The sequence below is a fragment of the Rhineura floridana genome, chromosome 10 (genome assembly GCF_030035675.1).
Source record: "Rhineura floridana isolate rRhiFlo1 chromosome 10, rRhiFlo1.hap2, whole genome shotgun sequence".
Taxonomy (NCBI): Eukaryota; Metazoa; Chordata; class Lepidosauria; order Squamata; family Rhineuridae; genus Rhineura; species Rhineura floridana.
In genome coordinates this window covers 84,459,039-84,567,308 of record NC_084489.1, presented here as the reverse complement: position 1 = coordinate 84,567,308, position 108,270 = coordinate 84,459,039, and the positions used below count along the sequence as shown (strand labels likewise).

Genomic DNA, 108,270 nt, shown 5'->3' with positions numbered 1-108,270 from the left:
AGTTTTGTGGTTTTCAGATCAATTTATGTTTCTGTAGATTTTACAGGTTTTTAAATAGACTGAACTTTTATCTCCTGCCCATACAAACATTTACTTGTATCTGCTGCAGGAAAGCCTTGGGGGTGGGGTGGAGTGAGGCAGTCTAGGACCTAAGTCACACATTTAAGTGCCCTCAAGTATTCATGCTGGGGCTGCCCCATTTTCCTTCTGCCCACACTTCTTCCTGCTGTTTGGGAGGCTGCTTCTAATCTCCTCCCATCTTTTGGACTGGCGCACAGAGTGGTGCAAAGCTCTGCTTCTGGAAGCAGGCATTCAAGGGGGCTCAGCAACATGAACAGAGCCCTCCACACGGCCCTTGGGACCCTAGCCCAGCTCTGAAAAGAATCACTGTGACATTAGGAAGATTTGTGCAAACAGACAAAAGACTATTTGGGTCACTGGGCATCCATTCTTGAAAGGATGAAATTTCTATTTTATTATAGTTGTTGGAATAAAAATACTGCCCTTGTTGAAAGGGGCCTCAAATTTAAGAGCAATGGCAGCAACCACTAAAGCTTTTAAATAAGGCTACATACAGTATCTAGTGATGCATAACCAAACACTTTTGTATCTGTTGGCTACTACCAACAAATTTGCAGAAAACACAATGAAGGACACTGCCTTTTGAAAGGACTGTTTCAGCCTTTCCCAACTAGTGGGCCACCAGATGTTGTTGGACCACAATTCCCATCTTTCCTGACCACTGGCAATGCTGGCTGAGGCTGATGGGAGTTGTGGTCCAACAACATCTGGAGGCACACTGGTTGGGAAAGGCTGGACTTTGGGAAAGGTATGTAGTCCCAACTCTGCAAAGCCGTAAGTTAAACACATACTGTTGCGAACTGTGTCTGCCTGAAAATTCACCAATATACCTCCTAGCTGATATCACAACTACACCCAATTCTTCTAGCTTTAACAACTGAGCATTATCAAGTCCTTGAAGCAATTATACTTTGCCAAGGGTAATGCAGGATACCATTTCAGGCTTGGGGCATGATTTTCAAGTGGCATATTTGCACACAAGCTTTCAGTGCCCCACTTTTCTGCTCTGGTTTAGATTACAGCTGCAGCCTCCCAGTCAAGCTCTTAGTCTCACAGACTTTATTACAGGAAGAAGCTTTACTTACTCAAGGTAAGCAGAGGCTAACAGGAACTACTATGGGACACAATACTTTTTAGCATGTTGAATGTGAACATTAATGTAGGAATATATGGCAATTCAAACTCTTTTGCAACTTTCAAAACAATGAATTAAAGTTGTTTTGCATTGAAAGAGGTCTAGTTGACAATTATGATTATTTAATATAATCAGTCCTGATGTGCACGGAGTGACTGATGTAGCTCTTACTCTATGAGTGAAGTCACACAGCCTTGAAAAATCTCAGCTTTATCAACCCAGGTTTGCTTTTGTGGCAATGGAGGATGCCATGAGTTTGACAAACATTTAGTGACCAATGTCAAATACTTAAATGATTCATATTTTAATTGCAAAGGGGGAAAATCACATTTTAAAATGTAGTTTGGCTCCTGACAAAAAAACAGACCTATTTTGTTAACATTTAAGAAATGTACAGCATTTCAAAATAATAGAAAGTTAAATTCAGTTATCACCACTACAGTCACAGTCAGCATTTCCCCTCTGCTATCACACCTAGTTGTCAGAGGGGTATTTCTGCTGCTCAAAAAAGTCATTATTCAATATGAAAATTTGTATACACTGAAATGTTGATTTACACATGAACTTTTATCTTCTGAATGGAAAACGAGTTTTTGTAAACCAATTTACAGATAGTCTCCTGTCACTGCTGAGACTCTTTTTGGTGCTAAAAACCAAAAAATGAACTCCCCTGTCTTGCTTTGTTTTATACCTATAGTATAAAAGTCTTATAATACAAGCACATCAACTTGTGGTAATCTGAAGACAGTGGGGGGAAAACAAACAGCAACTTCTCTTGTACAAACCTCGTTCATTACAGCATGGATGGGCAGAAAGTCCCCAATGAAACTACTCCCAATATTCAAAGGTGAGCAGACATTATGACTAAGCATGTCAAAGGCTTTCTTAGACCTTTTTTTTACAAATCCAGGAGGCAACATTATTCCTACATTCTTAGCATGAACACAGAATTGAAATAGAACTCTCTAGTATCTTTTTTGTGAAACTTAACATATACCTTTATACAGATTTTAATTTTTTTCAAGAAAGAGCTACAAGCTTTCCTAGCTGAACCTAACTACTGTATTGCATGAAGACAGATGTCCCGTCTTAAAATCTCCTAATCCAGATTGGCCCATGTACTGGTTTATACTATGTACGTACAAGACATCACTGAATTGATATAGATTTTTAAACAATGAAGAACATAGCCTTGGAATATTCTTCACATTCATAGTTGCCAGCATATTTTTGATAGCAGACTAGAAGCCACTTGTGATCCTCAAGAGATTTTTCTGATACTGCAGGCCTCTCTCAAGCCACAGGGATACTAGCAAATCCAAGGCTACATAAACCCATTTTGATGGCTGAGACATCTAACTCTAGGACAGAAGACAGCATAAGAAAAACTTGTGCTCAAAAGTGGTAAGGCCTCACTTCATTAGCCATCTGTCAGATTTACTTGGGAGCAGTAAAAAAAGGAGTTCTGTACAGTATTAATGTAAAGAAAACCCTGTTAAATACAATCAATATTTTCAATGGTTATAGTTTTCAGCTGTATCTGCTGCTTTCACTGGGACTTCGGTTGTTAGAATAACTGCGGTCACTTTCACTGTCTGAGCCATAGGATCTGCAAAAAAAAAGCCAAGACACACTTGAAGAGATACACCACTCAGGTGTCACATTTGTACATCTGAATATTAGGCAGGCACCATCTCTGCTATCTTTTTGGCGCCTTTTGAAGACATTCCTCTTTCAACAAGCCTTTTAAGTTAAGACCTATTCCAGTCTGTCTGTGTTAGAATTGCTTGATAATATATTTTTTAATAATGTTTTTAACCCTTTTCTTAAAGATGTTTTTAAACCTTTTTAAAAAATGTTTTTAACATTGTTTTGTTTTAATGTATTTTAAGGTCTGTTTTTATGATGTTTTAAAGTGTTTTTATCGCTTCTGTTTGCTGCCCTGGGCTCCTGCTGGGAAGAAGGAAGGGATATAAATCAAGTAATAAATAAATATTTTCACATTTATTTATTTATTATTTGATTTATATCTCGCCCTTCCTCCCAACAGGAGCCCAGGGAGGCAAGCAAAAGCACTAAAAACCCTTTAAAACATCATAAAAAAGACTTTAAAATACATTAAAACAAAACATCTTTAAAAACATTTTTAAGAAAGCTTTGAAGACAACTTAAAAAAACAAAACAAGGTTTACAAACATTTGTTTTTTTAAAAAAATGGTTTACAAACATATTAAGAAGCAATTCTAACACAGACGCAGACTGAGAGAAGGTCTTAACTTAAAAGGCTTGTTGAAAGAGGAAGGTCTTCAATAGGCACTGAAAAGATAAGAGAGATGGCACCTAATATTTACGGCAGGAAGTTCCACAGAATAGGTGCCGCCACACTAAAAGTCTGTTTCCTATGTTGTGCAGACGGACCTCCTGATAAGATGGTATCTGCAGGAGGCCCTCACCTGCAGAGCACAGTGATCAACTGGTTATATAAAGGGGTAAGATGGTCTTTCAGGTACCCTGGTCCCAAGCTGTATAGGGCTTTGTACACCAAAACTAGAGCCTTGAATTTGGCCCTGTAACAAATGGGTAGCCAGTGCAATTATTTCAGCACTGGGGTGACAGGTTGGCAATACCCTGCCCCAGTGAGCAGTCTCGCCACCACATTTTGCACCAGCTGCAGCTTCCGGACCAACCTCAAGGGCAGCCCCACATAGAGCGCATTACAGTAATCCAGCCTGGAAGTTACCAGTTCGTGGACAACAGTGGTCAGGCTATACTGGTCCAGACATTGCTGCAGCTCTTACCAACTGAAGCTGGTAAAAGGCACTTCTAGCCACAGAGGTCACCTGGGCATTTAGTGACAAAGATGGATCCAGGAGCACCCCCAGACTACGGACCTGCTCTTTCAGAGGGAGTACAACAACCCCATTCAAAGCAGGCAACTGACCAATTATTTGAACTCGGGAACCACCAACCCACAGCGCCTCTGTCTTGCTAGGATTCAGACTCAAGTTTATTGGGCCCTCATCCAGCCCACCACCGCGTCCAGGCAATGGTCCAGGGTTCGCACGTCCTCTCCCGATTCAGCTGTTACAGAGAAATAGAGCTGGGTATCGTCAGTGTACTGCAGACACCTTGCCCCAAATCTCCTGATGACCGCTCCAAGGGCTTCATATAGTTGTTAAACAGCATGGGCGACAAGATGGTACTCTGCAGCACCCCACAGCACAACTGACGGGGGGGCCAAAAGACAATCACCCAGCGCTATTCTCTGAAAACGACCTTGAAGATAGGCCACGACCTTGAAGATAGGATCAGAACCACTGTAAAACAGTGCCTCCGATACCCATCTCACCAAGTTAGCTCACAAGGATGCCATGGTCAATGGTATCAAAAGCTGCTGAGAGATCAAGTAAGAGTAACAGGGTCGCACTCCCTGTCCTTCCTTCTCCCGATACCGATTCCGTCCCATAACCAGGCGTGAACCCTAACCCTTTTCAAGTACAAACTTCTGTAGCAATCCCCACTGCAACCAGAAGACCACAGCACAGAAATAAACACATTAAAAAAACTAGCTAATTTCCAACACTGATTATTTCAACCTTCCAAACTTATGCAAGTTCAACAACTCTAATTAGAGGGTGTGGAGAAATGCTATATATGTTTGTGTTTAAAGAAATGTAATGACCTTTGTGACTGCCATGAGGCCTGGGGTTTTGGTACGTTGTTGAAAGCCTGCTTGGGAGTGATTGCTTGACGACGTGTCCTGAGAGAAGAGAGACATGATCGCTTTAAGCTGCTGGTAGATGGGGCCTGATCAGGTAAATTCTTTCTGACTGGCTGGAGGATTCAGGTAATAAGAGAGTTAACTGTCAGTCAGAAGTTAGCAGTTGGAGAAGATGGTTTGTGAGAGGAATAGGTTGGTGAGAATAGCTGAGGGAACGGCTGCAGCCTATATATCATTACCCAGGGCATCATTAATACAGGAATACCCCGCATTAACGTACGCAATGGGTCCAGAGTGAGTACGTAAACCAAAAATTTATTTAAAGTGAATCACTACCTTTTTTCACTTGCACCGCCACTGTGTCACCTCTCCTTCATGCGGACCCTCAAAGCCCCACACTAAAGCCTCTGCTGCTGCACCGCTGCGCCTCTCAGCTGATCACGATCGCACCTCCCAGCTGATTTGCGGTCACGCGATCACATCTCTTTCTACCCCCCCACGCACCAAAAGGCCGCAACCACAGGTTAAGTGTCCGTTCTTGCGAAGCAAGCGTACGTGAACAGGGGAATGGTGCTACTGTAAGTATGTCCATACTCACGAGTGTCCTTAAAGTGAAGATCCGTATAGCGGGGTATTCCTGTAGTGGTCTGGTGAAGACCAAAGAGGGCCAACAACTGAGAGAATCCAAAAGGCTGCCCTGAAGTAAGGTCTTGGCAGATGGAAGACACAAGTGGGGGTATAATACTGGCTAAACTGTCCCACAGCCAGGAGCGTAACCAGAGGAGCTTTGGAGCACACAGGCAGAGTGGCCCCAGTAGCTGGACTGAGTTGCAAAAGTAACTGGCTGGAGTGGAGGTTTAAGGAAATTGGCCTGTTGGGAGAGCCACTTGGAGGCTGGTGTCTGCAGTGGCATCTCTGGAGACTTCAAAACCGGCCAGCAAGCACCTATAAAGTCCCAAAATAAGCAACCCTATTTCCTTTTATAAACTATATCCCTTTAATGCATCTACAACATAGTTCAAGATTTATACTGACTCTCAGTGGTGGTGCCATCTCATGCCTAAGCCTTCTATACACGGTACTAGGAGGGTTTAAAGAAGTATTTTGTGTGAGTTGGTGGCAGCGAACGGGTTACAGAATCCTGTTTTACATGAAATGAGGCTGAGGGACCAGGGGAGTCCCTGACAGAGGGATGGTCCAGGATCCCCCCCCCCCGTGGCTCTTTTGCAAGTTTTAACTCTGCCACCCAATTTGTTAGGCAGCCAATATTAACTCTGATTCAAAGGATCTTTAAAAAAAGAGTTCACAGAGCAGATAAATGAGCCTGAGAGTAAGAAAAGACAAATTTAAAAATACTGATTTTCTTCAACACACAAACGTGGGACAATTAGACCTTTTCATGCAACGTGGCTGAAATCTGGTGCTTGGGCACCAAAAGGAGATCTAACACGTTTAATGGAAAACAGATAGCAGCGATCAGGTTGTTCTCAGAAACATCTCCCATTTAAAAAATATGAAGGCATTTGTGACACTGCTCAAGTTCAACAGAGTTGTGACCAAATATACATATATTTTGCTGCAAGTTCCAGCTACTAATAGGTATCAAATTTAATATCCTAGTCCTTTGTTTCTCTACTTCTCTTTTCCATCAGAATCCAATGAGGCAAAGGAAGTTCTGAATCAGTGACAGATTGGTTATGTGGGCTAACAAGCAGAAACAAGACTCTGTTCAGCAGGAGAGTTGATCTGATTAGCCCTATTAGGAATGACACTGCGCTTCCCCTGAAGTATTAGGTGTGCAGTCTGGATTCCTCATAGATGTTTGTTGTTGTTATGTGCCTTCAGGTTGATTACAAATTATGGCGACCCTAAGAATCAGCGACCTCCAAGAGCATCTGACGTGAACCACCATGTTCAGATCTTGCAAGTTCAGGTCTGTGGCTTCCTTTATGGAATCAGTACATCTCTTGTTTGGCCTTCCTCTTTTTCTACTCCCTTCTGTTTTTCCCAGCATTATTGTGAATCATGTCTTCTCATTACGTGTCCAAAGTATGATAACCTCAGTTTCATCAGTTTAGCTTCTAGTAATAGTTCTGGTTTAATTTGTTCTAACACCCAATTATTTGTCTTTTTTACAGTCCGTGGTATGCACAAAGCTCTCCTCCAACACCACATTTCAAATGAGTTGATTTTTCCCTTATCCACTTTTTTTCATTGTCCAACTTTCACATCCATACATAGAGATCAGGAACATCATGACCTGAATGATCCTGACTTTCGTGTTCAGTGATACATCTTTGCATTTGAAGTTCTTTTCTAGTTCTCTCACAGCTCCCCTCCCCAGTCCTAGCCTTCTTCTAATTTCTTGACTATTGTCTCCATTTTGGTTAATGACTGTGGCCAAGGTATTGAAAATTGATTAAACAAGTAGGATGATAAAATACACCCCTGTCTCACACCCATTCTGATTGGAGACCAGTCAGTTTCTCCATATCCTGTCCTTACAGTAGCCTCTTGTCCAGAGTATAGGTTGCACATCAGGACAATCAGATGCTGTGGCACCCCCTTTTCTTTTAAAGCATTCCATAGTTTTTCATGATCTGCACAATCAAAGGCATTGCTGTAATCTATAAAGCACAGGGTAATCTATAAAGACGGGCGCTAGAGCCAGCCAGATTTCCTCTCCTTTTGTGTGAAGGCCTCTTAATTACTGTTTTGAGAAGGGGGGCATGATTTGGCTAAAACTAGGAGGTGTCAGGAGTGTTTGGATTTCATCAAGGCCTCCTCTTCCCCACCCCCTTAATTCAACCACTGTTTCACTGGTCAGAGAGCAGGACCTCAAGGCTATATATAGTTCTTTGCCCCTTCCTCCAACATGCAGCAAAATCAGAATGGATACAAAACTGTAAAAACAGGAAACGGAGGCTTTTGCATGGATGGAATGTCACGCCTGGAAATGCATCTCTCCTGCAGAGAAAGGTTTCCCACCTTTGTGTACATGCTCACCCCAGGGGGGTGGGCTTCCCTTATCAAGCTGCTGCACCCCTCCCATGAGCGAAGAAAACTGCCATGCTCTGAAAATGCTAGATGGCAGCTATAGCTAGAAGCACCATTGCACAACTCTGGCTTCTGGAGAAGGTCGGTCTGGCCACTGTCACACGCTTTGGTCAGATCCAGAGTGAATTACTTGTAATATATGCTCTATGCGGGGCTGTATTTTGTAAGGCGTTTAGACACTTTAGTGCTATTGTCAGTGGATCACGCAATCCAGCTGTAATTCAATCTACATTGGGCACAGTTTCAGGTGCTTGTTATTACCTTTAAATGGCTCAGAGTCAGGCATCAAGGACCATCTCCTCTGATATGAACTTGCTCATATTAGGTCATCAGCAGGGACCTTGCTTTGTATTCTACTGTCACGTGAGTGTCAACAACACCTCTTGTAAGAGACTGGTCTTTCCAGTAGAGACACCCAGGTTGTGGAACTCCCTGCCCCTATGCCTGCAGGCTTGTATGGCTTCCGCACTGCAGTTTTTGTGTTGGTCTGTAGAGAAATTTTTATTTTGTCAGGACTTTACAGTATGGAGTGACTCTGCTGCCCTGGCATTTTACTTTCGCTCTACTGCTTGTTAATGGTTTTGAAGATTTAATGATTCATTGTACTTTGATTTATATCGTTTAATTATTTATTTTGGATTCTGTTTGGAGGCCTTGGGTTGAAAAGTAGCCTATAAACATCTCCCCTATTTTTGTGGGATTTTGGCAACAGTACAAGATTTGTAAAGAGTAAGTGAAACAGCTAGTGACACAAGTACTATGAACAGAAAAAATGACAGGAAAATATTTTTTGCATGTGCCCGTAGTAAGTTCCTCAGGGGGTTCCAACTAACACCCTAGGTACCAAAAACCACCTACCTGGACCGCCTGTCGTAACTGCGAGATCTGTGATAACTATCACTCCTTTTGCTTCTACTTCGACTACGACTCCTGCTGTAGTAACTGTCATAGGTATAGGACCTGCTTTTATGGATGAAAAACAAGCAATGGATTATTTGGTGTAACAATGAATCTTCCTAAATAAACTTAAAATTCTACCCCCAAAAATAGTTACTAGCTATATTAAAGACATCAAACCTTCACTGAAAATACATTTAGATTTAATATAATATACTTGAGAAGAAACTATAGAAAGCACCAATGCAGCTACATTTCCATTCTCGTTACCCTCACACCCTCCTTTTACCTGGTGATAAAAATAACTCTCTTTAATTCCAGATCTGCTGGAAAAGTAATAGCCACAACACTGTATTATCAATGTATTGTTTACATGTTACTGTTACTAACACATCATATGCTACACTCATTTGTCAAAAATGATCTCTTTCTTAGCATACCTTGATCGACTATGGTGATCATATGAGCTGCTTCTGGACTGACTTCTACTATAGGTGTGACTATCAAAACAGGAAAAGAATCACATAATTTTTACAGTTGTGCTGCGTGAGTGGTTTTTTAATTTGCAAAAAGGTGTTCCTAACATTTGGCTTATTTTGCATTACAGCCAGTTACAATCATTTCCCCTAAGTGGCAAATGCCTTTATTTTAAAACTATATTAAACCTATCGAGTGCTTCTGATAAGAAGCCAACCTAGGTTTCAAGCAGATTTCAACTACATGTGCAAACATTTTCTCCCCCCTCTTCTCTCATCTCCAGTACTACCCTTCCCTTTTGTGAGTACTTACCTATTGCTCCTGCAACTGTCATAGGAACTACTTCGACTTCTTGAGTGGCCTCTGCTGTACCATCCTCTGCTCCGGCTTCGCGTGTAACTCCGTGACCTATAGATTTCAAGTGCATACATTGAAAAGCTATGCAAAATAAGGAACATTTCACAGATGTTCATATTTTCAAGTGGCTAGCAGGCATTGAGAAAGGAACACTGTCACAGCAAACGGTTTGCTGAAATAGTAATTTTATATACCTGTATGAAGATGTGGAACTTCTTGACTGACTTCTTGAGCGACTATAGGAACGGGATCTTGTTCTGTGCCTGGATTTAGGGTCCGACTTGCTCCGTGACCGGCTATGGCTCCTTGACTGGCTGTTCTCTCGACTGGGAGAATCCTCCTCACTAGAGCTCTCGCGATTCCTTGGCCTTCGATTCAGCCGGGCAGTCTTTCTAACTTCATCAAACAGAGAGCCTGGTCTAATTTTGTTTTTGCTTTTGATTTCTATTCTTAAACCTTGTGGTTTTGGTTCAGATGATGACGCCACATTTTTGGCTTCTGAAGGATTACTAGCAGCTGCCACCTGTAGGTTCCCTACACCCTGTAATGGTTTCCATTTATTATCTGCTACACTACTCTGGGCATTTTCAGACATTTCCGTTTTCAGCACACTTTCCATAGCTACAACTGTTGTGGTGGGTTTAGGTCTTTGTTTCTCTTTGCTGCCTTCTTTACTAGCAGTTAATTCTCTGGCGTCAAGTCCTGGTTTTGTAGTCTCTGCTTCGGAGTTACTTGGCACATCTGTGTTCTTACTAACTTTAATGTCCTGGAAGTTCACTTTCAGACTCACTGGAGAAAGTTCCACATCAACTTTTACAGGCGAATTATGTTCAGGAGTACAGATCTCCATGTCATCCATCTGGGTAACATCTGACTCATTTTCATTATTTACTTTGGCAGCACCAGCACTTTCTGAAACATCTGTATTTTTATCTTGATTTAGGGCATGGGCTGATGTTGTCTCTTCCCCAATAATTTTACTAAGTTGCTTGACAGCAGGTGATGTATGGCCTCCAGTTTTCTCTAAGTTATTCTCTTCACTGCGCTTTTTGTCACCCCTCATTTGGTCTTTCAGCATTTTATTGTTTTCAGAATCCTGATCTTGATTTTTATCTTTAACATCAGTCATGACTTGCTTCTCGTTCTCACTCTTAGCACCTGGCTTTACAGCAATGTCCTCTTCCTCCTCCTCCTCCTCCTCCTCCCCAAACTCCAGTGGTGGCTGCCAGTGAAACACCTCCTTTCGTTTTTGAGCTTTACGCTTCTTTTCTTTTTTACCCTTGGATTTCTCCTTAGCTTTTTTGGAATGTGACTTTTTGAGGCTCTTTTTGGAACCATGTTTTTGCTTTCTTGATTTTCCCTTAGCAACAGAATTGGAATGGGAGCTCTCCGTCTCAGAAGGGGACGACTGCTTGCTTGCCTTCAGTGTTCCTGAGGAGGAATCCAATTTTTTCTTACGCTTGGCAGGGCTAAGATCTGCGTCAGAGTCTGATGTAGCTTCCCCTTCTTCCTTACTAGAAGACAATCTTGAATCTTCTTTATAGTTTCTGTTTCCACCTCTTTCTGAATCTGATTCGGAGTCCCACTTACTGTCTGTACGCGTTTCCCTTTTTGCTTTCTGACCACTTCTTGGAGACTCCAATTTCTCTTCCGAAACTCTTTTTTTGGAAGGATCACTGCCCCACTCAGACCTAGGTTTTTCTTTGTGTCCATTACAAGCCGAACTGTTTTTATTGCGCTTTCGATTAGCTTTTTCTTGCTGTAACTGCCCTTTTTCTTGGACTGGCTGTGGCTTAGCCAGCTGCTCGCTATCTGTGGAGAAGTCCAAAGAGGATCTACTTGCACTCTCCCTGTGCTTCTGAGGAGTCGCATCTTTCACGTAAGGAAGAGTACTTTCAGAACTACTTTGTCTTTCCTTTGATGACTGTGAATTTCTTTCTCTGGGTTCAGATTTCATTTTGCTTTTCTGTCGGTCATCCTCACTTAGAGAAAAATAGGACGATGATCCGCTGTAGCATGACTGGTCACTGGGGTATTTATTCACTGAATTGGACCTAGCTGTCGATAAAGATCGAGATCTTGAACTGGATGGACTTCTTGATCTTGAGTAAGACTTGGAGTAGGATCTACTTCGAGATGTCCTGCTCCTAGACCGTCGCCAACTTTCTGAACTTCTATCACTATGATTTTTGGAATAGCCACTGTGGTCACTATCCGAACTCTTTCTTCGTTTATGGTATGATGAGGATGTATTTGTGTCGTTGACACTTACTAAACTATAAGTAGTTTGAGTAGGAATTAAGTGGGTGGTCTTGGCTTTCATTTCCTGAATACGCTCATAGGATGGTTTCCAAGGCTTTTGCCCAGGTTTCCACCTAGAAGGTGGAGGACTGTCACTCAGTGGTATAACTGGAATGCTTTCAGCAACAACAGGCTGTATCACAACTTTATCATTTTGTGGTAATGCTGTTCTTACAGGTTCAACTTTAACGGGCTTGCATTCATTTAAATGAACTGCAACATTTTTGGGGGAACTGGATACCATCTTCAGATGTTTGGAGGCAGAGCTAGATCTTGACCTGCTCCTAGACAGAGAAGACTTAAAAGCCATTCTTGACCTAGAGCTTCTTCTGGAATAAGATCTGGATCTGGTTCTAGACCTAGACCGGTAGTACGACCGGGAGTCTCTGCTCGACGGAGACAATGAGCTCTGCTTATCTCTGTCAGATTTAGACCAGTCCCTTTTAGAGGAGTCATCTCTAGAAGTCAGTGAGGAAGAGTGAGACACCCTCTCACGATCACAAGGCGATCTTGTCCTTTTAGTAGAAGAATGAGAAGATTCTCTCTCTGTTGAAGTAGACAATCTCTTTTTTTTAATTTGCTTGTGCTTCTTAAAGTGTTTCTGCTTCTTGGCCTTCTTTTTGTGCTTTGCCTTCTTCTCTTTCCGATGTTTCTTGTGGTGGCCAGTGTACTTGGCACTACTTAGATCAGAATAGCCATTATGCGACCATGACCTTGACCTCTGAGACAGACTTCTTTCATCCCACCTTCCTGGGTCACTCAACCTAAGAAACAAACAAATAAAATGAGTTGGCACTGCTTTAAATATGCCTGCTTTGTTTCAATAGTTCAAGTGAAGGATTTTGGGTTTTCAAGAGCCCTGCAACATCCTGAAGAAATGGGAACAGCTGAATAGTCCAAAGATGCTTGAAAGTACTAGGCTGATACAGGTTTACCTTCTTAAAAAGGCCTCTAGCAGCACACGTAATTAGTTTCTCTGCCTCAGGTAAAGAAAACCAAAAGGACAGAACTACATTTTATTTATTTATTTATTATATTTATACCCTGCCTTTCTTTTCATGATAAAAACCCAAGGCGGCTTACATATGGTTCCCAAGCAGTCTCCCATCCAGGTACTGACCAGACCTGACCCTGCTTAGCTTCAGCAGGGAGCTGGCCTTATGTACCTTCAGACCATAGCCTGGGACATCTGAGTGGATAAACAGAGGTGCTATACACAGAGTCCCTCAAAGGGGCTTGGATCCAGTTTTATTACTATGCATCCACAGGACAGCCAATAGGCACACACACATACACAAAAGACTGTTTGAATGGGTTACTCAAAGGATTTGCTTGAATATGTTCCAATTATCTAGTTTCATACTCAGGTACTTATTCTCAGAGCAACTTACATGACAAGAGTTTTACTCGAGTGTGTACCTATGGAAATCATTCCAAAAGCAATCCCACAGAAAGAAAACTTTGTTAAAAGCCTCAGAGAAAATAAATTAAAAAGGATCTGATGGCTGTTGATCAGGAATGAAAACAGGAGGAAAAAAAATACTGACACTTTATAAAATGCAAGTAAGGTTTCAGGAAACAGATTTTGGAGGAAACTCAAGTGACATTTCAGAAACAAAATATGATCTGTTTTAGAATGATTTTTAAACTGTTCATATATTGCTTTACAGCCCCCAAACTGTGTTAATACACAGGGTGTTTTGCAAAATATATAAAATTAAGATAAACATATTTCACTTTGTCCCAGAGAACAGGATGTAAACTACATGCAAAGCATCTAAGTACATTTCCCCTACCCAATCAGCCCTACTATCTCACTTGTACCATTCTAAAAATTATTAAGTATCTTACCAGGTACAAAGTCCATCTAAAACGCAGTTGCAACAGATGCCTTACATGATCTGTAATTACCAATACTTTAATTTATCCTGTGGCCTATTTCTAAACTGCTCACTATTTTATGGAATAGGAGTCATTTAAGAGAGTTTCATATTTCTTAGCAAAGTCTTACTTGTCCCCTTTACTCCATTTTTCTCCACTGGGTGGCCTATAGGCTCTTAACCTCCTCATTTCTTCTTTCCAGTGTGGAGGAGTTTCACTGCTCTCATCATTATCAGATTCTGAACATGAGCGAGAATGAGGAGGCGTATGGTATCGCTAGAAAAAAACCCAAGGATAAGTAAAATAGTACACAAAATCCAGAATGCACCAGTGCATGCACACAATCACCTAGCTTCAGCTTCTGGGGGCAATTGTATACTGAACATATATTACACCTAAATCCGGAGTTTACTTGGAAGATTTCCTGTACAGGTAAGCAGATTTTGTCAGAGGACCTCTGCAAGAAGAAAAAATGTAGTATGAGTCGAGTCCTTGCCCAACTCAGAAGAGGAGCTTTGCTACATGACAACATGTAGCCCACAAAAAGCTAAGTGACAGCATCAACTTTCCACTGTTGCTCTGCCTATGGGCTTTTCAAATTAATCTTTTGCTTATACAATCATTTGTTTTGCCTCCGTTTGCCGTATAAAGGTTTTGTAATTAACAAGTCAACCATGAAATACACTTTTATTATATTTTTAATTTGCTATCTGTTTATTCCTACCTCTCGAAGTACCACGCTACCTACATTCTCAGCCATTTTAAAATACTGTACTATAGATCCCCATCTCTATTTAGAAGAGAAGCCTATCACAAGCACATGTCAGTTTTTTGTTTTAAATTAGACCCTTCACTCCTGCCTCCCCATCCAAGGCCAAGTGTGAATACTAACTGTATTTTTTGGTATACAACAGGTGAAGCAAGCATAGATACAGCTTCTACATCTTGGCTAAAACAAAATCTTCATACGAGTTACAAAGTCTGGAGAGGAAAAATATGAAAAAAAACCACATACTATTGTGCCTCTCCCTCTGATTTTTCTTCCAGATTTAGATACTGAAGGCTTCTGGTCATTCAAAGCTGGTGCTATATCGAGCAGCTTCCTTAAATATTAAGAATGATACAGGTGTAAGAAAACAGTACGAACAAAAACATGAACATGTTTCTTGCAGCCAAATGTTAAATACAGCCAAAACTGAGAAAGTGACTCAAATGACCACACACTCAATTATTTAGGTGTGCTAATAATTCAGAACCTCCCAGGATCTGGAAGGCATTCCCCTCCCCCCTTTCCCAGGGTCCAAGGTGGAGCTTTCAAACATGAACAACAGGGTTTCTTATCAACTGGGCAGATGCCATTATCAACTGCTTCTGAGTTTCCTCTCCACCCCCACCCCATCAGGTTATGACAATTTTTTTATTATGTGGAACAATAAAGAGATATGAAGAACTAGAACAAGAAATTAAACCAAAATGTCTGGGAGGTGTTCCCTTACATCATCCTTTTAGATGGATCAATATTATTCGGGAAAAGACTTACTACAATATGACCTGAGCCTTTGGAAACATCAAAAATTCAGTCCCAAATTAAAGTGAAGCACCTAGATTTTGTTTGAGGGGGGAGTGCATTCACTTCACAGGCCAAAGGATTGGAGTAATACCATTTAGTATGAAGATAATCTGACCAGGGGCCTGCGCTACATGTCCCAAGAAATGAAGAGGGCACGTAGCATTTCTTCTGTGTTTACTACATGTATGCCATAAGGGATGAGAAAAATAACTGGGGACCCAAAATTTCTCCAATACTTGGAAATATCAGAGGTTGTGATGGCCAGGATATAGGCAGTTCAAGCTGATGATTGTTCTAAACAAAAAGCTGGCTAATGTTTAGAGAAAACAAGAAATAGAATACAATACTTCATAAATATCCTGTCCTTTATTTCAATTTGGTTTTTTTAAAATGGCAACTGGTGCAGGCCATTATTGGAGACATGATAGCTGGTTAAACACAACTTTTCTTCCATTAAGAAATATGTACAATACTCCCATATGTACAATACTATTTTTTCAGCTATGGGATAGAGTCAGCAACATCCTGCCCCCCAAAGATAAGTGTGCAAACTGCATCCATGTCGTTTAGGCACTGCAAGTCACTAGGATCCATGACTGAAAATACATAATTGGCCCAAGGTCTGTTGGAAAGAAGCAGTGCCACAAAGAAAGGCCGCGCACGCACGCACACACACACAAAGAAATTTGCTGCATACGGTTCAGGTTCTGTATTTATAACTGGGGCGTCTCTTCTGAGCAAAAATCTGTTTTCAGGCACTGGGGGAATTTCTTCAGGACGGACCACAGGCTTGTCCCTTTTCGCATTCAGGTCCACTGATTTTTCATTTGCTTCACTTCTGTCAGAATGGCTGAATAGAAAGAGCAATTTACAGCACACGCACACAAACACCCCAAACATTGCTGTCAGAAGAACAGCTATCTTGCACATTTTTGAAAACACAAATGAAAACTGCATGGGAAAATATATTCTGTAGGCAACAGCTTTCTAGGTTGCATCATAAGGGGTCTTCCCCAAATTTAATAACCTATTGATGAATCAAGCTTCAGACATTCTGGTAATTAAACTTTCACTGCCTGAATTTGTTACAAGTCAGCACAATTTACTTCTCCACCCACTCAGGCAATTAAGGTCTGCAGGTTATCTCCTTTTATTCCTTGGTGTATAAAGATATGACACATCAATTTTCCAGTAGGTAAAAAAGTAGAATTCCAAGAGCTCTAACAGCAACATGGAGGCCTATATGGTAGAGGTATGCAACGACTCTGTATGTAGGTTGAATAACCAGGCGATTTCCCCCCAAGTCAGACTGGGGCTCCCACAAAGCCTAGTACGGTAGTGCCTCGCTTCCCGGCGTTCCGCTAATGTGGTGGCTTTCGTTTTCCATTTTAAAGCAGATTTCTGCTCTTTTGCGACATCTTCGCGCGATGCGGCCCATTATAGTCAATGGGGTTCCGCTTTACAGCGATTTCCACTTTACAGCAGGGGCCTGGTCCCTAACCTGCCGTATAAGTGGGGCCCTACTGTATTGCTTTCTTTCTGTACCATATACAGCTCTATGTCTTCCTATACATCTCTGTGTTTTTCTAGGTCAGGGATGAGAAACTTTTTTTTGGCCCAAGGGCCACATTCCCTTTTGGGCAACCTTCTGAGGGCCACATGGCTGTGGTGGGCAGGGCCAGAGGCAAAAGTGGGCAGAGCAACAAATGTAAGTTTTACCTTTGTACAGTAGGCTAGTTTGTACACATGTCCTTCTCTAGTCTTTATTCAGATAAGCAAGAGGCATTATCAGCGTTAATGGACACATTGCAGCCAGACAAAAATACTGCAAAGGGATGTGGCCTGAGGAATTCTGAGAGCCAAGAAAGGAGTCCTGGAGGGCCACATCCAGCCCCTGGGCCCACTTCAAACCCATGGGTGTCGCGAGAAATAAGGCTGTCCAAAATATTGCCCATGGAGCACAGAAGAACTCGGGATTGTTTTGTTAAAACAACACTTCTTTTGCTCTGTTTTAAGAGTTAAACACTTTAATTTTTTTTAAAATCCTAAATTGCTCTGCTTTAACAAAAAAAATCCAGAGCTCTTTGGAACACCGAAGGCAGCATTCTACACAGCCTCACACTGTAAGTACTATTGGGAGGCACTCACCATTATAGTGAATGGGGAGACACAAAGCTTCATTTTACACAGAGTAGCTCAGAACCTGAAACATGAGTTGAAGAGGAACAGCACAGAGCTGAGCTCCTTTGGGAGGAAGGGTGGGATATAAATTGAAATAACAGCAGAATTTAAAAAATGCACACATACAAGGCAAATCTTGGAGACCCCGTATATCCCTACTATGCACCATTTCTACACTCCTCAGTAGGTATACTTGGAGGTTCAGGGGGGCTCATTTTACTGTGATGTGCTTTGGCTTAATTGGCTAGGACTAGTTCCTCAGTCCTAAACACCAGCGCTAATTCATCTAATGTGTCAGAGACAACTTCATGTGCTATGTCCTAGAAATTTACCTGCTAATGCAAGTTATAGTGAGGCAGTTATCCTCACTGCAAGCAAACTACTGGGATTTTGGTATATACTGCAACCAAGTGCAGAAATGAACAGTCTGGTAAGACAAGTGGGTTGGAAGAATAAAGAAACTCAAGGTTTATTACTTCTGGGAAGTAATGGCAGTCTGAGTACAGACATATATGTGGCCATTATGGAGTCATGATGTTAACACTAACACTATTTAAGATGGATAAAGAGGGAAGTAAAGCCTGAGAAAAATGATCTGCATATCCACAAGTGGTTACTTGAGAAAGAATCAGCTAGGGAAGAATAGGTTGCCGCTCTGTGGATCACCTCCTCACTCCCGATTCAGGTTACTTGTGATCAAACCACCAACACTTGTAACAACACCAAGGATCTTAACATTCAGTCTTCCAAAGAAGCTTAGAGGCCTGTGCACTAAAGCACCTAAGATTGAAGGCTTCCTCATAAGGCTTCTTTTGAGAACCCATTAAGATACCTTCTTTGGCCTGATGTCCGTTTGTTCTTGAGTTCCTCTTTCTTCTTCTCTTCCCTTCGTTGCTTCTTTGATTGTTTAGCTTTTGTTCTCCTCTTGCGTTTCCTTTTCCTACTTCTCTCATTTTCAGATTCACTGTCAGATGATGATTCTGATGAAGTAGATGAGCTGCTGGTGGAAGTATCTGAAGCTTCTGAGTGAGCAGACACCTTTCTCTTCTTCTCCAATACTTAAGATGGCAAAGTTAACACATTTTTATTATTCCTTCTAGAAACATATAGATTAGTGTTCAGCTTAGATAAAACCATAAACAATGAATTAGCTGGGGGTCATAATTAGATCACTACATATAAACATGCTTTGTAATTATCTTAGAGAGTATGTTAGTTCTAGTGATATTAAGTGATCACTGGGCAGATATAAAAAAGACTAGCAATTTGACATTGAATAATTGATAGGCAATTTAATGCTGGACAACAGAGACATTGTTTAGCCACTTGCTGTGGGAAAATGTATACAAACCCATTTATAGAAACTCTCCCTTCTCTGTGTTCATATAGCACTCACACAGTGGGAAACCTGGTCTTGTGCTGTATGTCAGCAACTGATTAGGCCTTTGTTGTATCACCATTTAACTGTCAACATCACTCTGGACAAATATCCATCTAAATTCCTCCCTTACTTCTAAATATCCCTGAAGACCTCTTTCCTCCAGGTCCTTCTAGAAGATCTGCTGTTTCCTTCCTGCTTTCATTTTCCTTTCTTAAAGATGGCACAAATAATAGATACAGGAATACCCCGCTATACGGACCTTCACTTTACGGACACTTGTGAGTACGGACACATTTACAGTAGCACCATTCCCGTTTACATACGCTCGCTTTGCAAGAACGGACACGCCACTGCCCGATCAGTTTCCAGCTACAAACTTTTTCTTAAAATAAGCCCTACTGTGTTTATTTTAGTTATACAGCAGTTATGCCCATATATAGGATTGCAGTGCAGTATATGCATCGATAAGTGAAAAAAGGTAGTGCTTCACTTTACGTACATTTTCGGTTTACGTACTTGCTCTGCACCCATTGCGTACGTTAATGCGGGGTATTCCTGTATTCATAGTGCTAACATTTTATGCAAAGGCTGCAAGTGGAAAGGGTAATGTGCATGCAATATGAAAGACATGGGACATAATTCACCCATACTTTCTGGTTCAACAGTACCCACTGGAAAGGTTCTGCACAGGACTCAAAGTCCTCTTCCTTCCAAGTCCTCCAAAGCACACACCATTCTGGCCATTGCACCCCCAGTGCCCTGGTCCACGAGTTACTCCAGTGGTAGTAACAGCTGCCATGCTGTAGTACAAATGAAGCCAAGAGTGCCCAAGGGAGGGCGCCACTGAGCACAATGTTCTCCAGTAGGAAAGGCTGTGCCCACATTAGGATGGATCTTACTCTGACACAGAGTTAAAAATAACGGACCATTTTTGAAATAATATAATGGCGAGTATTGTATAGCAAGGGTGGCTAGCCCATGGTCTAGGGGCCACATCCAGCTCTCCAAGAGATTTTCTGTGGTCCCCCTAAGCTCCTCAAGCTTTGTCATTGAATTTTTTTTTCTACGTTGTAATTTTTCTTTCCACTGCTGCTATTGGTCCCCTGCTGTGATGCCACAAGATGTTTGCAGCCCCCAAAGGACCTTCCAAATCTTACCACTAAAATAAAAATAAATTATTTTTAAAATTTTGTTTTTAACGTACTATTCCCATAGTTCCCCTGCTGTGATGCTGAAATGTTTCCGTGGCCCTCCAAGCACCTCCACAAAATTGTCAATTTTTGAAATAAAAATAATTTAAATTTTTTTACTGACCACTGCGATGCCAAAAAGTTTGTGATCCTCCCAAGACATCCCAAAATTGGTATTTAAATTTTTATATTTTTACACTTTGATCCCCAGATCATGGTGACCATGGCCCAAAGAAGGTTAGCCACCCTTGTTACAAAGTAAACCAACTCTGTGTAGATAGCTGCATCATGAAAATGTCCTATTTTTACAGTATTTAAGCTTAAAGGAATGAACAGTACTCCGTTGATCCATTTGCCATTTAAATGTTTCAAAATAATTTAATAAGGCAACAAATGTTTGATATTCCTATTTTATCCTAGGTTTACAAACAAGTATTCACAAACAAGTATTTATTTGTTCAATATTCAGCAGACCACATTCTCCCAAATATAGCAACACAACGTGGCCAAACTTTGAATTATGTTACAAAATGGAAACATAGTAAAAGCAGATCAAAAGGGACTTTCTAAAATTGGCAGAATATTTCCATCTAGCAGACATTACGAGCTTTTCTCATCCGTTTCAAGCAAATATGGAATGGCTTACCATCCTTAGCTGATTTTGTAACCAGCACCCCACAGTCAATAACTCGTACATCTGCATATGGTCTACTGGCAGTGTCAGTTTTCAGATTTTCTATTTGTTCTATTACTTCAAAACCAGAAATAACCAGTCCAAAGACAACATGTACGCTGCAGAAATATAAGATGGAAAACGTACCCTGGTTTATATATAAGCAGGAATTGCTTGGAATGATTTCATAGAACAAATCATTCTTAACACAGGAAAATTCAAAAAGAATTTTTTTTAAAAAAAGAGGTTGGGTGAAGAATGCTTTCAAACTCTTGTGAAAATGGAAGGTCAAGATGCTATACCCTGGAATATCTCAGAAACATATGGAATCACACATTACTCGATTTTAATCATGCTTATGGGTTGTTATGAAGATGGAAGAAACTAGGATGTTTTTAGAAGATTGTTTTAACTGGTTTAATGTAAGTCACTTTGGGCCACTTAGGTGAGAAAAGCAACTAATAAATAATAATAATAAAAGTAGTTTTTGCCTATCTCATTCACTTTCTTTACTACCTGGCTTCAGTAACACATGAACTAGTTATGTCCAAATTAAACAACTCCAATTCCCTCTTAGTGGGGGTGCCTCTGAGGACAGTTCAGAAACTTCAGCTACTATGTATGTTCAGCCTGCTCTTCCTACAGGGACTCATATGTACCTCATGTGCATGTTGGAAAGTGGATAGGAGAAGCATTTTTGTCCTCTTCATTTTGGAACAACTCTAAATTATCTCGCAGGATGCAAGGCTGAAAGTAGGGTGGAGCAGCAGAATGACCGTGTATAATATAGAGAGCGAGTGACTGGGTCATCCACCAAAATTTGTGGAAGAGATTTAAACCCAAATCTTTCCTAGTTTAAGTTCTATACTCAGCCACACTTGCTCTTAAAAGAGAATGTCCAGGAGACGTTTCTAGCTGACTGGGCCCAAATGGTTCTAAAGTGCTAGTATATAAAGATTTGTATCTTACCCATCGAGATGAGGAGCAGGCTTTGTAGTTCTGCTTAACACCAACATGCATGAGATGAGTTTTGGATGTGTGGGAAAAATCAGTTGTTCAGAGGTGGTAAAACAGCAGAATAGCACATAAAACAAAAAAAGGAAGAAAAAAACAGAACAAGGTTAATAATTTGCATACAAATGTTAAGATTCATAAAGAATTCAGGGACTGGATTTTATTTTTAACAGTGATTAACATTTCAGTATAAAGCCAAACTTCAGTTATTCCTCCAATTCAGGTGAAATGCATGGAGCAGCAATATCTCAGTTTCACTGTGGCTGAAATTTGGCAAATTATTGTGCCTTTGCACAAATTCCATCTAAAGCAACAAGATCTGTACTACTCTACTGCACAGGATTGCAAGCTGGTTCTTGCCAATAACAATGAAGTACAATAAGAATAATTTAGGTGCTCTTCTTAACATTGTAAAGTACTCAAAATGTTAATAGTCAAGTCTGTTAGACACTAAAAGGCATAAAATCAGTTTCTGCAAATCCAATTGGTCTCCAACTATTCTACAAAATGTATGGACAGTCAAGCAACATCATAGGCTTGCACTGTAATCTTACAGATGCCCACTCAGAAGTAAGTCCCACTGAGTTCAATGGGGCTTACTTTCAGGTAAGTGTGTGTAAGAATGCAACTTTAGTCAAGACTCTAATTAAGGTATGGGAACCTTTGGCCTTTGCAGATGTTGCTCAACTACAATTCCCATCAACCCCTGGCCATTGGCCATGCTTGCTAGGCTGACTGGGATTGTAACTCAGCAACATCTGGAGGGCCAAAGGTTCTCCATGCCTACTCCAATTTACCATACAAGTTCTGGAATGGTGTCCCGTTTCTGCTTACTCCTACAAAGCTTTATCTTTTGAGATTCTTTTTTTAAGAAGTCATAGTGTCTGGAGGTAAATACTACATTTTAAGTTTCATTCATTTAAACATAGTACCAATTGCTACTTAGCCACTTTAATTTATACATTCCAACAGCTGTGCTCTCTCAGTCCTCATTGGTCAGTGCCTCTAGAAGAGGATGATACCACGGATTTTAGGGGAAAGATGATTACAACCTATGTGTTACACATGCCTATTCCTTATATTACACACGGAGTACTTCTATCACAAAAAGTAAGAATCACCACAGAGTTTATAATTTTGATTAAGGGTCCTCCTCCTAAGGCCTCTTAACATATGCCCCATTCTTCTACACAATCAGATAATCCTGTAAACAGCAAGTTTCCTATAAATCAACAGGTTTGTTATTAGGGTACACTGTTTTTGGCTGACCTAGGTAACTAAGTAAAAAACCATTGCCGGTTTGGGTGCCTTGGCTGAACAGCAATCAAAGAAGCTCTCTGTCTCCCTACAGAAAAGGATGATGCGAAGCTTACCCACCTAGCCACTATTTGACCAAGATGCTCAAGGCACTGTGGCTGCATAGCAGCCAAGGAGACCCTCCTCCTTTTGGTTCTGGAGGAAAAAAAAAGTGGCACACTTGCTGGTCTGGTCCTGCCTGGCTGAGGCACTCTGACTGCCTCAGCAATGCAGTGGCCAATCCACTCCCAGCCTTGAAGCTGGGAAAGGAGGCAGGAATGCTATACAACTGCCAATTCACTTCCTGCTTGCCTCTGTGGCTCTAAGGCTGGAGGAATACTGGGACTCTTACTCACCAGACAGCAGTGACACACAACATGGTGAGCAGAAACATGGAAGCCTGATTATTTTGCCCCTTGGTGAAATAAGGAAAGTTTTGTGCTTCGCAAAGTTAAAGCTGGGAAACAAATAAGCTGTGTGTCATCACATGCCCTGAAACACACTTGAAGCAAATGCTTACCTTTCAGAGAAATATCCAGAACAGTGAATATTAAGCACACTCTTAGGTTTTTCAGACACCAAGAATAGTCAAACACTCTAAAGGAGCAGAATGTGCTACCAAATGCTACCTTGCTAATAGCTGGTACTTGGGGCCAATTAACACATTATCCTGTTAGGTTTACTGTTGTCCCCAACGATGTGGGTAACACACAATCAGCGTCCCACCAAGATAATGTATGACTTGTCCTTTAGTAAAATGGACAATCGTTTCACTAATTTGATTCTTTACAGAGCTAGCATGGCTCAGCATCTGAAGTACTGGAACTTGAACCACAAGTTCAAATTTCACTCCAGCCATGGATGCACTGGGTGGCTACTGGCATGTCTCAGTTCCCTTATTAACAAAATGGGACCAATCTAGCAGCGGTGCTGAGAGGGTGAATGATGCATATTATAAAGCAATTTGCATTCTAGTAACTATAACAGAAGCTGAAGACCAAAGTTTAATTACAATTCTTAAAACAGTTACCAAAAAAGTAGACTCCAAATACCACCAACGTCCAAATGGAAGACATATAATTAACTATTCATTAAGGGTTTGAAGATCTTACCATAAAATAATATTTTGACTTATTTTAATATTTAAGAGACTTCAGAGTCTTTGCACTACTCAAGTCAAACAAATGTTAACACTTTCAGAAAGTCAGTGAGGGAAACAAAAGTGCACCTTTGAACAGCTGGAGCAACAATTAGAATAATGTATAATCATGTTTTAACTCCCTCCCCCCAATTTCAATATTCCAATAAACTTGAAATTCTGCACTTGAATAATGTTAAATAAGGTGGCAGTCTAGAAAACCATTTTTTTAACCAATTCCTCTTCCAGAAAAAGTCCATTACACAATTGTAGTTTAAGAACATGAGCTGGTGATCTACCCATTCCACATTTTTTCAAACTGTAAGTATACTTGCCTCCTAGTGAAAAGAGTTGCTCAGAAAAAGCTGCTTACAGAGCCCTTGATACACCTCTTCCCCTGGGGATGGGGTGGGAACTAGCTTTCTACAAGTAATTGATAAATAGCCCCTTAAAATTTTTCCAGGGTGAGAGAATGAAGCAAGACTTATTTAGGCATTAAAACAGTATTGTCATAAAGACAACTGTCCCTCTCAACATGGGTACTGCCCCCCCAAAGAACTTCAACGCCACAAGATTTAGTGCACATATGATCAAAAAAGGACAAGAAAGACAGAAAAAGAAGAGAAAGAACACAGCCTTAGAGGAATGAGACATTACCTTTGGAGCGCACGATGTAACACTGTTTCTGTAAATTTTACACAAAAATGGCAAGAAATAAATTGTAGTACAATTCCAAACAAAATTGAGTCTGTTCAACACAAATGTAAAATATTTTTCAAGTGAATGCAGTTTTCAAAGTGTATGCAAAACCAAGAACACTTTAAAAAACAGGGCTCTAAATTTTCTTTATGTTCATATTTAGAAAGTAAAAGCAAGCTGTAAAGAGATGTCCTGCTTATCTATTAGATGTCCCTACAAAGAATGCACTCTATTAAACCTCTGCCTAGAAAAGCACTTGTTCTTTCCTGTAATTTTTCAAGAGCATGCAAACTGCGCATGTGTAGAATTCAGTTTAAGTGATTGGCCATCCAAGGATGAATTTGTTCTGCACAGGGTATTATGAGCTGTATCAAGTGCTAGTCCCTACTCCAAGCAGATCCACTGAAATTTATGGACATAGCTAACTTAGGTCCATCCATTTTAACGGGTCTACTCTTGAGTAGAATTTACTTGGATGCAACCCTACAGAAAGACTACTGAAAGAAAGGTAAGCCAATAAAGACTTTTAAACACACAGAAACCCATACTTTTACAAGGAGCTAAGGTCACTCATTTTAAAGTCCTTTTCATCCCTCACAGAAAGAAACTCAAGTAGTACCAAAAATGTTAAAAGTCAGTTATGCTTTCATTTCCATAGGTTTAGATCACACACAGAAGTCAATCACGCAAAGAGAGGCAGTATTACTCTCCCTCCCTAATCCATACTCAAGATGGGCCAGAAGTTCAGTAATGACCCAGTCCTAAAAACTAGTGTGCCAGCAAATAAAACAAACCACATGGCGATTTTGCAGTTTCCATACTTGCAACAATGTATGTAACTGTAACAATTTAATACTGGGGGTGCTACTGTTACTCTGTCAATATATCAAAGATTATCGGTAAGCATTTTTAAGGAGACCCTCTGATTTTTAAAATGTATTTATTTAAAAGAATTTGTATACTGCTTAATTGTAAAAACCTCTTAAGTGGTTTAAATATAATTCACTGTAAGACTTGTAAGGCTGGTACGCACATCATAGCAAGCTGTTATTGTGAATGAGCAGCGTACATTGCTGAATCGCTCACATTTCACTCTGCCCTGCCTGGAGTCAGGAGCAACAAACCACCTGTCTTGGCTTAGCGCAGTGTCAACTAGCACTCATGGTTTGTATGGAAAGAAACAAACCATGAGTGCTGGTTCACATGTTAGGCTACACCAAAACTTGTGGTTTGTTCTCCGGGTTCCAGACAGGGCCAAATGAAACCACACAAAATGGCTCAGCTTTATTTGAATTTACTCCTTAGGACAATTCAGTGGAGTTATTCATGTCTAAATTAACCCTATATGTAGACTTTGAACTGAATTGTTTAGATTTTAAGGAATGGTTTGCAAAAAGAAGTATCAATAGTTTATTAACGGTGTAAAGAAAGTTGTCAAACAGCTGCACTAGAAGACGCTGCACCTTGAAACGAACCGTTTCAAGAAATGGACTACACACAAAACTTTCATCACAAGCAAGTCCAGATATACCACCTCTGAATTCCAGTGCTTTCCACTTAGTAGAATCCCCCCCAATAGCATGACAGAAAAACCACAAGGATGAACCCCCCCCCCAACCCCACTTCCCCTATCTACCATAGCTCTGGGCGTCTAGAAATCTGATTTTCCTCCTGGTTGTGTTTTAGAAAAAGATGTGGAACTGTTCCAAATATTTACAACTGTTCAGGAAGTAAGCTTGAGCTGATGTAACTGCATGCCAGTTACACATTTGGACAAACAGTTACATGATTTTTAATGCAGTGTTTAAAGGCTAAATAATTATTTATTTTGTGTGTGCAGGCGGAAGGAAAAACGCATTGCCTAGTCATTCATCAAGTAACAAACTTATTTATTTATTTAGTATTTGATTTATATCCCGCCCTTCCTCCAGCAGGCGCTGACCAATGGTGAATTCTTGCCTATACCATTTATTTTGTATGTTACCTTGGCTGGTGTCACAAAATCTATTTTAGCCATCCAAGGGCTTGCGTGTACCTGGCTGGACTTTCTAACACCTACCCCTCTTCCAACAGCAGATTTTCCTTCAAGCCATATCACAAAACTACTTTTGGAACTCCCTTCAACTCCAGAACTGCAAGGCACAGTGAAATCTGGCCAGTATGGGTTAAAAGCTGTACTTCCTGGAATGGTAAGAAATACTGTAATGCAGTATACAACCTTGAAAACATCCCTGTGAGGTTACTCGCAAAGGCAAATATTTCCAAACGTTAGCCAGGAGCCTAAGAGCTCAGAGCAGCAGAAAGCCTCCCATCCACTGGGACAGCTTGTTGTGTATTTTGTTCCAACTGCAGTCCTTCACTCTGTGTTGAACCCCATTAGTGAGGTTCCCTGTTCCTCAGGAGCAGAGTTTCAGGGTGCGCGTGTGCGCAACAGGCTGTAAAAGCCCCTTGGGTATGGGGAGGTCCCACATGCAGCCCTTTAAATCTCAGGTATTTGTTTCTGGTCTTTTCAGAGCAAAAACAAAGTCACAAAATCAGTCTCTTTTGGGGTTTCCAGTATAAATAATTTTGTTAACAGCCCAAACACCAACTATTAGTAGGGGTGTGCACTAGCCTCAAGATTCAACTTTTGCCTGTAGTTTTAGGAAGCAGTTTGATCTCTGCTTTGGATCTTTCCATTATGACTGGTTATTTAGGACTGAATTAGATATCATAGAAACAAAGCGCTGTTCCCCCCTCTACCTCTCACTCTAACGAGGAATAAAAAAAAATGGCCATAACTCTCTTCCCCTGCCCCCCATGCTTCATATAGTTCAATGCCAGTTGCAGACATGGTAAGGAGTTGAAAGAGTGCCAAATGTAAGAATGACAATAGTTCTTCAATAAGAGATTTTACAGTTTTGGGGTAGGTGCAATAGGAATTATAGGGGGCAGGGTGGTTTGTTGTTATGTGCCTTCAAGTCGATTACGACTTATGGCGACCCCATCAACCAGTGACCTCCAAGAGCATCTGTCATGAACCACCCTGTTTGGATCTTGTAAGTTCAGGTCTGTGGCTTCCTTGATGGAATCAATCTAGAGGGGCAAAAAACATGGACTGCAAGAAAAGACTGTGGAAGGAAAAATGTCACCCCTCCCCAGTAAAGACTTTGTTACACCCCAAGGGTCATTAATCGAGACTGGACTTCTGTCCCTCCACCACAGATTTGGGGGAATACGGACCCTCCTCCCTTGGGGAGAGAGATCTTAACATTCACTTGCAAAGAATGATGGGTGGAAAAGAGGAAAAGGATTCTCAGGAAAGACTGGGCTTGGGGAAATGTCACCCTCCTGGTACAGATCCTATTTCCGCAAGGGTTTTTAGTAGGGGGTGGGATGGGCTCCTGCCCCTGCCCCCACTCCATTACAGATTTTTAGTGACACAGACTGTTCTGCCTGGGAGAGAGATCTCTCTGTTGACTTGTGTAGAGCAGAGGTGATGGTGGAAAAAAATGGAGATTCATGTAAAAAACAACAACAGCTTTTAATTCCTCCCCCAAATGCTGTGACTGGAATGTCCTGGGAAAATAACTCACTGTTTAAAACTTAGACCTGTCAGTCCTCCAACCTCTCTACTCAGCTGAGGGATGTTTCCTATTTAGCTTGGTTTTACTATTTTTTTTTAAATGCATCTATTGCTTTCAAAATGCAGCATTTGGGGGCACTTAAGACTACAGAGCAATTTGGGACTTAGGAAATCCTTGATCTTCTTAAGGACTCAATCCAACTCAGGTGTTTGAAAACCTCACCTTAATCATTTCTATTCACCTTGTCATTTAGGAACTACACAACGTTGATGCACCCCCCCTACTACTTAGTATGTGTGCATGTGTTGAAAGTCAGCCTGTATCCATCTACATATTCCTTTCAGATTGCAAAGCAATCTGCTATGGCAATGAAGTAGAGGTGTGAACACATGAAGCACACATTAGTTATTTCAGAGACTGCTAGCAGCAACGGTTGCCAGAGAACATTTTTTAAAAAAACTTTGAGCTTAAAAGACTTGTCTGGGGTGTGAATACACACATAACATAAAATACTGTTTTGCAAATTCACTGGAGGCAACTACTCCGAGGGAAACACCTAAAAATAACTTTAGCAGGCTGTGCCTAGCGCATGTCTAAATTATAACTGATGCCTGCATCCATGAAGACTTGAACCTTCACCTCCAATTCTATACACAGAATTGTAACAGAAGCTGAACCCTGACAAAACCGAAGTACCGTTTGTGGGAGACAAGGGAAGGTTGGGGGATGTTGACCTGGTGCTCAATGGGGTACAATTGCTCCTGAAAGACCAGGTCCGCAGCCTGGGGGTCATTCTTGACTCCCAGCTGTCCATGGAGGCTCAGGTCTCGGCTGTGAGCCAGGCGGTGCTGTATCAACTCCATCTGATACGGAGGCTGCGCCCCTACCTTCCCAACCATCTGCTCCCATCTGTGGTACATGCCCTGGTCTCCTCTCGCCTAGATTACTGTAATGCGCTCTACGTGGGGTTACCCTTGAAAACGGTCCGGAAGCTGCAAGTGGTACAGAATGTGGCGGCTCGACTGATTAAAGGCAGCCGCCGGCGAGATCACATCACTCCAGTGCTGAAGGAGTTGCACTGGTTACCGGTCGTTTTCCGGGCCCAATTCAAGGTGTTGGTTCTGACCTTTAAAACCCTATACTGTTTCGGCCCAGTCTATCTGAAGGAGCGCCTCCAACATCATCAGGGATGCCGCTCAACAAGATCAGCCTCAAAAGGCCTTCTCTATATCCCACTAGTTAAAACAGCTAGACTGGTGCGAACTAGGGAGAGGGCTTTTTCAACTGTGGCCCCCACTTTTTGGAATTCCCTCCCAAATGATCTCCACCATGCCCCCTCTATGATGAGCTTCCGCCGGGCCTTGAAGACCTGGTTCTTCAGGCAGGCTTTTGGGGTGGGTTAGGTTTTATTATTATTGTTGAGATTTTTAATGTTTTAATGTATTTGTATGCTTTGTACATCGCCCAGAGTGGCTGGACAGCCAGCCAGATGAGCGACTAATACATTTAATCAATAAGAAATAAATATGTACCTGCTCTTCCTCAATGGATACAATGTGCTCAGCACCAGAATACTCAATCCTGCTTTTGAAAGTATTCAATGTGTAGCTGCAACAGAGGCAGTGGATGGCAGGGCATGGAAAAGGTATACAGGAGACACCCTGCATCCCTCGTGCACAGAGTTGCATCTGTTTTTAAACTTATAGAGCCAATACCACTCAACTCTTCCCAGTTCAAATACAAACACTCCATCTGTAGCCACCAGGCAAGAAGACAAATGGCTATAATTCTAGATATATGAGAGGTACTGACTGGGATTAGTTCCTACATGCATGAGCTTGGGGATGGTGCCTCCCTAAAATTAAATCTTCCTTGAACTCTTGGAGTAAAGCAAACTATAAACCTATTTATATACATCATTTTACAGAATGAAGACAATTTAAACTCTGGCACTGACTTTAATTATTAGAAGTTGGCCTATAAAATATAAGCTACTAATAGTCTGCCTATACACATAATGCAGTGTAATAGGAAAGAAACTTTAGAGCCCATTGGTAGTATCTCGATCAATGTAGTATCAGCTGTAATTTCTCTAGTTCAGATAAGCTTAAAAATGGAAAAGTGTGAGCAAGAGAGAAGGTAGCAAGGATAGTGAACAAGCTGCTTGTGCTCACCACTAAACATATCATTAATGCAAATGTCAAGTTTCAAGAGAAGCCATCTTTCTTCCAAACTAGACAAACATAATTCATTACAAACCTGCATCTCTTTTCCCAATGAAGTATGAAGCAAATATATTCCCAATTCTTCTTCTTCTGGTTATACTTTCCATTTTTGAGACATTTTTTTAGGAAACAACCTAAATATGCCTCTTATCTGAACTTCATGATGGCAAAGATCTCCTCAAAGAAGAAGAGTCTAGTCCTTCTGGACAAGATACTCCTTTAACAAGGCTGTGAAGCGCCATTCATTCTTATCCATCAAGAAAGATGGCAAAGTTTATAACATTTTGAATAGACCAACCTGGATTGCAATTCTATTAAAACACTTCTGGAAACAAACCAGCACTAAAATAAAACAAAAACCCAGACTCTCTTCTCCCAAACAGAAGTCTACAGTGAATATTTGAAAGACCCAAAAGGGACATATTGAAAAATCAAGCAGAATGACTGGGACAACAGTTTGTCAACTTCAGCCTAACAGCTGTCCAGTATCCATAAAATAATTATGAATTTGGAATAAAGTTTTGTTAACAAAACCCTGCAAAGCACTTACTTTGCCATTCAGTTTATTTGTCCAAAGCAATTTCAAGAGATTTAAAATATGTACAGAAAACCCATTTGGAATGTCTGTACCAAGGTATAATATGGAGATCTTTTATAATAAACTTACAAACTTAAAGTACTCTTAAAAGAAAAACTCCCTTTGAAAATTCATTTTGCCTATTGCTTCTAAATTAACTCTGGTTAAGATGACGTTTGGGTTTCCCTTCCCTATAATTGCCATATTAAAATCTCATATATTTTGTATATGGCATATATTTTGTATTTACTAGTTTGCTTCAGATGTTTCTCTCCACACACTCAGGAAATGCATGGAGGTGGGTAGCAAGCACTGGCTCCACCCCCAATAGGATTATTCCCATTTGCTCTGCTCCTGATCACGTGGATGTCAGACAAATGTCTAAAGAAGGAGCTTCTGTGTTTATAGCTGAATATGAATGGGCTCCCCCTTCAGAGGCCAAGCAGCAGAGCCAGCAGACATGGCAGTGATCAGAGAGTGATACTGGGATGCATTCACTGAATGAACGGAGGGATACTTCAGGAAAGGGCTTTTTAACTGCAGTGAGCTGAACTGGGACAATGTCTGTCAAAGAAGTGGAATTAAAAAGATCATTTGCTTGTTCTAAAAATATTTCAGAATATTTTTATATTCTAAAGATTCCAAACAAAGTCAATTATTCTAGAATAAGCGTGATATCTTTAAAAAATCAAAGATGTTTTCTCTGATTTGTAAGCAAAAAAAATTCTACTGCACTTCCCTTTTTTGCTCAAATACTTTTAAAGGTTGATTTTAGCAATACCATCTTTCTCTTGAACAGCGCTTCTTAATTTAAGAAAACTCAGCTCTCAAATTATGTCTACTTACATGAAAAACTGGGAACCATTGGTATGCTTCCCTCTGTTTGCCATTGACAAAAGGAATGCTCTATCATGTTTCAGAATAAAGTTTTCATCTGTTTCAAGAAAGAAGAAAAGATAGGTTAGTCGACTTCTTGGAGCCCAAGTACTTCCAAAAAGAGCAATAATGAGGAATTCTGCAGCTGTTCACAAGGGAAACTTGAAAACTTAAAAAGCAATCTACACAGATAGACAGGTTTGTACAAATCAGCAATATTCATTAAAGATACTTGAGAGTTCTGATGTCAGTCATAACAGCTTTACATTTTTAAAAAAGATGAAATACATTTTATGAAGCTGCCTTATTCTGTTAGCCAACCCCTTGGTCCATTAAGGCTAGGTCTGTCTGCTCTGATAGGAAGCAGCTCTCCAAAGTTTCAGGTGGAGGATTTTCTAGCCTTGCTAACTCAGCATTGCTTTCTTCACTTGTAGATACTGAGACCTTATACATGTAAATTATGTGCACTATAATTGAACTATGACTCAATTGTCTAACTCAACCCTATTAACTACGGAGTGGGGACAAAGATACAGGGTGGTGTCTCACAGAATGTTTTCTACAATATAAGGTTTTCAGTGGACAGTTAAGAGCCACTTTCTTTCTAAATTAAGATGGCATGTCTGGCACTCCTTCATTCCAAGATGAAGACCTCTCCTGGAGTACTAATAAACCAACAACAGAGGAAGAATAATGCTGGGCAGTAATAATCCATAGACCACTAATCACCAGTGTGCTAAAAGGCTGGATTGCATAGTTACTGTGGGGGTGGGATCCTTCCCTTTATAAAACTTATTTTGAATCTAATATTTACCAGCTACAGGGAAAACCCTCACACATTATTATCTCTCAGAACCCACTTAAATAGTGATCAACCTGCTTATGCCTACGAGCACAGTTTTTCACCAATTGCAAAAGTGAATGGAAGCCTCCCATAAAACAGAGGAAAAATCACTGTGCCCTCCGTTTGGCTTCAGTCTGGATAAGTCAAAAAATGCACAATAAAATGTTAGTTTAATAAGTATAGAAGGATTGAACAAAACTATTTTTAATCAGGCAAATGGCTTTCTTACGTAAGAAAAGTCATAGTTACAGCTGACCTGTTTAACAGCAAAGCCACAAATACACAGTACCAGAATATTAGTACTTACCTATCATAAAATCGTAGAAAAAAAGAACCAACAACCTTTAGAATAAAGATTTGTCAACAGACTACTCCGAAAGGCCAGTATATATTGTCACCTAACTGTATTTAAGTGTTCTTAGAACATAGCTTTGGTAGGCAAATTTTAATTGGGTGCATGTTACAATACACTATATTCCATCCAATCACTTCTAGTACGAGTTTGTAATCGATATTGCAATCAGAACCATTCAGTATGTTTTAAAAATAATGACTAATATGAAACTCTTCATATCAAGTTTAGTAAGTAACATTCATTAAAAACATACAGTAATTTGTTGCTCCTATGAAAAATAGGTACATGCTGAAAAATATTTTGAGAATATACATACAAACCTTGGAAGAGAGGGGAGAAGGGGAAACCTTTCAAAACAAGTATTTTGAATCCCAATTATTTCTTTTGCCAAAGAGACCACTTGAGTCTCCCAAATTATCTCCAAGCTATATTTACCCAGCCACAAATTCATCATCAGTGGTCTATATGTTTTTATTAGGAAGGGTGCAAGGGAACAGTTTGAATTTGTGTTGAGCTTTTGTCTCTTACCTTTTCATTTTGCAAAAGACCACATTCTCTATAAACAAAAGAATATGTTGACAGTTTTAGGCAGGAAGATAGGAGTTGTCATGAATCAAGTTGCCTAGCCTCCATGCTGAAGTCATGTTTAACCACTACAATAGCCGCAATAAGTTTGAGCATTAATGCTAATATTACAACATATGCTTTTAAAACTCATGCACATAGATAATATCCATGCAATGTTACTTTCATGCAAAGGTGATCTAAGTAGACCTTCTCATTAAATGAATCAGGAATCAAAACTCTCAAAACTAAGCAACAGATCAAGTACTATTAGACCTTACCTTTAAAGTATCCTCCATAAACAGATTCACCTCCTTTTCCATTACCTAGTTATTTAAAAAAGTATGTATTAAACCTTGCCAGAAATTAAAAAATTGGAATTATTCACAGGTAATATGTCTGTGTACAGTTATAATTTTGCACTCCTGTAAAAGATTGCCACCCTGGGCTCCTACTGGGAAGAAGGGCAGGATATAAATCAAATAGTAAATAAATAATAAAAGATGAACTAGGACCAGCTTAAAAGTTTATTTAAATTGTATAGTTTATAATTCAGCCTTGTGGAATTGCTCAGTTCAACAAAGCTTATAGTCATAAATTGGCCACACAAACATTGCCTGTATCTGTAAGTGCACAAGCAACTCATCAAGGGCTATCTTTCCTGTTTTAAGAACATAAGAAGAGCCTGCTGGATCAGGCCAGTGGCCCATCTAGTCCAGCATCCTGTTCTCACAGTGGCCAACCAGGTGCCTGGGGGAAGCCCGCAAGCAGGACCCAAGTGCAAGAACACTCTCCCCAACTGAGGCTTCCGGCAACTGGTTTTCAGAAGCATGCTGCCTCTGACTAGGGTGGCAGAGCACAGCCATCATGGCTAGTAGCCATTGATAGCCCTGTCCTCCATGAATTTGTCTAATCTTCTTTTAAAGCCGTCCAAGCTGGTGGCCATTACTGCATCTTGTGGGAGCAAATTCCATAGTTTAACTATGCGCTGAGTAAAGAAGTACTTCCTTTTGTCTGTCCTGAATCTTCCAACATTCAGCTTCTTTGAATGTCCACGAGTTCTAGTATTATGAGAGAGGGAGAAGAACTTTTCTCTATCCACTTTCTCAATGCCATGCATAATTTTATACACTTCTATCATGTCTCCTCTGACCCGCCTTTTCTCTAAACTAAAAAGCCCCAAATGCTGCAACCTTTCCTCGTAAGGGAGTCGCTCCATCCCCTTGATCATTCTGGTTGCCCTCTTCTGAAACTTTTCCAACTCTATAATATCCTTTTTGAGATGAGGCGACCAGAACTGTACACAGTATTCCAAATGCGGCCACACCATAGATTTATACAACGGCATTATGATATCGGCTGTTTTATTTTCAATACCTTTCCTAATTATCGCTAGCATGGAATTTGCCTTTTTCACAGCTGCCGCACACTGGGTCAACATTTTCATCGTGCTGTCCACTACAACCCCGAGGTCTCTCTCCTGGTCGGTCACCGCCAGTTCAGACCCCACGAGCGTATATGTGAAATTCAGATTTTTTGCTCCAATATGCATAATTTTACACTTGTTTATATTGAATTGCATTTGCCATTTTTCCGCCCATTCACTCAGTTTGGAGAGGTCTTTTTGGAGCTCTTCGCAATCCCTTTTTGTTTTAACAACCCTGAACAATTTAGTGTCGTCAGCAAACTTGGCCACTTCACTGCTCACTCCTAATTCTAGGTCATTAATGAACAAGTTGAAAAGTACAGGTCCCAATACCGATCCTTGAGGGACTCCACTTTCTACAGCCCTCCATTGGGAGAACTGTCCGTTTATTCCTACTCTCTGCTTTCTGCTTCTTAACCAATTCCTTATCCACAAGAGGACCTCTCCTCTTATTCCATGACTGCTAAGCTTCCTCAGAAGCTTTAGTGCCTTAAGGTCTCTTCCACTTCTTCCTGCTCTCTGAGGGGCTGGGGAAGATGGGGGCAGATCAAACGGACAACACAGGTGTAAAGATGGCAGATTTGTGTCAACAGAAAATGTATGTAAAATTCTGAAACATACAGGGACTGAAAGATGCTACAACGCTCTACTCAGAACCATTTCACAGCTTGCTGTTGCTCCCTAAATTAGTAGTGGGGAACTTCTGGACTGCCAGATATTGCCTGATTACATCCCTGACTATTGGACATGCTGGCTGAGACTTATGGGAGTCAAATACCTGGAGGGCCGCAAGTTCTCCAGCCCTGCCATAAATTAATTTGATACCAATCAAAGTCTCAGCAACTGCAGCCTTTCAACTTACATTCAAAGTAAGCCTTCAGTTCAGGATAAAGATAGGCAATCTGTAGCAGGGCTGAAGAAAGCAACGTCAATCAAGGGGCAGTTTAATGAACAGAGCCGTAATGGACAGTCACACACCAATTCTGAACACATTACTTCTATTTGTTGCTTAAGGACACCAACAAGTTTGACAACTCTCATTTGTGTGAACTTTCTGTCAAATGGCAGATGTGATGATCCTGTGTAATTAACTCGATTTACATTAAGCAAATTATGCAAAACCAGATTAATATTTTTGGTTACATTTGAAATTAAACAAACTGGCTTGTCAGTCAAAATACAGCCGTGTGCAAATTCTAAACTAATCTTTCTCACAAATGAGGAATGCTACACGATAACCTTCACAAGCGACTTAAGTAAATTCTTATACATGACTTCCATGCAGCATTTTATTGTGTTTGCACACAGATGTGTTTTGACTGACATACCAATTTGTTCAATTCTAAATGTAACAAAATTATTCATGTGACCTTTTTAATGCAATATTAACGAAGGAAAGCTGATATAACTTTCCTTAATGAAGGGAAGTGGATAACTCAGAAAGCTGCCGTAGAACTTTTCTATCTCTATACTATAGTTTTGTAAGATGTCATACTGTCGTGACATTATGCAGTGTGACGTGCAGGCACAGCAGCAAAGTGTCTTATAAAAAAAGGGAATGGGCCTAGAGCTAGCCCTAAACTGGGGAGCCCTTAGCCTCCTTTAAAATAATAATAATAATAATAAAATTTTATTTGTGAGTCGCCAATCTGGTTGAATTAACGGCCACTCTAGGCGATGTACATCAACATAATAAAATAAAAAAATAAAAGGGAAGGGAGAAATGGGGGTCTAAAAAGGAGGGGGAAAGTGGGGAGGGCTAAACCACCTCTAAAAGGGTGGGGGAAAGTGAGGGGACTTTTGCCGCCTCTTAAGGGGAGGGGAGAAGTGGGAGGCTTAGGGGGAAAGCAGGGCAAAAATTAGCCGCCTCTTTAGAGGAGGGGGGAAAGCAGGGGGGCATAAGCAGCTCTAAAGGGAAGGAGGGAAAGTGGGGAGTGCTTAGCCACTTCTAAAGGGGAGGGGGATGTGGGGGCTGGGGGGATAGCAGGGGCCCTTAGCCACCTCTTAAGGGAAGGTGGCTTAACCACCTCAAAAGGGCAGAAGGAAAGTGGGGGCCATTTAGCCACCTCTTGAGGGGAGGGGCAAAACAGGGGGGAGGCTTAGCCAGGTCTAAATCCCACACGCTAACTTATTAGACTGGTGGTGGTGAACCTTTTTTGCTCCCACCCTGTAGACCAACTTTGACAAATGTCACTCATGTGACATTAGTTACGTCATGCAATTGACATTGGGACTGCCCTACCCATCTGTTAAAGTTGGCCCACAGGGTGAGAGCAAAAAAGGTTCCCCACTCTTGGTTTATGAATTTGTTGGGGTTTTTTTTGGCAAAGTCTAAAGGCACAGGGATTGGTGAGGGGTTTGAGGCAGGGTCAGCAAGCAATACGAGCAGGGGCGGAGCCCTTACTTTTATGTAAGAATGTAAGTGCAGCTCTGCTGGATCAGGCCAATGGCCCATCTAGTCCAGCATTCTGTTCTCACAGTGACCAACCAAATACCTCTGGGAAGCCTGCAAGCAGGACCTCAGCGCAAAAGCACTCTCCCCGTTTGGGATTCACAGCAACTGGTATTATTTATTTCTCCAATTTATATACCACTTACCACCACAGTTTCTAAGTGGTGTACAGTAAGGTTAAAAAGATACAATAAATATAAAATCAGGTAAAATAATCCTTAAAAATTAGAAAACTTACTTAAAGTGCCTGCTGAAATAAAAAGACTTTCACCAGGTGCTGGAAGTTCAATGGAGAGGGGGCTTGTCTGATCTCAACTGACAGGCAGTTCCACAGAATTGGGCCCACAAACTGAGCACACATATCCTGGTGGATCCGAGCCATCTATTTGAGCAATTGGGGGGGGGGCACTAACAATGACACTTAACACCTCATTGATAGTAGAGAAGGAAGGGGCTCATGCAGGAATCCAAGAAATGCTGGACCAAAGTTTATACAAGAACCCTGAATGTGCCTTCTGGTCAATCAGTACAAACTTTTAAGCACCAGAGCTGTATTTTGGAGGTTGTCTGCCCCCACCAACAGTCTAGTCGCAGTATTTTGCACCAGCTGGAACTCCTGGATCAGGCCTAAGGGTAGCTCCACAGAGAGCATGTTGAGGCTAGAGATTACCATGGCCAGGGCATCCCTGACCAAGAACAGGCAGAGCTGACCTACCAGTCATAGCTGTTAAAAGGCACTCCTAGCCACTGAGGCTACCAGACCCTCCAGCAACAAAGCTGGATCTAGGAACATGTCTAAGCTACAAGCCTGTTCTTTCGGAAGAAGTGCAACCCCATCCAGAATAAGCAACTGGCCAATCTCCCTCTGACACTGCCTAAAGATATAATGTTTGAGAGGACATTAAGAACACACACTGAATAGGTTCAAAGATTTCATAACAACATCAAAACAAAGCTCAGTTGTTCAGATGTAAATGGAGAGCCTTTCAGGTAATTTAAAGCCCATTTTCTTTTATTCAAAGCAATTGTTCACCCGAAGTCTCAAGGAGAAGCTGGGCTAGAAATTTATTTACTTATTTAAAAAAGCAAGATTAGCATCTCATCTTATTGTTTGCTTTTAAAATGGTATTAGGTAACTGATTGTTATTTTTACATTACTATACACATTATTTCCCTGATTGGGCAGGGTTGAAGGGGGAACCCCAATTTCTCTCATGCTCTACCTTCACTGAAGTCTCCGCCTTGTATCATGAAGTTTTTAACCACACGGTGGAATGTGGAACCTTTGTAGCAGAGCTTTTTTCCAGTTGTTTTTCCAATTCCTTTTTCCCCTGCAGGAAGGAAACATATGTAAGCTATCAGCTTTAAAAATGCTGAAGTAATAAGCTTGCTTTCAAATTGAACAGAAATACAGAGCAAGGCATCACCATGCTGCAGAAGAATCAGGTTTAAACATAAAAAGAACACTACAATTTTTCTACTATATGCATCGATGTATTTAGGGATTTGCTAACTTTCCTCCTCTCTTCTCCAAAGCTTTAATATTGTGTGTGGTCAACTTGTTTGGCTTTTAATGATCACATCAACAGGTTTTTTTCCTAGCACATGGCAGATATTATTTCCCTCCAGGATTGTTTGAAGAAAGATTAGGAGAATTTAAATAGGATTTAATCTCCTGGGCTCAAGAGAGATCTCACAACCAAATTACCGCAGGAGCTTCCACTTGGCTGTTCTATTTGCTTTTTGGCAAAAGAGCGGACAGCAAAAAGGGCAGAAAGAGCACAAATGAGCCCAAGCCTTCTCCTAATCTCTTTGGATACTTATCCTCAGGGAAAAACACATGAAGAGGACTTGTGTCAAATGCACCTTCCCATACCTAATGTTCAGATATTTGTATTTACACATCCTGGTCCAGCACTGCAGAACAGGGCACCAATGTAATATCTCCTAGGGAAATTTTTGGTCTACCATCTTACAGATGTACTTTAATAATTTTGAAGCCTCACATTACAGACTCAAAAACAACGGTAACGGGAATCCAAATGCGCTAATGGGTGGCAAGTGGTTTTTTTTTAATTCTGGCAAATACATTTCTGATGCCTAATGGGAACTACAGGCAGTGGAGTGTCTCTGACCTTGTGCTCAGCTTCTCAGTACCCCCAAGGCTCAGCCAACATTTGTGGACCCCCAAGTTATGATGCCACACGTTACATGAAAAATGGAGTAATTATTCCCAATTATGGCAAAAGAAGAGTTACCTGTACATAGGCAGAGAAAGTTTTTGCAAGTCCTTGGACAAACATCAGAGAAAAGTTGAAATATGATACGACCAACTGGAATAAGAATAGATATATGGTTACTTGGCAGTTTTGTAATATCCAGGCCAAAATAGTTAAATTTCCTCAGTGATCGTACTTCCAAATATTCTTGCTGAAGACAACAAAACCCAGTAAAAGCTTTGTTGTTATGTGCCTTCAACTGAATTATAACTTATGGCAGCCCTATGAATCGGTGACCTCCAATGGCATCTGTCATGAACCACCCTGTTCAGATCTTGTACATTCAGGTCTGTAGATTCCTTGATGGAATCAATCCATCTCTTGTTTGGCCTTCTTGTTTTTTCTACTCCCTGCTGTTTTTCCCAGCATTATTGTCTTTTTCGGTGAATCATGTCTTCTCATTATGTGTCTTCTCATTATGCTTAGTTGTAATTATTTAAAAAGTTTAAACTTATTTGAATCTTTGCCCACTCGCTCTCAGGCACACTTGTCTTCTGTTGAAAAAACAGAGAACTTACCAGACATGTATTCTGCCTCTCTGGCAGAACAGGAGAAAGTACAACCAGAGACTGCAGGGTGCCTGATGGTTATTTTAATTTTCCACAATGATCAGGGAAGCAGGCATGTACAGGCCTGATTCTTTTACAGGCCTAATATGGATTTAAGTCATACTTTGTTACAGCTTAGTGCATATCAGGCTTGGTTAAGGGAGGAAAAATAAGCCCAGGCAAGCAAAATTTCCAGACTATGTACCTTCTTCACTCCCTCTTTATTGTTATGTGCCTTCAAGTCGATTAAGACTTATGGCGACCTTATCAATCAGTGACCTCTAATAGCATCTGCCGTGAACCACCTTGCTCAGATCTGCTGTTCAGGTCGGTGGCTTCCTTTATGGAATCAATCCATCTCTTATTTAGCCTTCCTCTTTTTCTACTCCCTTCTGTTTTTCCCAGTGTTATTGTCTTTTCTAGTGAATCACGTCTTCTCATTATGTGCCCAAAGTAGGATAACCTCAGTTTCATCATTTTAGCTTCTAGTGATAGTTCTGGTTTAATTCATTCCAACACCCAATTATTTGTCTTTTTTGCAGTGCATGGTAAGCGCAAAGCTCTCTTCCAACACCACATTTCAAATGAGTTGATTTTTCTCTTTTCTGCTTTTTTCACTGTCCAACTTTCACATCCACACATAGAGATTGGGAATACCATGGTCTGAATGATCCTGACTTTAGTGTTCAGTGATACATCTTTGCATTTGAGGACTTTTTCTAGTTCTCTCATAGCTGCCCTCCCCACTCCTAGCCTTCTTCTGATTTCTTGACTATTGTCTCCATTTTGGTTAATGACTATGCCAAGGTATTGATAATCCTTGACAAGTTCAATGTCCTCGTTGTCAACTTTAAAGTTACATAAACCTTCTGTTGTCATTACTTTAGTCTTTTTGACGTTCAGCTGTAGTCTTGCTATTGTGCTTTCCTCTTTAACTTTCATCAACATTAGTTTCAAATCATTACTGGTTTCTGCTAGTAGTATGGTATCATCTGCATATCTTAAATTATTGATATTTCTCCCTCTAGGTCTCACTATTGTATAGGGCTTCTTCAAGAGCCCTTCGCAATGTAGTACTTAAGAGCAAAGAAACCCTTTCATTTGCATATTGCCAAAAGTTTGCAAAAATGCATGTGCCAGTGCATAAGTGAAGGTTAAATGTTAAAAACAGTAGACAAGTGTGTTGTAGACAGCCTACTACAGCCTTCATAGGTCCTATGAATTCGGCTACAATAAGAAACAATTAAGGGCTAAGCGTCTGCCCTTGCCATACTTTGTTGCCCTCCTCTATAACCTCCCCTCCCTGCCAATAAGCATCATGGCATTAAAAAGCGAGAGACAATTCTGACTTCTCCTATAGCTATCCTGCAATGGAGCTTTGGGTAAGCTAGTGAAGAGGGGGCAGATTCAGCACAGCTGGCCTCAACAGCAGCCATTAGCTTACACTCATTCTATGCTTCTTTTTCTTCCCAGTTGTGTAGATTCCTGGCAGCAAAGAGAGGATTGTTAAAGCATTTTCATAAGTGATGCTAAGGCAGGCTTACAGTTTGAAATATTCACCTATGTGGAAGTGACTAGGTGGATAAAAATCAGTGCATTTTTTTAAAAAAAGGATTTTTAAATTTTTTTGTTCCCCCCCATGTACTATATTTTTGTAAAATGTTACGTAGTCATGACATCACGCAGCGTGACGGGTGGGTGCAGCAGCAAAGCATCTTACAAAAAAAGATGGTGACCTAATCAGTGGTGGAGGCAGGATAATCCATTTTCAGTAGTCTTTGCTCACACCAACTGCTCAACATTTCTGGCTATGATCCTTACAACAGCCTTCTTCCTATTGTCCACCACAGGGGGGGGATGCATACCAGTTTTTAAAGCACTGATCATAGTTTTAAAACTATGCAAGACAGGAAGAGGGAGGCACATAAGAGTGGGAGAGGGAGTAAGCAGCAGCACAAATCCTTTGAAGATTAAAGAAAATGTGAGGGTAGCTGGGGGCAGTATGCAGAACATCAACTGTGGTGTTGCATGATTGATTTTAGAGACCCGTCTTTATAACATAATTTAAAAGTGTCCTTGACTTTCTTTTATAAAAAGTTAAATACATGTTCTAAATCAGGATATGTTCCATACTTTTAGAACAGGCTCAGAACATTAATCTGTAGAATGACCATGAAGCACAGGAGGTTTTCCAAGAAAACTTTGATCACTTAATTGCTTCAGCAATTCTGAAATCCAAATCCTTATGCACTCTGCTACTTCCCTCAGCCATTTTAATAGTCATATTAGGCGCTTGCACAAAGTCTGAGAATACACAATTTAGATTAACCTTTCATATTTTAATTTTTTACAATGATACACAGATGACTAAAGCTGCAATCCAATACACAGTTACCTGGGAGTAAGTCCCACAGAACCCAATGGAACTTATTTATGAGTAGACATGTATTGCATTGCAGCCTAAATCTACTACCACAACTAAAACTACTTCTAAAGTATCTAATTTGAGACTATGATAATTAGAACTTATTTTACATACAAGCAAAATCCATTTATTTTCTAATGTAGGCAATTCAAGGTGGAGGAGAGATAAGACAATCTCATTTGAAATATTTTCCTTTCCCCACTTAGATTTCCTGTCAAGTGCACTTCATTAAAGATCTCTTCTCACTCCCAAATGCTTCTTGCTTCTCAAGCAGGAGGCTTCCTCTTCCACTCTAAATTACTAGTGAAGACCTTATTAGAATTCATAACTTTTTATTTTATCACCAAACAGAAAAAGTGCTTCTATTTTATTATTTAATGTTTGTTTTGCTTCATTATAAGTGCCCAAAGCAACGAAAAAGAAACAACTGCCACTGTACAAGGCAAAGGTAATAATAAAAAACTAAAAAAAAATCAACAACCAAACACAAATCTGTTTTATATTGTATATACCTCTTTCACCTCAATGAAATCCAGTCTAGCAAGCTGATGTCTCTATAGCTGGGAGTCACCAATACAAAATAATGGGCCTCACTTCCCCAGCCTACTGCAAGTTGCATACTGACTGCAGCTGCTCAACAGAGACAGCTCAGGACTGGCTTCCAGCTAGGACTAAGAGCTAGGGTTAGTCCTAAAGATACTGACTCAGAACAGAGCCTGATCATTACCTCCATTCCTATAGCACTCTGTGTGGAGGAGAATGAAGAGTACAGAAGTACTCGCCACGTGGGGTGGTATTTAACCTCACTAACTTCTTACCTGCCTAAAAAAGGAAATTAAACTGCAGATGGGTAAAGGATGAGACTTAGAAAGACCAAGTTTAAAAAACACCACACTGTACTATTAATAGCCTACTGAAGTGCAAAGCACAGTGCAAAAATTCCCCCATCACCTCTTCATTAAATTACCAAATGTGAAGAAATATGCACCTAAAAAGCATTAAAAATGACTATTAAAGAAACATTAAAAATGCAAAGAAGATTATTCCAAGGAGGCAGGCAACTGCTAAGAGAGGCTCAAAGGCCTTCTCAGCCCTCTTAGGCTAGTTTTCTTGAATCAGGCCTGGGGACAAAGAGAAGCAGTGTTACACAAGAACACTTGACCATTTTTCTTGTGACTTACAGAAACAATCCAGTTTGGAGTTGAGCGAGGCCTATGTGGTGTACTGGAAACACACTAATCCCTATATCTTATACTTCAGCTTGTTAGTTTAAGTTTATCCCAAATCAACCAATCTTGTGGCTGGCTTACAATAAAAACCACTAAAATTATCACAGTAAAATTAAGTGTATTTACAAAGAAGAAGCATGTCAAGAGCCCTCTGTTAAAACTGACGTGAGAATAACTCTTGGCACAGAAATAGTATTACAGCACAAAGCTACCATTTATGTTTGTCTTTTACTACGGCTAACAGCACAGCTATAAAAAAAAATCAAAACACTATTGTCATCATAATAAAGCACCAGAAAAATAAAATCAGCTGTCAGAACAGATAAACCAGATACATTCAAAAACTCTCCAGTAACTATGAACAACAAAAAAAGCATTTGTAAGGAAAATGGAAAGAAACACAGTAATCAAATAAAGTTCATACTGAATTTTCTTCAGGCTAAAATTTCATTTAACATTTAATCCCAGAAACATACAATTCAATTCATTGCTGCAGATCACTATGTTTTAGAAATTAAAGTAAAAAAAAATTTTTTTTTGCTAAAAACAGAAAGAGACAAATTGCTCAGGTCTATGTTGAAGAGGATTATGTGTTCATTGCTAGAGAGTCACAGTCAATCCTATACATCGACTCCAAAGCCCCACTGAGTCAACGGGACTTACAGGATTGTATCTTTAATCCTCTTTATCTCTATCACGACTGGTGATTTTAAAAAAAAACTTTATGGCCTGGTGGGTTGTAACCTACTCTTAGTGCTGTTACAATAGCAACTTTATTGCGTTTAACTGTTTTGTCTATATTTTAGTTTAATTGCCTCACGGATCCTGTTGGTCAGCCAGGTGGAGTGTAATACTTAAACTAAAATGAATGCTGCTTTTTTGTGAAGGTAAAACTGATCTATGGTCATTTGGGAGTGGGGGGGGGGAGCACATGTTCTCCTACAATTGATAAATCGTACCAATTCTCACTATGAAGCTTTCTTGTGAAGGCAAGGCTGATCTATGGTTATTTGGGAGTGAGGCAGGGAGCATATGTTCTCCTACAATTGATAAATCATACCAATTCTTACAACGAAGCACGTTCTAGAGACAGAAAGTCTAAGTGCAGAAGTTCTCTGCCACAAAAACTATGTACAAGTAGGATAAGATATGAAATTCAGAAAAAAATTGTCTGCAGTTAACATTTGGAGTCTTTGTCAGAATCATGTCAATCTCATCATTCATGATAAAACAGTAAATTTCCTGTTCTCATTCATAGAGAAAAATGAGAGATGTGAAAGATGCATACATTAAACCTGGATGGAGATTCCGGTGGTCACAGAAACACCTATGAATGTCACAGTACTTGGTGTGTGTGTTTTGTGTGTTTTTAAAACCTTCTGCCTGATAAAATCATCAGTCAGCCAGAGTCCATCTGCAGTTTCCTCTGCCCCTCCCCTAAAGCGAACAACCTTCACTGCCAAAGACCAGAACAGAATGCCAAATACAACCATGTATCCTTAACAAACTATACCGTTTTGTGGGCTTGGCTGGCAAGTGAGGTATAAATATATAATGAACAAATATAATATAATCAACAACTTGATGTTTTGAATGATTCTACTCTTCCATCTGACTGCCAGTGCAAACACACTCTCTTTAGGAATCAGCATGCATCATCCAAATTACATCTATGTCAATTTAAGTAGTAACTCATCCTAGCACATTGAGAGGGTTTTTTTTAGCAGACCTCTGAATTATCCCACCTCTCACAATATACCTGAAATAAAAGTTTTTAACATACAAATGTTTAAACCCTACCTATCCAGCCTTCTCAAATTCAAATCATTTTATTTATTTTCTATTCGTTTGTATAAAGCTCATTTATCTCATATGGAATGCAGATGGCATTTACTAACTACCCTATAACATCAGCTCAGTTTATTTATCAATATTAAAATTCTTAAGACACCACATATGAATATTGCAACAATTTCCCAAGTTGCTATGCATGGCTAAATATTAACAAACCTATTATATCTTCATAGCACTGCACCAGAGGAAAATATATTTCTCCAATAATATGAAATATAGCAGTCATATACCTAAACATTTGATCTAAGAGACCGCCCTGGCTGCACATACTTCTGCTTCAGGGCTTTACTTAATTCCAGCAGTGAAGAGAGTCAAACATATTTCCAATAAACAAACAGTGGTCTCAGAGCCCCCAAGTCTTACCTGGTTCTCGATTGATTTCTATGTCGAAGAAGCACTGAGGCCGATCCTGTGCCCCCATGGCAGCAGGAAGCCCAAGCACCTCTTCTCCTCACCACCTTGAGAAAAAGAGAAGTGTTTCAGAATTCAAGCAGCTCAATATTTGTTGTATAAAACATCACAGAGAAGCAGAAGGATATTTATTGTAGTTTGAATGCCAAACCAAGCTAGGAATGCCCAATACCATAAAGGGAGGGTAGAGTGCCAAGATTGGAAACAATCCTCCACCCATGTGACAAAATAGCCAATGATTACAAGCAGCGTGGATTTCACATGAGCCAAACAGAACTTGCATTTTCCATTTATAATGAAAATTTGAACATGGTGGGAGGTAACCCTTGTTCAGCTTTCCTTCGCCTTTGTACGAGATACAGCCCACTCCCCCCCCCAATTCTATTAAGAAGCTGAAAGAGGAGGACCCTTCTAGTACTAGAGGACTCCAGGCTAGGGAACAATGAGCTCTATTCAGCTTACAACTTTCATAAAGGAGTAGTATCATACACTCAAGCTCCTCAAGGATTTTAGGAAGAGAGGTGAACTACTTTAACTTTCCTCATTTGCTAATGGGAACGAGCTAACACTTGAACCCTCAACTTTTTTTGGTGGTGGTGGCGAGTTTGAAAGAAATTACAAATAAGTTCTGAGAAATATTACCTTAGAAAGAGGATGATAAAATGCTCTCCTCTCACCTTTAATGTATTGGAATGTATATGAGAGAGAAGTTCTTCCTAGCTCTTCCATATACTTCTATAATTATTTATAACCTGATCCTAGGGCCATTTGATTTCAAGGAGACTCACTGCCACTTAATTAAATTTGATAGGATTACATCCTTAATAGCCCACACAGCACATTTGTGGGGCATATGATATACTTCATACTGTAAACCCATGAATGCTGACTAAATTTATACACAGTAACAAAGCTTCAATTTTTCAATTGTGAAGAGGGTGGGATTTGTTACAACGACAAAATATACACTCAACTTCAAATAGAAATGTTATAACAAACCAGTGATTCACAACCTTTTGCAGTTAGTAGAGCACCTAGATATCATGGTGTTTTTTAAATACCATCATTCAAACTAGAATATTAATAGCTGTGAATCTGATGCCATATGTGGTCATATTACATTAATAAATTGCCACAATGTATAAAACTGAACAAAAATCTAGCCATGAACTTATTTTTTGCTGTGAACTGCGAAAAGACTGCCATGACTGCATTTCACTGGCAAAATTCCTTGGCCGAGCTCTGCAGGAGCAGAGTTTGGGAATCACTGCAACAAGCTAAATAGAGGCTTCCTGGTCTATAGGAAGCCCTGGGTTGGAAGCCCAGAGAAGCACATGCAGCTGGGGAATACTGGGACTGCCTTTCTGGATTGTATGCAATAGGTACAAATAAAACCAATCACCCCAAAATACAACACAGTAACAACTCCGGGAGAAAATCACACCTCTGCATGCAGAAAGTCCTAGGCTCAGCCCCAGATCTCTACCACCTATACTCCCCAAGAAATTTGCCCAAGGCAGTGGAGAAAGAGAACTGCTGCCAGTCAGTCCTCAATAGACCAAAGGCCTGATTCAGTAAAAGGGCATTTACAAAAGCAGACCCTAGGATTTGAAAAGACTCATGACGCCTCCTCCTAATAATGATGATGATGATGATGAGCCAGTGTGCCAGGCTTTGCACAAGTGAGGGGCGTAAAGGGGTCGACGCCCGAGGAGCGGGAAGGGTCCCCCTCGAGCATCTTTTTTCCCTCTCGGCTCTGCCAAGAAGGCGGACCGACGACTCGAGGGAGCCCCACCCCAACCACTCCTGGCATATCTGGCGTGTGTCTGTAGGTGAAGAGGAAGAAAAGAGACTAAATGAACACAGGAAATCCCCGCCCCTCACCGTGGAGTCTGGGCGGGTTTCTTACCTGGTCGCACCGGCGGCGGAGGCGGGGACGGTGACGACAACTGGGCTTTATTGCCCGCTCCCCACAGCCCTCCCGCCAGTTATGCCCCACCTTCTCTCTCTCCTCACTACCACCCAGCCCGTGAGAACAGCCACATCAACAAGCACCAGGAATCGCCACCCGCTGACGCCATTAACCGACTTCTCTGAGGAAAGGAGACGACGGGAGGGGGGGAAAGGAGAGGGCGCGCGCGCAGCCCCGCCCACTTAATCCCTCCAGCGCCGTGCGCGCGCGCACAAGGGCCGTCCTTCAATTCCTTCACTCAATCCCATTGGCCCGCCGCGGGGTTCTCGCCCCTCCCGTTTCCATCCAGCGCGCGCACGAGACAGAGAGAGAAAGCGATAGGGCGTGCGCGCAGTTTACTCACCCGAGTGCGCGCCTGCTTCCTCCGCTTCGTTTCGCCTCTCGCTGCTCCCGACGGCTCTAGTTACCAAAGCCACGCCCCCTCCCCTTACACGCACTTCCTCAAAGGATGATTCGGGAAAGGAAGGTGTGAGAAGAGCCTCCCTTCCTTCCTCTTTCCGTCAGTCTCCGCCCCTTGTTCTCTCTATTCGCAGAGAGCAGACGGAACACCGCGCGCACGGATCCACAGTTCAACGTGAGGCAAAAATAAATATACAAACGACGTGGCGCACGTTTTACAGTACTATCGCGAGACCCGACCGCGGTCCTTATCCGTTGTATGTCTCGCGCTTTACCTCCCTCCCAACTTTTTTTGTGGATGTGGCAGTTGGAGGCTGGGATTTTGAGGAGAGGAGGTGGCTGTGATGTTATATATTCCTTTTTTTTTTTAAATGCTATTTTATTCAGGAAACCAGATATTTCACCCACACACCCCTCCTCTATTAACTGGTTCCTCAGTCTTACTGCCTCTGAGCGTGTGCAGAATGCTATTCAGGAACATTTTTTAAAAAAAATGCCAGATGATCTCTGAGCCTGTGTAGACGGTGTTTCGTTTTGTTTTGCAAGAGACAAGTTTAAGGAATAGGCGTAAGATCTGTGCCTTTGAGCATGTGGGAAGTGCTCTCGCCTCCATGAAGGGCAAGACTTAGCGCAAACTACAACAGCTTTTCTGTTCTGGCAGCGTTAATGCTAAATGCAAAAGCGAAGGGCCTTTGGGGGATACCATGACGGTTTAAAAATGGTGTAATACTGCTTTAAATGTATGGTGAGGAGGTGGTCTTAGAGTCCAAACCATCTTATACGCCGAAAGTTGTGGAGGCTACTCTGGAGAGACCTGGGTTCAAATTTTAACTCAGCCATGAAGCCCAGTGGCTGGCATTAGGCAAGGCGCTCTGTCTCTCATAACCTAATTTTGCATAGATGCGGAAAAGATAAAATTGTATAGAATCCCATTTATTCAATTATTATTTGATTTATATCCTTCCAGTAGGAGCCCAGGGCGGCAAACAAAAGCACTAAAACCATTTTAAAAGATCGTAAAAACATTTTTAGAAGCTTTAAAAACACCTTTAATTTTTTTTAAAAAAAAGGTTTACAACCCTTTGTACAATCCTGAGCTTATGTTCTTAGGAGCTCCTTCAAGAAAGGATGTGCAGTGTGGGTGTGTTGACAAGCCCTTAGTTGCACAAACAGGCAACGAGGATTTTTTTAAACTGGGTATCAAGAAAATGTATTTTTAAACTTTTAAAATCTTCTAGTAGGGATGATGCTGTTCTAGAGATTAATTAAATTGTTTATTTATTATACTTGTATACCGCCCCATAGCCGAAGCTCTCTGGGGGGTTTACAACAATTAAAAACAAATACAATTTAAAATACATCTTTTAAAAAACAATTTAAAACAATTTAAAAATTAAAAACAATATAAAACACATGCTAAAATGCCTGGGAGAAGAGGAAAGTCTTGACCTGGCGCCGAAAAGATAACAGTGTTGGCGCCAGCCGCACCTCGTCAAGGACATCATTCCATAATTTGGGGGCCACCACTGAGAAGGCCCTCTCCCTTGTTGCCATTCTCCGAGCTTCCCTCGGAGTAGGCACCCGGAGGAGGGCCTTTGATCTTGAACGTAGTGTACGGGTGGGTTCGTATTGGGAGAGGCGTTCCATCAGGTATTGTGGTCCCAAGCTGTGTAAAGCTTTATAGGTCAAAACCAGCACCTTGAATCGAGCTCGGAAACATAAAGGCAGCCAGTGCAAGCGGGCCAGAATTGGTTTTATATGTTTGGACCGTCTGGTCCCCAATCTGGCCGCTGCATTTTGCACAAGCTGCAGTTTCTGAACCGTCTTCAAAGGCAGCCCCGCGTAGAGTGCATTACAGTAATCTAATTTAGAGGTTACCAGAGCATGGACAACTGAAGCCAGGTTATCCCTGTCCAGATAGGGACGTAGTTGGGCCACCAACCGAAGTTGGTAGAAGGCACTCCATGCCACTGAGGCTACCTGAGCCTCAAGTAACAGAGATGATTCTAGGAGAACCCCCAAGCTACGATCCTGCTCCTTCAGGGGGAGTGCAACCCCATCCAGGACAGGTTGGACATCCACCATCCGGTCAGAAGAACCACCCACTAGCAGCATCTCAGTCTTGTCTGGATTGAGCCTCAGTTTATTATCCCTCATCCAGTCCATTGTCGCAGCCAGGCACCGGTTCAGCACATTGACAGCCTCACCTGAAGAAGATGAAAAGGAGAAATAGAGCTGCGTGTCATCAGCATACTGATGGCAATGCACTCCAAAGCTCCGGATGACTGCACCCAACGGTTTCATGTAGATGTTGAACAGCATGGGGGACAGAACTGACCCCTGAGGAACCCCATACGGGAGAGTCCAGGGTGCCGAGCAATGTTCCCCAAGCACCACCTTCTGGAGGTGACCTGCCAAGTAGGAGCGGAACCACTGCAATGCAGTACCTCCCACTCCCAACTCAGCCAGTCTCCCCAGAAGGATACCATGGTCGATGGTTTTGAAAGCCGCTGAGAGATCAAGGAGAATCAACAGAGTCACACTCCCCCTGTCTCTCTCCCGACACAGGTCATCATACAGGGCGACCAAGGCTGTTTCTGTGCCAAAACCAGGCCTGAAACCCGACTCAAATGGATCCAGATAATCAGTCTCATCCAAGAGTGTCTGGAGCTGGCCTGCAACCACTTGTTCAAGGACCTTGCCCAGGAATGGAACATTTGCTACCGGCCTATAGTTATTAAGATTTTCTGGGTCCAGGGAGGGTTTCTTCAGGAGTGGTCTCACTACTGCCTCTTTCAGGCAGCCAGGAACCACCTCCTCTCGCAGAGAGGCATTAATCACCTCCCTGGCCCAGCCGGCTGTTCCATCCCTGCTAGCTTTTATTAGCCAAGAAGGGCAAGGATCCAGCACAGAAGTGGTTGCACAAACCTGTCCAAGCACCTTGTCAACGTCCTCAAGCTGCACCAACTGAAACTCATCCAAGAAATCGGGACAAGGCTGTGCTCTGGATATCTCTCTTGATTCATCTACTATAACACTGGAGTCTAAGTCCTGGCGGATGCTAAAGATTTTATCCTGGAAGTGCCTAGCAAATTCATTACAGCGGGCCTCAGATGGTTCTATCATGTCCCTGGGGCCAGAGTGTAATAGCCCCTGGACAATTCTGAAGAGCTCTGCTGGGCGGCAGATTGATGATTTGATAGTGGCAGCAAAATATTGTTTTTTTGCTGCCCTTACTGCCCCTAAATACAACTTACCATAGGCACTTACCAGTGTATAATTGCATCCACTAGGAGTTTGTCTCCATCTGCACTCAAACCGTCTCCGATATTGTTTTACCGCTCTCAACTCTGGGGTATACCATGGAGCCATACGAGCTCTACACAGGAGAGGGCGCTCAGGAGCAATCATGTCAACCGCCCGGGTCATTTCTGTATTCCACAACTCAACCAGGGTTTCGACAGGAGCGTCAGCCCTATCAGCCGGAAAACTCCCCAGAGCCCTTTGGAAACCATCCGGTTCCATTAGTCTCTGGGGGCGGACCAACTTAATAGGTCCCCCACCCTTGCAGAGGGGAAAAGCCACTGTAAGTCTAAACTTCAGCAAGCAGTGATTTGTCCATGACAGAGGGACTGATGTAAGGCCCCCCACAATCAGATCACCAACTCCATGTCCAGTTGCAAAAACCAAATCTAGAGTATGCCCTGCTGCATGTGTTGGGCCAATGACATATTGGGACAGTCCCATGGCTGTCATGGAGACCATGAAATCCTGAGCCACCCTGGATAAGGTGGCCTCGGCATGGATGTTGACATCTCCCAGAATCAACAGTCTGGGGGATCTCAACAGTACACCTGAGACCACCTCCGTCAGCTCAGCTATTGAGTCTGTTGGGCAGCGGGATGGACGGTACACCAACAGAATCCCCAGTCTGTCCCGGTGACCCAACGTAAGGTGCAAACACTCCAGACCAGTAGTCACATGGACAGGGTGCTTGCAGAGGGAGATGGAACTCCTATAGACCACAGCAACCCCCCCTCCCTGACCCTCAGGTCTACCCTGATGCTGGACCAGGTACCCTGGCGGGCATAGCTGGGAGAGACTGACTCCTCCCTGCTCACCCACCCAGGTCTCAGTTATACATACCAGATCGGCTGCCTCATCCACAATTAAATCATGAATGAGGGAGATATTATGCACTGATCTGGCGTTTAGGAGCAGCATCTGGAGGCCTGAGAGCTGGCTGACAGGGCAACCAACAAACCTGCGGGTGTGGGGAGGACCGGAACAAGGCACAGTCGTTAACTGCCTTTGAGAAGTATGTTAATAATTGAAGGTCTTTACTGTTAAACAAGGAGGTAGATAAGAGCAAAACCCCTCCAGGCAGCTGCTCATTAAATACCTTGACAGGGTGAAGAGAACTTTGGGAAAATCATTTCAAAAATATTTCCTTGCCGTTGTTTGAGAGTTCTGAAATCTCAAAGGGACACAAACAGCCTGGGGAAATGGCAAGGAAAACTAAACCCATTCATATCATATATTTACATTGATCCAAATCCAGACATCGTGACTGTTGTGTGTTGTTAAACCAATAAGGGGGTAAAAGTCATACGGCAAGGCTTTTTCAGAAAATTGTGTTTTTGATACACAAAACTGCACCACCACTACTTGGTTACTGACTTTCTTCAAAGCTATGCAGTAGTTAATTGTTGCAGGGGATGCAGCAGGCCTGGTACTGGCACAGTATTGCCAATGAACCCCCAAACATATCCAACACCATGCAGAATTTGGTGTTGGAGGAGAGCTTTGCGGATACCATGGACTGTGAAAAAGACAAATAATTGGGTGTTAGAACAAATTAAACCAGAACTATCACTAGAAGCTAAAATGATGAAACTGAGGTTATCATACTTTGGACACATCATGAGAAGACGTGATTCATTAGAAAAGATAATAATGCTTGGAAAAACGGAAGGAAGTAGAAAAAGAGGAAGGCCAAGCAAGAGATGGATTGATTCCATAAAGGAAGCCCCAGACCTGAACTTACAAGATCTGAACACGGTGGTTCATGACAGATGTTCTTGGAGGTCGCTGATTCATAGGGTCGCCATAAGTCATAGTCGACTTGGAGGCACATAACAACTGCAGCAGCAGCACTCACTGCCCTCCATTGATGCTGGGCCTGCCACATCATCATCATCAATTTATTAATCGCCTTCTACACAATCATGTTAATGCAATGTACAATAAAAACAGCAAAAAAAACCCCAGTTATATATATAACATTATATATAAACATATGTTTAAAACAAAAACAATACAAAATAGCCATTTGTCCAAGTGGAAAAGTGCAGATTGGCTGCCCCCATAAAGCTGCATTTCTTTAAAAAAACATTTTACTTGTGCACAATAGAAGCGGGGCTGTCCTGTCCTCTACCCTTTCTTTAACCATTTAAACATGAAAGAATCAAGTGTATTAGCTAAGATCTTATTAGGAGGAGAACTTAAAAAAAAAATTCTTGTACCAATATGTTCCTATGCATATGTGGATACAGAACATGAATTGCTTATGAGGGAGCAATTTGGTGTATACCCACTGCGAGAAAAACATTGGCTTGCTGTTCTGCGGAACAAGCCTGAGCACTGTACCACAGGTGGATCTGTTAAGAGATAACAGATCGGATGAGAAGCGCTTTGAACATAAGAACATAAGAAGAGCCTGCTGGATCAGGCCAGTGGCCCATCTAGACCAGCATCCTGTTCTCACAGTGGCCAACCAGGTGCCTGGGGGAAGCCCGCAAGCAGGACCCGAGTGCAAGAACACTCTCCCCTCCTGAGGCTTCCGGCAACTGGTTTTCAGAAGCATGCTGCCTCTGACTAGGGTGGCAGAGCACAGCCATCATGGCTAGTAGCCATTGATAGCCCTGTCCTCCATGAATTTGTCTAATCTTCTTTTAAAGCCATCCAAGCTGGTGGCCATTACTGCATCTTGTGGGAGCAAATTCCATAGTTTAACTATGCGCTGAGTAAAGAAGTACTTCCTTTTGTCTGTCCTGAATCTTCCAACATTCAGCTTCTTTGAATGTCCACGAGTTCTAGTATTATGAGAGAGGGAGAAGAACTTTTCTCTATCCACTTTCTCAGTGCCATGCATAATTTTATACACTTCTATCATGTCTCCTCTGACCCGCCTTTTCTCTAAACTAAAAAGCCCCTAATCCTGCAACCTTTCCTCGTAAGGGAGTCGCTCCATCCCCTTGATCATTCTGGTTGCCCTCTTCTGAACCTTTTCCAACTCTATAATATCCTTTTTGAGATGAGGCGACCAGAACTGTACACAGTATTCCAAATGCGGCTGCACCATAGATTTATACAACGGCATTATGATATCGGCTGTTTTATTTTCAATACCTTTCCTAATTATTGCTAGCATGGAATTTGCCTTTTTCACAGCTGCCGCACACTGGGTCGACATTTTCATCGTGCTGTCCACTACAACCCCGAGGTCTCTCTCCTGGTCGGTCACCGCCAGTTCAGACCCCATGAGCGTATATGTGAAATTCAGATTTTTTGCTCCAATATGCATAATTTTACACTTGTTTATATTGAATTGCATTTGCCATTTTTCCGCCCATTCACTCAGTTTGGAGAGGTCTTTTTGGAGCTCTTCGTAATCCCTTTTTGTTTTAACAACCCTGAACAATTTAGTGTCGTCAGCAAACTTGGCCACTTCACTGCTCACTCCTAATTCTAGGTCATTAATGAACAAGTTGAAAAGTACAGGTCCCAATACCGATCCTTGAGGGACTCCACTTTCTACAGCCCTCCATTTTGAGAACTGTCCGTTTATTCCTACTCTCTGCTTTCTGCTTCTTAACCAATTCCTTATCCACAAGAGGACCTCTCCTCTTATTCCATGACTGCTAAGCTTCCTCAGAAGCCTTTGGTGAGGTACCTTGTCAAACGCTTTTTGAAAGTCTAAGTACACTATGTCCACTGGATCACCTCTATCTATATGCTTGTTGACACTCTCAAAGAATTCTAATAGGTTACTGAGACAGGACTTTCCCCTGCAGAAGCCATGCTGGCTCTGCTTCAGCAAGGCTTGTTCTTCTATGTGCTTAGTTAATCTAGCTTTAATAATACTTTCTACCAGTTTTCCAGGGACAGAAGTTAAGCTAACTGGCCTGTAATTTCAGAGCTTGGAAAAGTTACTTTTTTGAACTACAACTCCCATCAGCCCCAGCCAGCATGGCCACTGGATTGGGCTGATGGGAGTTGTAGTTCAAAAAAGTAACTTTTCCAAGCTCTGTGTAATTTCCGGGATCCCCTCTGGATCCCTTTTTGAAGATTGGCGTTACATTTGCCACTTTCCAGTCCTCAGGCACGGAGGAGGACCCAAGGGACAAGTTACATATTTTAGTTAGCAGATCAGCAATTTCACCTTTGAGTTCTTTGAGAACTCTCGGGTGGATGCCATCCGGGCCCGGTGATTTGTCAGTTTTTATATTGTCCATTAAGCTTAGAACTTCCTCTCTCGTTACCACTATTTGTCTCAGTTCCTCAGAATCTCTTCCTGCAAATGTTAGTTCAGGTTCAGGGATCTGCCCTATATCTTCCACTGTGAAGACAGATGCAAAGAATTCATTTAGCTTCTCTGCAATCTCCTTATCGTTCTTTAGTACACCTTTGACTCCCTTATCATCCAAGGGTCCAATTGTCTCCCTAGATGGTCTCCTGCTTTGAATGTATTTATAGAATTTTTTGTTGTTGGTTTTTATGTTCTTAGCAATGTGCTCCTCAAATTCTTTTTTAGCATCCCTTATTGTCTTCTTGCATTTCTTTTGCCAGAGTTTGTGTTCTTTTTTATTTTCTTCATTTGTATCCCACTGGTTTTCTCCATTCCACCAGGTCTCCATTATGCTCACTATATCAATGCTCTCCTCTAAGACCAAGCACTCCAGTTCTCCCATCTTGGTTCGGAGGCTCCTAGCATTAGTGTACAGGCACTTGTAAGCAGTGTCTCTCTTCAAGTGTCTTTGGCACTTGTGGTTTGGCCTGTGGTAATTTTGCCCTTCTGAATTTATATCCTGTGCCCCTGCTCTCACAATGCCTACTTCTAGGCCTACCCCTTTTAAAATTTCATCATTTCTTTAGTTTTTATCCCAGGGGGGAGGTTTATTCCGAACCGGACCTTCCTCAGCTCCTGTGGTGGAAGCCAAGATAAATGATCTTGCAAGCTAGGAAAAGAAAAGAGACAAGCAAAGACTGTTCCCGATGAATGCTTTAATATGTGTTATCTGATAGGGCTACAGAAGACGCTGGAAGACTTTGGAAACCAAGCTCATTGCTTTCCCTCTTTGATCTTTGCTTTGTTTTATAGAGATAGAGAAGGGAGTAGCTGACTTCAGAAGTATACGTGGCATTGGCATCTTCACATTAGGGCCGCTTCACAAACACAGGGCCAGCAGAGAATTTTAATTTATGGCATCTTTCCACTAGAGAGTGCCACATTTCATCTCATGTTTATCCCCAAAATTAGCTTCAGCCATTTGGCACCATGATTTCCCAACCATTTTAGAGGAGTTGTGCATGTGACAGGAAATGATCACACCATATAACAAAATCCAAGGAGTCAAGAGAGACGTTTTGATACCTTTGTTTCAACCTTTTCTTCCAGAAGCAGCCTGCCTCTCGGACTAAGTTCTATAGTCACACTATTTGAAACCCTATGTTGTAATGCTACCCTGACATGAAGATATCTAAGAAACAACACATTACAAGTGCTAAAACAGGCAGAAAAAAGTATTAAGTGGCCTGCTGAGACCTCAGCAATTTTCAAGTGGTCCGTGGGGAGAAAAAATGGGAACCACTGGTCTAGGAGAAAGGATTGCTAAGTTTGTTGGTATTCTGCCTTAAACATGGGATATTGCAATGCATATCGGTTTTTAAAAACAAATGATAATAACTTTTTATTTAAAAAATTAGCTGCTGAAGTTTTTCTCCATCACTTTCATTTTTTTAATGCCCTCATTTGTTTTGTTGTATTTGTTTTACTTGGAAATGCAATTGTAAGCTGTTGGGGGAGGGTTTATAGGGCCAAAGGGGTCATGATGGGAACAGCTTCACCTGCATAATTTCTGCCTGTTGGGTTGCTCTTAAAGGCACAGAAGCAGTATGGCCAGAAACACACACACACACCCTGCTGTTTGCAAACTTAGCCTCAATATGGTGCCCATGCACCCTACTTTTTAGAGGATAGTTCTCTAACTAAAGGCATTCTCTGTGTGACGTCTGATTTAAATATAAATAACCAAAGAAAGGAATTGTTGCTCAGTAGTTAACATCTGGCACAGCGGACTGAGCAGGTGCACAGATCACCTGATCACAGCTTTCCTCATTATGGTGGTTTGCATTGTGTTTTTGTTTAAATTGTAATAATTATGTTTAAATTTGCGTCTGTGAATATAAATTAGCTTGATTTTTTTTTTTGCAAATCCGTGTCTTTTTGGAAATACATTTCCTCTTCTTCTGACTTTAGCCTGAGACTTTTCATTGTTTTGGCCATTTCCCCTTAATTCCTGGCTTTTCCACTCCTTTGGTGCTGAGCAAAAGTCTCTCTACAGCCTTGATCTTTATTCCCTTTCTCCACAGAAAACAAAGGCAACAGTGTGAATTCATAAGAATTTGTGTGTGTGTGTGCAAAATCCAGTTGGGCAATACCGTTATGAGGATCAACCAAAATAGCGAGCAAGTTTTTGAGCTCTCCAGTACTCTTCATCAGGCTGGATGTAATTAGTACATTTTTAGTACTAGTGTTGCCCAGCTGTAGATTTTGCGGTTTCGCAGAAGAGATGCTCCCAAGAGTTAGGAGCAGCGTAGGGGAAAACTAGCGCCATACTTTGTTGGCACTCCAATTCCCATCAGCCCCAACCAGGAGAGCCAATGGTCAGATTTGATGGGAGTTGTAGTCCGAGGACTACCCCCTAATTTAGAGGGGCCCCACTCTTTTCGGGAGAGTTCTGTACCGGAGCATAGTGGTGCCTCTCCATTTTTAAACCGGAAGTTTAAGGTGCGCTTGTGACTTCTAGCTCTATGGGGTCTCTACCGCTGTGATGTGGCTGCTTGACGCTCTCCTGGCATCTCTATGGGTGATCCGCTCTGGCCGCCTCAACCTTTGTAGCCGGAAATGGAAGGGCCAGGCGTGTTTGTTGTGCTAGAGGCCGCTTCCTTCACTGCCTGCCCAGCCGCTGTGACGGCGAAGCCCGGAGGGGAGAGGCCGAGGTGAGACGAGAGGCCGGAGCAGGCAAGGGGTCTCGGGGAGGGGCAAGGAAGCGGGGAATGGGCGGCGCTGTTTGGCGGCGGAAAGAGGTGTGTTGGTCGTGACCATCGGAGACGGGCGGGGCAACTGGAGGAGGGGAGAGAGAGAGAGAGAGAGAGAAACGATTCGATTGAGGTTGCTGGAGGGAGAATGGGTTCAATTCTCGGCCATCAAGTTCACTGGATGACTTTTCTCTGTCTGCCTAGCCTACCTCACAGGGTTGTTGTGAGAAGGGAAGAGGAGAGGCAGGGGCCAAGTACACCACCCCTTCCTCCTGAAGGGTGAGATACAAATACGTTAATAATCTCTCAGCCTGTAGGAAATGAGCCACGTTGTACGATGCCAAAGACACCCATGCTGATAAAAGCAGCGTTTATCTTGCTGTTTGTATATAGGAACTTTTTTGTTCCAAAGGTATACACAAGGCCTAAAATGCAGAATTATCACACCCATAAAACAAACCAAGGTACAGTTCTTAAAAAAAAAAGCAGGCAGCAAGAAATCCGCCACAGAAATACAATGCACCAGGAGCAACAGATACAAATGCCCCAACTAGTTAGGCTCAAATTAGTGGTATGGGGGAGGCCAGTGTGCCCTCCCCAATCCATAGGAAGATGTCTTATACCAAGTCAGACCATTGGTCCGTCTACTCACTGTTGTCTACACTGACTGGCAGTGGCTCTCCAGGGTTTCAGATGGAGGATTTCCTAGCCTACCTGGAGATGCTTCCTAGCCTACCTGGAGATGCTGGGACTTGGGACCTTCTGCATGCAAAGCTGATGCCTTGCCACTGAGCTGTGGCTGATGGATTGTTGACCTTAGGGAGTTTTGGGTGAGGTTCTAGGGATGCCGTTGCCCAGTCAAAACCTGGTCTGTGTAGTCAAGTCTTGGAAAGGAGTGAGTGAATGTTACAAGTAGACATGATGTGCAATGCTAGATTATAGGCCATCAAGCTAGCTATTTTTAAGAGAGTGATGAAAGCGGAATGGTGGGTTTGAGGGAGACTCTCTGAAAGGTGGAAACTTTAATTGGGTGGTTGAGGAAGCTGCTGAAGGGAGACTGAGGTCTAGAGGAATCTGAGGCTAGCTGTGACTGAGAAATAGATATTTATTCAAATGTAATGTATTTTTCTTCTTTAACACGTCATAATTTCTGTATTTTACGTTGTAAAACCACCCTCTGCTGAAGAATAGTATATGGATTTTCAAGTAGAGGGGGTCATGGAAGCATGGAAGCAAAAGTATAGATGGCTTTGAAATGCAGATTGGGAAAGACTGGGTTAAAATGGAATGAGACATGTTGGATTAAGGTGCAGGTTAGGCGGTCTAATTTGAGAAGGAATCCCACAGAAACTTCCCCCCATTGCTGCAGAACCACTGATGTTTGGAGGTAAAAGGAGGAGCTGCTAGTACCTGTGTATCCTGGTATTAATAACACATTCAGTGCCCATTTAAATGTGTACTGCCTTCAAGTCGATTCTGACTTAAGGCGACCCTATGAACAGGTTTTTCATGGTAAGCGGCATTCAGAGGGGGTTGACCATTGCCTTCCTCTGAGGCTGAGAAGCAGTGACTGGCCCAAGGTCACCCAGTGAGCTTCATGGCTGTGGGGATTTGAACCCTGTTCTCCCAGGTCGTAGTCCAGCACCTTAACCATTACACTGGCTCTCTCAATACCCATTTAGAACAGGATATATGTGAACTTGCTAGGATTAAAGGGCTTTTCACAGTCTGAGCAGAACATAACATGTCAAGTTGATAGCAAAGACTTGAGCGTTTTGGATTTAAGGCCGAGGTTCATTGAGGAAAGTTCATTGTTGGACTCATACTTTGGAACCCAGCTGACGTCTTGTGCAACGTGGTGCTTTTTTTTTTTTTATCTTGTAAGATTAGACGGGGATGTATCTGTGCATTTGCTTGGTTGACCTTACAGTAACAGGGTTATGCGTGGTGTCTTTCATGATATTGAGTTTCTTTTTTATAAACTATGAGAAACCTTAACCTGGGCATCCACCACTGTCGCCTTATGGCAGTTGGACAGCGGAGTAGGTAGTTCTCACTTGTAATGCCAGCCTGCTTGATTTTTTTTTAAAAGCCCCACACCTGTTGCAGTTTCGGAGAAGGCAGCCCTTCAAGAAGTAGCCTGGTCATTCAGAACTTCCTTAGAGATCCTTCTTTGAGTCACTCCAGGTGTGAGGAACCTTTTTGTTGGGTTCCCCACCCCTCACAGGCCAAGTTAGACAGGTGAGTAGAGCTGCCCACCTGTCAGTCGCCTGACAATGTCAGCTGATCTTGTCTGCTTGTGAGTTTCAGAAGCCCCCTTCGAAGTGCTGGTTTTTTTACAGAGCTTCGAAAGGGGCTTTGCAGGCCAAGCGGATTGGTGGTGTCTGCAAACAGCATTTGGGCTGAGACCTGTCCGTACCTGTCCCACACCTGACATACTGTATGGTGTCTGTTGTCGGGCGGGTGGATGTGGCTTGGCTGAAATGGCCTCACAGGCCAAATGGAGAGGCCTGGTGGGCCTCTTTCCCACCCCTGCTCTACTTGCTCAAGACCTCAGTTAAGGCCTTCTCAGGTGTGGCACCCTGACTTTGGAATGCTTTCCACCGTAAGGCTTGTGCCAATGTCTTATTACTGCCATGTGAAGACTGGCTTTTCAAGATACATTATTTATTATTTCTATTCCACCTTTCCTCCATGGAGCTCAAGGTGATGTACACGGTTCACTGATGTGGAGCTCTGTATGGCTTTAAATATTACTTTTTATTTTTTTAAAAAACTGCTTCTGTTTTATGCTACTACACATTGTTTCTGTGTATTTATTGTAACTCTAATTTTTAATTTTGTTAGCTGCTGAGAGATGTTTTATCTGAAGAGCAGCATAGAAATACGTTAAACAAGCATATTTGGGAGGAAAGGCGGGATCTAAATTGAATTAATAATATTCTTAATTCCAGGTTGTCCCCATGAGTTCTCCGGTGGAGGATGTCCATGATCCTCTTTGCCTGCGTGGTGCGGGTGAGGGATGGACTTCCACTCTCTGCCTCCACGGACTTCCACCTAGACCAGGACTTCTTGGAATGCAGGAAGAGACTCAAGGCCTTGTCGTCCATTCTGACACAGTATCCAGAGCGTGGTACAGCCAAAGAACGTGACCTCAGTATACAGTAAGCCGTGTTTCAGCTTGTGAGAATTCCCCCCCCCCCGATACTACCTTGAAGGGTGCCTTCATGAGCATTCCTTGGATGGTAACATTTTATTTATTTATACAGTTAATATACTGCTTCATAAAAAAATGTCTACACCATTAGGAGAAATAGTACATTCATAAATCCCAGCTAAACTCTTAACAGATGCACTGCATCAAAATACAATTAAATACTAAATGGCAATACTGAGTAGCGCAATCAGAAAAAACTTCAATAATTGGGGAAAGATTGAATAAACAAATAGGTTTTTAAAATACTTTGTACTTGCCACAGTTGATGCCTCCCAGATGACATGGGAGGGAGGGTATTCTAGTGGGTTGATACCACTCTGGAGAAAGACCATTTCCACAGTGTCATAAGGTGGCAAGTCACCAACCAGAGGCGGCTAGCAGGGCCTTCCTCTGATGACTGTAGAGGTTAACTGGGTCTGTATAGGGGAAGACGGTCTGCCAGATATTCTGGTCCCAAATTGTTCAGGGCGTTTTATGACTACAACAAAGTTTTGAACGCATCTCTGTGGTTAATAAGCAGCCAGTGCAGTTCTTTCAACACAGGTGTCTAGCTATATGTCTACAGCTAGATATCCAACTCAGCACCTTAGCTGCCGCTTTCTGTGCTAGCTTCGCCTCTTGAACCACAGAGGCAGCCCGACATCCAGCACATTACAGCAGAGTAACTGCAAGGTTACCAGTTAATGGACAACAGTAGCAGCCAAGGTGTTTCTATCCAGGAAAGGGCATAGTTGTCATATTAGCTGAAGTTGCTCCTAGGTGCTCTGTGCCATAATAGTACCTTGGGCCTCTAATTATAGCAGTGGTTCCGTAAGTATCCCAGTTCCTGGATCAGTGAACCGCTCTCCCATAGGATCTGTGTCCTGGCAGGATTCAGTCTCCGTTTGTTTGTCCTTCATCCAATCTATGACTATGCCTAGCCACTGGTTTTGGATAATACACAGCCTTGCCTGATTCGGATGTTATAGAGAAATGGAGCTGAGTGTCAGCAGCATAGTGATGACGTGATCTCACCATAGCCTGGACACAGTAAAGTAGTAAAATAATGTGATGGAAGCCTTATAGTGATGGAGGGTGCCCCTCAGTGTGACAGTTTCAACTTTGCTTGTATTTGTTTATTTATAGTAGTACTAACCTGCCCTTCATCAGCTGCTCCCAGGGCAGGGGTACCGCAATAAAACTACAAATCAATAAAACAATAACCACATATACATAACAATGACAAAAAATCCTTAGTGTAAGATCACCTAGCAGCAAACTTCAAAACTGAGTGGCTGAGAACAGTTCTCAGTCCCTTCCAAAGGCCTGGGTGAAGAGGTGTGCCTTCACCAACTGACACAAAGTCAGTAGTGTCTGTCCTGGACGTACCTCTGCGGGGAGAACTTTTCAGAGGTGAGGTGCCACCACAGGAAAGGCCTTTTCCCATTGCATTCTGTACTGTTTGCAAGCTCTGAACGATTTGCAAGGGCAGCCCGATGTAGAGCACAGTACAGAACTCCAGCATGTGGTTGAGGTTACCACAGCATGTGTTAATGTGGCCAGGATTTTTCTGCTAGGGACAGTTGTAGCTGGTGCCTTAGCCAAAGCCAGCCATAACCTCTTCTAACCGCTGAAGCCACCTGGGTCTGGACAGGAGTACCCCTGAGAGGCACAACTTCTCTTTCAAGGGGAGTGAATCCTAGTCCTGGACCTGAGCATCCACCACTCACAGCCTTTCCCTCTTGTGTGGGTTCAGTGTCAGTTTACTGACCCATGTTAAATAAACACTCCTCTCTGTCCTGTACTTTAAAGCCTTGATCAAGGTTGTGTACATACTCCGTTAACAATATGAAATACAACTCCAATTCTGCAGCAAGAAAAATGAAATTTGGCAACCTAAACAAGTCATGAACATTTGTTGGTATCTGATTATGTTGTCTAATTTGGAAAGAAGCAAGTATTTGGCAAGGAGCTAATACAGAACACAAAAAGTTCCAGGAAGTTTGGCAGAGACCCCCTCTGACTTTTTGCAGTTCTCCATCTCCTCGTGGTGAAGTTTCCCTCTGCAGCAAAGAACTAGAAATGTTGCTTTTTTTAAAAATGGGGGGAAAAATTGAAAATGTTTTTTGGTTCACGTATTGACTCAAATCACAGTGCATATCAACTCAGAAGTGAGTCCCGTTTGGTTGAATGGAGCTTACTCCCAAGTAAGTGTGTGTGGGACTGCAGTCTTAGTCATGTCACCATCATATGGTCATCACAATGGCCCTCGTACCCCAAAAACAATTCCAGCCATTTTAACCCCAAACGTCCCATTCCTAGGCAAGGTTCTAGAGAGAGTGGTTGCGGACCAGCTCCAGACACTCTTGGATGAGACCGATTATCTGGATCCATTTCAATCGGGTTTCAGGCCCGGTTTTGGCACGGAGACGGCCTTGGTCGCCCTGTATGATGACCTTTGTTGGGAGAAAGACGGGGAGTGTAACTCTGCTGATTCTTCTTGATCTCTCAGCGGCTTTTGATACCATTGACCATGGTATTCTTCTGGGGAGACTTGCGGATTTGGGAGTTGGAGGTACTGCTTGGCGGTGGTTCTGCTCCTACTTGGTGGGTCGTCTCCAGAAGGTAGTGCTTGGGGAGCATTGCTCGGCACCCTGGGCTCTCCAATATGGAGTTCCGCAGGGGTCAGTTCTGTCCCCCATGCTCTTTAACATCTACATGAAGCCGCTGGGTGCTGTCATCAGGAGTTTTGGAGTGCATTGTCACCAGTATGCTGATGACACGCAGCTCTACTTCTCCTTTTCATCTTCATCAGGTGAGGCTGTCAAGGTGCTGAACCGATGCCTGGCTGCGATAATGGACTGGATGAGAGCAAACAAATTGAAGCTCAATCCAGATAAGACTGAGATGCTGTTAGTAGGTGGTTCCCCTGACCGGATGGTGGATGTACAACCTGTCCTGGATGGGGTTGCACTCCCCCTGAAGGAGCAGGTTCGTAGTCTCGGAGTTCTTTTAGATCCATCCCTGTCACTGGAGGCTCAGGTAGCCTTGGTGGCACAGAGTGCTTTCTACCAGCTTCGGTTGGTGGCCCAGCTACGCCACTATCTGGACAGGGAAAATCTTGCTTCAGTTGTCCATGCTCTGGTAACCTCTAAATTAGACTACTGCAATGCACTCTACATGGGGCTGCCCTTGAAGACGGTTCGGAAACTGCAGCTTTTGCAAAATGTGGCGGCCAGACTGATAACTGGGACCAGGTGGTCTGAACATATAACACCGATTCTGGCTCGCCTGCACTGGTTGCCTATATGTTTCCAGGCTCGATTCAAGGTGCTGGTTTTAACCTATAAAGCCTTGTACGGCATGGGACCACCATATCTGATGGAACGCCTCTCCCGATATGAACCTACCCGTACACTGCGCTCAACATCGAAGGCCCTCCTCCAGGTGCCTACTCAGAAAGAAGCGCGGAAGGTGACGACAAGAAAAAGGGCCTTCTCAGTGGTGGCCCCCGAACTATGGAATATTCTTCCTGATGAGATACGCCTGGCGCCAACATTATCTTTTCGGCGTCAGGTAAAAACCTTCCTATTCTCCCAGGCATTTTCAGCATTTTAGTAGTATTTAATATGCATTTTAGTATGTGTTCAATCATGTTTTAATTCTTGTTATTTTTAACTCATTTTAAATGCTTAACATGAGGTTTTAATTGTATGTCAGATTTTTTTTACCTGTTGTGAACCGCCCAGAGAGCTTCGGCTATGGGGCTGTATATAAATTGAATTAATAAATAAATGAATTAATAAATAAAACTGGAATACCAATAACACAATTATAGACAATTAAATACATTTAAGTACATTGTGGGAGATAGGGTTGCCAGGCCCGGCCTCCAAGAGGTCTTCTGTATCTTTAACAGTTGTGCAGGGGGAAGGGAGAATTCCACCTTGTGGTTTTTCCCATTACAGTGTTGCAAGAACACCTGCACTTGGCTGACTTTCTCTTTTCCTAAAGATACAGGATCAGTCTCAGGCCCTGAACCTGGCAACCCTAGTGGGAGACCCCTGTAGGGCAGCCTTCCCCAAACCTGTGCCCTCCATATGTTTTGGACTGTGCTGGCTGGGGCCAGTGGTAGCTGTGGTCCAAAATACCTGAAGTGCACCAGGTTGAGGAAGGCTGATGTACAAAATAAAGATGAGGTGAGGGTGTTTATTATATTCCACGAACTCTAACCTGATGTTGCTTCTTTTGTCTGTTGCAAACTAGAAGCCCCCCATGTCATGTAGGGCATCTGTCCAAGTCTCTCAGTGACATCTCTCTGCTCATAACCTTGTCCAAGGTTACTTCCTGATAACATGTATGCTAAGCGCATGTCCAGAGTTGTGGTCTCTGAGACCAGCAAAAAGGGTAGTGTTTCTACAAGTCTGGGAAGCATTCCCCCTACGTTTTGAGAGGCATGCTTTAAAAACAACGAAAGCATAAGATTCACAGAGGCATCTAGGTCTGTGTGTGAGCAGCAAACAGCCCCATCCCCTGTAGGGTTGGATTCTAAGCACAGAGCTTTGACTGCTGGATTTCTTTCAGTGTACCATTTGTTTAGTCTGTGCCTGATGCTGGTAGTGAATCCTGGATATCTTTCTTCTCAGCTTTCATTCTTCTGGAGACGTTGCCTGCTTGGGCATTTACAACAGCAGTTACCCAGCTGCCATGGCGTTTCTCTTTCTGGAAGAGCTCCTGTGGGAATTTGCCACTACCTACGATGCCACCAGTGTGGGCCTGGCTTCCAGACCATATGCATTCCTTGAATTTGGTGTGTACCATGCTCTCTCTCTCTCTCTGTCTCTCTCTCTCTCTTTTTCTTCTTCTCAGGAATCGGTAGCGAGTATCACCTTTCAAATAAAACAAGAAGCCTGGCTGACATTATTTCTTACACGTGCTTGGTGTATCTTTGTCGCCTTAATCTTAATTGATTTTGTCTGCCAGAAGGGAAGCACAGGGATAACAATCCTGCCCAGACGGCGAAATAATCTCTTATTCAAGGCACTGAAATGTTTCAGAACCCAGGCAATACTTAAGGGAAGGATGATAGCTCAGGGGTAGAGCATCTGCTTTGCATGCAAAAGGTCGCAGGTTCAATCCCTGGCATCTCCAGGGAGGGCTTCTGCCTGAAGCCCTGGAGAGTTGCTGCCAGTCAGTGTAGACAGTACTGAGCTAGATGGACCAATGAGTCTGACTCAGTATAAAGCAGCTTCCTATGTTATGTACTGCCTTCAAGTCGATTCCAACTTATGACAACCCTATGAATAGGATTTTCATGAGGCTGAGAGGCAGTGACTGGCCCAAAGTCACCCAGTGAGCTTCATGGCTATGTGGGGATTCGAACCCTGGTCTCCCAGGTCCTAGTCCAACACCTTAACCACTACGCCACACTGGCTCTCTTCCTATGTTAAGCCCTGTCCGAACGAGGCTCCTAACGAGGACTGTTTGCTGGAGGCAGGACGCTTGATCAGTGAAGGCAGCGATTCTTAACTTTGTAGAAACACTGTGTCTCCCTCTCCACTGCAGAAGAGGAGTCCTGCTGGATCAGGCCAATGGCCCATCGAGTCCAGCATCCTGTTCCCATAGTAGCTAACCAGATGCCTCTGAGAAGCCCAGAAGCAGGACCTGAGTGCAACAGCACTGTCCCCCCTTGCGATTCCCAGCAGTGGGTGTTCTGAGGCACACGGACTTCAACAGTGGAGGCAGATCATGGCCAGGAACTTGGACAAAGCAAGACATTCTTTCCCCAGTGATTTCTGATAGGTGTATTTTGTTAATTCAGGAAGGTAGTATCAGCAGTTTGGTGCTTTTTTCCAGGGAAGTTATTTATTGATTAATTATTTGATTTATATCCCGCCCTTCCTCCCAGCAGGAGACCAGGGCGGCAAACAGAAATGCTAAAAACACTTTAAAACATCATAAAAACAGACCTTAAAATACATTAAAACAAAACAACGTTAAAAACATTTTTAAAAAAAGCTTTAAAAACATCTTTTAAAAAAGGGTTAAAAACATTATTTAAAAAACAGACGTATTAACAAGCAATTGTAACACAGACTGGGATAGGTCTCAACTTAAAAGGCTTGTTGGAAGAGGAAAGTCTTCAAAAGGCGCTGAAAAGTTAGCAGAGATGCTAGGAAGGTACTTTTATTGTTGCTTTCTGTGGCGAGTAGTTATTCCACAGAAGCTGCAACGTGTTTGGTGAGGTTGCAGCTGTTCTGCGCCAAATAGAAATTCGGCACTCGGAAAGGTTGAGTTCCATGGGCAGTATTCGTTTTGCAGAGGAAGCGTATTTGCATGTATTTCCTTATTTTCTGTGATTTCCCCCCCCCCGCTTCTCTGCTGCAGACAATGTCATTCAAAAAGTCAAAAGCCGCTTCAGTTGCACAAACTGTGCACAGACAAAGTTCAACTTGGAAAAAGTCCAAGAAGAGCTTCGCTTGCGGCCTCCTGCGCTGGTGAAGTTGGAAGAGGTGGAGCTGAGGAATGGAATGGTGAACGGCCATGCAGAGCTGCATGTGGAATCTGGTGAGCTGCAATGCACAAACACGGGCTCTTTCGTTGCTTGTATTCATTAGCTGGTTCGACACTTCTAATTGCTGGTTAATTTCTAGGGTGTTTTTCTAGCAACTGTAGCCAAAAGCCATAGGCTGCTTTCACACATGGGGCTAATAGCGCTAGTTTAACGGATTAAAAAGGTAGTGCTTCGTTCCGGATTTCAAAAATCCCTTTCACACTGCAGTACCTGTTATACCGGTGTTTTGCGCAACAGTCTTTCACACACGGAGCAGAGTTTTTCTCCTCCCCCCCCCACTCATTCGGCCTCATGTGACACCGGATGAGCTGGTTTGAGGCCTGTTCTTTCAGTGCATGGGGGGGTTGAAAGAGGCCCGATCGCGATCAGCTGAGAGGCGCGGCCGCGCAGGCTCTGGTTGAGCACAAGCAGCAGCAGCACAGGCTGCTCTCAGGAGCAGCTGGGATCGGCTGGGAGGCGCAGCGGTGTCAGTGCAGCAGCGCGGGAAGGCTGCATGCTGGGAGGGCTGTTGGTCAGGGCGGGGACGCACTGCATGCTGGGATGGCTGTCACATGAGCAGCGGCAGCTAGCGCAAAACTCCCGCAACCTTCTGGTTTCCCAGCCTGCTATCGGAGTTTTTCAGGTATCATTTATTACGGAAATTAGCACTAAACTTCCACTACATTCCACCAGAATTCCGGAGCTACCCGTTATGTCGTGTGAAAGCTCAAATTTCATGCGCAAATTAACAGGAAATAAATCGTCAGAATAACGGAATAAACTGCAGTGTGAAAGGGGCCATAGTCACAGCCAAAGGCAAATACAAAAATAATGGTGCTAACATGGATCAAGAGCAGTCACTATAAGAGCATCTCTTCAAAATGGGCAACTCGCTGAAGATACAAGACAGATAAGAGTCCACCGGGGCACGCTCTTAGCTCCTGCAAAAGTCGTGTCACGTTATTTGCATGTTACAATGATACTCAGAATTTTATGTACCACTTTAAATAGAGTAAAATTGCTTCACATAGATTGCCTTGCAACCCTTGCAATAACCCTATTAGCTAGATCAGTATTAGCGTCCTGAATTGGTTCTCATAAGTTCCAAGAGTGACTGTAGGAATAAATACTTTACAAAAGATGCCTGGTGGGAAGCCACCTGTGCTGGAAACTCGTTTAGACACCAGAGTATATATGAAGCATGAGAAAAGGCTGTAAATTTCCTAGCAGCGCTCACCAATCTTTGTTCTTCTCCTTCCCTTTCTTCTCCAATTGGCCGGAAGCCCCTGCTTACAGAATGCAACCTGTGTCTGCTTTGGGAATCTTATCTCTTGTTCTCAACATCATGTGTGGAGCGCTGAATCTCATTCGAGGCGTTCACCTTGCAGAATATTCGTTTCAGGTAACTGGAGATGATGACATGGGGGCAAGGAGCTCAGAGGCCTGTTGAATCAGGCCAGCAGCCCATCTAGTCTAGCTTCCTGTTCTCGCTCTGGCCAATAGAAATGGGAAATGGCCTGCCTTCAAGTCGATTGTGACTTATGGCGACCCTATGAATAGAGTTTTCATGGTAAATGGTATTCAGAGGAGGTTTCCCATTGCCTTCCTCTGAGGCTGAGAGGCAGTGACTGGCCCAAGGTTACCCAGTGAGCTTCATGGCTGTGTAGGGATTCGAACCCTGGCCTCCCAGGTCGTAGTCCAACACGGTATACTAAAGGGAAGCCTATGAGCAGGTTTGATTTCTGCACTCATGTTTGAGATGATCTGTCATCGCAAGATAACTTAACCTTGCCAGCTCCATGTGCTAATCTTTGTTCAGGGACATTTAGTTACTTACATGACAGCCACGTGACTGTAAAGAGAATTGTTTTCATTTCAGGTCACCAAGTATAACATGGATTTTTGAGCAATTTATAGTACATGATCAAGTTACTAGGAACCATGTGCATGAAAAAAATTATGCCCTTCATTTGTTAGTTACTTTGTTAGTGCACCCTGGGCTTCTTTGGGATATAAATTTAATCATTATACAGCCACAAGAGTGGCTGTATACTGTAGCCAGCGTGGATTTTTCACATTCCGCACTGTTAAATTGAAAATACCCCCCATGCCATTCTGATGCTTCCCATAAGCTCATTTCAAAACAAAATCTTACAAAACTTATAGTCCTGAACTCAGAAACACTTGCTTAACAACCCTCTCAATTTTCATGGCGATACACAAAACAGTCAGAAAGAATCGAGATTTCAAAGTCAGAGGCACATGTTACCAAATTTTTCCAAGCTACACAGGAAGTGGATTGGACTGTGAAAGACCAACCCAAATGGTGTTTGCATTTTGACGGATTTGTAGGGCAGTACAATATCTCAGAGAGGAGGTCAGGTCTCCTGCTCCCCTGGTGCATTCGCTATAGCTGCCCAATTTCCCTGCTTTTTAAAGTTTGGTAGAAATATCTGTGGGCTATAGGTACATTCTTAAACTGCAAGGTTTTTGCCTATTAGTGAATTATCATAAATCATCATAAAAATTATTATTATGCCGTTTGGTATAGTATTGCCATGTACTGGCTGCTTATATTATGGTTCATATGCGATTGTACTGGAAATGTTTATTGTATTTTATTTCTTTATTTATTTATTGTATTTGTATACCGCCCCATAGCCGAAGCTCTCTGGGCGGTTTACAGTAACTAAAAACATTAAAAACAAATATACAAATTTAAAACATCTTTTAAAAACAATTTAAAACAATTTAAACAACTTTGTTTGCCACTGGTTTATATATTTTAACTGACTGATATCAATTGATGTCTTATTTTATAATAAATGTAAAATGTTATAAGATCCATGTTATCAGAATGAATTATTTAGATGGTTATACTATGCTTTGAAACTAGTTATCATTTAGACTGTTTTAATGTTATGTTGATTTGCATGTTTTGCTGTTGTGAACTCTTTTGGGCACATTTTTGAAGAAAAGCGGCATACAGATTGAAATAATAAATAAATAAGCATCTATAAATTGGCCACTGATCAATTTTGACTGGAAAACCCTCCTAACTTCCAGAAGTAACACATTCTAGAATCAACTCTGAAATAATAATGAAGGCAGTAGGATTTTTTTTTGCTCCCCAGACAGTTAGATAAACTTCTAAGCTTATTTTACAGGGATCTCCCAGCCCCCTTCCAATATCTTTGACAGCACAAGAGTAACTTAGATATAGCAAAGTGTTCTGTGCAAGTTGAAAGCTGGTAACCTTTGCATTTATAAAAATTACTCCAGTAAAACAAAACAGGTGAAGTATTCTATCTCGGAATAGCTCTTGACATCCTTGAAGGATTTAACATGAACACAACCATTCTTTTTTCCCCTGTGGTAAATTCAGAGCTCTAAAAATGGAGTTTTCTACGAGCTTTTTTAAAAGTCCCCTGGAACAGATTTGAGCTAGATAAGTGCTGTACTGTTGGAAACCACTTTCGTTGGTATTTGATTCTTCTGTGATAAGACTCAACTGTGTACACAAATTCTCTTGCAAGTTAAATATCAGTTTAGCTCCTTCCTGATTCTGTGTGCCAAACGCCAAAGTAAAAAATAAAGACTACTGTGTACCTTCTTTAAACAAATCCATTCAGGCTTAGAAATAGTCAAGGAGGCTTTCCAAGTGATTTGTCCCCCCCCCCAAAAAAAATCCCCACTTTTAGGCACATGACTGAACACAAATATACATAGGCAAGCAAGATAGTAATCCCAATGTTCTAATAACATTGTGGACTTATTTGCATGGGCTGAGTTAACGTGACCTTCAAATATCATCTTCCAACAGGAAGATCACAAAGGAATTGGAAATGTAATAGCATTCCTCCTCCCCTTCGTCGCCTGCTTTCTGTTGGTAAGTACCTTATCTGCTTCCTCTTATCTCTTCGTGCTGCTTGTGTCTCTTTTCATTGGCACTTGAGAAAAAAAAGAGCCTGGGCAAATATGGGAGATTTTAAGGGCACATTTCAATCAAAATTATTGCATGTCCGCACTTGCATGTTATAATAATTTAAATACAGGCACTAACACGGAACTGCAGCTGATTACTGAAGGCCCACTGTGAGCTTATTCTGATGCTACATTTTATCCGTTCACACCGTAAGATCTGTAGGATGTCTGCTGGTGGCCCTAGCACAGTAAATGCAGTTTTGTGTTGGTTCTGGTCTTGGGACACACTCCGATTTCATCGGCCTTCAAGTGACTGTGATGTGCAATGTTGACGTTTGTTCTAAAGTGCACGAATGCTTCAAACCACATTGTAAACAATTGACAGCCTTGCCTGTGTTGTGTATTCATAGTAATGCAGGGAACTACCTTACACTGAGTCAGGCCGCATTGGTCCATCTAGCTCAGTCTTGTCTGCACTGACTGGCAGCAGCTCTTTAGTCTGGGGACATTCCTAGTCAGGATGCCAGGGATTGAACCTGGGACCTTCTGCGTGCAAAGCAGATCTTCTTCCCTTCATAGCCTGGTCGCTAAACTGCTCTTCTGTGTTGTTCCTTTTTCAGTGCTACCTTTACCTGTTCTACAGTTCTGCCAGGAAGATAAAAGTCTTTGTACTTTTCGTCATAGTCTGTCTATGCAACACCTACCTGCATGGATTAAGGAACATCTGGCAGATACTTTTCCACATAGGAGCGGCGTCTCTTTCTTCCCATCAGATACTAACGCGACAAGTTGTGGAGAAACAGCCAGACTTTGGAGTCTGAAAACAATCATGGAATGCCAGATGTGTTTCCCCCCCCAAAAAAGAGTTTGATTTGGGAAGGGGGTGTTCCACGCTGGTCAAAGCCAGCTTGCGTAACATGGTGGGTTTTTCAACCCTGCGTCTCCCAAAAGAAGAGTTTTTTAGCAAAAATCAGTCATAGGTTTATAGAAGCAAAAGGGATCCCTGGTCCAACTGAAGTCTGGGTCCTCTGTGCACCAGTCCTTTACAGATCAATGCACATAAGCCAGAGGATGATCTGAATGTTCCCTCTGGCGTGCAGCAGAGCTAGAGGCCTCAGCTAGTCCTTCCTGTGCACTGCTCTGGACTCCTAGGAGAAGGGCAGGCTGCAGTTGTCATCAACCGTAAAACAAATAATCCGCTGGATAGTATTCTGCAAAGCATAGAGCAGGACAGCTCTAGACAGCCCCAGAGTATCAAGCCATATCCCACTGGAGAAGAGAGAGAGCCTTAAGGTGATGATCACTGTGGCTTGCACACTGAAACGTCTGAAGTGGAAATCCCCCAAACAAGTTCCAGTTGGTCAGATATCCATTTGTAGTTGCATCTGTGTGGTAGACCTTTTGACGCCTACAAGTTTTAAGACACAGGTGAAGTTAATAGAACGGTTCATCTTTTATGGCAAAGATGGATTTCAATGGTAGGCACTTTGCCATGACTATGCTAGGGTAGTAGCAACTGATCTTAACAAAAGTTCATGAATGAGTCTGCATGCCTTTAGATCAATAGTAATGAATGAGTTGTGGATAAATCCTTTGTTCCTATAAGGAACAGGAGGAAAAGGCAAAAGACAGTAGCTCCTTGAAGAGGAATGAAGGGTGTTGATTGGTGGAGGCTAGTCCATTTGGGCAAAGGAGGTGCTGTTCCACTAGTCTCACTCTGCTCTCAGCCAGCCCCCTCCTGCCTGCCTTCTTGCTTACAGCCGGTCCAGAGAGTGGCCATGGCTGTCAGTTTCCTCCTTCCCTTGTATAGCTCAGTAGGGAGGAGAATGGGGACAAAACTAGAATTAGTGTGTAGTGGTTAAGGTGTTGGACTACGACCTGGGGGACCAGGATTCGAATCCCCACACAGCCATGAAGCTCACTGGGTGACCTTGGGCCAGTCACTGCCCCTCAGCCTCAGAGGAAGGCAATGGTAACCCCCCTCTGAATACCGCTTACCATGAACACCCTATTCATGGGGTCGCCATAAGTCGGAATCGACTTGAAGGCAGTCCATTGTTTGTCTGTCATTGGCTCTGGTGCCACCTGCTCCTGGGCTCCTTGCTTTCCACCCTACTAGCTCCCAAAGGGCAGCAGCCACCACTGGTATTGATGTGGCTTGGGAATCATCGCTGGGGGGGGGGGAGTTCTTGCACATCCCATTCAGCATTTTAGCCCTGACCTCTGTGTGTGTGTGTATAAAAGGCATTGAATGTGCAACAGGGTGAAAGAGAGGTCCATGCTGAACTCTTAAGCAATACTTTCTGCACTTGGCATCTGCCTTCTGCACAAATGTGTCCACCGCCACAAGTTTGCAGAACAAATGGGCGGAGGAACAATATCAAGTATTGTCTTGTTGACGGGGATCAGATATCACAGATTAGCACCCCATTTGCCCCCCATGCAGAAGAAGTGAAAGGATTAATGGGGCAGCTGTTAAGTACCATCCAGGGTACATGTTGACTGCAAACAGCAATGCTGGTTTAGGGTGGCATACGGCAACCACTGCATCCACTGAGATTCTTAAGAATCCCAGCTTTCACTTAAAGAAACAAAAATGTTTCTAATCCTTAGAGCTAGGGAAGCTGCGACTACGACAGTGAAAGTCTGACCAGGCTGTGATGGAGGGGAATGGGCTAGACTTCAGACTCAACTCTGTCTTCTGGTCTTGTGGCCCATAACTTTTTTTCTTTTAAAAAAATCACCCTTACTCGATTGCACTGTTGAGATTGCCTCTTATGCATACCATTCCCTTCCAAAGTGGCATCTGGTTGCTCTGTAAATAAATGAATCAGATTGGATTGATTAGAGCAAAAATAACTTCAAAATTGGCCCTTTGCCCTAACTTACCTTGCATGAACAACTCAGCAGCCTACTTTGATCTAATGCCTTCAGAAGGCTCATGCGTTTCCCTTTCCTGTGTGGTGCTTTTTGGCCAACCTGTATTAGAGCCCAGATTCGGGAAAATGCCTCCCCTGCCATACTTTGGTGGCCTTTTATTTCTTCCCGATCTTCTCCCTTCCTCACCCCTTTAAATTCTTCTTTGGCTGCTTTTTGTCTGTAAGAGAAGTGCGGCTTCCTGGGTGGCCTTTAAAGGGTGTGTGTGTTTCATGCCTTCCAGGACACTTTCATAAGTTATGTGGAAGTGCTGAAACAGGACTGAATGCTCTTGTCTTTTTTGGAGTACAGTAGGGCCCCGCTTTTCAGCGGCCAGCTAATACGGTGGCTTTCAATTAGAGCAAGGCCCTACTCATACGGCACTTGTTCCACTTTTACTGCGTTTTTCGGGTGTTGGGGGCCATTTTATTGACGGAGTTCCGCTTTACTGCGGGTTTTGCTTTTAGTTGGGGTCTGGAACATAACCCGCCGTATGAGTGGGGCCCTACTGTAATATGCAAAAGGAGAGCTGTGGAGCTCCTTGGCGGTGGGAACTGATTACAATTGGAGACATTCTTCTCTGTTTGACTCTGGGCTCAAGTATAATGTCTCCCCCAGAGCAATGCCCAGAACAGTTGGCAAGGCCCCTGGGACTCCCCAGTTATGATTGGTTCCCAGGTTTCCCACACACCCCAGATTCAGTTATTCAGGGCTCGTGGATGGGGTGGTGCTTCTGGGTAGCAGTGATGTTTCTGGGGTTCGCTCCATACTCCCCAGCTGTAGCATGGGCTATTTGAGAGAATCCCCACACATCCATCTCCTCTGGGTATGATGCTGTTCACGTTTAGGGAGAATCAGTGCAGCATTCCTGCTCTGATAGATGCATGGAGTAGTGGATGCATCCAACATGGTGACATAATTTTTTTCCAGGGTGCCCTTCAACTTCTCTCACAGCACGCAGTTTGGGAAGCACTGCTGTGACTCTGCAGAAAGCATGAGAGTGGCGCCTACTGACAGCTAGCTAATTCACCCTGAAGCGAATTTGAATGGGCAGAAGTCCCATATTTAGAAAAGTTCTGTCTCCAAACGAGTTAACCAGCCATAATGCTAACACTGGCGTGGGTGCAGTGGTGAGGACTTTGTGGCACACTTGGGCAGAACAGGAAGGTTTGTGAGGCATAGAGTTGTCCCTACACTCTAGCCTGCCTCTCCTTTACCACTTTGTTTCCTTTGGTAAGTTGAACGGGAGGCGGCACTGCCCCAAGGCACTGCATGGCTGCATTGCTTGCTGGAGCCTCTGGTCTAGGCTGCCCTTGTTTGAACTGCAGTTGGGGGCTCACATCTTCCTCAGTACGAAATAAATAAGAAATCCCTTTATGTAGAAAGTAGGTGTCAAGAAAGCATCTTGCCTAGCCTCCCTGCTCTGCTAGTTTTCTGTGGGCAGAGAATTTTCTGTAAGGAGGAACACGCAAGCTCTTCCTTGCAATCCAGGCACAGGTTTAGACTTGACTTGTGGCACATCTGGCAAAAATATTTCTCCTCCCTCCCAGCCTGTCAACTGTTGTGTAACCTTTCTCAACTCTTAAAAGAATATGCGGTTATTATTAATAAAAGCTCTTGCCCTGTAACTGAGAATAGAGCAGGTTCTCTCTCACTTGCTTCCTAATATCTTTATTGCAGCTCATTGGATTTATTTAAGATATGTGATCGGCGTTTAATTTAAGAGCATGCACTTTTGAAAGTAGTAACTAGGGCCTGTGCTTCTCTCAGCCTCTGCTGCATTGTATATTCCGGTATTTAACGTGTGGAAATATTATGCCAGCATTTACACCATTTGTGAACCCTTTTGATAACTTTTGGAACAAGTTTATTATGTGTAAAGTTCTGATGCAGTTTTTCCTTGGCAATCTGTCAGATGTTTTACAGGATACTCTCTTAACCTGCGATTGGAGGTAGAATCATGTGCTGGATTGCATTGCCACTGAGCAAACCAATCCCACAGCCACCCTGGTTGCATGTTCTGCAGGATCGGTCCCCTACTCAGGGTGTTTATTTTCTCTCTTGGCTATAAGAGAGAGAAATATGGATGGAGAATTAACTTCCTTAGTCTGCAGGCAGCCTGAAATGAGAACTGAAGAACTGAATAATTCTCTAAAATCTGCTGGTACCTCATACTGAGACTTCATTGCTTATTTAATAGCTAGCATCCACCACACAAAACCAGCTCCTACCATCCCCCCCCTCACATATTGAGTACTAAAATCACTACCTCTCCTCTGCCTGTTTTTCAAAATACATCCCGTTCCCCTAATTTTAGCATCTGATTGATACACACTGGATTTGTGTTTTTTTAAAAAGGATGGTATTTAAAGTTTAGCCTGTGATCCTCAGCATGCTTGGGGATTATCCAACAAGTCCGAAAAATTACTTGGTAGAGTCTGCCTGGGAGTGTACCATTCGGCATGCGAATGTGGGGTTTGTACAAACTCCCTTCAAAAAGAAAACTAGCATGTCAAAAAGTCTCCCTGATGTGATAGCTTTTTAGAAGCGGGCATTTTTTCCACTGGTGGAGCATTGCTATGTGCAATTGTTTCCTTCTCACACTTTTTAAATAATTTGTACCTGAAAGTGTCACTGAAGCTAATAGGACTTCTTTTCAAGGCTATGTGTTTGGTGTTCAGTTTTTGGTTTTTTTTTTTGCCAGTCCCCTATTCAAGTCTCCACAAGCCAACATGGCAATAGGCTCAAAGGATCAAACACAAGAAGAAAGCCCAGGGCTCCATCCTTTTGACCGTGCTTGCCATTCTTTAGTTTGGTACTTGGGGGGCTTTCAGGATGAAATTCTCGGTACAGAAAAAAGTCCCTGCTCATGGAAAGCTAGCATGTCAAGGAGAAGGCTAGACTAGAATCGTTCCTGACAACTTCCAAGGGGGGAGGGGGTTCTTCTATTCAATGACATGTTTTATCATGTGAACCCCCAACCTACAGTCTGAAGTGGTAAAACCCAGATGTTGGCATTTATCTCCTTACTGAACACTAGGTCTTTACAGCAGGGCTTGGAACAATTTGGCTCAGCTGCTGCTGTGCCATCACTATCTCTGTCAACATACAGCAAGATGTATCCAGCTAAATTTTAGTCTAAGTAGATCCATTGAAATTAATGGATCTAAGTTAGCCACTTCCATTAATTTCACAGGGCGCGACTAGCATTGGATACAACCCAATTGAACAAGTCAATCACAAAAACAAATAAAAACCAAATTGTTAGGGTAACTTTGTTCACTCTGAAGAGGGGCAGAGTTTAGGGTATATTGTGAAGGGGACACGCTGTAGGATGGCCTGGGCTTCAGTGCGGCTTTAGTATCCATTTCCACTTACTCATTCAACATGCCAGTGTTGGCTTTCCTTCTGAATAAAAGCCAACAGATGCCGAATTTTAAATTTGTTTGCTCCTTAAAGTCACCCAAGAGATTAGGAACTAAAAAGCTCTCGCCCCTTTTTATTTTTAAACCAAAGACATTTCTCAAACTTTTTTTTGTGGAAAAGAGGTAATCATTTTTTTCTGATGTTTTTTGCACTGTAATCTTGTGTCAATGTCAAAAGTCATTTTTGCATGAGTGTATATATGTATATAAATTAATGGACAATTATGAGTCAACGAATAAAGGACATTTTTGTAGTTGCTTGTATATTGTGATTTGCATTGCGGAGGTCAGGAGCGTCACAGGCTGGGTAGTCCATCCTTCCTCCTATTGCCTTTTGCAACTCTCCAGGGTCCTGATAACTTTTCAGGTTAGTCACAGCCCTACGCCCAAAGGACGTTTTTGAGGTTGGTCAAAATGGATGGCGAACCAGGAAAGTCTGTAGCTCAGGGGTCCAGCATCTGCCTTGAATGCAGAAGGTCCCAAGTTCAGCCTCGGCATCTCCAGGTAAAGCTAGAGAAAGCCCCTGCCTGAAACCCCGGAGAGCTGCTGCCAGTCAGTGTAGACAATATTGAGCTAGATGGACCAATGGTCTGACTCAGTAGAAGATGGTTTCCAATGTTCCTATATGTATTCCACCTATGTTTCTCTTCCTGTATCCCCGAAGCAAATCACAGTCTGACCTGATAAAAGGCAGCTTCCTATTTGCCTATTTGTTGGCAGTGGCTCTTCAGGGTGTTTTTAAAGCAGAGATCCTTCCCATTGCTTGCCACCTGATCCTTCTTACCTGGAGATGCCAGGAACTGAACCTGGCACTTTATTCATGAAAAGCATGTGGCCTACCACTGAGCTATGGTCCTTTCCCAGATTTCCTTTGTTAGATCCTGTATAAACTATTGCTTCCAAATCTCTCCAGTCATTGGATCGGTGTCCCTCCCCGCAATCCATCCAAAAAAGAAAGGTGTGTATGTGCACAGTGTTGATTCATTCCTTTTCTTTCAAGTATCTCTGTGTGTGACATTCCTATTGGCTTCTCTTTTTGAGTTGACAACTTTAAAACCGCACCGATGCACTGTTTGATGTTGGCAGAGGAAGCAATTGGGAGGAGCCTTTCCTTTTGAAGTTTATTTATTTATTATTTGATTTATATCCTGCCCTTCCTCCTAGCAGGAGCCCAGGGCGGCAATAGTTGGGAATAAAAGTAGCGGGGTGGGGTGGGGGTTCAGCCCCACCTCAACCAGCAAATGAGGAGCATTACATGCAGCGATCAAAGCAAGAAGGTTAAAATGTATCTCTGAGAACATTTGGGAATTTTGGCCAGCCTACAGACGAGTTGAGCGTTAGTCTGCTTTGAAATGGAAGAGCACGTGGGTTGATACTGGCTACTAAGAAAAGGACATAGAAGGCTATGCAGAGTTTAAGGTTAACTCCAGAAAAACACAATGCTAAGTAGCAAACTGTCCCCCCCAAATGTACAACTTAAATCAGTGGCATCTACTTTTATACACAATGCCAGAGGCAGATATTAAGAGCATCTGTGTTTCCAGTGTTTTAACCTTAAGGCCCCAGATGTGGTTGGACTACAACTCCCATCATCGTTGGCTAAGCCGCCAGGATGATGGGAGTAGTAGTGCAGTAACATCTGGGGGGGCAAGGTTGAAGACTGTCAAATGGATGATTACTTATAAGTAGCAGGAAAACTGGTTTGGGTTGGTGCTCTTGGAAGGTCCTGTTTCTCTCTCCCCCCCCCACGTCATCACAGATGTCTGGAAATGACTCACTATTCAGGGGGTGCGGTAAACAACAATGAAAAAGAAATATAAAGAGAGAAATAAATGGCGGTAGATAAAACCCTCTAAGTACGCCAAGTCAACATTCTGTGGCCTCTGACTGTGCTCAGACCTCATTGGTCTGTTCCTCCTCCCTTTTAGGGTTTCCCCCTCCCTCTGGAGTTTTTGTATTTCTGCAAACCTGCCGCTACCTTCTTCCTGGGCTTGGGTAGTACCATTTTGGCTACTTCACCAATGGCGCTAACAGTCTGAACATTGGAAATGGAAGCGGGTGACGATGACTGAATAAGCAAACAAATGCTATTTAACAAACGGCCAATGGAATGCAAAAAGAAGGGTTTAATCAAATTTAATAACAAAATGGACAATGTTTTCTTGCAGGACCCTAGGAGGCCGCTGCAGGCATCTCAGCTTGGCTAGGTGTGTGGGAAGCACCTGGAGGGGGTGGAGGTAAGCCATGGGCAGAGGAAAGGCTTAGCATATTTATCTTTATTTGTTACAGGTGGGCCCCGCTTGTACAGCAGGTTCCGTTCTGGACTGCCGCCGTAAAGCGGAACCCATTGAGTATAATGGGGCGCGTTGCGTGAAAATGCCGCCAAAATGCTGCAAAATGCTGCAAAAGCGCAAAAACGGCTTTACAACGGGGAATTTCCCCTAATTGAAAGCCGCTGCATTAGCGGAAAGCCGGAATGTGAAGCACCGGTAAGTGGGGCCCTACTGTATTCCATTTATATCCCACCTTTCCTCCAAAAATCTCAAGGTGGTGTACATGGTTCTCCCACTCCCCATTTTATCCTCACAACAACCCTGTGAGGTAGGTTAGGCTGAGAGATGGTGACTGACCCAAGGTCACCCAGTGCGCTTTCTGGCTGAGTGGGAATTTGAACTCTGGTCTCCCAGGCCCTACTCCGGCACTCTAACCACACTGGCTCTCAAAAGATCATAGCAAGCTGCCTTATACTCAGATTATTGATCCATGTAGCTCAGTGCTGTTGACACTGATGGGCAGGTCACCCAAAGCCTGCTGATACTCCACTCTAGGTAGAGAGAAGAATGCCCCACATTTAAGTGATTGTGAGCTAAACGTCCTCTCTTGGAGCAGAATAATCTGGGAAAACTCACCTCTGCATATTGTCCTCTTGGGCACTAGAGGGCACCTATACACCATCCGTTGCCGCATGGGTGAAATAGGACAGATGAGAGTTGCAGCATTATCCAGCTGGTTTCTGGTTTGTCTTTCTACAATTAACAACCAGGTGGTCTTATCCTATGTTACCTTGTGGCTCAAAGGAACATCCATAAAATACTGCAGAAGCTTTGAGGTGCCTTTGTCTCAGTTCCAGATATAGGGAAAGGCCCAGTAGTGAAGGATCTGCTTTCAGTGCCAAAGTTCCCAGGTTCAATCCCTGGCATCTCCAGGTAAAGCTGGGGATGTCCTCTGCCTGAAACTCTGTAGAGTTGCTGCTAGTCAGTGTAGACAATATTGAGCTAGATGGACCAATAGTTTGACTCAGTATAAGGCAGCATCCTATATTCCTGTATGTATAGATGCAAATTTAGAAATAATAGTATATTTTAAATAGGAATACAATACATTTCACTATAGTGGGGAAGATGGCGACCAGGGAACCTGTATGCTGCTCAGTTGGCTGTCAACAGCTAACAGCTGATGGGCAGCTTCAAGGCCCCTGTAGATCTCACTTCTTAGAAGGAATGGAAGGATCTGACAACTTCACTTCTTCACAATTCTGCAACATTTTTTTCTAAAAAAATCCTCGTGAAAATTTATTAGCATTTTAGTGTGATTTCTCCTAATCACATTTTTGCATGCCATTTTGACTAATGCCCACATTTTTGCAAGCAACTTTCCCTAATATAATGCAATTTTTAATGTTATTTTCACTAATATATACATTTTTATGCACATTTTCACCATACGCAGACAAACACAAAAAAACCCCACACACATTGGTTGGTTGGTTGGGGAAGTGAGTCGCAAAATTTGGATGAATGTCAATTCTCGTATCATTTCGGAAAGTGTGAATTTGATAAATTTGGCTTGAAATGCCAACTGACTCAAATTTCTCGCCCTTCCCTATTTCACTACCAGGCAAGATGCCTCTGAATACTATTTGCTGGGAATTTCAAGTGCACTGCAAAACTTGAGAAATTTGAACTATGGCTATTTTTTGCATATTGTTTCAGAAAGTACGGATTACGTGGGTTTGCTCATAAGTGTGAACTGAATCGAGCTTCTTCTCCCATCTCCGGATGCTGCCACTTTGAATGATCAACTCCTTGTGAGTGCACAATGGATGTTGTGTGACATAACATGCAGTTTGGCCCTTAGCAAAGTGGTTTGCCATAAAAAGAGCTGCTTTGCTGTCTTAGATGGGGAAAAAAAGGGTTCTTCTGTCTTCTGTACAAGAGGGGGAAAGTCCTGTTACTTTAAGGGAGTTGCTTATATGAACAAGGAATGCCTACTGGGGAAACGTACACAGCTAGAAAAATGAAAAATGGGTTGGTTACCTTTCCACTTTGGGGCAGATGAGTTTCCTTTCCCTGTTGTGTTACAGCTCCGTGGAAGGAGAGGAGCTTTTTTTTTTTTTTGCTGTAAGAATGATAAAGTTTAGCTTTTGAGAGACAATGTCATCGATCTTTCTTACCAAATTTCATGGGGATCCATCTTTTGCACTGTCAGGTTTTCTCTTCATTTCTGTTTTATTTCTTCTGAGTATAGAACTGACATTGAAGCATCCTTGAAAACTTGCTAAAGTGTAACCGGTGTGATTTCTCCCCCATCAAAAATCCGCTGCGTCTGCGTTAAATGTTCATTTGGCTGGAAGACCTGAATAATTCAGCGACAGAAAAGGTTAGGAAAAGGCCTCCTTCCCCACAAGATTGTTTTTTGCATTGAGGACCTTTTTGAGGAGAGCACCTAAGCTACTCGCAGGGTGAACTGCATTTATTTATTATCGGATTTCTCACCTGCCCTTCACTATAAGATCCCAGGGTGGGTTACAGCAATATAGTCATGCCGTTTAAAATCAGAGGAAAGAATTTAAATAGGAAACTTATTTTAAATCAATTTTAAAAATAAACCAATACAGTTAAGATTAGAAAATGTATGGTCTTTTTTATGTCTTTTGATGATATATACGATATATTTAACAAATTGTATTACAATGGTATTATGTAAGTGCATAGATGTTGACATTGTATATTGCAGGTAATTTTCAATTTAATAATGGGCAGGAAAAAATACATCTCAGCTGTCAAAGGCCAGGCTAAAGAGGTAGATCTTCAGCATCCAATGAAAACTGTTGTCAGGGGTCTGTTGACATCAGGAAATGGCGTTTTAGACCCTTCGGAGGCCCACTGTGAATTGTTTGCAAGGCACTTTGAGGGTAAAGTTGCTTGCCTCCATAGCAGTCTTGATGCCCCATCCACATCTACTGTAGTCCCCAGTGAGGTGTCCAGTGCAACGTCTGCTGCAACTTCTTGGGAACGGTTTAAGTTGATGCAGCCTGATGACGTAGACAAGGTGCTTGCGATGATGCGGCCAGCAATGGGTCCTTTTGACCCTTGCCCTTCTTGGTTTATTAAAGCTTGCCAAGGGGGTTTGACCGAGTGGATCCAGGGTGTGGTGAACGCATCATTGCGGGAGGGAGTGGTTCCAGCTGCCTTGAAAGAGGCAGTGATCCGACCGCTCCTGAAAAAGCCAACCCTGGACCCATTGGTTTGTGACAACTACCGACCAGTTTTAGGGAAGGTGATTGAGAGGGTTGTGGCGCAGCAGTTGCAAGTACTCTTGGATGAAACAGATTATCTTGACCCATCCCAGTCTAGGTTCAGGCCTGGTTATGGGCCTGAATCGGCCTTGGTGGACATCTAGCATGTCAGGAGATAGTTAGATTAGAATCCTGACTTGCTAGCTTTCTATATTTGTGGAATTCTTTTGTACAGAGAAACATCCACTCAGCAGCACCTGGTGCTGTTTCTTTCTTCCAAGCAGACATATCTGATGATGAGAAGGTGTTTGCTATCCCTCCTGTTTTTTCTCCTGCCATCTGCAAATTTGCTAAGCAAAAACTGCCTGCTCCTTCAGCGGAGTAATCTGTAAGAAAACTGATGACAGCACCAGATTTAGTATTAAGCTGCTGGATTAGTCAGACAAGCCTTCCCCATAACACAGCTCCTTCTCTTTTGCTGTTGAAGGGATTACCCTTGTGTTTCCTTGTGCAGAGAGCTTGCTGGATCTCTTTAGTTTGTGTGCAAGACCTTTTCTTCTTTTTTTAAAAAAAATTCCAGCTGTCAAACCTGGCAGACAAACACAAAATCATAGCAGGGTGCATGACATATGGCTCATAAATAGTGATGGATGGTAGCTTGCAAAGTATTCATCCCTCGAAGGATGTTATCAGATGTGGCCTAAGCAGTTCACGCTACGAGAGTTTGCTCCTTGCCGCTCTTATTTTGGTCTTCTGCTTGCTGAGTTATGCAAAAGGGTATTGACTGCGATTTGCTTAGCATCCTTCAATTTTTGTCTCACATTGTCAAAAAAGCATTTGTGTGTAACAGGTCCCAGAGTCACAGACCTCCTTCCCAACCAGTAAAATGAAGGCCAAATACACTCCATATGCAGAGGAGGGGGAAAGTGGGGGAGTTCAGCTCCAGGACTTTGTTCAGAACAAGATCACTGACATCATCTGCTGGAGCCTCAGGGTAATTGGCAAATGTTTTGGCAAATGAAAAAGGTGATAATGAGGCTTTCGATATTTTTTGAGGGGGGGAGAGAGAGAGATTAGAATGAAGAAATTAAGAAAACGAGGACAATAATCAAACAGAGGATGGATACTTCTTTCCTTTTCTTTGATGGGGTTGTGATGTTCCTATATATTAGTGTATATATGGTAAGTGCTGGTTGTTTAGAGTATACATGGTAAGTAGTGAAAGAGGAGGGGGAGTGAATGGGCAATAGAATGCTTGATGATTGGCTGAATGTTTAAAATGGCTGACAGTATAAATGAAAGGATGACAGGTAAATCTGGGTGAATGTGAGGTGGTGAATTGTGGAATCTGGGGGGAGAAGAGAAAGAGTGGATTGCTTGGTGGGGTTTAGAGAGTTGTTTACCAGGAGGGAGGTGGAGTTCGGATTAGTATTGAGTAAAACCATATGCTTATGTGCCTTAAGAAGAAATCTTGTTAATCTTGTTAGCTTTGTTATATTTAATAAATACTTAATCTGGTTTACCAAAGGCCTGATCCTTGGCTGGGGTTTCACAGACCAGAAGGGAGGGTAAGGTAATGACCAAGGCTGAAGGCGAACTATAACAAATGGTGGCAGCGGTGAAGAGAATAACAATACCAGTATTCAGAGTCTCTGGGAATACTAGTATTGGGACGTTACTGGTGGTTGCCTAGCAGGGGGATCTGTTGAGATCTGTGCTAGAGCGGGGAGAGAAATCATAAGAGAGAGCGGTCCGGACTGGTGGAGTCCCTGGTGGTGCCTAGAGACAGGCAGTAACCACGAGCAGGTAGGAACCTGACAGGGAGAGCCAGGGAAGGACGCATCACATGTGGTGTCAGTAGCGGTGGGATACGAACAACAGAGAATCCAGATACGAACCAAAGAGTCCCAAAGACACGTGGTGACAAAGGAGATTACGTCACAGGTGTTGGCTGTAGCAGTGAGATACGAATACTAGACAATCCCTAATAGTTGTGTGGCAAACAGAAATAACAAAACAAGATTTCTTGTGAGAGTGACTGGCAAAGAGTGTGTGGCAAAGAGTGAGTGAACTCAAACACCATGGCTGAATACATAAAAATGAAAAGAGAGGAGCTGGTGGAGAAGTGCATAACATTCAATTTACCTCATGAGGGTAAAGGGGTAGATGAATTGAGGGTAGCACTTATAGGATTTGCAACTGCCCAGCAAAAACAACCTGTCAGAGAAGAGACCCCAGAAGGATATTTAAGCAATCCCGCTTATATAGAGTACTTGAGAGAGAAGTTGAGGATGGAAGGTGCAGAGAAGAAAAAACAGAGAGAGTTGGAAGCTGAGAGATTGAGGATGGAGGCTGAGGAAAAAGACAAGCAGAGAGAGTTGGAAGCTGAGAGATTGAGGATGGAGGCTGAGGAAAAAGATAAACAGTGGGAGTTGGAAGCTGAGAGATTGAGGATGGAAGGTGCAGAGAAGGAAAAACAGAGGGAGTTGGAAATTGAGAGAATGAGATTGGGGTTTGAGGAGAGGGAGAAGCAACGAGCATTGGATGCTGAATTACAAGTAGAAAAGTTAAAATTTGATAGAGAGAAATTTCACTCTGAGGAGACAAGGAAAGAGAGAGATGGAGCAAAAATAAAAATTACTCCAAAGGACTTTGCTGTCTATGAGCCTGGTCAAGATCCTCAAATTTACCTCAGCACCTTTGAACAAGCAGCTCAGTTGTGGGGGCTACCTGAAGATAAATACATGCAGTATTTATCAAACCTGATTAAAGGGGAATTGGCTGAGGTATACCAATATTTCCCCTCAGACAAGCCCGTCACCTATGCTGAATTCAAAGAAGCAGTGTTTAAAAGATTCAGACTGGGGCCTGATTATTTTAGAAAGCTTTTCAGAAACTGCCAGTACAGACAGGGAGGTCTTTTGTGGAACTGGGAGCAAAATTGATGGATATATTTGGAAAGTGGATGAGTAGTGCCAAAGCTCAGTCTGTGGAGGAGGTGAAAAACCTCATGATATTGGATCAATTATACCATCAGTTACCACCAGAAATAAGGCTCCTGGTCAAAGACCGTTCCCCTACATCGGTGCAGGAGGCCGCAGAGCTGGCGGATCACTTCGCCTCCAATAGAACTGGCTGGGTGGGAAAAACATCAAGAGAGTTTAAACCCAGACCATATAGTGCTGGCAGAAGGGATGTGGTACCACAGCGAGTGAGTCCTCCATTAAAATCTGAAGGGCACAGGACACCCCAGAGTGGATCTGTGTACCCTAAAAGTGAGGAGAAATTATGCTACAAATGTGGTAGACCGGGGCACCTACGTTTTCAATGTGAGGTTGCCAACCCCATTAGTAATCCTGCTCAGACAAGGGCAGTGAAAACAGAGCCCAAGGCTTTAGAAGCAGCGAAAAAGGTTCAGTTCTGCCAGATAAACTGGACAGAAGTAACAGACCTTGATTCAAGTCTGAGAGAGGAAGTGAGTGTACAAGGGGCAACTTATTGGGCATTGCTTGACACTGGTGCCGCTCAGACGTTACTGAGGCCAGATTTAATAAAATCTGAAGAAATATTACCTCAGGAAACTGTGACTATCCAAGGAGTGAGGGGTCAACCAGAAAGTTTGCCTGTGGCCCTGGTGGAAATGACTTGGAGAGGCCGAGAGGGCCGATATAAAGTAGGCATTAATGCCCAGCAACAAGAACCAGTAATACTGGGAAGGGATGTAATGGGCGCCCAAGGAAAGATCTATGTAGTGACCAGACAGCAACTTGGCAGAGAAAAAGAAGCCATATTAAGGGGGGCTGAAACAAACAGGGTGGAATCTGTTAACCAGCCTCAGGTCACCATAGCAACCACTAGCAGGCCTGCTGAAGGAGACAAACTGTATCAAGTGGTCTCTGGGGAAGAAGCAGAGCAATTCAGGGAAGAGCTGCATAAAAATATCAGTTTGAAGCAGGTAAAGGAACAAGCTCTGACCCAACAGATTCCTTACACTGACAAACTGAGGAATCAAGTTGTGTGTGAGAATGGGATTTTATATAGACTGTGGATGCCTGCTGAAAGAAAGGATGAATGTGAACCAGTGAAGCAAATGATGGAAGTGGTGAAAGAGAATTTGAGTCAAGCTCAGCAGAAGCAAAGTTACTGGTATGACAGAACAGCCAGAGAACGTGTGTATAATGTGGGAGATATGGTTATGGCGTTCATACCCAGGAAACATGACAAATTACAGGCTAACTGGGAAGGACCATATACCATCAGAGAAAGGCTTGACACAGTGACATATGTAATCACCACAGACCAATTAAACAAAAGCAAAGTGGTTCATGTAAATATGTTAAAGCCTTACCATACCAGGGATGCACAGGTGTTGCAAGTTACCTTATTCCCTGAGGGAAGTGGGCCTGAACTTCCAGATTTGGTACAGGAAAGCAAAGACAAAGGAGGGGTAGATCAAGTGGAATGGTCAGAGGAGGTGAAGGAGGAAGTAAAAGAAGAGATTCTGAGAGTTTTGAAAACCTATAGGAATCTCTTTAGCAACAAACCTGGCCGAACCAGTATAGTTATACATTCCATTGATACTGGAGATCATGCCCCAATCAGATCTGTTCCGTACCGTGCGAATGGGAAAGTTTTGAATGAGATCAAAAAGGAGGTGGAAGATATGCTGGAATTAGGAGTGATCAGGGAATCCATCAGTCCCTGGGCCTCAAGTATTGTCCTGGTTCCGAAAAAAGATGGAACGACAAGGTTTTGCATTGATTATCGGCTAATCAATAAAATTACAGTCCCAGATGTGTATCCTATGCCTGGGGTAGACGCTATGTTAGAGTTATTGGGGGCAGCAACCATTATCTCTACACTAGATCTCTGTAAAGGATTTTGGCAAATGGAACTAGACGAGCAATCCAGAGCCAAAACTGCCTTTAGTACACCAGATGGGTTATATGAGTTTGTGACCTTACCCATGGGACTAAGGAACTCACCAAGTTCATTTCAGAGGCTAATCAATACTGTGTTGCGAGGCATGTCAGATTTTGCAGTGGCCTATATCGATGACGTGGCCATTTTTAGCAAGTCGGTGCCTGAGCATGTCCAACACCTGACAACAGTATTGGAGGCCTTAAGAAAAGCAGGCCTCACAATAAAAGCTAAGAAATGCCAGTTTGGACTAAAGGAAGTAATCTATTTAGGACATAAGGTGGGGAGTGGGAAAATCACCCCCTTATGGAGCAAGGTGGAGGCAATACAAGCGTGGCCGATCCCCTTAACCAAAAAACAAGTAAGGGCATTTCTGGGTATGCCTGGTTTTTATAGGAAGTTTGTGAGAAATTTTGGGGAAATAGCAACCCCCTTGCATGAATTGACCAAGAAGAAGTGTTCTGAGCGTGTGGTATGGACGGATGAATGTCAGAAGGCTTTTGATCTGCTGAAGCAAGCCTTGTGCCAAGGACCCATATTAATAGCACCAGACTATGAGAAACCATTCATCGTGGCTACAGATGCGTCGGACCTGGTGCTGGGAGTCGTCTTGCTGCAGGAGAGAGAAGGCACTAGACATCCAGTGGCGTACCTGAGTCGCAAGCTGATGCCGAGGGAGAAAAACTATTCGTCGGTCCAGAAGGAGTGCCTAGCGGTCGTGTGGGGACTGAACAAGTTGCGCCCATACGTGTGGGGACGAAGATTCACAGTGACTACGGATCATCGGGCCTTGTTATGGTTGCAGACTATGAAAAACCATAACACTATGCTGCAGAGGTGGTCCTGGGCCCTACAGGACTATCAAGTGGACTTCCAGTTCATAAAAGGCAAGGACAATGTACTGGCCGATGGACTTTCGAGGCAAGTGGCTGGGACTGCAGTGACGTGACCAGACGGAGGAACAAAGAAAGACATTTTCCCCATAGAGACTTGTTATATTGTTAACGCGACGTATAAATCCTGGAACAGGAATAATACTCTGCCGTTGTTTAAGGGGGGGGAAATGTGATGTTCCTATATATTAATGTATATATGGTAAGTGCTGGTTGTTTAGAGTATACATGGTAAGTAGTGAAAGAGGAGGGGGAGTGAATGGGCAATAGAATGCTTGATGATTGGCTGAATATGTAAATGGCTGACAGTATAAATGAAAGGATGACAGGTAAATCTGGGGGAATGTGAGGTGGTGAATTGTGGAATCTCAACCAGAGATGAGGGGCCTGTGTGGCCCTTTTCGTGTTCTTGGTCTTTGGCTCTCATAAGCTGCAGCTAGCAGGGTCAATAGCCAGAGATGATGGGAGTTGCTGGAATCCTCCAACCTTCTGGAGCAGATCTAGGGAGGGGCTGCAAGGTGGAGGGAGAAATTGCCCAAAATGGCTTCCCTCCCCCCATTCTGCCTTCTGCCAATGGAAGGGACACCACTGGATATCACCCACTGCCCCAAACTGGCTATTAATGTATCTTTTTTCACAGTTAAGGCTGCAATCCTAAGCACATTTACAGCTCAATTCTAAGTAATGTAAGTCCTACTGAATGCAGTGGGGCTTACTTCCAGAGAAATGGGGTTAGGACTGCAGCTATGCTAGGGATCATAGAATCATAGAATAGTAGAGTTGGAAGGGGCCTATAAGGCCATCAAGTCCAACCCCCTGCTCAGTGCAGGAATCCAAATCAAAGCATTCCCGACAATGGGAGTAAGTTCCATTTAGATGAGGAGTGGGGGAACTATGGGCTCCCAAGTCCCACTAACCCCAGCCAGCATTGCCCAAGGCTCAAGGATGATGAGAGTTGTGGTCCAGCAACATCTGGAGTGCCACAGGTTCCCCACCCTTGATTTAGATCAATGGGACTTTTGAGGAGATGTGCTATAAGGGTTTTTGTTATTTTTTAAAGCTGCTCATTACTGTCTAACATCATGGCTCATAATTTCACTAGGGTCAGATGGTATCAAAAAGGCTACCTTCCGGAATCGCAGCAGATGGTACTGATCACCCAGTTTTCAAACCCATGTCCCATGTCCCCTTGGGGGAAACTGGGGGGCACATAATATGATTTCTTCTTCACCTGCAGTTCAGAACTCTACCACCTCTGTCTGCTGCTTTATTCCGTGTTGTGGCTGCTGCTGGCTTCATGTCACCTTGGACAGCTCCTTGAAAATCTGGACCAAAGACCAGAGTAGATTCTAACACCCCACTGGCATGGCGCCACCAGCCGCCACTGTTTCTGTGTGATGTGCAAATTGGTCCAGGGTTGGGTTAAGTTGGTCTGCCTGCCTTTCTGTCAGGCCTTGATCCACTGAGCCAAGAGCAGGAAACCCTAAAATGGAACTTGGAGTCTCTACAAGACCATTTTGTGAAGAGTGAAGCTGTGGATTCCATCTGGTGGAGATTGGAAACAATATTTTTGGTTTCTGTGAGCTACAGTTTATTTTCTGTTCTGGCCTATAAATTGACTGCAACAAATTTTTATAGATGATCCTGTTCACAGTACTGAAGTGTTCTTTGTGGGCATGCTTCTCACATTCCATGTTCCTATTGTGTGCGTCGTACAACTCCAGACTCTACTTTCGCATCTGTGCGCATCAGCCTCTGGGCTTCCTTTCGGCTTTGACCCAGCTGCGTCATTAGTCACAGCACTACTCATACTTGCCCTTTGTTCTTCCCTAGTATCTCGGTGAGTGCCTTCTGACCTGGGGGTCTCATCTTCCAGCACTATCTGTTGTTGCATTTTGGATACTCTATTCATAGGGTTTTCATGGTAAGAGATATTCAGATGTGGTTTATCATTATCTTCCTCCGAGTCTGGATGCATCTGAGTCTGGTGTCTCAGCTTTGGCTATTCCTCCTTGGGTGCCCCTGCCAGGAGCCTCTTGGTCTAGACTCCTGACGGCAATACTCTCAGCTTCTTCAACACTCTCAGACCCCCTCACCAAGTTAAGGTGTGCATCCTAGAGGGGGTGGATGCAGCTGTTCTCGTTTTCTGTGTTTGTAACCAAAGGAGAAACATCTGCACAGACTTTTCCTGAATTTTGTTTTCTTAGAAGAAGCTGTCTCTGGCATTGAAGCAAACTTTTGTTGGGGGAAAGAACCTTTCTTTTCTTTCCTCAGGGTGTGTATGTATCATCTATTTCACTATTTAAGTATTTGTATATACCACTTTTTTAAAAAAAACTATCCACCCCAATAATACTACTTCATATATCACAAAGATCACAAAGGGGTCTCCGTGGATGCAGGAAGGCCATGGGGCAACCCAGTGGGCGGCACCCACCTGTGTGTGGGTCCAGAGGTGCGGCTTCAAGTGGGAGCTCTTGATGTAGATCTTCTTGCAGCCTCTGTAAGAGCAGGTGTAGATGGACGTCCATTTGGGAGGCCAGAAACGGTGCTCCCTCTTGGGCTTGGCTGCCAACAGCTCCAGCGAGGAGGAATCAGCCCTTTTACTCAACTAAGATAGGAAGGTATATAGGAATCTGCCTTGTACTGAGTCAGACCATTGGCCCATCTAGCTCAGTGCTGTCTACACTGACTGGCAGCGGCTCTCCAGGATTTCAGGCACAGAGTCCCTCCCTTCCTTACCATGGATGGTAAGGATAGCATGGACTGAAACTGGATCCTTCTGCCTGCAAAGGAGAGGCTCTGCCAATGTGTTACAGCTCTTTCCTATCAGCCGCTTCTCCCATCAGTCATAAACCAGCCCCTTTGCCCAACTAAGGGCATTGCTTCCTAGCCCGGCAAATAATTTAAGAATATGCATGGATGGAGGCATGGTATGCCATGGGCCTGATAAGGCCCTTGGGCCTTATGTTTGATGGCCCTGGTATAAGAAGTTATTTCCTAACAAATCCTGGCAGCTGTGAACTGTCAAGTGTCAACTAACCCCCCCCCAGAAGCTGTCAACTGTCAAATGCAATCAAACGGTTGTCATATGCTCGGCCCTTTTGCATATCAGCTACTAAAGACTGTCAAATGTCTAACATCATTGCATGCTATCTGCTAAAACACTAAACGCTGTTGCATGTTGTCAGTTGTCCAATTCTGTCAAATAATGAAGTCAAATATTAAAAGCATCATATGGCAATACTGACAATTTTAGAATACTGCCATCCAGAACCTACAAAATGTATGTGTTTGTGCCTAATGCAAAAGTCATGAAAGCATCTGAAGTCCAGGTATTGACATTCTCCTGGAGTAGCTCCCAAATATCAGTGCAAGTCTGCAAAATGGAATTCATTAGCTCATTCCCCAAACGCAGTTCATGATTATGCCTGCTACTTCCTCTGATTCAGGTCCAGATAGCCTGCAGTGCTGTAGTGCATATTGGAGAGAGATATTTATTTCCTTTCCAAATAAAGTCCATCTGCTTCCTTGGCAGACAGAATGGTCCTGATTTTAATTTTCTCATAAGCCCCCATTTTCCTCTCTGCTCTGATGTTTGAAAGCTAGCAATAAAGAACTCCCATGGAAAGTGTCACGGTCTTGCTTGGAATCCCATGGCCCGCCCATCCATCCGTCCATCCATCCATCCGTCCATCACTCTGTGGTGATGGAGGAGAAATTTGGTTTGTTAAGCATTTTAACATGAGCCTACGTTACAGGCATCCTTCAGAATTCCCACTTCACCAAATTAAGTGGTGCAGTTCTCCAACCCCAAAATGTGCACAGCAATGCAAATATTAGGAGAAAGTATGCATAAAAGTGCATATGCTAGTGAATATTGCTTGCACAAATGTGTATCTTGGATACAAATTACCTACAAAATATGTATATTAGGAAAAATGTACACTAAAATGCTGATACATTTTATGTATCAACAATGAACGACAGCTCCCGCATTCTTACTATGTACTCCGAAAAGAGTACAAGAAACTCATAGTTAAAAAGAAGTACGAGGCAGCCCGAGACTCATGGCGAATGCTCACAGCGGCAACTGTCACATGAAGTTCCAAGTCCTTTTGCAGATAGTTACAGGAGCCTTGACCAGCTATAAGGGCGGACTGGACTGCTGTATTCCAGCTGATGTTTGGGAGAATTATTTCCGGGCCGTGTTCAGTAATGCTGACTCTTCAAGCGCTTACACAGCTTTCTCCCTTCCGCCTGATACTCCTGAGTGGCCTCCAGTTGATTCTAACATCATTGCTGATCTACTTACACAACTTAAGCCGGGTAAGGCCTCTGGCCCAGATGGCATTCCCCCAGAGTTGCTGAAATGCAACGTTAGCTGGTGGGCCCCTATGTTGGCCTCTCTTTTCACACTAACTAATAACTCCGGTATGATTCCGGCGTCCTGGCTGAGAGCGTATATTATCCCGGTTTATAAGAACGGTACAAAAAATGATCCGAGCAACTATCGGCCTATCAGTCTGCTCTCTGTGGTGGGTAAGATCTATGCCAGCTATCTAGGTTCCAAGCTGAAACTGTGGGTTAGTTCCAATAACATTCTCGGTGAAGAGCAGATTGGATTTAAATCAGGTCATTCTACTCTTGACCACTGCTTGGTCCTAGCTCAGCTGGTGTATAGATACTCCAAGCCCCGTGGAGGCAAATTATTTGCTGCCTTTATAGATTTGAAGTCAGCTTTTGACTCTATTTCATGTGGTCGCTTGTGGAGCAAACTAGAACATTTATCTATTGACAAGAGACTTCTGTTCTTGATATCAGCTCTCTATTATAATACCACAAGCCAAGTCCGCTGTAATCATCGTGGCCATCTCTCTCGAGATATATGTTCCTACCAAGGGGTCAGGCAAGGGTGTGTCTTAGCACCCACCCTATTCAACTTATACTTGGCTGACCTCCCCTCTGCCTTGCAAGGGATACAATCGCACCCTCCTAAACTAGGTACCGCTAAAGTCAATATTTTGCTTTATGATGACGATGCGGTTCTCATATCCCAAACCCAGCTGGGCCTAAAAAGACTACTTTCAGGTTTTGCAGAGTATTGTAAAGACAACCTTTTAACAATTAATCATAAAAAATCTAAAGTCATTGTGTTTTCTAAAAGGAAGGTCAGAGTTCCCTGGCATCTTGGCTCCGTCAAAATTGATCAGGTGAACTCTTTTAAATATCTGGGGATTTGGTTCCAAGAGACGGGCAAATGGAACTCCCAAGCCAATTATATTAAAGCTAAGGCCGAAAAAAACCTGGGAGCATTAACTCGGTTTTATTTTTTTAAAGGGGGGAACTTTGTTCCGGCAGCAATACGCATCCTGAAAGCCGAAATTATCCCTATGTTGTTGTATGGGGCTCTGATATGGATTCCATATTTCAAGGGACACTTAGAGGGACCACTACAGGCAGAGAGCTCCAAAGTATAGATGCTGCCACACTAAAGGATCGATTTCTTATAATAGCAGAACAAGTACTATGTGGCACCTGTCATATGGAAAGTGTATCTTGGACTTGGCCTGGTAGCAAATCGACAACCACTGCAGATTTCAGAGCAGAGATATTATGTGCTGATAGGGTCTCACTCATGTCAGCAATCTTGCCACAGCATTCTGCACTAACTGCAGCCCCCGGGTCAGGTTGTGCTGCATGGGGATTTCTGTGACCTTGGCTAACTGGCTGCCAGGTTTTTTAAGTTTTGGGTTTTGGTTAGGAACCCTGACTGGTTGCAGGATGCTGAGTTTTCTGCCTTACTTATAGGAATCTTGTTGTGGTTGGTGTGGTATTGCATTTAGGGATCATCATTATCTTTTGTTTTTCTTTTCTATTTGCATTTCATTTACCTCTGACATCACTCCCTTACATCCATAAAAGCAACAAAAGTGGTTCCATATGCTCAGCTCAACCCCCTTAAAGCCACTGATGATGCACCTTGTTATTTGCATGATGGTTTGTTTCTTGTCCAACAGTGATAAAAGGAGAATTCACATGCTGGGAAGTATGACTTCAATTGCTGTTGTTCCCAAGCTGCTGCCTATGAAGGTAGACCAAATCATGTGTGCTTTCTCTCACTGGAATTGGGTTGGCTGATGAAGTGAGTTTATAGCAGCCCACAGGGGAGACAGAAAAGGGTAGAGAATCTTACTCATTTCTCAGACCTCTTTCTGAAGTGAAGGGTCAAATGTGTAAAGAAATTTGGATGTTAAAAGGTAGGGGCAGGGCATTCCAGGCAGGGGGTTGCTAACCCTACTTGGATATGGATATATTTGCATAGGATCCCTAGTCAAGCTTTACCAGCAACACAATCCAAACCATATCTACTGAGAAGTAAGTCCTATTGAGTTCTATGGGGCTTAGTGTGTTTAGAATTGCAGCCTTCAGGGGCATCCATCTTTACTCCCGAATGCTCCCATCTAACATCTCCACAACACTAGGTTGCCTTCTTCCTACAGCGGCCTTCTGGTGACTGGCCTGGCCTGAAGGCACTTAAACCCTTCCTGCCAGAAGCAAGTAGACTAGATTAAATGTTCCCTACCCAGGCTCCTTAAACAGGTGAGAAGGAATGATCCTGTCATTTCAGCTGGACCTGGAAACACCCTCATTTAGCTAAGATTTCTATCTTAATTTCCAACTGGAGAATTTTTTTTTTGTTTGAGTGGTATGCTCCAAAGCAACTGTGGTTGATGCTTAACATATCATGCTTAATGACCTCACTAGGCCCACCCCACGACATCACTAGGGCCCCACCCGACAACATCACTAGGGCCCCACCCGACGACATCACTAGGGCCCCACCCCACGACATCACTAGGGCCCACCCCTGAAATCTCAGGGTTTGGGATGCTTCTGACCTGGCAACCCTATGATAGACCCACTGACTTCACTATATGATAGTATGGACCAAGTGACAAGATGCAACAGAGTTTAGCATTTGTTTTGTATTGTTTTACTGTACACAATTTGTTCTTTTTGGAAATTAAATAAAAAGTGTTAATTCAAACAAGGTCGCCTATGCAGTCCTGAGGTCTTCTTACCATAGGCAAGTGTCTTTTTCTAAGTTGGGTTGAGGAGCCTCAGGGCCAGGGGTCAAATTCAGCCCTCTGGGCCTTTCTGTTTGACCCTCAGGGTTTCCCCCCAGGCCACACCCCTCCCCAGCCCTGCTGTGCTCCTTCCTTGGGTCCTTTTGTCCTTGACCTCTGATAATACCTTCTGCTTGTCAAAAGGGAGGATGGTAGTGTCTTTATAGCAGCCTCAGACTTTTGTGTGGCTGTAACGTAGCCCTACTGTACAGAGGCCACATCCATCGCCACACCCACTTTCGCCTTTGGCTACATTCCCTCCTGTGGCCCCCAGGAGGCATCGGGGAGAAATTCAATTCAGTTCACATTTAAAGATAAATCTATAACATCCACACTTTCTGAGAACCGAGATGCAGCCATCCTATGAAATTGGCATATATTCGGGGAAAGTATGTATAAAAATCAATATATTCGTGAAAATAAGAAACAAAAATGCATTATATTAGGAGAAATTGCTTTACAAACTGTGTACATTCGTCAAAACTGCATACAAAAATGAGTTTATTAGGAGAAATTTACACTAAAATGCTGAGGAATTTTCATGAGGATTTTTTTTTTTAATCACAAATTGCTGCAGCAGAGTGGGGAATTGAATTGAAGATTGGAACAATGAGAAATGGAGAGAATGGCAATTGACAGATCCTTCCATCCCTAGCCCCAGGAAGGTTGCCTATGAGGGCATGTGGCCTCCAGATCCCCCACGCCCCCTCTGTATCTTTCCATATGTATGAAAATGAGTTGAGGAAGGAGTAGTCCTGTGTGGGGTAGCCCCAACCTTCACACATTTGGAACTCCGATTGCATGGGGTTCTGGATCGTGGGGAGGCTTTTTAACACATTCAGTGAAGAATCCTTCAGGCCTTCCCATTCAGTGGTAGAGAGAGTGTCTAATCAGAAATATATTTTAACAGAAATTACTCTATCCCTCTGTGCAGGTTGTTGGGTTTTGATTTTTGTTTTGGTCATTTGTGAGCAGGAACATAACAGGACATACCATTAGGTCCATGATCTAGCTCAGTATTGCCAACACTGATTGGCAATGGCTCTCCAAGGTTTCAGACAGGGTTCTCTCCCAGCCCTATCTGGAGATGCCATTGGGGTCTGAACCTTGGGGGTTCATCCATGCAGCTGTATAATCTGTAATGTAAGCTTCTGGGGCCTCCATTAATTCACGTCCACCCATATGATGTTCTCCAATGAATGCCTTCCTACACGTTCCTCTCCATTGATCTGGAGTTTCGGATATCAAACATACACCAAAAAGGAGAGAAAGAGCAATTACAAAGAGTTGCTGAGGAGGGAGACTTGGACTTGCTTGGACTTGCAGTTTCCTATGTGGGCAGTTCTAACTCCACCTTCTCTCATGCCTCCTGCTCCTGTCAGGTTCCCATTGGCTCCCTCACCCCTCTCCCTTCTGATCTGAGCCAATCAGCAACACAACAAGACGAGAAGATGGAAGGAGGAGTGTGTAACCAAAAAAAGTGCATGCCTATTGGTATGGATGAGGAAAAAGTTTGTTTCGAGTACAAAGAAAGTGCAAAGCCATCAGGTTTGGATTACCAGTGGACAATTCCAATATGGACAACATGGATTTTTAGTATTTATTTTATTTATTTAAAATACTTCTATCTCGCTCTTCTACCCTATAATGGGGCACTCATGGCGGCTTACAAAAATAAAATCAAACATGTACACAATTTTATTTAATTTTATTTATTTAATTTAATTTATATACCGCCCTAAGCCAAAAAGGCTCTCTGGGCGGTGTACATAAGAGATAAAACAAGCACAATATATAAATACAATAAGTATAACAAAATCAAAGATCAAAACAAACAATAACAAAGAATCAGCAACGTCAAAATACAACAATACTGAGAATACTGATAAAATACACTATAAAATACAATTTAAAATACACTTTAAAATTCCTGGGAGTATAAAAAGGTTTTCACCTGGCGCCGAAAGGATAGCAGCGTCGGCGCCAGGTGTACCTCATCGGGGAGACTATTCCACAGTTCGGGGGCCACTACCGAAAATGCCCTAGTTCTAGTCACAACCCTCCGGGCTTCTCGATGGGATGGCACCCAGAGGAGGGCCTTACATGTTGAGCGCAGTGTACAGGTAGGTTCATATTGGGAGAGGCGTTCCACCAGGTATTGCGGTCCCATGCCGTGTAAGGCTTTATAGGTCAAAACCAGCACTTTGAATTTAGCCCGGAAACAAATAGGAAGCCAGTGCAGACGAGCCAGAACAGGTGTTATATGAGCAGACCTTCTGGTCCGCGTCAGTAATCTGGCCGCTGCATTCTGGACTAGCTGTAGTTTCTGAATTGTGAACAGTAAAATCACAACAACATTAAAATAAATTAAAATACAAAAAACACAATTAAAATACATAAAATACAATACACACACACACACATATATACATCTATGTAGGGATTGGTACTAAAGGGACTATAAAGGTAAAAATTTAACATAGAAGGCATAATATCAGTGTCAGGCTCTACCTTCAGTCCCTCCCAAAGGCTCTCCGGAACAAGATCGTTTTCAGAAGTCTCCGGAAAACCCAACAGGGAGGGAGCAGAGCGGACTTCTTGGGGTAGGGTATTCCAAAGTATGGTCTGGATGAGTCCTGGGACCTTTTATATGCAAAGCAGATACTGTACCACTAAGCTGATAGCTATCTCCAGAGTGCACATCATCATGGGAATACTTTGCTATTGGTGCTCGGGGTTCTTCTCTTTTTAGCCCCTCCCAGGTTGGCCATCCATAGATCTGGACTAAGTACAGCTTAACTGGAGAACACTGTTTTTGGTTGCAGGTGCATGGCCAGGAAAGAGGTTGCAATCCCCTGGTAACTATCCCCTAGCATAGAAGCTTGGACGACAGGTTGAAATCCATTCTCCCAGGCCACTGGATTGAATAAGATAGCTCTGTATACCTCTCCCCACCCCAAATGAAATGACGGTGACCATTGATTGCGATTTGATGAATGCTTTTTCTTTCAACATTGCTATAAGCATTTGCCTTTATTTCTGCTGCACATATACATGTGCAGAAACCAAGGAAAGCCTCAATGTTAATTCAAACTGTTGGTGACTAATTGGACGTCTCCTTTTGCTACAGCTCTAACTGCAAGCTGCCAATACCATTGTGCTGATCAAGTTTTGAAAAGAGGAGATGCTGTAAAGTTGGTGGGTTTTTAAAAAAAATCCTTATCAAATGACTCCCTTTCCTTCTAAAGGCAGCGTAATGGAATTCAACAACAGCCAGAGATATTTCACACATTCAGAATAAATCATCCGTGATATTCAGCACCATCAATGTAACGTTGTTCAATGTTCATATCGACAGGTTGGAATGCCGGTGTCTCCACTTGAACCAGGAAGGCCTGCAGCTCACTGGTTAGAGCCAGAGCTTGGAAAAGTTACTTTTTTGAACTACAACTCCCATCAGCCCCAGCCAGCACGGCCACTGGATTGGGCTGATGGGAGTTGTAGTTCAAAAAAGTAACTTTTCCAAGTTCTGGTTAGAGCATCTGCTTTGCATGCAGAAGATCCCAGGTTCAATCCCCAGCATCTCCAGGTAGGGCTGGGAATGTCCCGTGCTGGACAGCTGATGCCAGTCAGTGTTGACAATACCGAGCCAGATAGACCACTGGATTGGGCTGATGGGAGTTGTAGTTCAAAAAAGTAATTTTTCCAAGCTCTGGTAAAGTGTATGTTCCTAACTATCTAAGAACAAGAAGAGCCCTGCTGGGTGATGCCAAAAGCCCATCTAGACCTGACCTCAGAATAGTAAACCAGATGCCTGCCGGAAGTCTGAAAGCAGGACCTGAGCGCAGCAGTACTCTCCTCACCTGTGATTCCCAGCCACTGGTAATCAGAGGCATACCACCCCCTCCTTGGGCTCAGTGTTGCCTTTGTAGAGCTCAGAACAAAAGCTGAAGTAGTTGGCTCCATCTGTCATTGGCTCTGCCTTCACAGCCATTTGCTCTGGCTCCACCTACTGTTGGCCTCCCTACCAGTCCTAATGAGCACCAGCCTCCACTGCTTTGGCATGAGCTTCCAGTCATGGTGGGTCTGACGCCTGTCATAACAAAGAAGAACCCCAAATTACTAGTCTCCCAATTAGTCTCCTGTCTCAAGTCTGCCTGTTCAGCAGCAGATTTCTCTTTGGATAAGGAAGTGTTTTGATAGACACAACGTAATGAAGGCCTGATGTCAAAACAAATCTCGGCTCCGTGGTCTAGAATGCTGATGAAAGGATTTGGGCTGCTAGCCAGTATTGCTTCTCACCCAAAATAAAACTTTTTGCTGTAGGCTCTGAATTAGAATTGCTAAAAAGGGCCCGGAAGAGGATCATCAATGAAGGGAGACTTAGGAATTGAAAGCTGGGGCGTGGAATGGCGAGGCAGTAGGTTTATGCACAGGGAGAAGATAATGGTGTTCAATCCTGGCAGAAATTATGGTGGCTGTATTTTCGTTATCTCATCTCCTCACTTGTCTCCGTCCTCTGCTAATGAAACCCATATTCCCCACATCCTGGGCATGTGGCCATCGCTACCAGTGGAGGCTGGTAAAACAAAAAGGGATTGCAAAGAGCTCCAAAAAGATCTCTTCAAACTGAGTGAATGGACAGTAAAATGGTAAATGGAGTTTAGTGCAAATAAATGTAGAATGATGCATGTCAGGGCAAAAATAAAATTTCACATATATGCTCATGAGATCTGAACTGGTGGTGACTGACCAGAAAGGAGACCTTGGGCCTGTAGTGGATAGCTCAATGAAGATGTCAACCCAGTGTGCGGCAGCTGTGAAAAAGGCAAACTCCATGGTCAGGATCATTCAGAAAGGCATTGAAAATCAGACTTCCAATATCATCATGCCGTTATATAAATCTATGGTGTGGCTGCATTTGGATTAACTGCATTTGGATTAACTGTGTACAGTTCTGGTCACCTCAGCTCAGGAAATGTAGAGTCGGAAAAGGTTCAAAAAGGGGCAACCAAAATGATCAAGGGGGTGAAGCGACTCCCCTATGAAGAAATGTTGCAGCATTTGGGGATATTTAGTTTAGAGAAAAGGCGAGTCAGAGGTGACAGGATAGAAGTTATCAAAATTATGCATGGTCTGGAGAAAGAGGATAGGGAAACTTCCCCCCCCCCCAATAACATTAGAACTCGTGGACCTCCAGTGACGCTGAAGATTCAGGAGAGACAAAAGAAAGGTCTTCTTCCCACAGCGCCTAGTTAAACTATGGAATTCACTCCCACAAGAGGCAGTGATGGCCACCAACTTGGACAGCTTTAAAAGAGGATTAGACAAATTCATGGAGGAAAATGCTATCAGTGGCTCTGAGCCAGGATAGCTATGCTCTGCCTTCACAGTCAGAGGCTGTGTGACTCTGAATACCAGTTGCGGGAAACCACAGGAGGCAAGAATGCTCTTGTGCGCACGTCCTGCATGAGGGCTTCCCATAGACATCTGGCTGGCCAGTGTGAGCAGGGTGCTGGATGAGATGGCCTGATCCAGCAAGCTCTTCCTATGTTCTTATGTCGATTAAGGCAAATGGGGCAATACCACACCAACCCCAGCCCACCCTCTTCCAGCCCCCAGCTGCCTGCCTGTCCGTTAATGAGCAGTCCAGGCAGCGGACCTGCCTCTCAGTTGTCTTCTCCTTACTCTCAGTGTTGACTTTGTAGAACTCAACTGGGAAGAGGATGGGGGCAAAACTAGAATTAGTTGGCCATGCTTGTCATTGCCTCTGTCTGAGCCTGTGACATTTGGCTCCACTTACGGGTTGGACTCCCTGCCTTCCTCCCTATCAGTCCCAGTGAGCACCAGCCACTGGTGTCCCCGCCTCCACTGTAATTTGCTTTCCACTTGTATGTGTTTTTCCTTCTAGTATAGCAGCTAGAGCAAAGGTAGCCAACATGGTGCCTCCAATAGCATCGGTTATAAACCACCCTGTTCAGATCTTGTAAGTTCAGGTCTGTGGCTTCCTTTATGGAATCAGTCCATCTCTTGTTTGGTCTTCCTCTTTTTCTGCTCCCTTCTGTTTTTCCAAGCATTATTCTCTTTTCTAGTGAATCAGGTCTTCTCATGATGTGTCCAGAGTAGGATAACCTCAGTTTCATCATTGTAGCTTCTAGTGATAGTTCTGGTTTAATTTGTTCTAACGCCCAATTATTTGTCTTTTTTGCAGTCCATGGTATCTGCAAAGCTCTCCTCCAACAGCACATTTCAAATGAGTTGATTTTTCTCTTATCCCCTTTTTTCACTGTCCATACATAGAGATTGGGAATACCATGGTCTGAATGATCCTGACTTTAGTGTTCAGTGATACATCTTTGCATTTGAAGTTCTTTTCTAGTTCTCTCATAGCTGCCCTCCCCAGTCCTAGCCTTCTTCTGATTTCTTGACTATTGTCTCCATTTTGGTTAATGACAGTGCCGAGGTATTGATAATCCTTGACAAGTTCAGTGTCCTCATTGTCAACTGTAAAGTTGCATAAATCTTCTGTTGTCATTACTTTAGCCTTCTTGATGTTCAGCTGTAGTCCTGCTTTTGTGGTTTCCTCTTTAACTTTCATCACCGACAAATGTAATACAACAGGAAAAAAAGTAAATCTGTGTTGAAAGGCATGAATGTAGCAGGGTGGTTTTTTTTTAAAGCAATCAGGCCCAAAATGAGCAGTTAAAAAATAACACGTGGGCAGTTCAAAAATTCAAGTCTTACAAAAGTTGTATCATGTTAGGATGAAGGGATGGAAGGATCTGTCAGTTTTAGTTTCTGATTTTTTCCCCAGTCTTAAATTCAGTTCTCTACATTTATGCAGTAATTTGCAAAAAACCCAAATCCTGATGAAAATTCTTCAGCATTTTAGTGCGAATTTTGCCTTTAAAAACCTACATTATTGTATTCAGTTTTGACTAATGTACCCATTTTTGCAAGGTATTTCTCCTAATGTACTCCATTTTTGTATGTTATTTTCATGAACATATTTTCACAAATATATGCATTTTTCTACACATTACTTGGCTGGAGAATTACATTGCAATATTTGGAAAAGTGCGAATTTCAAAGGATAGCAGTGTTTTGGTTCTCATATTGTTTTGGAAAGTGCACATTTGATAGATTCTCCTTTAAATGCAAACTGAAATTCATTTCTCCCCCATCCCTATTCTGGATACACCCAGGATTTAAATATTCTAGTCCAAATCACTATCAGCCTATCAAAATATTTAGTGCAGTGTAACGACAGATGAAAAGGAGAAACAATTAAATGCTGCACTTTATTGATCTGCCAGTACGTGGTGCTAAGAGAAAATGGAATGAGGTTACCGAAGAAGAGAATATTTAGCTCAAGTTTCCTTGGCGGAGGCGGAATGGAAAATTGGACAACATTCCCGTGATGGGTTTTCTTCAGGTTTCCAGGGAAATTTAAAAAGAAAAACAAACATTTTCCAATGGGACTGCACATCTGAGGGACTGCTAAGGGAAAGAGTTTTGGGGAGGGGAGAGAGAGAACAAAGAGAATCAGGATTGATGACATGCAACTTAGTGGAAATAATCGAGATAAAAATGAGCAAAACTAGAATGCTCCTGACCTAATTGTCGAGCAGATGGAAGACAGCAGCAGATAAGCAGAGCTAGTCAGCACACATACTTATATTGAAAAATAGCAAGGATTCAAAAGAGATAAAGGGAATGAAGAGCTCATTTGCTTAAAACCCGTGATGCTCAAAACACAAGGCCCGTTTACATTGGAAAATAGGAAGCTGCCAACCAAAAAGAGAAGGCTCGTAGGGCAACCACAACATGCACAGCAAAAGTCACTACCCAAAATTGCAAAGGAAAATGGACAACACTGTGGCATGCAGCTGAAATGAAAACTAGCAAAATAATAAAGGCAAGCACAATGACTGTGAATAACAGAATGGATAATTATATTGAGAGGCCCAGAACACGGGACCTGAAACAACAATATGTAACAATACAGAATCCTGCCACAGTGAGTGTAGTAACATGAAAGAATATACAATGATGGCAGGCAATGGAAAATGACACAGTGATGTACAGATGACAGTTATTCCAGATTGTTAAACTGTTTCAGTGCTTCTTCGGAGATTCATAATATTCAAATTTCAGCAGCCAGCCTTGAGTCTCCCACAAATATCTGTTAAAAATGTGAGAAATGTTACCCACATATGAGTCAATAAACAGTAAAGATATTTAAACAGCAACATATTCAAAGTGAAAGTACATAAATACCTCCACTGAAGAGAATGCAATGTACGGTATATAAGTTGCCAATACTGTAGCTCAACCTTCTTATGGGAAGATATACCCTACAATTACATAAATCATAAAGTATTATAAAGAAACCAATCAATAAAACAGCCAATTGTGTATGTGATAAAACAACTAACTATTTACATACCTCATGTGAAAAAATAGCCACTTCTAATTGGGAGAGAAGCAAACCTTCCTCTAAACCAGCCTTTCCCAACCAGTGTGCCTCCAGATGTTGTTGGACCACAATTCCCATCTTTCCTGACCATTGGCAATGCTGGCTGAGGCTGATGGGAGTTGTGGTTCAACAACAACTGGAGGCACATTGGTTGGGAAAGGCTGGCTTAGAGGAAGGTTTGCTTCTCTCCCAATTAGAAGTGGAATTCTCCTTGCCCTCTGCACAACTTTTAAAGATGCAGAAGACCTCTTGGAGGCTGGGTCTGGCAACCAGGAGGTCTTCTGTATCTTTAAAAGTTGTGCAGGGGAAGAAGGAATTCCACCTTGTGGTTTTTCTCATTACTGCATTGCAAGAACACCTGCACTTGGCTGACTTTCTCTTCTAAAGATACAGGATCAGTCTCAAGCCCTGAAGCTGGCAACCCTAGCTGAGATGGTCACTGACCTTATTTGCATACATTTAAGTTTTAATCCAATAGTTTCAGACTGTATCTGTTGCATTTAATTGTCTTTTGACCCAACCATTTACATCCCTCCCCTTCTCTCTACTCCAGCCTTCCTCAATCTGGTGCCCTCCAGATGGTTTGGACTACAACTCCCATCAGCCCCAGGCAGCGCAGGTAGGGGAAGGCTGCTCTGCACCCATACACCTATATGCCAGCTAAGGATGCCATACATTCTGTGGACTCTAGTCCACAGAAGCTTATACCATCATAACTTTCTTAGTTTAGACTCTTTTTTTTGCTGCAAAATGCTAGCGTGGCTTCTGTGAGTCTGTACCTGATACTTGATCCACCCAGTCACCCTGCTGAGAGGGCAAAGCTTTTTAGTGCCAGTATGACTGAGTGCCCGCACTGCCCCCCATTGAACATAAGGACATAGGCAGAGCCTGCTGGATCTGGTGAATGGCCCATCTAATCCAGCATTCTGTTCCCACAGTGGCCAATCCAATGCCCATGGGAAGCCCGCAAGCAGGACCTGAACACAAGAGCTCTCTCCCCTCCTGCGGCTTCCAGCAACTGGTATTCGGAAGCATATCACCTCTGACCGTGGAGGCAGAGCATAGCCATTGTGGCTAGTAGCCAATGATAGCCTTATCCTCCCTGAATTTGTCTAATTCTCTTTGAAAGCCATCCAAGTTGGTGGCCACCACTGCCTCTTGTGGGAGTGAATTCCATAGCTTAACTATGCGACGTGTGAAGAAGGACTTTCTTTTGTCTGTCCTGAGTTTTCCAATGTTCATTGAGAGTCCACGAGTTCTGCTGTTATGAGAGAGGGAGAAAAACATTTCTCTATTCCCTTTCTCCCATGCCATGCATCATTTTATAACCCTCTGTTATGCCACCTGTTACTCACCTTTTCTCTGCTCTAAAAAGCCCATCTGCTACAAGCTTTCCTCACAGGGCAGTTGTTCCATCCCCATGAGCATCCTGGTTGCCCATAAAACAACTCCCATAAAGTTCTAACTAAGTCTTCTGTTAAGGGACTTTGTTTGAAGCTAGAGCCAGTGGGGTGTAGTGGTTAAGGTGTTGGACTAGCACCTGGGAGACCAGGGTTCAAATCCCCACATAGCCATGAAGCTCACTGGGTGACCTTGGGCCAGTCATTGCCTCTCAGCCTCATGAAAACCCTATTCATAGGGTCACCATAAGTCAGAATCGACTTGAAGGCAGTACACATACATACATAGACAAAGCTAGCTTTTCTCGATTTCACCCTACAGTTTCTGCTAGAGGCATACAATGAGAGGCTTTTATTTCTGGTTCAGCTTCTGCTGTTTACCACGGATCCTCTGCAGCCACTTAAGATATAACCTGAACTTTATTTCAGCAAGGGTGAGTCCCAGAAGCTAGGACCAATATTTACTGCTACTTATTTCCTTAACAGTAAGTTTTTTGCTCTTGTTAACAAAGCAAATTCTTGGGTTAAAGCTGGTGTGGGAA

The 108,270-nt window shown here is 42.8% G+C and overlaps 2 protein-coding genes and 1 long non-coding RNA gene across 13 annotated transcripts; 1 reads left to right on the top strand and 2 right to left on the bottom strand.

Moving 5' to 3' along the window:
- Window positions 1-1,501: 1,501 nt before the first annotated feature.
- On the bottom strand, window positions 1,502-49,214 carry NKTR (natural killer cell triggering receptor). Of its 6 annotated transcripts, none has more exons than XM_061587793.1 (18): window positions 48,996-49,214; window positions 46,633-46,727; window positions 40,193-40,267; window positions 39,158-39,265; window positions 34,338-34,382; window positions 32,264-32,351; window positions 21,872-21,901; window positions 20,876-21,021; window positions 18,491-18,716; window positions 16,175-16,327; window positions 14,923-15,010; window positions 14,038-14,183; window positions 9,920-12,790; window positions 9,681-9,776; window positions 9,332-9,391; window positions 8,853-8,957; window positions 4,899-4,976; window positions 1,502-2,825 (listed from the first exon to the last, which is right to left on the bottom strand). In XM_061587793.1, exons 2-18 carry the CDS (start codon window positions 46,688-46,690, stop codon window positions 2,747-2,749), a joined length of 4,452 nt encoding a protein of 1,483 aa, XP_061443777.1. In that variant the 5' UTR covers window positions 46,691-46,727; window positions 48,996-49,214; the 3' UTR covers window positions 1,502-2,746. The 6 variants fall into 6 exon arrangements, with proteins under 6 accessions (XP_061443777.1, XP_061443776.1, XP_061443778.1 ...); XM_061587792.1 differs by lacking the exon at window positions 48,996-49,214 and adding an exon at window positions 48,590-48,865; XM_061587794.1 differs by lacking the exon at window positions 48,996-49,214 and adding an exon at window positions 48,590-48,865 and having other exon boundaries at window positions 8,853-8,954.
- A 9,988-nt stretch (window positions 49,215-59,202) lies between these two features.
- SEC22C (SEC22 homolog C, vesicle trafficking protein) lies at window positions 59,203-106,990 on the top strand. Of its 6 annotated transcripts, XR_009758101.1 has the most exons (10): window positions 59,203-59,335; window positions 62,329-62,538; window positions 67,217-67,380; window positions 68,958-69,137; window positions 70,407-70,525; window positions 72,947-73,012; window positions 81,678-81,877; window positions 83,381-83,475; window positions 96,740-96,812; window positions 99,232-99,487. XR_009758101.1 is itself a non-coding variant. In XM_061586383.1 (8 exons), the coding sequence occupies exons 2-7, from the start codon at window positions 62,357-62,359 to the stop codon at window positions 81,831-81,833; spliced, it is 867 nt and encodes a 288-aa protein (XP_061442367.1). In that variant the 5' UTR covers window positions 59,203-59,335; window positions 62,329-62,356; the 3' UTR covers window positions 81,834-81,877; window positions 99,232-99,480. The 6 variants fall into 6 exon arrangements, 4 of the variants coding, with proteins under 4 accessions (XP_061442367.1, XP_061442365.1, XP_061442363.1 ...); XR_009758102.1 differs by lacking the exons at window positions 96,740-96,812; window positions 99,232-99,487 and adding an exon at window positions 106,882-106,990; XM_061586383.1 differs by lacking the exons at window positions 83,381-83,475; window positions 96,740-96,812 and having other exon boundaries at window positions 99,232-99,480.
- Window positions 105,149-106,392, bottom strand: LOC133365358 (uncharacterized). The gene is made up of 3 exons (XR_009758180.1): window positions 106,299-106,392; window positions 106,130-106,206; window positions 105,149-106,034 (listed from the first exon to the last, which is right to left on the bottom strand). It is a non-coding gene; the product is annotated as an uncharacterized LOC133365358 (long non-coding RNA).
- Window positions 106,991-108,270: the final 1,280 nt, after the last annotated feature.

Bases quoted from the DNA above. Each gene is read 5' to 3' on its own strand.
- NKTR (XM_061587793.1), bottom strand. From the start codon at position 46,690: ATGGGGGCACAGGATCGGCCTCAGTGCTTCTTCGACATAGAAATCAAT. The intron at 15,011-16,174 runs GTATGCAGCAAA...TTAATATTTAAG, and splicing joins ATAAATACAGAACCTGAACC to GAAGCTGCTCGATATAGCAC. The intron at 9,392-9,680 runs GTAAGTACTCAC...CTGTTTTGATAG, and splicing joins GACAGTTGCAGGAGCAATAG to TCACACCTATAGTAGAAGTC.
- SEC22C (XM_061586379.1), top strand. From the start codon at position 62,357: ATGTCCATGATCCTCTTTGCCTGCGTGGTGCGGGTGAGGGATGGACTT. The intron at 67,381-68,957 runs GTGTGTACCATG...TCTCTGCTGCAG, and splicing joins ATATGCATTCCTTGAATTTG to ACAATGTCATTCAAAAAGTC. The intron at 69,138-70,406 runs GTGAGCTGCAAT...ATTGGCCGGAAG, and splicing joins AGAGCTGCATGTGGAATCTG to CCCCTGCTTACAGAATGCAA.